The sequence below is a fragment of the Salmo salar genome, chromosome ssa20, assembly GCF_905237065.1.
Source record: "Salmo salar chromosome ssa20, Ssal_v3.1, whole genome shotgun sequence".
Taxonomy (NCBI): domain Eukaryota; kingdom Metazoa; phylum Chordata; class Actinopteri; order Salmoniformes; family Salmonidae; genus Salmo; species Salmo salar.
Window position 1 is genome coordinate 73,733,899 of NC_059461.1, and position 144,179 is coordinate 73,878,077.

Sequence of the window (144,179 nt, forward strand, 5' to 3'; positions counted from 1 at the left end):
GTCATTTAGCAGACGCTCTTATCCAGAGCGACTTACAAATTGGTGCATTCACCTTATGATATCCAGTGGAACAACCACTTTACAATAGTGCATCTAAATCTTTTATAACAAAGTAATGCGACTGTTCTCAGAAATCAGCAAGCATGTAGCCTATCTGACTTTGACAGTTGGCACTGTGCCTCACTACTTTGGGGGAACAGTCAGTGGTGTAGAACTAGGTGCACTAATGACGACAGAACAGATATCATAACTCTGTGCTTTAGCTCAAATTTAACTACACTAGCTAGCAGGCTAAATTAGTATTCATCATTGAGTGTGTTACCTGGCGTTGTTAGAATTCCTGTCTTTCGTTTCATATATATTGATTTGAGACTGGTTCAAAGCATTAGCCATGTAATTTTCGAATTTGATAAATATTCATTCTTCCAACACAAAACACATTAACTAGATGTAGAATTAGGTAGTGAAGACTTCCCCATGAAAGAAACATCAATATTAGCTACTGGTTTATAGTTTTTGGTAAGATTAACTCTGATTCTTTTGAGGCTGAAAGGGGGTTCAGTGGACAATGTCACCTTGGTAACGTTTTCGAATGTTTGGACAGCCAAACGTCTTTTTAAATATCCCATGAGTGTTTGCGAGTTAGACAGATCCGTGCAGACGGCCTTCACGCTACCTAACGTAAGAGAATGGGGCGTCAGCTCTGAAGACCAGGGGCTGACGGGGAGGGGGAAAATAAATTACCTTTAGGCCTATAATAAAGCATTGCATGCATATTATCGTATTTGCGGGTCGGAGAAAAAAAAAGGCTTTTATAAAATAATTTCCTGCAATTCTACTTCATTTTACACGACTGGAGACATTAGAAGGATATGTTTTAATAGCACACAACTGACCGAAATGACAGCCTACTCTTACAGTGACATAGTTGGAAGGCGTTTCCCTGTGCTGGTTGCCGTCTCTTTAGTTGGAAGGCGTTTCCCTGTGCTGGTTGCCGTCTCTTTAGTTGGAAGGCGTTTCCCTGTGCTGGTTGCCGTCTCTTTAGTTGGAAGGCGTTTCCCTGTGCTGGTTGCCGTCTCTTTAGTTGGAAGGCGTTTCCCTGTGCTGGTTGCCGTCTCTTTAGTTGGAAGGCGTTTCCCTGTGCTGGTTGCCGTCTCTTTAGTTGGAAGGCGTTTCCCTGTGCTGGCCCTGGTGCTATTTAAGAGTGGCTGGCTCAGTGCTCCAGTTGTCTTGAGAGATGTTGGTACTCCCTATTTGATTTCTAGAAAAACACTCCTTTGTCTGATCTTCCCCGTTTTTGTAATGCGCCACCATTTTGTTTTGCTTCCTATCTTTAAGTTTGGTGTGGATTTTAATTTTGTTTGTCTCTTCTTGGGCAGATTTAGGTTCCAGTTGATGATGCTAGTCAACTTTCAGTGGACACTCCCATGAGTGTCTTTCAGAACCCCTCCTAAAACCCCACCTGTTTCATTTTGGTTGTTGTCAGTGACTCTTTGTTAATTCCCCCTTCTGTTTGAGTGACATTATTTGGTTGTCTTGCTGGGGAACGTAACAGAACACACGGCGTAAATGTCCATTGGGATGTGGGCAGGATAATTGTCTGTTGTTGACCCTGAGGACATGTGTATTTGCACATTGAAGGAAGCCCAAATTGAGCAAGTTCCTTTTTATAAGTACTTGGGGATTTGCATTGACAATAAGCCCTCTTTTAGAACACATTGAAAACCTGACAAAATAGCTGAGCATTAAGATCGATTTCTTTTATAGAAATAAATCCTGCCTCACTTTGTGAAGGAAGATTATTCAAGCAACACTTCTCCCAGTACTTGATTATGGTGATATAATCTACCTGCATGCAGAAGCCTCTGTTTTAAAATATTGAGATTCACTCAGCTCTGTGTTTTATCACTGGGGACAATTTTCGTACACATCACTGCATTTTGTATAGTTCTGTTGGCTGGGAGTCTCTGACTACCAAAAGGTCCCATCATTGTCTACTTTTTCTTTATAAAGCAGATCTTCAGACTCCCACCACCTCAGCTCACAGAATAATTGGAGATCCAGCACTTTCAAACCCACTCTCTGGACTGGCTGGTTCTGGAGGTTCTGGGGTCTCAACTGACCTGGGAGAAAATCCTTTTACTTTTTATGCCCCCAACTCATGGAATATCCTTCAGGCCACTTTGAAATTAGACTCAATGGCCTCCATTGGACAGTTTAGATCAAGTTTAAGAGAGGTGATGTTGTGCTTGTTTTTATTAATCTTTTTGTGTTTATTGTATTGATATTATCTTACACAATTTACTACACAATGTGTGTTCATGTTCACAGGGCTCCCTTGTAAATGAGACCCTGGTCTTAATGGTGACCCACCCTGTATATAAATAGTGAAGAGAACAGGACCCCAAATCAACCCCTGCGGCTCACCTTTCATAATATTGAGGAAACTAGATTTGTCAATAAGCACACATTGTGTCCTGTCCGGTAGATAGTTCTTGAACCAATTATAAGATACCTGATCTAGGCCTATTTCGACAACCTTTGGAAAAGTAATAAATGGTCAACCATATCAAACGCCTTCGACAGTTCAATAAATAAGGCAGCACAATGACTTGTATGATCTAAACAACATAGCATATCATCTAAGACAAGTGTAGCTGCTGTTACAGTGCTATGTCCAGGTCTAAAACCAGACAGGTGCTCATTAAATATAGAATGAGAAGTTAAAAAAGTTTTAAACTGAGAGTTAGCCAGGGATTATAAAACTTTGGCAAGGCAAGATAGCTTGGAAATTGGACGGAAGTTATCCTGTTAAGAAGGATCTCGCCTTTGTGTAGGGGGAGGACTTGTTCCGTTTTCCAGAAACAATTATCAAGTAAATCATGTAGGTTAATGATTCTGCAATAAGTCAGCCCAAGTGGATTTTTTTTTACATTGATCTTCAATAAGGAATTTAGTACATTAGACATCAAATGGTTTAAATGAAAATGAGGAACGTGTATCTGGGAATATATCGTTCTCTGCAACCTGGCTCAAGGTGAGTGAAGAACTCCCTCTGCTGGAAACAGAGTTTTCATAAGCAATTTTATCAAATAGGTGGCCCACTGAGGCAAAGTGGTTATTAAAAGCACCACAAATGTCCATCTTATCTGTTATGGGACAAGAGGCTGTCATAACCTGCTGGGGTAATGAGGGGGTGGAGTTTTGTTTCAGAGATTTGACTACCTTCCAGAAGGCAGCTGGATTACCACCATTCTCAGATACTCAGTTCAATAAGTATGTCGATTTTGCTTTTCAAACCAGGGATAGACATCTATTTTTTTAAGCGTCTGAAGGACTGCCAGTCAGATGTAGAATCAGTGAGCCCTAGCCCAAGCTACATTTCTCTCCTGAAGTTTCTCGTATATGTTCATGTGTGAATCAAATCAAATCAAGTTTTATTTGTCACATACACATGGTTAGCATGAGTGTAGCGAAATGTTTGTGCTTCTAGTTCAGACAGTGCAGTAATATCTAACAAGTAATCTAACAATTCCCCAACAACTACCCAATACACACAAATCTAAAGGGGTGAATGAGAATATCTACATGTAAGTATATGGATGAGCGATGGCCGAGCGGCATAGACAAGGTGCAATAGATGGTATAAAATACAGTATATACATGTGATATGAATAATGTAAGATATGTAAACATAATTAAAGTGGAATTATTTAGAGTGCATTGTATAAAGTGACTAGTGATCCATTTATTAAAGTGGCCAGTGATTGGGTCTCAATGTAGGCAGCAGCCTCTCTGAGTTATTGATTGCTGTTTAGCAGTCTGATAGCCCTGAGATAAAAGCTGTTTTTCTGTCTCTCGGTCCCAGCTTTGATGCACCTGTACTGACCTCGCCTTCTGGATGGTAGCGGTGTGAATAGGCAGTGGCTCGGGTGGTTGTTGTCCTTGATGATCTTTTTGGCCTTCCTGTGACATTGGGTGTTGTAGGTGTCATGGAGGACAGGTAGTTTGCCCCCGGTGATGCGTTGTGCAGACCACACCATCCTCTGGAGAGCCTTGTGGTTGAGGGTGGTGCAGTTGCCGTACCAGGCTGTGATACAGCCCAACAGTATGCTCTCGATTGTGCATTTGTAAAAGTTTGTCCGGGTTTTCTATTGCTCTCGACTGTGCATCTGTAAATGTTTGTCTGTGTGGGTGGACCATTTCAGTTTGTCTGTGATGTGTACGCTGAGGAACTTACAACTTTCGATGTGGATAGGGGGGTGCTCCCTCTGCTGTTTCCTGAAGTCCACGATCATCTCCTTTATTTTGTTGACGTTGAGTGAGAGGTTGTTTTCCTGACACCACACTCTGAGTGCCCTCACCTCCTCCCTGTAGACTGTCTCATCGTTGTTGGTAATCAAGCCCACTACTGTTGTGTCATCTGCAAACTTGATGATTGAGTTGAAGGCGTGCATGGCCACGCAGTCATGGGCGAACAGGGAGTACAGGAGGGGGCTGAGCACGTACCCTTGTGGGGCCCCAGTGTTGAGGGTCAGCAAAGTGGAGATGTTGTTTCCTACCACCACATGGGCGCGGCCCGTCAGAAAATCCAGGACCCAATTTCACAGGGTGGGGTTGAGACCCAGGGTCTCCAGCTTGATGATGAGCTTGGAGGGTTCTATGGTGTTGAATGTAGAGCTGTAGTCAATGTACAGCATTCTTACATAGGTATTCCTTTAGTCCAGATGGGATAGGACAGTGTGCAGTGTGATGGCGATTGTGTCGTCTGCGGACCTGTTGGGACAGTATGTAAACTGAAGTGGGTCTAAGGTGGCCGGTAAGGTGGAGGTGATATGATCCTTGACTTGTCTCTCAAAGCACTTCATGATGACAGAAGTGAGTGCTACGGGACAGTAGTTTAGTTCAGTTATCTTTGCCTTCTTGGGTACAGGAACAATGGTAGCCATCTTGAAGCATGTGGGGACAACAGACTGGGATAGTGAGTGATTGAATATGTCCGTAAACACACCGGCCAGCTGGTCTGTGCATGCGCTGAGGACGCGGCTAGGGATGCTGTCTGGTCCAGCAGCCTTGCGAGGGTTAACACGTTTAAATGTTTTACTCACGTCAGCCACAGAGAAGGAGGGGGGTTGGGGGCGCAGTCCTTGTTAGCGGGCCATGACAGTGGCACTGTATTATCCTCAAAGCGGGCAAAGAAGGTGTTTAGTTTGTCTGGAAGCGTGACGTCGGTGTCCGTTACATGGCTGGATTTCTTTTTGTGGTCCGTGATTTCCTGTAGACCCTGCCACATACATCTCGTGTCTGAGCCGTTGAATTGCGACTCCACCTTGTCCCTGTACTGGCATTTCGTTTGTTTGATAGCCTTGCCGAGGGAATAACTACACTGTTTATATTCAGACAGATTCCCAGACCTCTTTCCATGGTTAAATGCAGTGGATCGCACTTTCAGTTTTGCGAATGCCGCCATCCATCCACGGTTTCTGGTTAGGGTAGGTTTTAATAGTCACAGTGGGTACAACATCTCCAATGCACTTCTTTATAAACGCACTCACCGAGTCAGCGTATTGTTCGATGTTGTTCTCAGAGGCTGACCAGAACATATTCCAGCTCGCGTGATCAAAACAATCTTGAAGCGTGGCTTCTGATTGGTCAGACCAGCGTTGAATGGTTCTCGTCACTAGTACATCCTGTTTGAGTTTCTGCCTATAAGACGGAAGGAGCAAGATGGCGTCGTGGTCGGATTTGCCGAAGGAAGGGCTGGGGAGGGCTTTGTATGCATCGCGGAAGTTAGAGTAGCAGTGGCTGAGGGTATTGCGCATGCGCGTAGTGCAATCAATATGCTGGTATAATTTAGGTAGCCTTGTTCTCAAATTTGCTTTTTAAAAATCCCCAACTACAATAAATGCAGACTCAGGATGTGTGGTTCCTAGTTTGCATATAGTCCTGTGAAGTTCCTTGATGGCCGTCTTGGTGTCTGATTGAGGGGGAATGTACACAGCTGTGGCTATAACTGACGAGAATTCTCTTGGTCGGTAAAATGGCCGGCTTTTGATTGTAAGGAATTCTAGATTGGGTGAGCAGAAGACTTGAGTTCCTGTATGTTGTTATGATTACACCATGAGTCATTAATCATAAAGCATACACCCCCGCTCTTCCTCTTCCCAGAGAGGTGTTTATCTCTGTCGGCGCAATGCATGGAGAAGCCTGGTGGCTGGACCGATTCCGACAACATATCCCAAGAGAGTCATGTTTCCATGAAACAGAGAATGTTACAATCTCTGATGTCTCTCTGGAAGGCCACCCTTGCTCGAATTTCGTCTACCTTGTTGTCAAGAGACTTGACATTGGCGAGTAGTATACTCGGAAACGGTGGACACACCTATGGAGCATGGCCAGGTGGCTGCTTTGTCTGCCCCTTCTGCAGCGTTGTTGTTTTGGGTCGCTTACTGGAATTAGATCCATTGTCCTGGGTGGTGGTCCGAACAGAGGATCCGCTTCGGGAAAGTCCTATTCCTGGTCGTAATGTTGATAAGTTGACGTTACTCTTATATCCAATAGTTCTTCCCGGCTGTATATAGTAAGACTTAAAATTTCATGGGGTAACAGTGTAAGAAATAATACATATAAAACAAAATACTGCATAGTTTCGAAGCAAGGCTACCATCTCTGTCGACGCCATACTGCATATATGGCAGAACTAGGGATTAGCTCTATCCTTTACCCATAGTTTCCTGAACGGTGCATGCTTATCTGCAGTAGAGTTGAGCAAAGAAGTAAAACAATTTAAGGCCTGATTCGAGTCAGATATCTGACAATCTCCCATTCACACAATCCCAGATCAGACAATATTTGTTGCTCATTGAAATTCTTGTTATTTCTCTTTGTGATAATGCAAGGGCGAGATTTAGGTAGCTTTGCATCTCTTATGCAGGCAACGGGACAGTGGTCCCTGAACTCATTAGCAAAAATTACATTGGCTGTATACTTATGATGGGCGTAAAAGAGTATATTTTTCAGGGTGTTTAAGGTTTGGGCGGGTCGGTTCAGTTATCAGCTGAGTTAGATTTGTTAAATGTCCATTGGGGTGGGGGCAGGGTAGAACAGATAGCTCACTAGTGGTGGCTATTCAGCAGACTTATTGTCTGGGGGTAGAAGCTATTTGCTGTACTGCCCGTGTCTGAGTGAAGGAAGAGCGAGAACAGGCCGAGGCTTGGGTGGCTGATGATCTTCTTGACCTTCCTGCGACACCTGGTTTTTGTAAGTGTCCTGGAAAGCAGGCAGTGTTCACCCAATGGTGCGTTCAGCTGAGTGTACCACCCTCTGTAGTGCCTTGCGGTCAGCGGCGGTGGAGCTGCCGTACCAGGCTGTGATGTAGAACACTGCGAGGGCCCTCGGGGACAGGACACATTTCTTCAGCCTCCTTATGTTAAAGAGTCGCTGTCGTGCCTTCTTCACCACGTGTCTGTGTGGTTTGACCATTTCAGCTCCTCTGAGATGTGTACGCAGAGGAACTTTACATTTTCAACCATCTCCATGGTGACCCCGTTGATTTGAATGGGGGCATGCTCAACCTGGTTCCTCCTGAAGTCCACAATCAGCTGCTTTGTTTTGCCAACATTGAGGTAGAGGTTGTTTACCTGGTACCACACTGTCAGAGTGCCTACCTCCTCTGTGTAGGCCATCTTGTCGTTGTTAGTAATCAGGCCTACTACTGTTGTGTAGTCAGCGACCTTGATGATGGAGTTGGAACTGTGTGAGGCCACGCAGTCGTGGGTATACAGGGAGTACAGGAGGGACTGAGGACACTCCCTTGTGAGGCCCCTGTGTTGAGGATCAGTGTGGAGCATGTAATGTTGCCTACCTTCACCACCTGGTGGTGGCCCGTCAGGAAGTCCAGAACCCAGTTGCATAGGGAATAGTTCAGTCCCAGGGCTGTGAGCTTTATGGTGGCATTTCTCTTGTCCAGGTGGGTTAAGGATAGTGTGTAGTGCAATGGCAATTGTGTCCTCTGTGGATCATTTGAGCTGTAGGTGAATTGGAGAGGGTCGATTGTGTTGGGGAGGGAGGAGGTGATGTGGTCTTTGACTAGCCTCTCGAAGCACTTCATGATGACGGAGGTGAGTGTTACGGGTCGGTAGTCATTCAGTTCAGTTACTTTCCCTTTCTTGGGCAGGGGGATGATAGTGGACATCTTGAAGCAGGTGGGGATAATGGCCTGAGCTGGAGAAAGCTTGAAAATGTCAGAAAACACAACAGCTAGCTGGTCTGCACTCTGAGGGCGTGGCTAGGGATGCCGTCTGGGATGGCAGCCTTGCGACAGTTAACACGTTTGAATTACTTACATTTGTCCTCCATGGACACCGTAAGCACGTAGCCCTCGTTGTCATCATGGGCTCTCCTCGGCAGCTCAGATTTGTTTTGCTTCAAGCGTGAGAAAAAGGTATGCAGCTCATCCGGTAAGGCAGTGTTGGTGTCCGTGACATGACTGGCTTTCTTTTTGCAATTGTTAATTGTTAAAAGCCCCTGCCGAGCCGCTGAATTGCTCCTCCACGTGGTCCCTATACTTGAGTCTTGCCATCTTGATCCATCTGCATAGGTCATATTTGTACTGTTTGACCATAAAATTGTCCTTGGTCACCTTGCCATGTTTATAAGCAGCATCTCTCTCCTTCAGTTTCCTGACAAGGCTCCCATCAATCCACAGTTTTTGATTCTGCTAAGTTTTGAAAGACACCATCGGCATCACATCATCCATGCATTTTTTTATGAATCCGATGACTTTGTCGGCGACCCGGAACATATTCCAGTTCACGTAATCAAAACAATCTTTGAACATGAATTCTGATTGGTCAGACTAGCTTTGTACAGACCTGACCACCGGAACTTCCTTCTTGAGTCTGAGTTTGTAGACAGGGAGGAGCAAAATTGAGTCATTGTGGAGTTTTGGTGTCGGCTTGACTCCCAGGCAACCAGGCACCTTACTGAAGAAACTAGCCCATGTTGTTCTGCCATCTCCGGGAATTCGGGAAGGTCGGGTGGACGGTGAGTACCCAGCGATTCATATTCCAATAGTTCTACTCGGGTGTATGAAGTAATGCACAAAACAAATTGGGTAAGAAAATGTAGAAAAGTAGAAACCTGCAATGTTTTGTAGGAGTTCGAGGCCATCTTAGCCTTCTAACGTCTCCTACGCGGCTGGTGAGAATTGTAGAGGGAAACAGAAAACACGTAGGCCTAAGTGTTCATGAGAGTCTTACCTTTCAGAAATGGGGTCATGGCTACTACGTGAGTGAAGAGCAATATAATCTACTAGGCTATACTGTAGCCTACATATGATGCTCTGAAGTTTGAAGACAGAGATTTCCGAGTTGCGAGTTTCCAGTTGTTTTGAACCCGGCAATAACATGCTAGCAAAATGCTCTGACAGTCCTGCTAAGAGATGAGCAAACTCGACTAATGACCCACTGGGCAAAAACTGGTTGAATCAACATTTTTTCCATGTTATTTCAACCAAAAACGTAAATGTGGCTTTGAATCAACGTGAAAAACTGATTGAATTTGCAAAAAGTCATCAACATAAGGGAATTTAGTATTTTTTCACCCAACTTATAACCTAAATCCAATGACAGGGTGCCATTTTTTGTTGATTTCACATTAGTTGACAATTCAGCCAAATGTAAATCAAAACTAAACATTGAACTGAAGTCTGTGCCCATTGGGGAGCACTCACCTTAACTTAGCTAGCATTTCCCAGTCTAATTGTAACCAAATATCCAAACAGAGATTCAGTGGGAAAAAATCTGACATTGATTGATTTACCAAGACATGTCCCCTGCTTGTCTCAAAGCAACGCGATGTCACTGTCCCAATCAAAAGGGTGCTAAAATTATCACCTAGTTGACAACAATCAACAATTGCTTAACATTTTTTTATAACGGTTGGTTGACTTTGGGAGTTTCACATAGGCCGAACCACGTCTCTATGAACTAACTAGCGGTGCGTTCAGCTGAGTATTATAAAACAAATTTACACCATTGCAGCAGCACAAAAGATTTGGGGCTGACCTAAAATCATTCTGTACTAAAGCCCCGAAAGCATGGTCCTGGTGATGTCCCATCGTCAATGATGTGTTGAATCAAATAATGCATTGAAGAGATGTTAAAGGCCCAGTGCAGCCATTTGTATATTAATATCAAATCATTTATGGATATTAACTTGTTATGGATAGGGGGCAGTATTTTCACGGCCGGATAAAAAACGTACCCGATTTAATCTGATTATTACTCCTGCCCAGAAACTAGAATATGCATATAATTATTCGCTTTGGATAGAAAACACTCCAAAGTTTCTAAAACTGTTTGAATGGTGTCTGTGAGTATAACAGAACTCATTTGGCAGGCCAAAACCTGAGAAGATTCCAAACAGGAAGCGCCCTCTCTGACTATTTCTTGGCCTTCTTGATCATCTCTATCCAAAACAGGGGATCTCTGCTGTAACGTGACATTTTCTAACGCTCCCATAGGCTCTCAGAAGGCGCCAGAACGTTGAATGATGACTTTGCAGGCCATGGCTGAAAAACAGTAGCGCATTTGGATAGTGGTCGATCTGAGAACAATGAGACTGGCGCACGCGTGCACGAGACGACTCCATGTTTTTATTTTCTCTGTCTTTGAACGAAAACAGGGTTTCCCGGTCGGAATATTATCGCTTTTTTACGCGAAAAATCGCATAAAAATTGATTTTAAACAGCGTTTGACATGCTTCGAAGTACGGTAATGGAATATTTTGAATTTTTTTTATCACGAAACGCGCCGGGCGCGTCACCCTTCTTTACCCTTCGGATAGTGTCTTGAACGCACAACAAAACGCCGCTATTTGGATATAACTATGGATTATTTGGAACCAAACCAACATTTGTTATTGAAGTAGAAGTCCTGGGAGTGCATTCTGACGAAGAACAGTAAAGGTAATCCAATTTTTCTTATAGTAAATCTGAGTTTGTTGAGTACCAAACTTGGTGGGTGTCAAAATAGCTAGCCATGATGGCCGGGCTATCTACTCAGAATATTGCAAAATGTGCTTTCACCGAAAAGCTATTTTAAAATCGGACACCGCGATTGCATAAAGGAGTTCTGTATCTATAATTCTTAAAATAATTGTTATGTTTTTTGTGAACGTATATCGTGAGTAATTTAGTAAATTCACCGGAAGTGTTCGGTGGGAATGCTAGTTCTGAACGTCACATGCTAATGTAAAAAGCTGGTTTTTGATATAAATATGAACTTGATTGAACAAAACATGCATGTATTGTATAACATAATGTCCTAGGAGTGTCATCTGATGAAGATCATCAAAGGTTAGTGCTGCATTTAGCTGTGGTTTTGGTTTTTGTGACATTATATGCTAGCTTGAAAAATGGGTGTCTGATTATTTCTGACTGGGTACTCTGCTGACATAATGTAATGTTTTTCTTTCGCTGTAAAGCCTTTTTGAAATCGGACAATGTGGTTAGATAAAGGAGAGTCTTGTCTTTAAAATGGTGTAAAATAGTCATATGTTTGAAAAATTGAAGTTTTCGGATTTTCGAGGAGTTTGTATTTCGCGCCACGCCTATCATTGGATATTGGAGCAGGTGTTCCGCTAGCGGAATGTCTAGATGTAAGATTAAGTACCTCACTGTAATAAATTAAAATGGGAAAGAATTGCTTTATAGCAAAACTATACTGCTCAAAAAAATAAAGGGAACACTTAAACAACACAATGTAACTCCAAGTCAATCACACTTCTGTGAAATCAAACTGTCCACTTAGGAAGCAACACTGATTGACAATAAATTGCACATGCTGTTGTGCAAATGGAATAGACAACAAGTGGAAATTATAGGCAATTAGCAAGACACCCCCAATAAAGGAGTGGTTCTGCAGGTGGTAACCACAGACCACTTCTCAGTTCCTATGCAGCCCTGGGTGATGTTTTGGTCACTTTTGAATGCTGGCGGTGCTTTCACTCTAGTGGTAGCATGAGACGGAGTCTACAACCCACACAAGTGGCTCAGGTAGTGCAGCTCATCCAGGATGGCACATCAATGCGAGCTGTGGCAAGAAAGTTTGCTGTGTCTGTCAGCGTAGTGTCCAGAGCATGGAGGCGCTACCAGGAGACAGGCCAATACATCAGGAGACATGGAGGAGGCCGTAGGAGGGCAACAACCCAGCAGCAGGACCGCTACCTCCGCCTTTGTGCATGGAGGAGCAGGAGGAGCACTGCCAGAGCCCTGCAAAATGACCTCCAGCAGGCCACAAATGTGCATGTGTCTGCTTAAACGGTTAGAAACAGACTCCATGAGGGTGGTATGAGGGCCCGACATCCACAGGTGGGGGTTGTGCTTACAGCCCAACACCGTGCAGGACGTTTGGCATTTGCCAGAGAACACCAAGATTGGCAAATTCGCCACTGGCGCCCTGTGCTCTTCACAGATGAAAGCAGGTTCACACTGAGCACATGTGACAGACGTGACAGAGTCTGGTGACGCCATGGAGAACGTTCTGCTGCCTGCAACATCCTCCAGCATGACCGCTTTGGCGGTGGGTCAGTCATGGTGTGGGGTGGCATTTCTTTGGGGGGCCGCACAGCCCTCCATATGCTCGCCAGAGGTAGCCTGACTGCCATTAGGCACCGAGATGAGATCCTCAGACCCCTTGTGAGACCATATGCTGGTACGGTTGGCCCTGGGTTCCTCCTAATGCAAGACAATGCTAGACCTCATGTGGCTGGAGTGTGTCAGCAGTTCCTGCAAGAGGAAGGCATTGATGCTATGGACTGGCCCGCCCGTTCCCCAGACCTGAATCCAATTGAGCACATCTGGGACATCATGTCTCGCTCCATCCACCAACGCCACGTTGCACCACAGACTGTCCAGGAGTTGGCGGATGCTTTAGTCCAGGTCTGGGAGGAGATCCCTCAGGAGACCATCCGCCACCTCATCAGGAGCATGCCCAGGCGTTGTAGGGAGGTCATACAGGCACGTGGAGGCCACACACACTACTGAGCCTCATTTTGACTTGTTTTAAGGACATTACATCAAAGTTGGATCAGCCTGTAGTGTGGTTTTCCACTTTAATTTTGAGTGTGACTCCAAATCCAGACCTCCATGGGTTGATAAAATGGATTTCCATTGATTATTTTTGTGTGATTTTGTTGTCAGCACATTCAACTATATAAAGAAAAAAGTATTTCATAAGATTATTTCATTCATTCAGATCTAGGATGTGTTATTTTAGTGTTCCCTTTATTTTTTTGAGCAGTGTATTTCTTAAGCAAGGATTTTGCTAGGACTGTCTGGGAGTGGTCCAAGTGGAGGGGAAACTGAAAACTTATTGGCAGAGAGGTTTGGAACTCTTGTTATTGGTCTATTAACCAATTTACTACACGGTGATGTCACCATGGAAAGTCGAAACTCCAGCCCATGCAAACCTGCTGATTAGAAGGTCCGGTGTAGAGTGTATTTTCAACCAGCAACTATCAGGAAATAACACAGATTTTTTTTTAAATCACACTTATACAGTGTTAGTTTAATCAGCTGTTGTACAATTGTAATGGTTGTCGTTGGGTAGAGAGGACCAAGGCGCAGCGGGTTGCATGTTCATCATTATATTTTATTAAATAAATGTGAACACAGAAAAACAAAGAACGACAGTTTCACAGGCTAATACTCACAGCAGTGCGAAATACATCTACCCACAAACTACAAACAAAACACAAACCTATATATAGGACTCTCAATTAGAGGCAACAGACAACACCTGCCTCCAATTGAGAGTCCAACACCCAATTACCTAGACATAGAAATACAAAAACTAGAATGAACCTAGAAATACAAAACATAGAACATAAACCAAAACCCGGAAATAATAAATCAAACACCCCTACAATATTCACACTCAACCTAAACCATACAAAACAAATACCCTTCTGCCAGGTCCTGACCAAATACTAATACAATTACTCCCTCTGCTGGTCAGGACGTGACAACAATATGATACAAAACACAGGAAAAACATAATTGTGACTGCACTGGGCCTTTAAAGGTGAAATTAAAGAAAATATGTTATGAATAAATATATTACAAGAGGACAACTCGTAATCAGACAAAAATAGCTATGTATTTACACAAAATAAATAACATTTAGACTTTAAAACACAGTTATGCACATATCAGGCCTATAGCCTACATTAGTTTATTCTCACATATATAAATATATTAGCTTACTCAATCAATTCCCATGTCTTGGGAATTTAGTAATATCTTTGTGAGAGTAACCTATGACGTCTACACTTTCCACAGGAATCTGCATGGCCATGTCATGAGCCACTGGGTCAAAGAGTGAAACCCCCTCCATGTTTCTAAATGTTCAATCCCTTACAGTGCAATGCAATGCTGATCTGATCCCATTTCCAATCCCTATTTCATGCCATTAACAAAATCTCACAACACATTGCCTGCGATCTTACAACCTGTATGTAGTATTGTCTATTTATTACACAGGTTTATGACAATGGCATAGCAGGGCTTCATTTTAGCAGCATCCTCTCTGTGCAGTAGCTCAGCCGGTGTGGTCTAAATTTAACCCTAATGTCATGTGACATGAATGTCTATTTTAGCATTGCTGCCTGCTCCTCACAGGCAGAGAGAAAGAGAGATTGGGAGTAGAGAGAAACCTGACACTCCCCACAACAGAGAGACTAGCACACAAACATCACCCGTGCAGCCCTACAAGTGTTCCCTTGGTGCACCAAACACAACCTGATATGCCCCATTTGTGCCACGAGGTCCCATAAGGTTAGCAGGAGGAAAGAGCTGGTCATGAATAGAGCCTGATATCAAATGATTTTCACCCAACTGTACAATATTTCTCTGCACTATATGCCTATGCCAGAGTATGTGAGCGGAGCGTGCCCAATTTGTCTGGAGCTCGGAGCAAGGTTCTGAAAGGCTGGCGCGTTGGCCTTCTCGCCTGCTCCAATAGCGCTCCAAAGTAGCGCTCACTTCATGAGCTCAGGACATGCCTGGCCCAGCATGTATTTGTAGTCTACTTGTGTGCTGCTATAGCTCCTTGCTTTAGCTACTGTCATGGAGATTACTAAATGTTTTCATAAAGAAACTGATAAAACACACAGGTGCAAAATCATGGTGACTTACAAACAGGGACGGAGCCAGAGGGGTGTCTGGGGTGGCACTGGACACCCCTGACATCTGATTGGCCACCCCGGGTGCCACCCCAAAATTTAATTCGCTACTGGCAGTTTGATGCTGATTAACATCTCATTTCACCTCTTATTGAAATAAGTATTTATTTTGACGTTCAGCGGCGCATTTTTCAAATCGAGGACGAGGAAGAGAGAATATTAATGTTGGTTGCGAGCAGGGGCAGAGCTAGAGGGGTGTCCGGGTCCTTGTGAAGTCTGACCACACTGACTCTGACTAGCCTCAGGTAGGGAACTGCTCTGACCTGGTGGTGGTAGACTGGGTCCTTGTGAAGTCTGACCACACTGACTCTGACTAGCCTCAGGTAGGGAACTGCTCTGGGGTCCGGTGATGATGCAAATGAGATGTCAATCAGCATCAAACTGCCAGTAGCGAATGAAATTTTGGGGTGGCACCCGGGGTGGCCAATGAGATGTCAGGGGTATCCAGTGCCACCCCGGGTGCCACCCCAAAATTTCATTCGCTACTGGCAGTTTGATGCTGATTGACATCTCATTTGCATCATCACCGGACCCCAGAGCAGTTCCCTACCTGAGGCTAGTCAGAGTCAGTGTGGTCAGACTTCACAAGGACCCAGTCTACCACCACCAGGTCAGAGCAGCTCCCTACCTGAGGCTAGTCAGAGTCAGTGTGGTCAGACTTCACAAGGATCCAGTCTACCACCACCAGGTCAGAGCAGCTCCCTACCTGAGGCTAGTCAGAGTCAGTGTGGTCAGACTTCACAAGGACCCAGTCTACCACCACCAGGTCAGAGCAGCTCCCTACCTGAGGCTAGTCAGAGTCAGTGTGGTCAGACTTCACAAGGATCCAGTCTACCACCACCAGGTCAGAGCAGCTCCCTACCTGAGGCTAGTCAGAGTCAGTGTGGTCAGACTTCACAAGGACCCAGTCTACCACCACCAGGTCAGAGCAGCTCCCTACCTGAGGCTAGTCAGAGTCAGTGTGGTCAGACTTCACAAGGACCCAGTCTACCACCACCAGGTCAGAGCAGCTCCCTACCTGAGGCTAGTCACAGTCAGTGTGGTCAGACTTCACAAGGACCCAGTCTACCACCACCAGGTCAGAGCAGCTCCCTACCTGAGGCTAGTCAGAGTCAGTGTGGTCAGACTTCACAAGGACCCAGTCTACCACCAACAGGTCAGAGCAGCTCCCTACCTGAGGCTAGTCAGAGTCAGTGTGGTCAGACTTCACAAGGACCCAGTCTACCACCACCAGGTCAGAGCAGCTCCCTACCTGAGGCTAGTCAGAGTCAGTGTGGTCAGACTTCACAAGGACCCAGTCTACCACCACCAGGTCAGAGCAGCTCCCTACCTGAGGCTAGTCAGAGTCAGTGTGGTCAGACTTCACAAGGACCCAGTCTACCACCACCAGGTCAGAGCAGCTCCCTACCTGAGGCTAGTCAGAGTCAGTGTGGTCAGACTTCACAAGGATCCAGTCTACCACCACCAGGTCAGAGCAGCTCCCTACCTGAGGCTAGTCAGAGTCAGTGTGGTCAGACTTCACAAGGACCCAGTCTACCACCACCAGGTCAGAGCAGCTCCCTACCTGAGGCTAGTCAGAGTCAGTGTGGTCAGACTTCACAAGGATCCAGTCTACCACCAACAGGTCAGAGCAGCTCCCTACCTGAGGCTAGTCAGAGTCAGTGTGGTCAGACTTCACAAGGACCCAGTCTACCACCAACAGGTCAGAGCAGCTCCCTACCTGAGGCTAGTCAGAGTCAGTGTGGTCAGACTTCACAAGGATCCAGTCTACCACCACCAGGTCAGAGCAGCTCCCTACCTGAGGCTAGTCAGAGTCAGTGTGGTCAGACTTCACAAGGATCCAGTCTACCACCACCAGGTCAGAGCAGCTCCCTACCTGAGGCTAGTCAGAGTCAGTGTGGTCAGACTTCACAAGGACCCAGTCTACCACCACCAGGTCAGAGCAGCTCCCTACCTGAGGCTAGTCAGAGTCAGTGTGGTCAGACTTCACAAGGATCCAGTCTACCACCACCAGGTCAGAGCAGCTCCCTACCTGAGGCTAGTCAGAGTCAGTGTGGTCAGACTTCACAAGGATCCAGTCTACCACCAACAGGTCAGAGCAGCTCCCTACCTGAGGCTAGTCAGAGTCAGTGTGGTCAGACTTCACAAGGACCCAGTCTACCACCAACAGGTCAGAGCAGCTCCCTACCTGAGGCTAGTCAGAGTCAGTGTGGTCAGACTTCACAAGGACCCAGTCTACCACCACCAGGTCAGAGCAGCTCCCTACCTGAGGCTAGTCAGAGTCAGTGTGGTCAGACTTCACAAGGACCCAGTCTACCACCACCAGGTCAGAGCAGCTCCCTACCTGAGGCTAGTCAGAGTCAGTGTGGTCAGACTTCACAAGGATCCAGTCTACCACCACCAGGTCAGAGCAGCTCCCTACCTGAGGCTAGTCAGAGTCAGTGTGGTCAGACTTCACAAGGATCCAGTCTACCACCAACAGGTCAGAGCAGCTCCCTACCTGAGGCTAGTCAGAGTCAGTGTGGTCAGACTTCACAAGGACCCAGTCTACCACCACCAGGTCAGAGCAGCTCCCTACCTGAGGCTAGTCAGAGTCAGTGTGGTCAGACTTCACAAGGACCCAGTCTACCACCACCAGGTCAGAGCAGCTCCCTACCTGAGGCTAGTCAGAGTCAGTGTGGTCAGACTTCACAAGGACCCAGTCTACCACCACCAGGTCAGAGCAGCTCCCTACCTGAGGCTAGTCAGAGTCAGTGTGGTCAGACTTCACAAGGACCCAGTCTACCACCACCAGGTCAGAGCAGCTCCCTACCTGAGGCTAGTCAGAGTCAGTGTGGTCAGACTTCACAAGGACCCAGTCTACCACCACCAGGTCAGAGCAGCTCCCTACCTGAGGCTAGTCAGAGTCAGTGTGGTCAGACTTCACAAGGATCCAGTCTACCACCAACAGGTCAGAGCAGCTCCCTACCTGAGGCTAGTCAGAGTCAGTGTGGTCAGACTTCACAAGGACCCAGTCTACCACCACCAGGTCAGAGCAGCTCCCTACCTGAGGCTAGTCAGAGTCAGTGTGGTCAGACTTCACAAGGATCCAGTCTACCACCACCAGGTCAGAGCAGCTCCCTACCTGAGGCTAGTCAGAGTCAGTGTGGTCAGACTTCACAAGGATCCAGTCTACCACCACCAGGTCAGAGCAGCTCCCTACCTGAGGCTAGTCAGAGTCAGTGTGGTCAGACTTCACAAGGACCCAGTCTACCACCAACAGGTCAGAGCAGCTCCCTACCTGAGGCTAGTCAGAGTCAGTGTGGTCAGACTTCACAAGGACCCAGTCTACCACCACCAGGTCAGAGCAGCTCCCTACCTGAGGCTAGTCAGAGTCAGTGTGGTCAGACTTCACAAGGACCCAGTCTACCACCACCAGGTCAGAGCAGCTCCCTACCTGAGGCTAGTCAGAGTCAGTGTGGTCAGACTTCACAAGGACCCAGTCTACCACCACCAGGTCAGAGCAGCTCCCTACCTGAGGCTAGTCAGAGTCAGTGTGGTCAGACTTCACAAGGATCCAGTCTACCACCACCAGGTCAGAGCAGCTCCCTACCTGAGGCTAGTCAGAGTCAGTGTGGTCAGACTTCACAAGGACCCAGTCTACCACCACCAGGTCAGAGCAGCTCCCTACCTGAGGCTAGTCAGAGTCAGTGTGGTCAGACTTCACAAGGACCCAGTCTACCACCACCAGGTCAGAGCAGCTCCCTACCTGAGGCTAGTCAGAGTCAGTGTGGTCAGACTTCACAAGGATCCAGTCTACCACCAACAGGTCAGAGCAGCTCCCTACCTGAGGCTAGTCAGAGTCAGTGTGGTCAGACTTCACAAGGACCCAGTCTACCACCACCAGGTCAGAGCAGCTCCCTACCTGAGGCTAGTCAGAGTCAGTGTGGTCAGACTTCACAAGGATCCAGTCTACCACCACCAGGTCAGAGCAGCTCCCTACCTGAGGCTAGTCAGAGTCAGTGTGGTCAGACTTCACAAGGACCCAGTCTACCACCACCAGGTCAGAGCAGCTCCCTACCTGAGGCTAGTCAGAGTCAGTGTGGTCAGACTTCACAAGGATCCAGTCTACCACCACCAGGTCAGAGCATCTAGATGATTTTGTCAGATTAATCCTCACTTTAAAATGTTGGTTGTTGATTCATGTGTGTTCTTGTTTTGATGGCTGTGGCATTTTTATTGTGATTATACACTAATGGTTGTTGTGTTATTTTAATGTAGTAGATGTATCAAGGGATGCCAGAGACCTCTGGCTCTGAGCAAGACAGTGAGCCAGAGCTGCCAGGAGATGACATCGAGCCCCTCCCAACTGCATCAAGCACCAGATATGCTGTTCCAATAGGACCCAATGGTAGGCCAGGCCTATACCTTAAACTACACATTTTAGTTAGCAGCTGTTAGTATCTAATCTTGTGGATCCCTTAATTATACATTTCCATAGAGATATGACACATTATTTAGTATTATTTATTTAGTCAGTATTTAAAAATGTTATAAAATGTATGCACTCTACTGTAAGTCGCTCTGGATAAGAGCATCTGCTAAATGACTAAAATGTAAAAATGTAAATGTAAATTTAATGTGTTTTTCAGACATTTCAAGATCCAGACAAGGGGTCCTGTACAGCCATGTTTGAAATAATTTCCCAGAACTCAGCATGGTACTAGGAAAAGGGTTTTCAACAGCTCCTGGTATAAGGACAATTCATGGCTTGAATATTAAGTAAATCTAGATTCGACTTATTGTTTCACCTGGAGGCATTTTTCTCTGCCCAATACACCTGAATCTGCCTTCCCATCACAGTCAGGTTTTTGTAACTGGAAAAAGGCGCTGTTTAAAGATTATGGTTTTAAGCTCCATTCGAAGGCAGAGCATCATATCAATGCTATGTATGCTTGGAATCAGCCTTAAAGGGCTATTGACAGCAACTCATCAATGTTAGATGTCATAAATGAGGAGAGGTCATCGAGAGTCTGATGACTCTCACAACAAGGGTCATTTTTTGACAATCTTAGAAGAAATAGCAAAGCATGACCCTCTCATAAAGAAAAGGATGAATGCATGTGGCAATGCTAAGTACACAAGCCACCAAACCCAGAAGGAAGTTCTTGAGGGCTGAGCTGAGATGGTACAAAGTGAAATAATAAGAGAAGTAAAAGAAAGTGAAGTTTTTAGTGTAATTGCAGATGAAACCAAAGATTTAAAGAAAAAAGAACAAATGTCTTCAGTTGTGAGGTTACAAGGGGCCATCCACGAAAGCTTTTTACACTTTCAGTCAGCTGAAAGCTTAGATGCAGCAGGTCTCACAAAAATGATAATTGATTGCCTTGAAAAACATGGTTTGGACTACAGAAATAATCTTGTGGGACAAGGCTATGACGGTGCGTCTGTCATGAGCGGAAAGCATTCTGGTGTGTCTGCACGGATTAAAAACAGTGCAAGATCTGTATTTTATGTGCACTGTCATGCACATTGTTTTCATTTGGTTCTTGTCGATGCTGTAAAATCAGTGCCTGAGGCAGTTCACTTTTTTGCTCTCCTGCAGAAGCTTTAGAACTTTGTATCTGGCTCGTACGTTCATCTCAAGTGGCTTGCAGTTCAGAAAGAGATGTACCCACAGCAGCAACCCAGGGAACTTATGGGTGTAAAGTGGGCATGCAGGTACATAGCATGCCGTAATCTGAGAGACAGGATTCCAGCAGTTCTGAGAGTGCTACAGGATATCACACTTGAAAATAGTGGTGATAGATCAGTGGAGGCAAGGGGCCTTCTTTCTCAGATAGATTTACAATTCATAGGGCTTTTGGTTACCTTTTGTAAAGTGCTTGGTGATGCCAAATGTCTTTCTGACATGCTCCAATCAAGCTCTCTTGACCTAGCAAGGGCTGTGGATCTAGTAGGTGCCCTTACAGACACGTTACAGGACTACAGAAGTGAGGCTTACTTTGGAGAACTATGGAAAGAGGTTGAAGAGATTGCAGAGCACTGCAAAATAAGTGTACAAACAGTATGTAAAAGGCAGCCTAAAACAAGTTTAAGATTTCACGACTCATTGTTATGAGCACTGTAGGACAGAAAAATAGTGACCAAAGGGATGTTGAGAGCTTCCAAAGAGCTATCTTTTATCAGGTGCTTGACAGTCTCACAGCTGAGCCGCAGATGCGTTTTTCAAAGAAGAATTGCGAGATAATGCAAGGGGTCCAGTCTCTCAACCCAAAGAGTACAACATTCTTGAATGAGGAGCCTTTGTTTGCCTTTGCTCAGACAGTCAGATTTAGAGGACCTCAAACATGAGGTTCATCAAACCAAGCGGCTTCTTGATTGGAGAGAGAAATGTGGAAGGGACAGACCGTCTACTCTCCTTGACTTTGTTGTGTTTCTAGAACCTTATAAAGAGGTCTTCCATGAGCTATTTCAACTTTGTAAGATTTCTGTTGTTACACCAGTCAGCAGTGCTTCTTGCGAGAGAAGCTTCTCAGCTTTAAAACTGATTAAAACCCACATTAGGACAACAATGGTTGATGACAGGTTAAGTTACTTCGGAATTCTCAGTGTTGAGTCAAGGAGGGCACGCTCCCTCAACATGGATGAGTTTGTGAAACATTTTGCCAGTTCTCACCAGAACCGCATAATTATGCTGTTTTAAATCTACCTAGGATAATTTGGCACTTAGGTGGTCCCTCTGGTCATGATTAAAACCTACACTGTGTACTAGCTAGTACACTGACATTGTAAAATGATAAATCCAAAGGTTATCATGTCACAGATTTAATTTGGTCTTGATTAGGCCAATTCCAAAACTTTCCTTTGCTATTAGTTAACATAATATATATGAGCATTAATATGATACTGTAAGTTTGTAATATTGATGGGCACTAAAATTATTTTTAAAGTCCGTTTCTGCTTGATACCTGGTATGTCAAATTGCGGTGTGTGTTTTTGTAAATGTACTTTTTTGTAAATAAACTATGCAATTTATGTAACACACAAATGCTATCTTATTTCCTTATTGCATGAGCTTTATTTTTGGGAAAATATTTTGGATGTTGAACACTTATAGACCCAGATTATATATTCATGAAAACAGAGTGACCCAAGTCTCTCCAGTATGTGAGTACAGTGTGTGTGTGTGTGTGTGTGTGTGTGTGTGTGTGTGTGTGTGTGTGTGTGTGTGTGTGTGTGTGTGTGTGTGTGTGTGTGTGTGTGTGTGTGTGTGTGTGTGTGTGTGTGTGTGTGTGTGTGTGTGTGTGTGAGAGAAAGAAATTGAGCTGCAGCTCCGAGGTAGAGACACTGACTAGTCATAATATTTTAAATAATTCTAGTGAACAAACCCTTTTGGACCACACTATCTGTCACATTGAAGAACTCTGGGTTAAGTGAATTATCACTTCTACCTCTAATCAGCAATCATAGGATTCATTCATGCTCCTTAGATGCCAGGTTAGGGTTACACACTAATTTACTGTCATGGTCCCCTGAAGTAGCCTTGGACACCCCCTGGCCACCCCATGTAGAAAACTCTAGTTCTGCCACTGCTTACAAAGATGAGGACCAAGAGCAAGAGAGGGAGTGAGGTGAATCATAGTGGAATCTGAAAAGACACGTATCCCGAAAGCATGATGATGTACTTATTACTATGTGCACATGCTAAACTAAAAGAAATGAATGAGCTGGGTAGCTAATTAAGTGTGTCATTGTAGCAAAGTATTTATAAACTAAAAATCAGATATCTTAAAAGTTTCCTTCATTTTTGTTCTATTATCTATACAATAGGCAATAATTGATTTTGGCCCAATGTGCCTGGCATATTCCAACTTTCAAGGAGCTTCCCGTTTTTTAATTGGGTTACTTTGCCTAAAAACATTTAGGCCTGCCTATATATATTTTAAAAAATCTGCCTCCCTGCCCAGCCTGGCATAAGTGGCCTAAAGGGTGTTTAGCATTCCCAGTGGCTCTGCAAGCATGGAGAGAATATTCCCCACTGCTGGCCTGCACCATCACATGAGCCTGAAGCCATAGACTGACCAAACTCCTTTCGAAAAATTAATTTAAAGCCACTGAGACTAATAAAGTAAATCAGCCTATATCCCCAATTAATAGACTACAATGATTTGATACAACGAAATGTTGTTTAAATGCTGAGCGCTTGGTAATGTCCCTGACTCCCTACCAGCCTTGTGTGTTGCACTCGCAAATGCTTCACAATGTATTTCTTTGTAGGCTATAGCCTTGAAATAATTGAAATAAAATAGCCTAAATAATACATTTTTGTTCCTTCTTAGACTCTTTGTCTGGCTCCTGACCTATTTAGAGTGTTTATATGTTGTTTAATATGACATGTAGCCTATTTGAAATGATGAACACTTCTTATATTCACCTTTTCATGTTCATTAAAATACTTTTCATTCAAGTCATGTGGTTTGGTTTCAATACTTCAAAACCAAATGGTAGGTCTAGGTAGTCACAAAAATAGATGGGTGTTGGTTAAATTGTGATTTTAATGAACGTGAAGGGGTTTTTAGAGAGCTGGTGGAAAGGAGATGGAGCGCCAGAGTGGTGCGCAATGAGCGGGATTTCCAACGCTCAACTCAGCTCACTTACTCTGGGCCTCTGCTGACTGTATAAGAGAGCAAAGGATGAGAGCGATGGCCGTTTGATTGTGTATATGGGTGTTCACTGTACATGTGTGCAAGCATGCACGTGTTCATTTCCCATGTGTGCTTTTGTGTATGTTTGCACTATGTTTGTTTGAAAGTCTGTATCAGTGTGTATTGGTCAGGAGCTGGTTGAATGGTGCAATCCTACAGTGTAGTGCTATCTGACTTCATTTAGTCTGGTCAGGTGAAGATGAGGTGCTGGTGCTCTAGGATCCTGTACTCAGCCTTGTGCTGCTCAAACAGCTTAGTCAGCGCCTCCAGGTAACAGCCATGCAGCCTGTCTACCTCAGCTGATGAGGGACTCATGTTCCTCTCCACCACTATGGGCTCTCCCACTGAGAAAGAGATGGAGGGAGGAAGGGAAGGGAAGGAGGGAAAGATGGGCCAAGGGTAGATGGAGAGAGAGAGATAGGCAGTGGAGAAAGAAAGAGTAAAAATACAGATGGGGTTCAGTGAGAGCAGAAAATGAAAGGCAGAGGAATTACAGAATGTTCAAATGTAGTCACTCAGAGGAGGAACAGGAGAGAAAGGGAGGGGAGAGATAAAGGAAGTGGAACAGAGGGCAAAACTGAGGACACATGAGTTTACAGCTTCTAAGGTGATTCGATTGGCTGTAGCCCAGTGACCCTTCACTGTGGATGGCTCTGTTCCAGCTGGTCACGATGTCTTGGCTGACCCCAGCTGCTGCCACGGTTACAGTTACCCTTAACACAGTTAGCTATGAACCAGTTTACCAGTTTCTCATATATATCGGCTGTTCTCCCTCTCCCTCAGTGAGCTTTTATTTTGCCATCTGGGTGATGACTAGCTAACTAGAAGAATTCCTTCAATCAGAGCACTGTGACTGCACATTGTTTCTAAATGTTGTTTGTAAATAGTTTAAGGAATATGTTTCCCCATAGACACAAATGGGTCATATTTTAGTCTCTTATTCCTCGTCAACTCTCTCTTTCCATGACTTTCCACCCACATTGTCCCCCATTCCCCACTCACCAATGGTGTAGATGGGTTGTCTGAAGGGCATGAAGCCCAAGCTGTACTGGAAGACCCCCCGGGCATGGAACAGAGGCAGGCTGAAGCCCAGGGTCTTCCTCATGCCCTCCTGGATGGTACGGATCAGGGAGCCCTTCGGGTTCTTCAGCTGATTAAACAGATCATTCTCCCCAAAGGAGAACACTGGCACCAGATGAGCCCTGGACACAGGACAGGGTGAGAGAACAAGTCCGCATTTTTACCAGCGGCATAATTCCACGTTTGACCGCAACCTCATAATTTGATGTTTGTGGTTGTTTGCAAAATCAATGTATTTCAATGTGATCTGATCCTTTTCGGGGGTTTTTTGCTAAAAAATCTATGTTCCTGTCATTATTGCTCTCACTATCTCCCTCATCACTCCCAGCTCATCCTCGGCTCACACCAATCTATCTAAAGTGGAATGTAGAGCGGCTACCCATAATCCTTCTGACCTGAGTCTATCCTAATTCTATTTTTAACAACTAAATGCCCAGTCAAATTAGTGATTATTTCAAATCTCTGAGCGGAGGACATAAATCAGTTATTCATGCAGGTGTGTGTGTACTGTAATATTACAGTGCATTTCCTTTCATCTCAACACATGGGTCATTAAAAGCCCTGGGGTTAAGATTCATAGTTCACTTTATGGCCTACAGTACATTCAGTAATGGCCCTTATGGAGGACATTTCAGTCAACATGAACATTTCTAGTACTTTATTTAAAACGAGATGGTTATAGATGATGAGTAGATTGACAGGAAATTAGGCAGGAAGGATGCATTTTTAAGTGTACAAGTGGACCCAGACAGAGACTCACCCACACCTGAGAGCAATCTTGACAAAGCCCTTCCTGTTGAGAGCCTCCAGGATGAGGCTCCCAGGCCTGGCCTCCAGGGACTCTGCCGTCCCGCCAATCACTATGATTGACACGTTGCCCCCTCCCTTCTGGCTCAACACATGGGTAAGACTCTTCTTGGAACAAGAAACAACCCCTTAGGGGAGGTACAGCACAGTATACTTAGAACAAATGTGGCCAGGAAAAAACAACGTTCACAGGGCAGAGTTTATTTGAAAAGACTTACAAATTCCACAATATGAAGAAAGAATTGTTGACAAACTAATACTGCACTACAGTGTGCAACACAATGTTTGGACCTTGAAATGTAATGTTCGGGTCCTTCAAAATGCACTCCAGTATTTACCTAACCTTGAAAGCTCACTGATAGTGTTTAAATGAGAAAAAACAGAAGCATTGTGGTGGAATGCATCTGATGGTTATGGTTCATAAATACATCCCTAACAAGGTTCACCTGAGGACATAAGGTACTCCCGGAAGAATGGGAAGCCGAACCAGATGCCGAGGGTATGCAGGTAAGGAGTCATTCCTGGATAGAGCTCTTGGAAACCTGTGTATTCTGTACAGAAATTCCCAAACGCTCCGGCTACCAGGATTCCGTGAGGATGGAACGCCATCAGGTAGTTCCTTTCTGGGTCTAGGTCACATGTCTTAATCAGCTGGCCACAGACACAGACAAGACATAAACAGTGAGAGGACAATGGATAAGACATAGGTTGAGTTCCTGCCTGACTAGATGTGCAGATGTTGCATTGCGTCAACCAATGGTCGTGTGCTACGTCATCGACTGTACAGTCGGGCATCAGATGGTTATGTCATATGATGTGGTTAGCTGATATGTTAAATACATATCCAGGCCTTGTAAGATCTGGCATACATCTGCAATGTAGTCGGCAGGAACTCAACCACAGAATGGGTGGATGTGACAGGGGCTGGGCCTTTAGCCATGGGATCACCATGATGTATTGGCCAATGACCACTTTACAATGGCTTTGACCTATATGAGCTATTAATACACCAAAGGGCAGTGGATAAAGAGTGGGTAGGCAGTCATGCTTGCCTTGAGACAAACGTCCTCAATTACATTTATCATTCAGTTATTAGGTGTTCGCATACAAACTGTGATATTATTAATTCAACATGGAATTCAATCAGTAATTCTGAGTGTCATTACACAAAGGCTGAAGTCTAAATTATGCAAAGAATGGTGCAATAACCTATTACTGTTGATAATAATTAGGCTTGATATTAGTTGGCCTCCATATATCATTACATGTATAGGCTACACAACCAGAAAACATCATACGCCTACTTACATGGATGGGGAAATAGTCTCCAAAGTGTTTCCACACGGTCCAGTGGCGTACCCAGTCAGACCTGCGGCCCCCAGCCTGAGGTGTGTCCCAGTCCAGGTAGAGCCACAGGGCATACAGTGCAGCCACATGCCAGTATCCATTCAACACGATCACAACATACACACAAAAACAACACTGCGCTAGACAGACAGGACAGGATGGAAGTGAAGAAAAATATGGGCATCACATGAGCAAGCACTGATTTTAATTGACCCCAACCCTGGGCCACTATGGTTATGATTTGCTGAAGATGAGGAAGTGCGCAGTAGCCTACCAGTTACCTCCAAAGAGAAAGCAGAAGACCCATTGAAGAACTGCAGCTGTCTGTAAACGTCGGTTGAACGGGATATTCAACGGTGCAAGCTCTATCTTGACCATGTCTGCGGTTCCCACTCCTGGCTTCTAAAAGGTTCCGCGGTCTTGGGCACAGAGCAGGGGAAGGGTCACTATCTTATGCCCCTGTCCTTGTCAAAATGTTTTTATACTCAGCAGCTATAACAAGGCGGTCATCCAAGTTCGTGGCATTTTGGCGAGACTTCATGCGCAGGACTATTCAAGTAAAATACAAATGATAGGCTATACTAATTTTTGTGTGCCTGGTCTCTTACCATACACTTGACTTTATCAACTTCCAAAACACTGCTCTAAATGGGCTGCTATATGATTGCAATATCAGGCTTTTGCCTACTCTGGTTTCTTTGTTCTAGCACCATCTTGTGGAAAACGTAAAGTACAACCAAGGAGTTAAATTGAGTACACCCAGAGAGGAAGAGGAGAGAGGTTTTACTTCACCCAAACTCTGTCCACAAAAATAAATGCACAAAGTGAGGAATTTTTGTATGGCGTTCAATGAGAGAGTTGAATTTGGTCTATAAAAATGTAATTACCAATTTGAAACATGAGGCATATTTGATCAAATAGAAGTTTTGTAATGGTTATGTTGTTACGAACGCACTGATATGCGTGGCATTTCGGCAACTTACCCAAAATGACTTTACATTGGGGTTGTGCTGGTTGTCATATAGATAGTTGGAGGACTCATCATGGATATTTTAGCATGGACATTGCCATTGAGGGCTTCCACCATTTTAAAGTAGTCAATTGGGTGGGGATTCCTATGAGTTGAGTGCCATCAGCCAATGAAGGAGAAGAAAATGGACTACTTTAAAATGGATATAGCATCAATAGCGCTGTCCATGATGTCACAGATGCTATAATGGCATAGATACAAAGATGAGTCAATCTATCAATTCAATTCAATGGGCTTTATTGGCATGTGTCACGTCCTGACCATAGAAAGCTGTTATTTTCTATGGTAGAGTAGGTCAGGGCGTGACAGGGGGGGTTTCTAGTTTCGTTTTTCTATGTCGTTATGTTCTAGTTTTGTATTTCTATGTTGGGGTTTGTTTGGGATGATCTCCAATTAGAGGCAGCTGGTCATCGTTGTCTCTAATTGGAGATCATATTTAAGTCGGTGTTTTTCCCACCTGTGTTTGTGGGAGATTGATTTGGAGTACGTATATGTTTACTCTTCGTCACGGTTTGTTGTTTTTGTTCAGTCAGTTTATTTTGTATGTATTGCATAGTTTCACAGTGAAAATAAAATGTGGAACGACACACACGCTGCACTTTGGTCCGCTCCTTCCTACGACAATCGTAACAGAATCTCCCGCCCCCAAAGGACCAAGCAGCGTGGAGTGGACCAGTGGACTTGGGAAGAGATATTGGACGGGAAAGGACCCTGGAGGCAGGCTGGGGAGTATCGCCGTCCTAAAGAGGAAATTGAGGCAGCGAAAGCGGAGCGCCGATATTACGAGGCACTATACCAACCACGAGGCAAGTGCGAGAGGCGGGCACACAGGGAGATTGGCAGTCAGGTTGGAAACCTGAGCCAACTCCCCGTGCTTACCGTGGGGAGCAAGTGACGAAGCAAGCACCGTGTTATGCGGTGATGCGCACTGTGTCGCCAGTACGCATTCACAGCCCAGTGCGATCTGTGCCCGCGCCCAGCATTTGTCGAGCTAGGTTGAGCATCCAGCCAGGACGGGTTGTGCCAGCTCTACGCTCGAGACCTCCAGTGCGCCTCCACAGCCCAGTATATCCTGTGCCTGCCCCACGTACCCGGCCTCCAGTGAGTCTATCCAGCCTGGTACGCCCTGTGCCTGCTCCTCGCACTTGCCCTGAGGTGCGTGTTACCAGTCTGGCGCCACCTGTGCCAGCCCCACGCATCAGGCCTCCAGTGCGCCTGCCCAGTCCGGGGTGTCCTGTTCCTGCTTCCCGCACTCGCCCTGAGGTGCGTGTTACCAGTCTGGCGCCACCTGTGCCAGCCCCACGCATCAGGCCTCCAGTGCGCATTCCCAGTCCAGGGGTGTCCTGTTCCTGCTCCCCGCACTTGCCCTGTGGTGCGTGTTACCAGTTTTGCGCCACCTGTGCCAGCGCCACGCATCAGGCCTCCAGTGCGCCTGCCCAGTTCGGGGTGTCCTGTTCCTGCTTCCCGCACTCGCCCTGAGGTGGGTGTTACCAGTCTGGCGCCACCTGTGCCAGCCCCACGCATCAGGCCTCCAGTGCGCATTCCCAGTCCAGAGCTTCCGGCGACAGTTCCCAGTTCAGAGCTTCCGGCGACAGTTCCCAGTCCAGAGCTTCTGGCGACAGTTCCCAGTCCAGAGCTTCTGGCGACAGTTCCCAGTCCAGAGCTTCTGGCGACAGTTCCCAGTCCAGAGCTTCCGGCGACAGTTCCCAGTCCAGAGCTTCCGGCGACAGTTCCCAGTCCAGAGCTTCTGGCGACGTTTTACAGTCCGGAACCTCCTGAGACGGCCCACAGTCCGGAACCTCCTGAGACGGCCCACAGTCCGGAACCTCCTGAGACGGCCCACAGTCCGGAACCTCCTGAGACAGCCCACAGTCCGGAACCTCCTGAGACGGCCCACAGTCCGGAGCCTCCAGCGACGTTCCCTAGTCTGGAGCCTCCAGCGACGTTCCCTAGTCTGGAGCCTCCAGCGACGTTCCCTAGTCCGGAGCCTCCAGCGACGTTCCCTTGTCCGGAGCCTCCAGCGACGGTCTGCAGTCCGGAGTCTTCAGCGACGGTCTGCAGTCCGGAGTCTCCAGTGGCGGTCTGCAGTCCGGAGTCTCCAGCGGCGGTCTGCAGTCCGGAGCCTCCAGCGACGTTCCCTAGTCCGGAGCCTCCAGCGACGTTCCCTTGTCCGGAGCCTCCAGCGACTGTCTGCAGTCCGGAGCCTCCAGCGGCGGTCTGCAGTCCGGAGTCTCCAGCGGCGGTCTGCAGTCCGGAGTCTCCAGCGGCGGTCTGCAGTTCGGAGTCTCCAGCGGCGGTCTGCAGTCCGGAGTCTCCAGCGGCGATCTGCAGTCCGGAGTCTCCAGCGGCGGTCTGCAGTCCAGAGCCTCCGGCGATGATCTGCGGTCCGGTTCCTCCGACGACGACGATCCAGGGTCGGGTGACACAAAAGCAGAGGGATCAGTGGGCGGAGTGGGGGTTACGCCCCGAACCAGAGCCGCCTCCTCTGCTGGAGGATCCGCGGGATGAGAAGGTTCTGCGTACTGCACCATAGACATTTGTCACCCTCCTTAACCCTCCCTTTTTTTGTTATTTTTTTGTTGTTTTTTAGGTGTGTTCGGAGTCCGCACCTTTGTGGGGGGGGGGGGTACTGTCACGTCCTGACCATAGAAAGCTGTTATTTTGTATGGTAGAGTAGGTCAGGGCGTGACAGGGGGGTTTTCTAGTTTCGTTTTTCTATGTTGTTATGTTCTCATTTTCTATTTCTATGTTGGGTTTTGTTTGGGATGATCTCCAATTAGAGGCAGCTGGTCATCGTTGTCTCTAATTGAAGATCATATTTAAGTAGGTGTTTTTCCCACCTGGGTTTGTGGGAGATTGATTTGGAGTACGTATATGTTTACTCTTCGTCACGGTTTGTTGTTTTTGTTCAGTCAGTTTATTTTGTATGTATTGCATAGTTTCACAGTGAAAATAAAATGTGGAACGACACACACGCTGCACTTTGGTCCGCTCCTTCCTACGACAATCGTGACAGCATGGGACACATATGTTTACATTGCCAAAGCAGGTGAAATAGATAATAAACAAAAGTGAAATTAACAATCAGAAACTAAAAGTAAACATTACACTCACAAAAGTTTCAAAAAAATAAGTACATTTCTAATGTCATATTATGGCTATATACAGTGTAACAATGTGCAGATAGTTGAAGTACAAAAAGGGAAAATAAGTAAACATAAATATGGGTTGTATTTACAATTGTGTTTGTGCTTCAGTTGTTGCCCTTTTCTTGTGGCAACAGGCCACAAATCTTGCTGCTGTGATGGCACACTGTGGTATTTCACCCAATAGATATGTCAGTTCACCAAAATTGGATTTGTTTTCTAATTCTTTGTGGGTCTGTGTAATATGAGGGAAATATTTGTCTCTAATATGGTCATACATTTGGCAGGAGGTTAGGAAGTGTCTGAGCCCGGTGCCTCCCACCATTAGCTCTGACAAATTGAAAACCCTAGTCATTGACGACTCCATTACCCGCAATATTATACTTAAAAAGAATCCGCCAGTGATCATACATTGTATGATCCAGGGGGCAGGGCTACCGACATAAAGGTTAATCTGAAGATGGTGCTGGCTGAGGTTTAAACTGGCGAGTGTAGACTGTATAGGGATATTGTTATTCACATCGGCACCAACGATGTTTGGATTAAACCATCAGCTACATAACTTCAGCATGTAATTTAGCTAGAAAGATGTGTTGGCATCGAGTAATTGTCTCTGGCCCCCTCCCAGTTAAGGGGAGTGATGAGCTCTACAGCAGACTTGCACAACTCAATCACTGGTTGAAAACGGTTTTCTGCCCCTCCCAAAAGATAGTGTGACTCCCCCACAAACAGGCCTAAGCCTGGCCTGCTGAGGAGTGATGGTCTCCATCCAAGCTTGAGGGGTGCTCTCATCTTATTTATCAACATAGACATGGCTCTAACGCTCCTAGCTCCACAATGAGATGGGGTGCAGGCCAGGCAGCAAGCTGTTAGCCAGCCTGCCCGCTTAGTGGAATCTGCCACTAGCACAGTCAGTATAGTCAGCTCAGTTCTCCCCATTGAGACCATGTCTGTGCCTCGATCTAGGTCAGGAAAAACTAGACATAGCTATCACGTTTAGGTAAGACCCAGATGCAGACAGTGTCGAGGTAACACAAGTTTTTACAACAACAGGGGCAGGCAAACAGGTCAAGGCTGTCACGTCCTGACCATAGAAAGCTGTAATTTTCTATGGTAGAGTAGGTCAGGGCGTGACAGGTTTTTTTTTCTAGTTTAGATTTTCTATGTTGTTATGTTCTAGTTTTGTATTTCTATGTTGGGTTTTGTTTGGGATGATCTCCAATTAGAGGCATCTGGTCAGCGTTGTCACTAATTGGAGATCATACTTAAGTAGGTGTTTTTCCCACCTGAGTTTGGGGGAGATTGTCTTTGAGTTAGTGAATGTTTCACCTCTGCATCACGGTTTGTTGTTTTTTGTTATTCAGTTTATTTGTATGTATTGCATAGTTTCACAGTTTAATAAAGAAAATGTGGAACGATACACACGCTGTGCTTTGGTCCGCTCCTTCATCCTACGACAACCGTGACAAAGGCAGGCAAGGGTCAATAATCCAGAGCTTCCGGCGACAGTTCCCAGTCCAGAGCTTCCGGCGACAGTTCCCAGTCCAGAGCTTCCGGCGACAGTTCCCAGTCCAGAGCTTCCGGCCACAGTTCCCAGTCCAGAGCTTCTGGCGACAGTGCCCAGTCCAGAGCTTCCGGCAATGTTTTACAGTCCGGAACCTCCTGAGATGACCCGCAGTCCGGAACCTCCAGAGACGTCCCGCAGTCCGGAACCTCCTGAGACGACCCGCAGTCCAGAACCTCCTGAGACAGCCCGCAGTCCGGAACCTCCTGAGACGGCCCGCAGTCCGGAACCTCCTGAGACGGCCCGCAGTCCGGAATCTCCTGAGACGGCCCGCAGTCCAGAGTCTCCAGCGGTGGTCCGCAGTCCAGAACCTCCGGTGTTGATCCACAGTCCGGGTCCTTCGGCGACGATCCAGGGTCCGGTGACACAAAAGCGGAAGGGTCAGCGGGCAGAGTGGGGGTTACGCCCCGAACCGGAGCCGCCTCCTCTGCTGGAGGATCCGCGGGATAAGAAGGTTCTTCGTACTGCACCAGAGCCGCCATAGACATTAGTCACCCGCCCTAACCCTCCCTTTTTTTTCTATTTTTTTTGTCTTAGGTGCGTTCGGAGTCCGCACCTTGGGGTGGGGGGTACTGTCACGTCCTGACCATAGAAAGCTGTTATTGTCTATGGTAGAGTAGGTCAGGGCGTGACAGTTTTTTTTTCTAGTTTAGATTTTCTATGTTATTATGTTCTAGTTTTGTATTTCTATGTTGGGTTTTGTTTGGGATGATCTCCAATTAGAGGCAGCTAATCATCGTTGTCACTAATTAGAGATCATACTTAAGTAGGTGTTTTTCTCACCTGGGTTTGTGGGAGATTGTCTTTGAGTTAGTGAATGTTTCACCTCTGCGTCACGGTTTGTTTTTTGTTATTCAGTTTATTTGTATGTATTGCATAGTTTCACAGTTTAATAAAGAAAATGTGGAACGATACACACGCTGTGCTTTGGTCCGCTCCTTCATCCTACGACAACCGTGACAAAGGCAGGCAAGGGTCAATAATCCAGAGCTTCCGGCGACAGTTCCCAGTCCAGAGCTTCCGGCGACAGTTCCCAGTCCAGAGCTTCCGGCCACAGTTCCCAGTCCAGAGCTTCTGGCGACAGTGCCCAGTCCAGAGCTTCCGGCAATGTTTTACAGTCCGGAACCTCCTGAGACGGCCCGCAGTCCGGAACCTCCTGAGACGGCCCGCAGTCCAGAGTCTCCAGCGGTGGTCCGCAGTCCAGAACCTCCGGTGATGATCCACAGTCCGGGTCCTTCGGCGACGATCCAGGGTCCGGTGACGACCGTGACAAAGGCAGGCAAGGGTCAATAATCCAGAGAGGGTGTAAACGGTCCAGAACAGCAGGCAATCTCAGGGTCAGGGCAGGCAGGGGTCAATAATCCAGAACAGTGTGGTAAGGTACAAAACGGCAGGCAGTGTCAGGGTCAGGGCAGGCAGAAAAGGTCAAAACCGGGAAGGACTAGAAAACAGGAGCAAGAAACAGGCAGGAGCAGGGAAACAACGCTGGTAGGTTTTACAAACAAAATGACCTGGCAAAAGACAAACAGAGAACACAGGTATAAATACACAGGAGATAATGGGGAAGATGGGAGACACCTGGAGGGTGGGGTGGTAGACAATTACAAAGACTGTTGAAACAGATCAGGGTGTGACAATTGCGTGTTCGACTTAGCAATCACACTGGAATAAAGACCTCATCCATTCCTGTCACTATCGAAAGAGATTGTGATAATATCTCACATCTCAAAATAGGACTACATAATGTTAGATCCCTCACTTCCAAGGCAGTCATAGTCAATGAACTAATCACTGATCATACTGTAACCTTGATGTGATTGGCTTGACTGAAACATGGCTCAAGCCTGATGAATTTACTATATTAAATGAGGCCTCTCCTCCTGGATATACTAGTGACCACATCCCCGCACATCCCTCAAAGGCAGAGGTGTTGCTCACGTTTACGACAGCAAATTTCAATTTACAAAGAAAATAAAAAAATACATTTGAGCTTGTAGTTATGAAGTCTCTGCAGAAGTCTATGAAGTCTATATTGTTTACAGGCCTCCTGGGCCGTATACAGCGTTCCTCACTGAGTTCCCTGAATTCCTGTCGGACCTTGTAGTCACGTTTTTGGAGAAGTCCATAGACCCACTCCAAAAGGCTTTCAGCGCCATCATCGACTCAGTGGTGTTTGTCCAACATGAATCCGGACCTATGCATTGCCACAGTCATACCAAGGATCTAGTTTTGTCCTATGAAATAAATATTGTGGATCTAAAAACAAATCCTCATAATCCTAGACTATCGGACCACCATCTTAATATGTTCGCAATCGCAACAAATAATCTACTCAGACCCCAACCAAGGATTATCATAAAGCTCCGCCTTATCTCAGCTCACTGGTCACCATAGCAACACCCACCCGTAGCGCTCCAGCAGGTATATCTCACTGTACATCCCCAAAGCCAACACCTCATTTGGCCGCCTTTCCTTACAGTTCTCTGCTGCCAATGACCGGAACAAATTGCAAAAATCATTGAAGTTGGAGACTTATATCTCCCTCACTAACTTCAAGCATCGGCTGTCAGAGCAGCTTACCGATCGCTGCAGCTGTACACAGCCCATCTGTAAATATCCCATCCAACCAACTACCTACCTCACCCCCATATTTGTTTTTTGTTTTTTTCTTCTCTTTTGCACATCAGTATTTCTTCTTGCACTTCCTCATCTGCACATCTATCACTCCAGTGTCAATTGCTAAATTGTAATTACTTTGCACCTATGGCCTATTTATTGCCTTACCTCCTTACTTCCTTTGCACACATTGTATACAGATTTTCTATTGTGTTATTGACTGTTTATCCCATGTGTAACTCTGTGTTGTTGTTTTTGTCACACTGCTTTGCTTTATCTTGGCCAGGTCGCAGTTGTAAATGAGAACTTGTTCTCAACTGGCCTTCCTGGTTAAATAAAGGTGAAATAAAATAAAAACAAAAATATTGACTTCGTCCGTCCTAGCTCGGATTGCCTCATCTGCTCGTCGTTCCCTTATGCCATAGTTTGTACATCTCAATTGTCAGTAGAAACCACATTTGTTTAAGCAAGTCATCCTATCAGCCATGTTTTTAAATCAGGCAGTAAATGAGGCTGTCACGTCCTGACCAGTAAAGGAGTCATTTGTCATTGTAGTATGGTCAGGGCGTGGCAGGGGGTGTTGTTTTTGTGTGTTTTGGGGTTGGTTTATTTAGAGGGAATTTGTTCTAGTTGTCATTTTCTATGTTCGTTTTCTATGTGTGGCCGAGTATGGTTTTGTCACGTCCTGGCCAGTATAAGGTTAATTGTTTTTGTAGTTTGGTCAGGACGTGGCAGAGGGTATTTGTTTTATGTGGTTCGGGGTGGTGTGTTTGTGTAAAGGGTGTTTGATTTAGTATTTCCGGGTTTTTGGTTGATGGTCTATGTGTTTGTATTCTATGGTTAGTCTGGTGTGTGTGTTTCTATGTTTGGTTAATTGGGGTTGGGACTCTCAGTTGAAGGCAGGTGTTGTCTATCTGCCTTTGATTGAGAGTCCCATATATTAGGGTGTGTTTGTGTGTGTGATTTGTGGGTGATTGTTCTGTGTTGAGCTTTGCTTTGCCAGACTGTTTGTTAGTTGTTCGTTTTTCGGTTTTGTTATTTTGTATGTTCATTTTTGAAGATAATTAAAAATCAAGATGAGCATTCACGTACCTGCTGCGTTTTGGTCCTCATTCACCGACAACAACCGTGACAGAATCACCCACCACTCAAGGACCAAGTAGCAGAAGAAGGAGCAGAGGGAATTCGAGTTGGACTGGCGGGAGAAATGGACCTGGGAGGAAGTTCTGGACGGGGCCGGACCTTGGCACCAGGCTGGGGATTATCGACGCCCGCAGTGGGAAATTGAGGCAGCCAAGGCAGAGAGGCGGTGGTACGAGGCCAAGTACGCGCTGAAGGAGAAGCACGAGAGGCACCCCCAAGAAACATTTTTGGGGGGGCACACGGGTAGTTTGGCTAGGCGTAAGAAGAGCCGGAAGCCAGCTACCCGTGGTTATATGGAGGAGCGTATGGGGTGGAGAGCGCTATGTTTCGCTGAGGAGCGCTATGTTTCGCTGAGGAGCGCACTATCTCACCCATACGCACGCACAGTCCGGTGCGCGTTATTCCAGCCCCTCGCAGGTGCCGTGCTAGAGCGGGCATCCAGCCTGGTAGGAGGATGCCCGCGCAGCGCATCTGGTCGCCGGTACGCCTCCGAGGACCAGGCTACCCAACTCCCGCTCTACGCACGGCTACCATCAGGCCCCTGCACAGCCCAGTCTGCCCTGTACGAGCACCCCGCTCGTACAGGGCTACTAGTTCCATCCAGCCAAGACGGGTTGTGCAGGAGGTAAGATCGAGACCGACTGTGCGCCTCCATAGCCCTGGGTTTCCAGCTCCTGTCTCTCGTGCGGACCCGGAAGTGCGTCAACCCAGTCCGACTCGTCCTGTTCCCGCTCCCGCACTAGCCTGGAGGTGCGTGTACATAATCTGGTAAGCCCAGTACCAGCACCACGCACCAGGCTACAAGTGCGTCAACCCAGCCACGCCAGTCAACAGTCACCAGAGCTGCCCGCCAGTCAACAGTCGTCACCAGAGCTGCCCGCCAGTCAACAGTCGTCACCAGAGCTGCCCGCCAGTCAACAGTCATCACCAGAGCTGCCCGCCAGTCAACAGTCGTCACCAGAGCTGCCCGCCAGTCAACAGTCGTCACCAGAGCTGCCCGCCAGTCAACAGTCGTCACCAGAGCTGCCCGCCAGTCAACAGTCGTCACCAGAGCTGCCCGCCAGTCAACAGTCGTCACCAGAGCTGCCCGCCAGTCAACAGTCGTCACCAGAGCTGCCCGCCAGTCAACAGTCGTCACCAGAGCTGCCCGCCAGTCAACAGTCGTCACCAGAGCTGCCCGCCAGTCAACAGTCGTCACCAGAGCTGCCCGCCAGTCAACAGTCGTCACCAGAGCTGCCCGCCAGTCAACAGTCGTCACCAGAGCTGCCCGCCAATCAACAGTCGTCACCAGAGCTGCCCGCCAGTCAACAGTCGTCACCAGAGCTGCCCGCCAGTCAACAGTCGTCACCAGAGCTGCCCGCCAGTCAACAGTCGTCACCAGAGCTGCCCGCCAGTCAACAGTCGTCACCAGAGCTGCCCGCCAGTCAACAGTCGTCACCAGAGCTGCCCGCCAGTCAACAGTCGTCACCAGAGCTGCCCGCCAGTCAACAGTCGCCGGAGCTGCCCGCCAGTCAACAGTCGCCGGAGCTGCCCGCCAGTCAACAGTCGCCGGAGCTGCCCAGACTGCGCCGAACTGCCGGAGTGGCCAGACTGCGCCGAACTGCCGGAGTGGCCAGACTGCGCCGAACTGCCGGAGTGGCCAGACTGCGCCGAACTGCCGGAGTGGCCAGACTGCGCCGAACTGCCGGAGTGGCCAGACTGCGCCGAACTGCCGGAGTGGCCAGACTGCGCCGAACTGCCGGAGTGGCCAGACTGCGCCGAACTGCCGGAGTGGCCAGACTGCGCCGAACTGCCGGAGTGGCCAGACTGCCCCGAACTGCCGGAGTGGCCAGACTGCCCCGAACTGCCGGAGAGGCCAGACTGTCCCGAGTTGCCGGACTGCCCAGACTGTCCCGAGTGGCCAGACTGGCCCGACTGCCCCCCGGCGATGCCAGACTGGCCCGACTGCCCCGCGGCGATGCCAGAGTGGCCCGACAGCCTGGAACGGCCGGAACCAGAGCCACCTCCAGAAATAGGTGGGTTGGGGAGGGGGGTGTAGCACAGTGCCGTTGTTGACGGCAGCCACCCTCCCTTCCCTCCCTTTAGAAAAAGGGGAATTTTTTTTGGTGTTGCTTGGTGTTATTTTTTAAGGTGCTTCTGGGGTAGCACCTTTGAGAGGGGTACTGTCACGTCCTGGCCAGTATAAGGTTAATTGTTTTTGTAGTTTGGTCAGGACGTGGCAGAGGGTATTTGTTTTATGTGGTTCGGGGTGGTGTGTTTGTGTAAAGGGTGTTTGATTTAGTATTTCCGGGTTTTTGGTTGATGGTCTATGTGTTTGTATTCTATGGTTAGTCTGGTGTGTGTGTTTCTATGTTTGCTTAATTGGGGTTGGGACTCTCAGTTGAAGGCAGGTGTTGTCTATCTGCCTTTGATTGAGAGTCCCATATATTAGGGTGTGTTTGTGTGTGTGATTTGTGGGTGATTGTTCTGTGTTGAGCTTTGCTTTGCCAGACTGTTTGTTAGTTGTTCGTTTTTCGGTTTTGTTATTTTGTATGTTAATTTTTGTAGTTAATAAAAATCAAGATGAGCATACACGTACCTGCTGCGTATTGGTCCTCCTTCACCGACAACAACCGTGACAGGTTTCCAATCAGAGGCAGGTGTCTTTTGTTGTCTCTGATTGGAAGCCATACTTAGGCAGCCCTTTTTTCCTTTGGGTTTGTGGGTAGTTGTTTTCTGTATAGCCTGTGTGCCTTACAGAACTCTTGTTGTTTATTTTGTTTGAGTCTTCTCTCTAAATAAAGTAAGGAGATGAGCACTATACCCGCTGCGCTTTGGTCTGTCCCTTACGACGCTTATGACAGAGGCTGAATGAACGGTTTCGCTGCCAGACAAGGCTCCGATGATAGCCAGGTGTAGCGGTGGTAAGGATCACTCCATGGTGCTAAAAAGAAAGCTCTGCTGTTGGGACAGCTTTTTGTAGGCCCTAACAGTTTGTGGGCATCGTTTGTTACTGTTATGGTGCAATTAATGTATTGTTAAGTGTTGTATTGTGTAGTGGCTTTGCTGGCATGCATCCTCCAATTGGCTAACTTGTGTGGCGGATGAATCAGAATTAGTTGGGTAACATTGATAATTAAGATGTTTTATTTGGTTAACCTCTCTGGGCTAGGCGGGACGAATTCGTCCCACCTACGTAACAGCCAGTTGAATCCTGTGGCGCGATTTTCAAAACCTTTGAAATGCTATTACTTCAATTTCTCAAACATATGACTATTTTACAGCTATTTAAAGACAAGACTCTCGTTAATCTAACCACACTGTCCGATTTCAAAAAGGCTTTACAACGAAAGCAAAACATTAGATTATGTCAGCAGAGTACCAAGCCAGAAATAATCAGACACCCATTTTTCAAGCTAGCATATAATGTCACAAAAACCGAGAAGACAGCTAAATGCAGCACTAACCTTTGATCTTCATCAGATGACAACCCTAGGACATTATGTTATACAATACATGCATGTTTTGTTCAATCAAGTTCATATTTATATCAAAAACCAGCTTTTTACATTAGCATGTGACGTTCAGAACTAGCATACCCCCCGCAAACTTCCGGCGAATTCACTAACAATTTACTAAATTACTCACGATAAACGTTCACAAAAAGCATAACAATTATTTTAAGAATTATAGATACAGAACTCCTCTATGCACTCGATATGTCCTATTTTAAAATAGCTTTTTGGTGAAAGCACATTTTGCAATATTCTAAGTACATATCACGGGCTAGCTATTTAGACACCCGGCAAGTTTAGCACTCACCAATATCAGGTTTACTATTATAAAAGTTTGATTACCTTTTGTTGTCTTCGTCAGAATGCACTCCCAGGACTGCTACTTCAATAACAAATGTTGGTTTGGTCCAAAATAATCCATCGTTATATCCGAATAGCGGCGTTTTGTTCGTGCGTCCCAGACACTATCTGAAATGGTAAATCAGGGTCGTGCGCATGGCGCAATTCGTGACAAAAAAAATCTAAATATTCCATTACCGTACTTCGAAGCATGTCAACCGCTGTTTAAAATCAATTTCTATGCCATTTTTCTCGTAAAAAAGCGATAATATTCCGACCGGGAATGTCCATTTAGCTAAACAGAGGAAAGTAAACAAAGCTTTCGGTCGACGCGGGCACGAGCCTGAGTCTCACAGTACTGTAACCAGCCACTACCCAAACGCGCTACTTTTTTTCAGCCAGAGCCTGCAAAGCCACGATTCAGCTTTTTACCGCCTTCTGAGACCCTATGGCAGCCGTAGGAAGTGTCACGGGACAGCTAAGATCCTCACTCTTCAATAAACAGAGACAAGAAGAACGACACCTTGTCAGACAGGCCACTTCCTGCATGAAACCTTCTCAGTTTTTTGCCTGCCAAATGAGTTCTGTTATACTCAGACACCAGTTTTAGAAACTTTAGGGTGTTTTCTATCCATATGTAATAAGTATATGCATATTCTAGTTACTGGGTAGGAGTGGTAACCAGATTAAATCGGGTACGTTTTTTATCCGGCGGTGAAAATACTGCCCCCTAGCCCTAACAGGATAATATGTTTATGTGAGATAATTGTCATTAGAATGTATCCCTTTGGACTCTGGTGTCTTTCAGTTGCACTTTTCCCTCAGCTGGGGATCAGTCACATGGGGCCCAGAGAGGGGAGAGGTCAGGCTTGTCTTTTACATGTCCCTGGTGCTATGCAGAATATCAGAAAGGGAAGAGGACAGAATGGAACATTGTCTACATATGTGTATGTGTGTGTGTGTGTGTGTTTTACTGAGGATCGGCATCTATGAGATTGCACGGACAGAGGAGATTTACGATGTCTTTTGATAATAACGCCTAAAGAGCATTCCAGAGAACATGAGCTAATGGTACTGTTCTATACCGTACCAGGGAGAGACGGTTCCAGTTTGGAGTAGGAGGACCAGACACTGGTCTATACAATGAACACTGTTGATACAGCAGTTACTGTCTGCTATGTTTTATAGATATCTTTCATACAAAACTTAACCTTGTGACCCATTCTATGTATCTGTGGTTCGTCATGTACGTTGAGAGGGGTGTATCTTGGCTATTAAAGCTCCTTGTACTTTTGTGTAATCACTTTTCAATGGTTCATTAGAGCTAGCACACCATTGAAAGTCAAAGAGCTTTTGCAAAAAGCTCTTAATTATTAAAGATGTAGTTATAAGTATAACTCTGACTGGTGTGTGAAGTTTGTAACTCTCCTCATTTGGTAATGCAGAAATTAGCCACCACAGAAATCATCCCGGTATGATGCAATTTGCAACACATGATGCAAAATGCTCATACAGGGAGCCTGGTTCATCTCTAGGTTTTTTCCTAGGTTCCTGCATTTCTAGGGAGTTTTTCCTAGCCACAGTGCTTCTACATCTGCATTGCTTGCTGTTTGGGATTTTAGGCTGGGTTTCTCTATCGCACATTGCGACATCTGCTGATGTAAAAAGGGCTTTATAAATACATTTGAAAGTTACATATCTTGAAAACTTGTTTGCTGACAAGCGAAACATTCTGGGACTATGTCAACAATGGACTAATGAAACAAATACCAAAAAATTGTTTTGGGGTGAAGTTTTCCTTTAAGGCAGCCCCCACACCTATCTGATTCAGAGGGGTTGGGTTGAATGACGGATTACCAGGACGTGTACTCTGAGCATGCGCTGACCAACTGGCAAGTGTCTTCACTGATATTTTCAACCTCTCCCTGACTGAGTCTGTAATACCAACATGTTTCAAGCAAACCACCATAGTCCCTGTTCCCAATGACACTAAGGTAACCTGCCTAAATGACTACCGACCCAGAGCACTCACGTATGTAGCCAAGTGCTTTGAAAGGCTGGTCATGGCTCAAATCAACACCATTATCCCAGAAACCCTAGACCCACTCCAATTTGCAAACCGCCCCAACAGATCCAGAGATGATGCAATCTCTATTGCACTCAACACTGCCCTTTCCCACCTGGACATAAGGAACACCTACGTGAGAATGCTATTCATTGACTACAGCTCAGCGTTCAACACCATAGTGTCCTCAAAGCTCATCACTAAGCTAAGGACCGTGGGACTAAACACCTCCCTCTGCAACTGGATCCTGGACTTCCTGACGGGCCAACCCTGGTGGTAAGGGTAGGTAACAACACATCCACCATGCTGATCATCAACATGGGGGCCCCTCAGGGGTGCATGCTCAGCCTCCTCCTGTACTCCCTGTTCACTCATGACTGCACGGCATGACTCCAACACCATCATTAAGTTTGCAGATGACACAACAGTGGTAGGCCTGATCACCGAAAATGACGAGAAAAACCAGCCCCGTCGCGGACCACGATGTCTTGCTCCCAGACAGACTAAACAACTTATTTTCTCGCTTGAGGGCCACTGACATGGCCCGCTACCAAAACCTGTGGGCTCTCCTTCACTGCAGCCAATGTGAGTAAAACATTTGAATGTGTTAACCCTCGCAAGGCTGCAGGCCCAGACGACATCCCCGGCCGCGTCCTCAGAGCATGCGCAGACCAGCTGGCTGGTGTGTTTACGGACATATTCAATCAATCCTTATCCCAGTCTGCTGTTCCCACATGCTTCAAGAGGGACACCATTGTTCCTGTTCCCAAGAAAGCTAAGGTAACTGAGCTAAATGACTACCGCCCTGTAGCACTCACTTCCGTCATCAGGAAGTGCTTTGTGAGACTAGTCAAGGACCATATCACCTACACCCTACCTGACACCCTAGACCCACTCCAATTTGCTTATTGCCCCAATAGGTCCACAGACGACACAATCGGAATCACACTGCACACAGGTTAACCCATCTGGACAAGAGGAATACCTATGTAAGAATGCTGTTCAACGATTACAGCTCAGCATTTCACACCATAGTACCCTCCAAACTCGTCATTAAGCTCGAGACCTTGGGTCTCGACCCCGCCCTGTGCAACTGGGTCCTGGACTTCCTGACGGGCCGCCCCCAGGTGGTGAGGATAGGTAACAACATCTCCACCCCGCTGATCCTCAACACTGATCCCCACAAGGGTGCATTCTCAGCCTTCTCCTGTACTCCCTGTTCACCCACGACTGCGTGGCCATGCACTCTTCCAACTCAATCATCAAGTTTGCAGATGACACTACAGTGGTAGGCTTGATTACCAACAACGACGAGACGGCCTACAGGGAAGAGGTGAGGGCCCTCGGAGTGTGGTGTCAGGAAAATAACCTCACACTCAATGTCAACAAAACAAAGGAGATGATCGTGGACTTCAGGAAACAGCAGAGGGAGCAGCCCCCTATCCACATTGACGGGACAGTAGTGGAGAGGGTGGAAAGTTTTAAGTTCCTCGGCGTACACGTCACGGACAAACTGAAATGGTCCACCCACACAGACAGCGTGGTGAAGAAGGCGCAGCAGCGCCTCTTCAACCTCAGGAGGCTGAAGAAATTCGGCTTGTCACCAAAAACACTCACAAACTTTTACAGATGCACAATCGAGAGCATCCTGTCGGGCTGTATCACCGTCTGGTAAGGCAGCTGCTCCACACATAACCGTAAGGCTCTCCAGAGGGTAGTGAGGTCTGCACAACGCATCACCGGGGGCAAACTACCTGCCCTCCAGGACACCTACACCACCCGATGTCACAGGAAGGCCAAAAAGATCCTCAAGGACAACAACCACCCGAGCCACTGCCTGTTCACCCCGCTATCATCCAGAAGGCGAGGTCAGTACAGGTGCATCAAAGCGGGGACCGAGAGACTGAAAAACAGCTTCTATCTCAAGGCCATCAGACTGTTAAACAGCCATTACTAACATTGAGTGGCTGCTGACAACATAGTGACTCAACTCTAGCCACTTTAATAATGGAAAAATTGATGTAATAAATGTATCACTAGCCACTTTAAACAATGCCACTTTATATAATGTTCACATACCCTATATTACTCATCTCATATGTATATACTGTACGCTATACCATCTACTGCATCTTGCCATCTTGATGTAATTAAATGTGTCACTAGCCACTTTAAACAATGCCACTTTATATAATGTTTTCATACCCTACATTACTCATTTCGTATGTATATACTGTACTCTATACCATCTACTGCATCTTGCCTATGCCATTTGGCCATCACTCATTCATATATTTTTTTGTACATATTCTTATTCATTCCTTTACACGTGTGTGTATAAAGAAGTTGTTGTGAAATTGTTAGGTTAGATTACTTGTTAGATATTACTGCATGGTCGGAACTAGAAGCACAAGCATTTCGCTACACTTGCATTAACATCTGCTAACCATGTGTATGTGACAAATAATATTTGATTTGATTTGATTTGACAGCCTATAGGGAGGAGGTCAGAGACCTGGCCGTGTGGTGTCAGGACAACAACCTCTCCCTCAACGTGATCAAGACAAAGGAGATGATTGTGGACTACAGGAAAAGGAGGACCGAGCATGCCCCGATTCTCGTTGACCGGGCTGTTGTGAAGCAGGTTGAGAGCTTCAAGTTCCTTGGTGTCCACATCATCAACAAACTAACATGGTCCAAGCACACCAAGACAGTTGTGAAGAGGGCACGACAAAACCTATTCCCCCTCAGTAGACTGAAAAGATTTGGCATGGGTCCTCAGATCCTCAAAAGGTTCTACAGCTGCACCATCGAGAGCATCCTGACTGGTTGCATCACTGCCTGGTGTGGCAACTGCTCGGATCTCTATACCAGATGGTGTCAGAGGAAGGCCCTACAAATTGTCAAAGACTCCAGCCACCCTAGTCATAGACTGTTCTCTCTGTTACCGCAAGGCAAGCAGTACCGGAGCGCCAAGTCTAGGTCCAAGAGGCTTCTAAACAGCTTCTATCCCCAAGCCATAAGACTCCTGAACATCCAATCAAATGGTTACCCAGACTATTTGTATTGCCCCCCACTCCCCTCTTTTACGCTGCTGCTACTCTGTTATTATCTATGCATAGTCACTTTAATAACTCTACTTACATGTACATATTACCCCAATTACCTCAACACTGGTGCCCCCACATATTGACTCTGTACCGGTATCCCCTGTATATAGCCTCACTATTGTTATTTTAATGCTGCTCTTTAATCATTTGTAACTTTTATTTCTTAGTCTTATATATATATATATTTTAATTGGGGGGGGGGGGGGCGGGGTTTAGAAACTGCATTAATAAAAATTTGATTTGATTTGACTAGTTGGGAACTCAGAAATAAACAAGCGCAGACTGGCAAAAATCGTTTTGAACAGTCATCCAACTCTGAATTTCAATTTGGGAATTAGGGCCTCTTTCTTGAGCTCCAACTTTCCGACCTGAATGTCACTGACGTCAAGATTTGACCTCGTATTCTTCTGAGTTTAAAAAATATATATATATAAAAAATAAGAGTTCACCGTTGTCTTGAAACGACCATCGTTATCGCCTTTCCCTTCTCACCTGGGACTGGTAGACCAACAAGGGTGCGTTCACAATACAACGGTTCTACCCCGTTGCACTTGGTCTTCGATAGTCCAGTGTGACTGTGAATTAACTATTTGAAATGGCCGTTTATGTTATTCGATACAAAATGCGACTTTTGGTAAGAGTAGTGCTTTACCAATAATTCAGTCTGGCATTATCCCGGACAGCTACAGCCGGTTTCGAGGGGTCCTTCAGTCTTGGAGGAAGGATTTGCAGCTAGCGGTTAGCCGTGGTCAACATGCCGACTGTCAGTGTCAAAAGGGATCTTCTGTTCCATGCCTTGGGCAGAACATACAGTAAGAAATGTTACTTACCATATCAAGTAATAGATATTCAGTAAATTTGACAATTAATCTAGTATGTTTCTGCGTTGTGTTTTCAGGCAGAGGGAACGTGGCTATAGCTAGCTAGTTAGCGGCTGCATGTTTTAATGGATGGGAAAAGCGTTAGCTAGCTTCAGCTAACAGCAACTCATGCGGTGGCAATAACAGCGTTTCGCTCATTTTGTGTATTTATCAACATATCACATATTTCACATACACAACAACGGCATTTACTCAGTTTCTACTGAATAGTGATTGACAACGGATTTGATAGTGTTGACAGAACTTTTAATTTTTTTTTATCAAAATACAGATCAACAATTTACATTCTTACATCAAAACATTACGCAGGTATTAATGAGAAAATACTGGGAAAAAAATAACCAATTCTAGTGCAATTGTAATCACTCTGAAAAAAATCCTATTGTAATGCTTTAGGAAAATATTATTCTTGTTATTGTTCACTAGGGTTAATGTTTTAATAAAATAGTTAAATTCAATCAAAGAAAATGTAATTTTGGTATATCATTTTTGTTTGAATTAAGTATTTGGCAACAAGAATATTAAAAAAAATCATTTCAGTGGTCTTGTTATCATTGCAATAGTAACATATCTTTCATGTCAAAAACATGGGTAGTGTTCATAATGGTAAATAAGTATTTTGCAAGGTTTTCTCGCCTTCTTTTTCACAGAAAACACATCATCAATAGCCCAAAATGTGGACAACAGAATTACATGGATATATCTTATGTAAAATTTTGAAGTGCACTTCCTTAACTTTGTTTGGTATACAGTATTTGTAAGGCCTTAACCATGCATTTTCCCAGACAATGTTAGGAATAAGCATGTTCCAGAAAAACTTTCCTCTCTGTGTAAGTTGGTTTTGTGACTGAAGAATTTGTCTTATATATTTATTACAAGATCTCTCAAGTAAGCACACACCTTCCAATCTGAGTTCTGGATAAACTTTGTGATCATTACCAAAACTAAGATGAGTTTTCATTAGTGCAGTTAGACCACTGGGAAGTGGGAACGGCTTTGATCACAGAAATAAACTCTCTGAAAGGTATTGGAAACTCTTTCAATGTTATAAATTGTTCATACGTGAGAATATTACCCTTGTTGTTGAAAACATCAAGAACAAAGTCAATATTCCTCTCATGCCAGCTAGGGTAGAACAATGATTTATTCCTTACAGTTATGTCTGAATTATTCCACAAAAGAGCTTTATGAGGGGAGAAATTGTGCAGGAAACATATTTTCCAGGCCATTAAAGCTTGTTGGTGAAACCTAGACAATTTAGCAGGTAATCTTTCATGATATAATTACATTTCAGTAACAATTGAAGACCTCCCAACTTAAACACATTATTTGGAATGAAATACCATATTGATTCAGTATTGATCAAGCATCTTTTCAACCAGTTTATCTTGAAAGTGTTATTTAAATCAACAAAATCCAACACTTCTAGACCGCCTTCAGCTTTTTTGTTAGAAAGGACTGACTTTTTTAGTTTGACTTATTTTTCCAGATAAAGTCAAGAAAGGTCTTATTGATCTCGTTACAAGTTGCAGGATTTACACATAACGATAATGAGGGGTACAAAAAACGAGACAGTCCCTCTGCCTTGAACAGAAGTACTCTCCCAATTATAGAAAGATATCTTTGTAGCCAATTATTAAATATATTTTTGGTTCCCTTAATTTTAGGAGAGGAATTCAAATGTTGTCTGACTAAGTGGTTTTTTTGACAGATGTATTCCTAAATATTTAACACAGTCCTTTACAGGAATATTTTCTATTTCTTTATCATCAGAGTCAAATAAACATAAGATTTCACATTTAGAAACATTCAGTTTTAATCCTGATGCGATAGAAAATGCAGTTATAGTATTAAGGGCATGGGCGACCTGATGTTTGTCTCTTAAAAGAGTAGTATCATCAGCCAGTTGGGACATTTTAATTTCTTTGTTAAAAATGGTTAAGCCATACAAATTTGCATTATTCAGAATATCTAGAGAGTTCCACAACCAAAATGAATAAAAATGGCAAAATTGGGCATCCCTGACATACACTTATGTTGATACTGAATCTTTTGGAAGTATAAATAGTTCTGTGTTACTAAACCTTAATATCTTTGTAAAACATGCAAATTACTTTGATAACATTTTCACCAAATCCAAAAATGTTAAGACACCTAAAGAGAAATTAATGTTCAATTGTGTCAAAGGCTTTACAGAAGTCCAGAAATAAGACAACCGCATCTGAGTCAATGCATCTGAATAATCTATAAGGTCCAAGACTAAACGAATGTTAGAGCTGATGTGACGGCCCTTCATAAATCCTGTTTGAGTCTCATTAATAATGGTATCTATTCCTTTCTTTAATCTTTAGGCATAAACCAGAGCAATCAATTTGTAATCAATATTTAATAAAGTAATTGGTCTCCAATTGTCAATGAGAGAAGGGTCTTTATCGGGCTTCGGAATCAATGAAATAAGGCCCTGTTTCATAGTGGAGACCATTTCCCCACTTTTAAAGCAATCTTGAAACATATTAAAAACGGGTCTTCTAGTAACTCCCCAAACTGTCTATAGAAGTCAACTGACAGGCCATCAGGACCAGGGGATTTCCCTTTTTTCATTGAATTCAGAGCCTCTCCAATTTCTTCAATTGACCCAGGTGAATCGCAAACTGAGTGGAAATCATCCTCAATTACAGGGACACAATTCTGAATGTGGCAAATGTAGCTTTCACAACCATCTTCCTGAAATTGAGAGCTGTAAAGGTTTTCATAAAAGGAATTGACAAATGATGATATTGTAATGGGATCTTTGCATAAAACATCGTTCATTTTGAGTGCAGTTATAGATTTTCTTTTGTAGTTTCTCTTTTCAAGTGCAAAAAAGTAACTAGTGTTTCTTTCCCCCTCTTCAATCCATTTTGCTCTTGACCTTACAAAGGCACCCTTTGCCAGATCCGTGTAAAGCTGTTCTAATTCTAGTTGTAAAGAAAGTGTTGACAGAACTGATGCTTGTTATTTCACAACGATTGCATCATTTCCCAGTCCAGACCTATCCTACCCTGCTACTGACTGACCACATAGCTACGTCCATTTAACTAGTAAAATATAACTCAATTAAGAATGGAGGTGTGACCAAAATACATGCATTGTTCCAACAGATATTAAAATGTTGTTCTCTTTTTTTTCCTTTCAGCTGATGAAGAATTTGATGAGTTGTGTTTTGAGTTTGGGCTGGAGCTCGATGAGATTGTGAGTAGAAGACTGAGGATGAACCTCAACCATATCCACTTGTTTGTGTGATAACCAATTTAGTATTTTCGGGCTAACCATCCCCCTTCTAACCCTGTCCTTCAGACGTCAGAGAAGGACATCATCAGTCGTGAGCAGGGGAACACCAAGGCAGAGGGGGCATCTGATGTGATTCTGTATAAGATTGATGTCCCAGCTAACCGCTATGACCTGCTGTGTCTGGAAGGACTGGTCAGGGGCCTGCAGGTCTTCAAGCAAAAGTATGTAAACACATCTAGATGGAAAACGGTGTGCTTAAACATGACTCTTACGTTGCCAAAGTACTTCAGCTTGTGCTGCTTTATCGTGTGTGTTGTCTTCAGCCGTGTATTGACTTCTCCATGTGTGTTTGCGCTCCAGGATGGAAGCCCCTCGCTACAGGCGTGTGAGTCCAGCCAGCGGAGAGCCTCAGAGGCTGGTCATCACAGAGGTGGTGGGTGGATAACACGGACAGGTTTTCTGTTTAATGATCTGGGTCTTAGGTAGAGTGTAGGGTTGTTGAGTTTGGTGTTCAGAGGAGGTGTGTGGAAATCACAGACCACAGTTTAATTACCTGGGTTCTGGGCAGAGTGTAGGGCTGGTTCATTTGGTCATCACAGAGGTGGGGGTGGAAAACATGGACTTTTAGTTTAATGACCTGGGTTCTGGGCAGAGTGTAGGGCTGGTTCATTTGGTCATCACAGAGGTGGGGGTGGATAACATGGACTTTTAGTTTAATGACCTGGGTTCTGGGCAGAGTGTAGGGCTGGTTCATTTGGTCATCACAGAGGTGGGGGTGGAAAACATGGACTTTTAGTTTAATGACCTGGGTTCTGGGCAGAGTGTAGGCATACATCTTATCATGAATGAACCACCACCGTAGTCCTTTGTGACAAGATGATTAATTAAGATATTGAACTGTTGATGAACGCCTCTACATTTGTAGAGGCTGTGCAAAGGAGGCTTTGGGTCAAGTGTTGGAAGTAAAAGAGTGGAATTTTAGAGATGAGTGATAGAATCCTGTCTCGGACTGTGGGTGTGCCTGTCGCAGACGGCTGCTGTGCGACCCCACGCTGTGGCTGCAGTCCTCAGGAACATCACCTTCACACAGGAACGCTACGACAGCTTCATCGAACTACAGGAGAAACTCCATCAGAATGTCTGTAGGTTAGTCAGACACCTAACACATCTCTACCTTCACAGAAAAATATATCTAAATCCCACACATCAGTTTGACCAACTCAGTGGCCTTCAGGTTAGTGTCCGCCCTGAGATTGGAAGGTTGGTGGTTCGTTCCCCAGTCTATGCTTGGCATTCAGCATTAAGGAGATGTCCAGCAGGTGTACATGTATATAAAACTGCCTTAAGCTACAGAAATAGGAGATAGGGCCAGGAACCTATGAGCCGTTCTGGCTGGACAAGGCTTACTTACGCACACCATTTTACCTCTGCATATTTGTCAACGTTTTGGTCAGAACTTTTTTTCAATACCATGTCTCATACTTCAGTGATGGCTTTCAGTGTGTTCTTCTCTGGGAGTCTCTGAGATGTGTTGTCTCAGGGGAAGTTGTGACTAATCTGTGCTCTGTAGGAAAAGGACTCTGGTTGCCATCGGCACCCATGATCTGGACACCATTTCAGGCCCCTTCACCTACACAGCCAAACCACCTAGTGACATCCGCTTCAAACCTCTCAACCAGGCAAAGGAGTACACCGCACAGGAACTCATGAGCCTCTACAAGGTGAGCAGGGATTGGCAACAAAATTATGAGCCTCTGTAAAATGAGTTGTGATTGGCTATGGCTAGAGATCTTTTATTTCTCTCATCCAATGTTTCGATTTCTTTGTATTTCTCCCTCTCAGACAGACAGCCACTTGCGGCACTATCTGCACATTATTGAAGACAAGCCTGTATATCCTGTCATCTATGACAGCAACGGCATTGTATTGTCTATGCCTCCAATTATCAATGGTGAGGACACACACACACATAACCACAGGTTACATGCCAAACTATAAACCTAGTGGACTTCCAATATTGATTAACTCATCGTATGCTGTAGATGCTGTTCTAACAGTCTTCCCTCTGTTGTTTTTTTTAGGGGACCGTTCCAAAATCTCCTTGAATACAAAGAATGTTTTTATCGAGTGCACAGCCATTGATCTTACCAAGGCAAAAATGGTGTTGGACATGATGGTGACGATGTTCTGCGAGTATTGTGAGGAGCCTTTCACGTGAGTCCAAGCAACAGCTGTTTAGATTTTTATCACTGAAATTAAATAACTAATAGCTGAACCTAATGTTTTTGTATGTAAAATAAGACCGTGAATTAGTGGAAATGATAGAGATAAGTTCCTTTGCCCGGCCCCACTTTAAAATACTCCTCTTGATCTATGTCCTGTTCTCTCTCAGGGTAGAGGAGGCTGAGGTGGTGTACCCAGACGGCAGGACCTGCCTGTACCCGGTACTGTGTCCACTTACCATCACTCTGCAGTCTGTTTCCTTTTGTGGGGAAAATATACTCAACAAAAATATAAACGCAACATGTTAAGTGTTGGTCCCATGTTTCATGAGCTGAAATAATATACATTTTCCATACGCACAAATGATTATTTATCCCAAATTTTGGCCACAAATTTGTTCACATCCCTGTTAGAAAGCGTTTCTCCTTTACCGAGATATGTCACACCTGTCAGTAGGACAAATTAAGAAGCTGATTAAACAGCCTGATCATTACACAGGTGCACCTTGTGCTGGGGACAATAAAAGGCCACTCTAAAATGTGCAGTGTTGTCACACAACAAATTGCCACAGATGTCTCCTTTTGAGGGAGTGTGCAATTGGCATGGCATGCTGACTGCAAGAACGTCTACCAGAGCTGTGGCCAGAGAATTTAAATTCGAATTTCTCTACCATAAGCCGCCTCCAACATCGTTTTAGAGAATTTGGCAGTACGTCCAACCGGCCTCACAACCCCAGACTACGTGTAACCATGCCAGCCCAGAACCTCCACATCCTTCTTCCTCACCTGCGGGATCGTCTGAGGCCAGTCACCCGGACAGCTGATGAAACTGAGGAGTATTTCTGTCTGTAATAAAGCCCTTTTGTGGGAAAAAACTAATTCTGATTGGCTGGGCCTGGATCCCCAGTTGGTGGGCGTAGGCCTTCCCAGGCCCACCCATGTGAAATCAATAGATTAGGTCCTAATTAATTTATTTAAGTTGACTGATTTCCTTATATGAACTGTAACTAAGTAAAATCGTTGAAATTGTTGCATGTTGCGTTTATATTTTTGTTCAGTATATATTAGAACTTGCTCGTCAATATTTAAATTCAGACTATCCCCATTCTATCATTTTCCTAACCCTCTACCTTCCTGATATACTATGTGACCTCTCAGGAGCTGGCTTACAGGAAGGAGACTCTGTCAGCAGACTTCATCAACCGCAAAGTTGGCATCAGGTAACTAAGTGACTTGAAATAATACCCAACCCTGTTTCTGGAGATCTGGGGCGGCAGGTAGCCTAGTGGTTAGAGCGTTTGACTAGTTACTGAAAGGTTGCAAGATCAAATCCCCGAGCTGACATGGTAAAAATCTGTCGTTCTGCCCCTGAACAAGGCAGTTAACCCACTGTTCCTAGGCCGTCATAGAAAATAAGAATTTGTTCTTAACTGACTTGCCTAGTTAAATAAACAAATGGGAATGAAGGCTACTTACAGTGTTGGAAAGGGATCACAGCAGTGATTGAATGAGGGTATGAGGCATGAGTTGAGATGTTCAGAGGCTTGACCAGTGCAGGACAGGATTTGACTGGGAAGACAAACAACACACTACACAGACAAAAGAGCTAAGAATGAGTTAGTCCAAGCAAGGAGTAAAATGTATTTGTAATAATGTGATTGTGTATGTGATTGACTATACATACTGTAATGAGAGAAAATTGATACTCACAGTGGAGGGGAAACATTCATGTGCCAGTGGATGAGCGGGCACGTGGCATCAGTTTATGTCAAGCGAGCGTTGACAATGGTAGTAGAGTGGAGTAGTCATCACTCCTTAATCAGGGAACATGAGGGGACTTGGCTGTAAATACAAATAGCAGATACATTCCATTACAGCTGTGCCAACCCTTATCATCCACATACCTGATGATAACTGACAACAGCAAGCAGACTGGTGGCACAATAGGTCCCAGAGCAGTGGGGCAATTTTTAAGTTGATTAGACTGAAACAATGTCTTGTTTTCATCCGATATAGCATGTCAGATTTCTAATGTTTAGGTGTAGCCTAGGCTGCTGCAACATTTATGCCATGAGATTTTGCTTGTCTGTCCGGAGTGGTTGTGTTATCATCTTTGTTAAATAAGTACTGGAGGAAAGTGGAAAGCCTCCCTGAGTGCATGTGAAAAAATGCGTTGCATCAACCTCTCTCATTAATCTAACATTTGGAAGCTATCAAATAAATGGAATTGTTTCGACATCCCAGAAAAGACAATTGAAAGTTCGATATGTTCCGCAAGTAAAGCATCGTAATGTGCAATTACCTCTGCAAGCTCCTTGTAGTTGCCCCTGTTAACCAAACTTTCCCTCTGGTCGTGTCCTCTAACAGCAAACTGTTGCATGTCCTGCTTTTGTTTTTTTAGTTTAGCTGAACGATTGTTGTTCTTCATGTCACTGTACCCACGTTTCGACCAAAGCTCAGACTTTCCAAAAAGCAGGGAAGGCCAGCAATACAGGCGCCCTGATGAAAGGCTCCCTGTTAACCAGCTAACGTTATACTTTTGATACCAATTGGTATTGAATGCCCTCACCTTTTCATCCTTTATCATGAAACTGATCTCAGGCAGAGGTCGACCCTCTTTTAATTCGCACCTTTTCCATGTACCCCAGAGAGTGAAAGGGGTTCTTCAACAAAAAGGCCACAACATTTTCGGCAGCGTTGGCCATTCTACCATTCTGGCAGAGAAAACGGCACACTCATGCTGGTAGCTAGCTAGCTACTGAAGTTAGCAAGGCAAATTTAAATAAATTGCATTTACTGGACACAAAAAAAATCTAAAACCAAGAAAACAATTTATAATGTACCTCCTCCGTCTCCTGTAACTTGAAAAAATGAATTTGAAATGAATAATATCCCCAAAATGCTCAACTATAACTCTTCACTCTTAATCTCTATCCAACAATGTCACCAAGTCTCTCAACACACAGAACCCCCATAATGCTCTGTGGCACAATCCCAATACAACACACTAGGTTCATTCTCTGAATGAATAATTCTATGATTGGATGGACAACATGTCAGTTCATACTGCAAAAGCTTTCATTGGTTGGAAGACGTCCTCCGGAAGTGGTCATAATTACCGTGTATGTCTATGGAAGGGGGTGAGGCCTACCCGCCTCCTAGGTTTTGTATTGAAGTCAATGTAGCCAGAGGAGGACTGAAGTTAGCTGTCCTTTGGCTACACCATGGTGCTAGCCCAGACAGTGCTGTTGAACTTACTGTAGACCTTCATTGCAAAACAGTGTATTTTAATCAATTATTTGGTGACATATGAATATATACTGCTCAAAAAAATAAAGGGAACGCTTAAACAACACAATGTAACTCCAAGTCAATCACACTTCTGTGAAATCAAACTGTCCACTTAGGAAGCAACACTGATTGACAATAAATTTCACATGCTGTTGTGCAAATGGAATAGACAACAGGTGGAAATTATAGGCAATAAGCAAGACACCCCCAATAAAGGAGTGGTTCTGCAGGTGGTAACCACATACCACTTCTCAGTTCCTATGCTTCCTGGCTGATGTTTTGGTCACTTTTGAATGCTGGCGGTGCTTTCACTCAAGTGGTAGCATGAGACGGAGTCTACAACCCACAAAAGTGGCTCAGGTAGTGCAGCTCATCCAGGATGGCACATCAATGCGAGCTGTGGCAAGAAGGTTTGCTGTGTCTGTCAGCGTAGTGTCCAAAGCATGGAGGCGCTACCAGGAGACAGGCCAGTACATCAGGAGACGTGGAGGAGGCCGTAGGAGGGCAACAACCCAGCGGCAGGACCGCTACCTCCGCCTTTGTGCAAGGAAGAGCAGGAGGAGCACTGCCAGAGCCCTGCAAAATGACCTCCAGCAGGCCACAAATGTGCATGTGTCTGCTCAAACGGTCAGAAACAGACTCCATGAGGGTGGTATGAGGGCCCGACGTCCACAGGTGCGGGTTGTGCTTACAGCCCAATACTGTGCAGGACGTTTGGCATTTGCCAGAGAACACCAAGATTGGCAAATTCGCCACTGGCGCCCTGTGCTCTTCACAGATGAAAGCAGGTTCACACTGAGCACATGTGACAGTCTGGAGACGCCGTGGAGAACGTTCTGCTGCCTGCAACATCCTCAAGCATGACTGGTTTGGCGGTGGGTCAGTCATGGTGTAGGGTGGCATTTCTTTGGGGGGCCGCACAGCCCTCCATGTGCTCACCAGAGGTAGCCTGACTGCCATTAGGTACCGAGATGAGATCCTCAGACCCCTTGTGAGACCATATGCTGGTGCGGTTGGCCCTGGGTTCCTCCTAATGCAAGACAATGCTAGACCTCATGTGGCTGGAGTGTGTCAGCAGTTCCTGCAAGAGGAAGGCATTGATGCTATGGACTGGCCCGCCCGTTCCCCAGACCTGAATCCAATTGAGCACATCTGGGACATCATGTCTCGCTCCATCCACCAACGCCACGTTGCACCACAGACTGTCCAGGAGTTGGCGGATGCTTTAGTCCAGGTCTGGGAGGAGATCCCTCAGGAGACCATCCGCCACCTCATCAGGAGCATGCCCAGGCGTTGTAGGGAGGTCATACAGGCACGTGGAGGCCACACACACTACTGAGCCTCATTTTGACTTGTTTTAAGGACATTACATCAAAGTTGGATCAGCCTGTAGTGTGGTTTTCCACTTTAATTTTGAGTGTGACTCCAAATCCAGACCTCCATGGTTTGATAAATTGGATTTCCATTGATTATTTTTGTGTGATTTTGTTGTCAGCACATTCAACTATGTAAAGTAAAAAGTATTTAATAAGATTATTTATTTCATTCAGATCTAGGATGTGTTGTTTGTGTTCCCTTTCTTTTTTTGAGCAGTGTATTTAGTATAGTTTTATCTGAAAACGATATGTTTTTTAATGTTTCACAATTTTTATTTTTAATTAAATTTCACTGAGGAGGACGGTCCTTCCCTTCCTCCTCTGAGGAGCCTCCACTGCAACATTCCTGCAGATGCTTGTAAATGGTTTACATTGTACCTATTTAGCAGACACTCTTATCCAGAGCGACTTACATGAGCAATTATGGTTAAGTGCCTTGCGCAATGACGACATTTTTTTACCTAGTCTGTTCGGGGATTCGAACCAGCAACCTTTCAGTTACTGACTCAATGCTCTTAACTGCTAGGATACCAGCCGCTGTTTGTTTGTAATGGTTTGTTTGTCTCCAGTGAGTCGACTGAGCACATCGCCCAGCTGTTGACCAAGATGTGCTTGCGCTCAGAGGTCACAAGCGACGGCGAACAGATCGAGGTAGAGATCCCGCCCACGCGCTCTGACGTCATCCACGCCTGTGACATCATGGAGGACGCTGCCATGGCGTACGGTTTCAACAATATTCCCCGCACCACGCCGCGCACCTACACCGTAGCCAATCAGGTGAGGGTATTCTTCAGCAGGTTATTCAGGAGTGAAGTTGATTGGTTGTTGACTGGATCTGCTGGTTGGGTGGTATTGTTTTCTATCTCATGACTGTGTTTTTAGCTCCCACTGAATAAGCTGTCAGAGCTGCTGAGACAGGACCTGGCTGCTGCTGGATTCACAGAGGCCCTCACCTTCGCCCTGGTAATGACACCTCACTCTCTCTACCTTTGTGGACTCCAGGAAGAGTAGCTTCTGAAAAAGCTAATGGGGATCCAAATAATAAACATGCACACACATTTTCATGTGTTGTATCCGTCTTCCTGTGCAGTGTTCTCAGGAGGACATAGCTGACAAGCTGTTGAAGAACATCTCAGAGACCAGAGCATGTCACATCTCCAACCCCAAGACAGCTGAGTTCCAGGTGGACCACCATTACCGTGGATTAATCATGTCTCTATGATAACATTATAAACTGCCCCCCTTTAGTCTCTGAATGATCTCTTACGATTGGTATAAATTACAGCAATTATCAAGTAAACCAGTTGAATGGATTCTATTACCCCCTGTTGATGTGAGTGTTTCCTACATAAGAGAGTGCTGTGTGACTCGGTGGGTTGGTCAGCGGCTGGTGGTGGTGGTAACAGCAGTGCTCGTCTTCTCCACCAGGTGGCGCGCACCACCCTGTTGTCAGGCCTGCTGAAGACTGTGGCTGCCAACAGGAAGATGCCTCTGCCTCTGAGGCTGTTTGAGATTTCAGACGTGGTGCTCAAGGATGAAACCAAAGGTGTGAGGGTGTGACCCAAGTGTTCATCATGTAGTGTATTCACGGATATGTGTAGAAATAATGTCATTGTATGCCTGCCTTTCTAATTTCTTTATTAGGACAAACATGAATGTACATACTGATTCCCTCATACTCAAGAAGACACACTGTCATTATCAGTTTCAGACATCCTAATGGCCATGTTGTCCTCTGCTCTCCCTCAGACGTGGGGGCCAGGAACAACCGTCGTCTGTGTGCTGTCTACTACAACAAGAGTCCTGGGTTTGAGGTGATCCACGGCCTGATGGACAGGGTCATGCAGCTGCTGGAGGTCAAACCAGGCCAGGGCAATGGCTACCACATCCAGGCTGCCGACGGTAAGACAACCAGGGAGCCATCTCACTAGTTTAAACTGGACTCTCTCTCTGTCTCACTCATTCACCCCTCCCACCGATGTGCGTGTCTCCTGCCACAATCAGACATAGGAGAAATCGATGGGCTCAAGTACCACAGAGAGGGAGGGATGAGGTTGCAAAGAGGGAGAGCAGGGGTGCGGAGGACAGAGAGAGACTTGGAAATCAGGGGATAGAGAGGGAGCGTAAGAGCATGTAGTTTCAGCAGGGGGAGTCAGACTGCATGTGAGTCACGTCTACTGTTGCAGTGCCCCTGCCTGGGTTTACAGGGAGATAGAATGGCACATCATGGGCATTTAGACTGCCTGAAACAAACACACTTACACAGCTACAAAAAAACACTTCAACTGTTACATTTACACGACTAGCAAACTATTATGCAGACCAGACACACAACACACATGCAAAAAAAGATGTGCTCCTCATGTCTGTGTGACCTTAACCCCATTACAGGGTCATGATCTTCTGCAGGACCTCCCGCAATGTTACCCTATGGGGGGAGGGAGGGACTCTTAAGGAGCAGATGCCCATGTTTCACTTAACTGTCAAATTCAGCCTTCCCGTTCACTGTTAAAGGCATGCTTGACTGTCTGGTTAGTGTTGACCTTGGCTCAGAGAGAATGAATCTGAGAGGGTTTTCAGGGTGGGTGGAATAGGTTGTCACTTGTCAGGCTGGCTGGCTTGAACTTAGCTATTAGTGTACCATTTTTAAAGACTGGTTGTCATGGCGCTGCCCTGCTTTCGAAGAGACACACAATGTGGAGCGCTTTCTGTTGCTAGTTAGGAGTTAGCATCTGAACGGTGAGCTAAGGAGTACATTAGCTTTTAGGAGCAAAGCAACGTGGGAAGAAGTGAAGCACCATGGGAGAAGAGAACAGAACAGCATAGGAACGGAACATGTCTGTGGAAGTGGAGTCATAGCAACCCTGAGCCTAGATGGTCTCCTTGAACAGGCTCTAGCAGTCATTGTTTTAAAAAACCTTGTCAGTGAGTTCTCTCACATCAAATGTTATTTGTCACATGTGCCAAATACACCAGGTGTAGACCTTATAGTGAAATGCTTACTTACAAACCCTTAACCAACAATGCAGTTTTAAGAAAATACATTAAAAAAAGTAAGAGATAAGAATAACAAATGATTAAAGAGCAGCAGTAAATAACAATAGTGGGGCTATATACAGGGGGTACCAGTACAGAGTCAATGTGCAGGGGCACCGGTGTTGAGGTAATATGTACATGTAGGTAGAGTTATTAAAGTGACTAACTATTCCACACATCTGAGAATAGTTATGTCTCATTATCTCTTGAGTCTCTCGTCTGTGTGGAAACATTTATTCAGACTACACTTTTGACGTTTATTTTCACTGGACCACTGAGAAGCCTCATCACCTCTCCTTCCTTCCCACCCCCCTCTTCTTTTTTTCCCCACTTTCAGATTCCACCTTCTTCCCTGGTCGCTGTGCTGAGATCTTTGCGCGTGGGAAGAGCATAGGACGCCTCGGGGTCCTTCACCCTAATGTCATCAACCGCTTTGAGCTCACCATGCCATGCTCCGCCCTGGACATCGACATCGAGCCCTTCCTGTGATGTCACAACCACACCCTGGGTGTGATGTCACACCCAGACACACACTGAACTTGTAAGACCAGCAAACTCATCAACCAACACAGATTCATTTACTCATGCTCAGTCCATCCCAACACAGGTGTTCCCAGCTTTTATTTTTTTTTATTTTTAGGAAATATCACATTTACATAAGTATTCAGACCCTTTACTCAGTACTTTGTTGAAGCACTTTTGTCAGCGATTTCAGCCTCAAGTCTTCTTGGGTATGATGCTACAAGCTTGGCACACCTGTATTTGGGGAGTTTCTAATTTTTCTCTGCAGATCCTCAAGCTCTGTTAGGTTGGCTGGGGAGTGTCGCTGCACAGCTATTTTCAGGTCTCTCCAGAGATGTTCGATTGGGTTTCAGGCCGGGCTCTGGCTGGGACACTCAAGGACATTGAGACTTGTCCCGAAGCCACTCCGCGTTGTCTTGGCTGTGTGCTTAGGAATGTTCGTCCCTGTCTGAGGTCCTGAGCGCTCTGGAGCAGGTTTTCATCAAGGATCGCTCTGTTCATCTTTCCCTCAATCCTGACTAGTCTCCCAGTCCCTGCTGCTGAAATACATCCCCACAGCATGATGCTGCCACCACCATGCTTCACCGTAGGGATAGTGCCAGGTTTCCTTCAGACGTGATGCTTGGCTTTCAGGCCAAAGAGTTCAATCAGCCCAGAGAATCTTGTTTCTGAGGGGCTTTAGGTGCCTTTTGGCAATCTCCAAGCGGGCTGTCATGTGCCTTTTACTGAGGAGTGGCTTCCGTCTGGCCACTCTACCATAAAGGCCTGATTGGTGGAGTACTGCAGAGATGGTTGTCCTTCTGGAAGGTTCTCCCATCTCTACAGAGGAGCTTTGTCAGATTGACCATCGGGTTCTTGGTCACCTTCGTGACCAAGGCCCTTCATTCCCGATTTGCTCAATTTGACAAAGTGGCCAGCTCTAGGAAGAGTCTTGGTGGTTCCAAACGTCTTTTATTTTAGAATGATGTAGGACACTGTGTTCTTGGGGACCTTGAGTGCTGCAGACATTTTTTTCCCAGATCTGTGCCTCAACACAATCCTGACTCGGAGCTCTACGGACAATTCCTTCGACCTCATGGCTTGGTTTTTACTCTGACATGCACTGTCAAATGTGGGGTCTTATATAGACAGGTTTGTGCCTTTCCAAATCATGTCCAATCAATTGGATTTACCACAGGTGGACACCAATCAAGTTGTAGAAACATCTCAAGGATGATCAATGGAAACAGGATGCACCTGAGCTCAATTTCGAGTCTCGAGGGAAAAAAGGGTCTGAAGGTATTTCAGTTTTTTTTATTTCATACATTTTCTAAAAACCTGTTTGCTTTGTCATTATGTGGTATTGTGTGTAGATTGAGGGGATTTAAAAAAAAAAAAAAAACATTTTAGAATAAGGCTGTAATGTAACAAAATGTGGAAAAAGGAAAGAGGTCTGAATATTTTCAGAAGGCACTGTATATAAGAAGTGTGGCTGTATTTTTATCTCCATGGTAATAAAAATGAGACATCAGCCTGTGAATTCACTGCAGCCCTGTATTTCTGAATTCACTGCAGTCCTGTTTCACATGAGCTTTTAACCCATATACTGTACCATTGAAAGACATTGCTCTGAGCAATCATTTTAATTCAGTCATTTACATTAAAGGTTTGTCTTACAGTGCATTAGGCCTATATGCTGTATGAGTGTAAATAACAGGAAGCCACAGCTGTGGTTCAACAGGTTTCATTGTTTATTTTTGACTTGCATGGTCTTGTTAGGTGGGTCGAATGCTCTTGGACGGAGCTTCATCTACTTAATGAAAGATACAACAGGACATAAACTCTGACAGTACAATGCAGTACTGTAATTATGCAGGTGTTGCTTAGGTATGGTTGTGGTAGTGAGAGGAAGCAGGTATCAAGAACTTACAAAAGTGAAGGGATAAAACGGTCAAATAACAAATAATGCAAATAACATGTTAAATAAAATTGGTGTAATTCAGAATTTTTTTACTTTGTCTTCAGTCTTTCAGAGTTACACAATGTGTGAAATACAGAATCAATGTATAAAATGTACAAATGTCACAAATATACAAGGCACATTTTTATACAACACTTGCTAGGATCCTGTCATCATTCATGTTATATAGTAACAGCATTGGGTCATAGCGGTCCCAGTATTATGAACAGTCTATTGACCAGAATAGAGTGGACCAAGCTTATGAATGTATAGGTGGTGAATTTATACGGCACCTCAATCTCCTTCCTCCTGGCATCTGTCTTTGACCGACAGTCCATAGCAGGAGCACAGCACCCACAGACTGGCTGTCTTCACCATCTGTCGAGTCGCCACCAACGCCATGACACCCACCACAAAGCGGCGCTGCCCAGGGCTAAGCCACCCAATGTCAGTGCTGGCAGGGGTACGGGTAGCACCCCCTGGGGCTCAAACGTCACCCCCAGCCTCATTCATCCAGTAGCCCACAGAACAGCCTGCACTCACCCCCAGGATGGTGGTGTAATGGTCCAGCTCGGGGTAGGTGTAGCTCAGGAAGAAGGCCAGCACCAATGCCCCGAGTGGGGAGGTGAGCTGGAGCCGGTCAAATGTTTCCCAGTATGGGTAGGTGACCACTATCAATGTGGCTGAGATTAAAGCACCACAGATCACATCCTGAAACCAGCAGGGAGGGGGAGTGTATCTTTTGTACATGTATTTGATACATTTTTGTAACTGCTTAGACAGACGACATATTCATAGTAGTTTGAAGGGTGATGTGGTCTTTATGGTGATGAAGTGCTAGTCTGAGTCAGAAGAGGCTGGTGTGAGGAGCTATAGGAGACAGGCTCATTGTAATGGCTGGAATGGAATGAATGGAACAGAGTCATACATTTGGTTTCCATATGTTTCATAGTGATACCGTTCCATTTATTCCATTCCAGACATTACAATGAGCCTGTCCTCCTATAGCTCCTCCCACCAGCCTCTTCTGGTCTGAATGTTGCTCTGGAACCTCTTATCTCAACTTTACAGGTCATAATGAACTACTTATTCTTATGTAATGGCATGATGAATGTCGAAGTGAAAGGCAGGTCCCCCTAGCTAACAGTGCCAGCCAGACATACAGTATGAATAATAAATACTGCATTGGGTCTGAATGTTTTATACAGTACTTTATATAGTACTGTCGGGGCAGAGCAGAGGAAGAGACTCACCAGATCAGAATGCATGCCTGTGTACAGACGCCTCAGACACACCTACACAGACAACACCACCGCCACAAGCAGACCCACTTTAAACTGGAACTGTGGACAGAATATATAGGTACACACAAATCACACTTAGACGTGGCTACACACACTACTACAAAATACACAACTATCTGATGAGACGTTCTCTGATACTTTGATAAATAAGGGATACAATCTGAAAACCTGTTTGGGACTGTCAGACTGATGGTGTAACCAAGAAATTCCCAACATTCTTCCGTACAGAGAGTCGGAACGTGCTTAATCCAGCTAGCCAATAGGAGGGAAATGTACGTATTGTTTATACACCTATCCAATTCCTCCAGATCTACACGGCTCTAGGAGTAGGGGTTGTTTCTGGGCAGGGCCATGCTCTTATCTTCCACTTCTTGCTCACCTTTTCTCTTTTCCTCTCTGTCTATCCTTTTCCTCTTGTTGATATTTGTCCTCCATTAGTCAGTCCTCCATTAGTCAGTCCTCCTAAGACAACTACAGCTATCTGTCATCCATCTATTCTGCCACTTTGACATATGGACTGTCTTAAAGTCATCTTTTTACTCATGTCTGTCCATCTCCCCTTCCCTCTCACTCCTTTCATATAATTTACCTATGTGTTTTTCTTTCTCTCCATTTCAATGACAGTGAAGAAAGCCCATGTCATGTATATTCATTGACCTCCTTTTCCCTCCCTCCCTCCCCTCCTCCTCCTCCTCTTTTTCCTGTGTCTTTTCCTTCCCTTTGTAGCTAGGGGGGGCTTTCAGAAGAAGTTAATGAAGAGAGGACTCTGAATGGACACAAAGGATGCTGGGATGGAGGGGCCACTGTGATTGACTGTCCTGACCTTTCACCCCTCAACCTAAGAGATCGCCTCAGGCCATTCAGACCACTGCACCAGACCACTACACATCTATAGCTATGTGCCCTCTCAGAAACATAAACTAAGTTACCACTGCACCAGACTACTATAGCTATGTGCTTTCTTTGATTCTCAGAAACAATGTCACCACATGCATAGATATGCATGCTCTCGCAGAAACAATGTCACCACTGAAGCACACTACCACTGTATCTGAGGCTGGTGCACACTACCACTGTATCTGAGGCTGGTGCACACTACCACTGTATCTGAGGCTGATGTTGTTTGAGTAGCTGATTGATTGTTGTGTGTGTGTGTGTGTGTGTGTGAGGGAGAGAGATTGACAGTCATTTACTCTGTAGTCAATCAGAGGAACAAACAGCAGCTGTGTGGGTGTGTCTGAAGGTGACTGATGGTGACTGGCCATCGCAGAAATGTTCCATATGCACAAAAAGCTTATTTCTCTCAAATGTTGTCCACAAATGTGTTTACATCCCTTTTAGTGAGCATTTCTCCTTTGCCAAGATAATCCATCCACCTGACAGGTGTGGCATATCAAGAAGCTGATTAAACAGCATGATCCTTACACAGGTGCACCTTGTGCTGGGGACAATAAAAGGTCACTTTAAAATGTGCAGTTTTGTCACACAACACAATGCCACAGATGTCTCAAGTGCAATTGGCATGCTGACTGCAAGAATGTCAATCAGAGCTGTTACCAGAGGATTGAATGTTCATTTCTCTAACATAAGCCACCTCCAAAGTCCTTTTACCGAATTTGGCATTACGTCCAACCGGCCTCACAACTGCAGACCACATGTAACCACGCCAGCCCAGGACCGCCACATCCAGCTTCTTCACCTGCAGGATCATCTGAGGAGGGGTGGGGGTACTGAGGGCTATTTCTGTCTGTAATAAAGCCCTTTTGTGGGTAAAAACTCCTTCTGATTGGCTGGGCCTGGCTCCCCAGCACCCCTGCCCAGTCATGTGAAATCCATAGATTAGGGCCTAATAAACTGATTTCCTTATATGAACTGTAACTAAGTAAAATCTTTGAAATTGTTGCATATTTCTGTTCAGTATATATAACTATGTGGCACTAAACTCTCCATGTTTACATCTATGGTTCTGTACAGGCCTTGTCCCAGGGAAGGGTGCAAGCGATGAGTCTCCCCCAAGACTGAGTAGCAGAAGCTTGGCAGGGGACCCAAGGGGCACAAGGCGCTGCATGAGCCTCACCTGAACCCTGGAAGGGACACTGAGGAGGAGGGTAAAGATGGTAGTGGCAGCCATGGCATGGGTGGTGGGAAGGCCATACACAGCGTCCACACGCTTCTCCAGCTGAACCACCAGGGGCAATAGAGGGCGAGGCAGCTTCAGCACAGCCTGCGCCTGGCTGATGTACATCACCATCTGGAGGAGAGGAGAGGCGGAGAAGAGAAGGGTAAGTCTTCATAAAGGGCTTTACTAATACATTTGATTGGTTGGAACGCTGTACACTTTTACTGTGAAAAAAATAAATAAAAAACATTCTAATGTATGAAGCTAACCAGATGGTTCAAAGCTCCATTAAGAATGGCCACACAGTATCCTATAAATAAGTAATCATTCAGTCTGTAGTAACCAGTTTGCAAGAAGATGCAAGGCACACTTCTATAAAAGGAGCACAGTCTGCAGTTGCTCAGTAACACAATCTACTGTAAGAATCCAATACATCCATGAGCTGCTGACACAGTACCTTCAGTTGATGCTGACTGTGTACCTTTACAGTAACACAGACACGCTCCACAGAACTCAGGTTCTGACACAATGGTTGTGAAACAAATGATATTTTACTGATACAGCAGAGAGTTTGTGCAGAAAAACTATGTATCACAAATGCATTGTACATCAGTAGCAAAACCTTAGTGTGTACGTGGCCAGAGAGGGTGTGCAGTGTGCAGGCAATGCCAGGCCAGGGATGTGCGGCCAATCAGTACACACTGACTGTCTACTACACATCCTTAGGAGACGGCGCTAGTGGGACACGGGGGCTGACCCTCCACCCAGGCTGGAGTTGTATTTAGCTCTGCCTGTTATATTTAGAGAGAGAGAGAGATGGGGTAGGATAGAGTGTGCAAGCTACAGAAAGAAAGATATAGAGGAGGTAACCATGACTATTCCTACTGACAAGATGGGGACACTATAATCATTGAGTGTTTGAGTAACCACGGTCCATGAGAGAGAGAACTGCCTATAGGCTTCTTATCCTCAAGGTTAGCATAGCAACCAGAGTTTATAGACTGAAAGTGAAAAGAGGAGGGAGGTAGGGAGGGAGGGAGAAAGTCAGTCACTATCTATCTCTTTAGCAATCAGCCGCTTGTTCCCTGGAGGCTACTGCCTCCAAGACACCATTTACTCTGCCTCCACCCCAATGGAGGCAGAGTATAAAGCAATCTCACTAGTATAAAGACCTCCTCCATTCCTGCCATTATTGAAAGAGATTGTGATACCTCACATCTCAAAATTGGGTTACTTAATGTTAGATCCCTCACTTCCAAGGCAGTTATAGTCAATGAACTAATCACTGATCATAATCTTGATGTGATTGGCCTGACTGAAACATGGCTTAAGCCTGATGAATTTACTGTGTTAAATGAGGACTCACCCCCTGGTTACACTAGTGACCATACCCCCTGTGCATCCGGCAAAGGCGGAGGTGTTGCTAACATTTACGATAGCAAATTTCAATTTACAAAAACAAAAACAATGACGTTTTCGTCTTTTGAGCTTCTAGTCATGAAATCTATGCAGCCTACTCACTCACTTTTTATAGCTACTGTTTACAGGCCTCCTGGGCCATATGCAGTGTTCCTCACTGAGTTCCCTGAATTCCTATCGGATCTTGTAGTCATAGCAGATAATATTCTAATTTTTGGTGACTTTAACATTCACATGGAAAAGTCCACAGACCCACTCCAAAAGGCTTTCGGAGCCATCATCGACTTAGTGGGTTTTGTCCAACATGTCTCTGGACCTACTCACTGCCACAGTCATACTCTGGACCTAGTTTTGTCCCACGGAATAAATGTTATGGATCTTAATGTTTTTCCTCATAATCCTGGATTATTGGACCACCATTTTATTGCGTTTGCAATCGCAACAAATAATCTGCTCAGACCCCAACCAAGGAGCATTAAAAGTCGTGCTATAAATTCTCAGACAACCCAAAGATTCCTTGATGCCCTTCCAGACTCCCTCTGCCTACCCAAGGACGTCAGAGGACAAAAATCAGTTAACCACCTAACCGAGGAACTCAATTTAACCTTGCGCAATGCCCTAGATGCAGTTGCACCCCTAAAAATTAAAAACATCTGTCATAAGAAACTAGCTCCCTGGTATACAGAAAATACACGAGCTCTGAAGCAAGCTTCCAGAAAATTGGAACGGAAATGGCGCCAAACCAAACTGGAAGTCTTCCGACTAGCTTGGAAAGACAGTACCGTGCAGTATCGAAGAGCCCTCACTGCTGCTCGATCATCCTATTTTTCCAACTTAATTGAGGAAAATAAGAACAATCCGAAATTTCTTTTTGATACTGTCGCAAAGCTAACTAAAAAGCAGCCTTCGCAAATGGAGGATGGCTTTCACTTCAGCAGTAATACATTTATGAACTTCTTTGAGGAAAAGATCATGATCATTAGAAAGCAAATTACGGACTCCTCTTTAAATCTGGGTATTCCTCCAAAGCTCCATTGTCCTGAGTCTACACAACTCTGCCAGGACCTAGGATCAAGGGAGATACTAAAGTGTTTTAGTACTATATCTCTTGACACAATGATGAAAATAATCATGGCCTCCAAACCCTCAAGCTGCATACTGGACCCTATTCCAACTAAACTACAGAAAGAGCTGCTTCCTGTGCTTGGCCCTCCTATGTTGAACATAATAAACGGCTCTCTATCCACCGGATGTGTACCAAGCTCACTAAAAGTGGCAGTAATAAAGCCTCTCTTGAAAAAGCCGAATCTTGACCCAGAAATTATAAAAACTATCGGCCTATATCGAATCTTCCATTCCTCTCAAAAATTTTAGAAAAAGCTGTTGCACAGCAACTCACTGCCTTCCTGAAGACAAACAATGTATACGAAACGCTTCAGTCTGGTTTTAGACCCCATCATAGCACTGAGACTGCACTTGTGAAGGTGGTTAATGACCTTTTAATGACGTCAGACCGAGGCTCTGCATCTGTCCTCGTGCTCCTAGATCTTAGTGCCGCTTTTGATACCATCGATCACCACATTCTTTTGGAGAGATTGGAAACCCAAATTGGTCTACATGGACAAGTTCTGGCCTGGTTTAGATCTTATCTGTCGGAAAGATATCAGTTTGTCTCTGTGAATAGTTTGTCCTCTGACAAATCAATTGTAAATTTCGGTGTTCCTCAAGGTTCCGTTTTAGGACCACTATTGTTTTCACTATATATTTTACCTCTTGGGGATGTCATTCGAAAAAAACATAATGTTAAATTTCACTGCTATGCGGACGACACACAGCTGTACATTTCAATGAAACATGGTGAAGCCCCAAAATTGCCCTCGCTAGAAGCCTGTGTTTTAGACATAAAGAAGTGGATGGCTGCAAACTTTCTACTTTTAAATTCGGACAAAACAGAGATGCTTGTTCTAGGTCCCAAGAAACAAAGAGATCTTCTGTTGAATCTGACAATTAATCTGGATGGTTGTACAGTCGTCTCAAATAAAACTGTGAAGGACCTCGGCGTTACTCTGGACCCTGATCTCTCTTTTGAAGAACATATCAAGACTGTTTCAAGGACAGCTTTTTTCCATCTACGTAACATTGCAAAAATCAGAAACTTTCTGTCCAAAAATGACGCAGAAAAATTAATCCATGCTTTTGTTACTTCTAGGCTGGACTACTGCAATGCTCTACTTTCCGGCTACCCGGATAAAGCACTAAACAAACTTCAGTCAGTGCTAAATACGGCTGCTAGAATCCTGACTAGAACCAAAAAATGTGATCATATTACTCCAGTGCTAGCCTCCCTACACTGGCTTCCTGTTAAGGCAAGGGCTGATTTCAAGGTTTTACTGCTAACCTACAAAGCATTACATGGGCTTGCTCCTACCTATCTTTCCGATTTGGTCCTGCCGTACATACCTACACGTACGCTACGGTCACAAGACGCAGGCCTCCTAATTGTCCCTAGAATTTCTAAGCAAACGGCTGGAGGTAGGGCTTTCTCCTATAGAGCTCCATTTTTATGGAATGGTCTGCCTACCAATGTGAGAGACGCAGACTCAGTCTCAACCTTTAAGTCTTTACTGAAGACATATCTCTTCAGTAGGTCCTATGATTAAGTATAGTCTGGCCCAGGAGTGTGAAGGTGAACGGAAAGGCTGGAGCAACAAACCGCCCTTGCTGTCTCTGCCTTGCCGGTTCCCCTCTTTCCACTGGGATTCTCTGCCTCTAACCCTTTTACAGGGGCTGTCACTGGCTTACTGGTGTTCTTCCATGCCGTCCATGGGAGGGGTGCGTCACTTGAGTGGGTTGAGTCACTGACGTGGTCTTCCTGTCTGGGTTGGCGCCCCCCCTTGGGTTGTGCCATGGCGGAGATCGTTGTGGGCTATACTCGGCCTTGTCTTAGGACGGTAAGTTGGTGGTTGGAGACATCCCTCTAGTGGTGTAGGGGCTGTGCTTTGGCAAAGTGGATGGGGTTATATCCTGCCTGTTTGGCCCTGTCCGGGGGTATGATCGGATGGGGCCACAGTGTCTTCTGATCCCTCCTGTCTCAGCCTCCAGTATTTACGCTGCAGTAGTTTATGTGTCGGGGGGCTAGGGTCAGTCTGTTACATCTGGAGTATTTCTCTTGTCTTATCCGGTGTCCTGTGTGAATTTAAATATGCTCTCTCTAATTCTCTCTTTCTCTCTTTCTGTCTTTCTCTCGGAGGACCTGAGCCCTAGGACCATGCCCAGGACTACCTGGTATGATGACTCCTTGCTGTCCCCAGTCCACCTGGCTGTGCTGCTGCTCCAGTTTCAACTGTTCTGCCTGCGGCTATGGAACCCTGACCTGTTCACCGGACGTGCTTGTTGCACCCTCGACAACTACTATGATTATTATTATTTGACCATGCTGGTCATTTATGAACATTTTAACATCTTGACCATGTTCTGTTATAATATCCACCCTGCACAGCCAGAAGAGGACTGGTCACCCCTCATAGCCTGGTTCCTCTCTAGGTTTCTTCCTAGGTTTTTGGCCTTTCTAGGGAGTTTTTCCTAGGGAGTTTTTCCTAGCCACCGTGCTTCTTTCACATGCATTGCTTGCTGTTTGGGGTTTTAGGCTGGGTTTCTGTACAGCACTTTGAGATATCAGCTGATGTACGAAGGGTTATATAAATAAATTTGATTTGATTTGATTTTGATATTTATTCATCACTGCCATAGTTATGATGTATATAGTGCTATTTATATTGTTGTTTTTTATGACCATTTGTATTATTTTATTTCACTTAGTCCTGCATGTTGGAGCTCAGAGCCTGAGATTTTCACTGTACCCTGCAATCACACCTGCAACCCTGTACATGTGACTATTAAACACTCTGAATCTGACAAATAGCGTACCCTGCTTGTTACCAGCCAACCAATCATATCAATCCCACTGGTACTGTCCTCAGATCAACCTATACAGTGGGCCGACACATTAGGCTCTTTGTGTGGGCCACATCAAAGGACTGACCAGGCTCCATCACATGAAGGCATGAGTTAAAGATGGTGCAGGTCATAAACAGATAGTAGCAGCACAGAGTTAGCTGAATGAATGAGAGTATTGATCAGGCTGAGTGTCACTCTGGACTTTGATCTGTCAACATGGGAGGGTGGTGGGTTGGGGAGGAATGGACTGTTCCTGCAACAAGATCTCATATTTTCCCATCGAAATGTGATATATTATGGACGCATTTATTCTGCGTGGTTACAGTAGCAATTCCGTGTGGTTACAGGGTTAAAACAGAAACAACTCAAAGGTTAAGACTAGGCATTCATTAAGAGTGGTTAAGGTTAGGGCTACGGTTTGGTGAAGGCTTAAAACAAAAGAATAAAAAACAACATCGTTGGTTTGTTTTCTGATTAAGTAATAAATGCTGGTTTAAGTCCTGTCAATACAGCATGCTTTAGGAAGAGGACCAGAGTGGAGAGGATCAGCCTCTAATTCAGTGACATTAGTTATGATCATTAAGAAAAGCCATGTGTTACCATGGCAACCGATGTTACCCTGTAATTAAGGTGCATGTTGTGCTAAACGAGAGAAGTGTGTGTGTGTGTGCATGTGTGAGGGGACAGCGTGAACCCTAGAAAACACCAGCTTCACAATAAGAGAGGGCTTTACATCCGCAGGGCTGTTTGCCCTAAGGGCAGTCAGACCAAATGGTTCCCATAAAGAGAGAACCTCAAAGCAATGACCAGGTCAATAAAACAGGCTGACCAGACTAGAGATCAACTTAGGTTGCAATGTCTAACTCCACTCTAGAGAGTAACTCTGTGTGTGCCTGTGTGTGTGTGTGTGTGTGTGTGTGTGTGTGTGTGTGTGTGTGTGTGTGTGTGTGTGTGTGTGTGTGTGTGTGTGTGTGTGTGTGTGTGTGTGTGTGTGTGTGTGTGTGTGTGTGTGTGTGTGTGTGTTCGTGTGTGCCTGCGTGCGAGGTGTCTAGGTGTTCAGAGTTCACTGCCCAAACCGTCCCTCCCCTGGGGCAGAACATGGGCAGGTCGCTCAAAGAGCACACACCTTGTGCTGGAGGAGAGGAAACAAACTTACTGTCACTCACTCTCTGTGTGTGTGTGTGTGTGTGTGTGTGTGTGTGTGTGTGTGTGTGTGTGTGTGTGTGTGTGTGTGTGTGTGTGTGTGTGTGTGTGTGTGTGTGTGTGTGTGTGTGTGTGTGTGTGTGTGTGTGTGTGTGTGTGTGTTTGAGCTTCATGGAGAAAGCATAACTAGATTCAGGAACATGGATGATCTATGAGTATAAACTATTGATTATTAGATTGTTTATAACTCAGTAATAAATAGTTATGATACAATGGTTGAAATTGTGTGGTTGTTAATAGGTGCTTGCCAAATAGTGAGTAATTTAGAGACCCTCTTGTTCTGTCCTATTGCCTGTCCTTTTACCCTGTAGCACCAGTCAACCTGGCCCCATGTGGTCCTTGTGGCCTGGGGACATTGGGATGTCAGCACCAGGTCAGAAAGGGATAAGGGGGGGTCAGAGAGGGGTAAGGGGTCAGAGGAGGTGAAGGAGAAGAAGAGCATTATTGTTGCACACTCTCTCTCTCTCTCTCTCTCTCTCTCTCTCTCTCACACATATGATAAAACATACTATTGTATGGGATGTTCAATCTGGTCTTCATACCATCATGGCCACCCAATCATCCCCAGCTTACAATTAATTGACTCATTCATCCCTCCTCCACTCCCCTGTAACTATTCCCCAGGTCCTTGCTGTAAATGAGAATGTGTTCTCAGTCAACTTACCTGGTAAAATATGGGTAAAATAAAATAACAATTCCAGCAAAGCATCAGTCTGTGACCACCAAGGCACACGCTGATCTGGCATACCCACACCATAAGTCAGATATGGTATTTCCAACAGTTTGACATGTATTTTCTGTAATGAAACCACAGGTATGAATTGAATAGGTAGCAGGGGAAGAGAGAGAAAAGATGGATGGGTTGAAGAGCAGAGAAGACTCTTTTTGCAACCACATGTGACTTACGGTCCAGATGTTGACGAGACGTCTGCAGTGGAAGGGGTCCAGGTTCCAGTGTAAGCAAGGCGGGAAGGTGACGTAGAAGACCTCGTGACCCAGCCCAGCTGACACCAGGAACAGGAAGTATAGCAGCTGACTCCTCTTCTCATACTGCAGCCTAGCAGACAGCAGTGGGGGGTACAGAGTTAGGACCTCGCATATTCGAAGCGGAGTAGTCTCTAGGCCAGGGATCATCAACTAGATTGAGCCGCAAGCCAATTTTTTCTTGAGCGGATGGTCAGGGGTCCGGAACATAATAAGACTGCAAATCGACCGCAAGAAGCCTAAACAGATATAATATTTGACTAAAACAATCATTTCAAACCTTGTGTCTTGACTGTGGTCATTCAAAATCCCATGGCACTTATTGTAAGAGTAGGGGTATTCACCCCGGCGTCATGGCTAAATTCCCAACCTGGCCACATTCCATCCCTGTCACCTAATCATCCCCTTCTTTCCTAATTGGCATATATACTCCTCACCTCTCCACCTGATAGCTGATGTGTGGTGAGCGTTCTGGCACAAAAATGGTCGCCGTGCATTACCCAGGTGGATGCTACACACTGATGGTGGATGAGGTGAGTTTCTCCCTTACTATGTAAAGCGCTTGAGTTCCTCGGTAGAAAAACGCTATATAAATCCAATTAATTATTATTATTATTTCTATACGATCACATATCTCTATATTATGTGTGGGGATACTTGGGAACAAATTTCCAAAATTAAAATCACTTGGAGCTGATTTCCTGGTGTTTTTACAGTATTTTATGTCCAAGAATTAAATATTGGAATTGTTGATTTTTTTTGCTCAGGAAACCCCCCGAGGGCCAAATTCGGCCTGCTGGCTGCCAGTTGGAAAACCCTGCTCTACACAGACAGGTTGCCTCCCACAATATAAGATCTGGGATATCTGATACTAGAAGAGGAGGGAAACCTTACTGATTACAGTAAACTTTTTGCCACTCATTCACAGTGTAAAAGCACAGTAGCCTACAGCATAATAACAAAAAGGAGGCTCATTGCAGGTCATTGTCATTCCTATAATTTTTACTCTTCTGTAACCATATCCTGACCAAGAGAACTACTTGTAGCCTCAAATGAACATTTAGTGAGATCAACTACAGTATTTGTATATGGCCTTTTCTACTCGTGTAGAAAATAATAGACCATGGAGTATTGTTATCAATTCCAGCCTTTGGACAGCTTTGTCAGTTGCAAAGTCTTTATCTCATGAGTTACATGGATAGCCTATGAAACGCAATGAATGGCTGTTTACTTCTGATTTTAATTTAGAAAAAATATTTTGTCTTTTGGAAAATAATTTGACCAAACTGCCATTTCCGGTAGTCACCATCAGGACCTCCAATGTGTGATGGTGGGAAAACAGAAACAGAACCACGTGCGGCAGATCCAGTTGTGACAAGTGTTGTAAAGTACTTAAGTAAAAACACTTTAAAGTACTACTTCAGTATTTTTGGGGGGCGACTATACTTTACTATTTATATTTTTGATAACATTTACTCCAGTACATTCCTAAAGAAAGTTTCCCATACAGTTTCCCTGACACCCAAAAGTACTCGTTACATTTTGAATGCTTAGCAGGACAGGAAAATGGTCTAATTCACGCACTTAAAAGAGAAAATCCCTGGTCATCCCTACTGCATCTGATCTGGCAGACTCACTAAACACAAATGCTTTGTTTGTAAATGATGTCTGAGTGTTGGAGTGTGCCCCTGGCTATCTGTAAAAAAAAAAAATTAAAAAAAAGAATTGTGCGGTCTGGTTGGCTTAATATAAGGAATTTTAAATGATTCATACTTTTAGCTTTACTTTTGATACTTAAATATATTTAAAACCAAATACTTTTTTACTTTTACTCAAGTAGAATTTTACTGGGTGACTTTCACTTGAGTCATTTTCTATTAACTATCTTTACTTTTACTCAAGTATGAAAATTGGGTACTTTTCCCACAACTGGTTGTGACATGATCCTCATCTGCGCCAGCCAAAAGACCATCAACAGTCCTCATCAGGCTGGAACGGCTGTTGATACTGAATGTCTGTTGTATCTAAGTTTAAAGTAGCCTAAACTAAACAATAGGCTAACTGCTCAAGTCAGGTCATAGGCTATGTAATGTTCCATTTGAATACCCTAACAAACACGGATGTTAGATTGTTTGTTTAGGCTAGTCATTATGTTTTCATCTGATTGTCAAACAAATCACTTTACAGGCCGCGCATGAGTTTCAAGTTTGGGGAAGCTTACAATTTATCCTTCCATTTCTACAAATCTGCATGCCACTTAGGATTTTCATGGAACAGTTTCATTTAAATAATAACATTTTCTTTTCTCAAAATTATTGTGACTTGTTAATCATACAAATCTGAATTAATCTAAAAGTTAAAATTCAACAACTGCGAAAGCACACTGTGATTCATTGGCAGCTAAAGAAATGAGTGCATGCATGAAACTCAGCGATGGCCTGCCTATAGGCCAATGCAGCAGTAAGCCTATCATTTCCATTGTCGACTAAGTAAAAATAGATAAGGCCGACAAATAAAAACTGTAGAAAATATCCTGATGAAAATGACGGATCTTTCAATCACATTCATCTCTCTACTCCAACTTTCTGCCTCCCTTTCTTTCTGTCTTGACATTAACTATTGCTAGTGAAGTGCAACATTGTATCAAATCAATCAATGATTTGGTACAGCCTGAAGCTGTCACTCTAGCACACTTGCAACATTGTATCAAATTGCCTATTCGGGCCCTCAGTTTCCCCATCCCAGTGAGCTCGGGACAGACAGTAACCAAATGATGGGGATTAATGGTACATTTACTACTGGTGAAATACAGTACCAGTCAAAGGTTTTGACACACCTACTCATTCAAGGAGTTTTCTTTATTTGTACTATTTTCTACATTGTATAATAAAAATGAAGACATCAAAACTATGAAATAACACATATGGAACCAAAAAGTGTTAAACAAATCCAAATTGATTTTATATATTTGAGATTCTTCAAAGTAGCCACCCTTTGCCTTGATGACAGCTTTGCATACTCTTGGCATTCTCTCAACCAGCTTCATGATGTAGTCAACTGGAATGCATCTCAATTAACAGGTGTGCCTTGTTAAAAGTAAATTTTTGGAATTTCTTTCCTTCTTAATGCGTGTGAGCCAATCAGTTGTGTTGTGACAAGGTAAGGGGTGAAATACAGAAGATAGCACTATTTTGTAAAATACCAAGTCCATATTATGCCAAGAACAGCTCAAATAAACAAAGAGAAATGACAGTCCATCATTACTTTAAGACATGAAGGTCAGTCAATCCAGAAAATTTCAGGAACTTTGAAACTTTCTTCAAGCGCTATGCTGAAACTGGCTCTCATGAGGACATCCACAGAAAAGGAAGACCCAGAGTTACCTCTGCTGCAGAGGATAAGTTCAGTAGTTACCAGCCTCAGAAATCGGCAATTAACTGTACCTCAGATTGCAGCCCAAATAAATGCTTCACAGATTTCAAGTAACAGATACATCTCAACATCAACTGTTCAGAGGAGACTGTGTGAATCAGGCCTTAATGGTTGAATTTCTGCAGAGAAACCACTACTAAAGGACACCAATAATAAGAAGAAACTTGCTTGGACCACGAAACATGAGCAATGGAGATTGGACAGGTGGAAATTTGTCCTTTGGTATGATGAGTCCAAATTTGAGATTTTTGTATCCAACCGCTGTGTCTTTGTGAGACACAGAGTAGGTGAACGGATGATCTCTGCATGTGTGGTTCCCACCGTGAAACATGGAGGAAGAGGTGTGATGGTGCTTTGCTAGTGACACTATCAGGGATTTATTTACATTTTAGTCATTTAGCAGACACTCTTATCCAGAGCAACTTACAGTAGTGAATGCATACATGTCATACATTTTTTTCTCCGTACTGGTCCCCTGTGGGAATCGAACCCACAACCCTGGCGTTGCAAACACCATGCTCTACCAACTGAGCCACATGGGATTTAGAATTCAAGGCACACTGGATTCCACACAATTCTGCAGCAATACGCCATCCCATCTTGTTTGCGCTTAGTGTGACTACCATTTGTTTTTCAACAGGACAATGACATAAAACACTCCTCCAGGGTGTGTAAGGGCTATTTGACCAAGGAGAGTGATAGAGTGCTGCATCAGATGACTTGGCCTCCACAATCATCTGACCTCAACCCAGTTAAGATGGTTTGGAATGAGTTGGACCGCAGAGTGAAGGAACAGCAGCCAACAAGTGCACAGCATATGTGGGAACTCCTTCAAGACTGTTGGAAAAGCATTCCTGATTAAGCTGGTTGAGAGAATGCCAAGAGTGTGCAAAGCTGTCATCAAGGCAAATGGTGGCTACTTTGAAGAATCTCAAATATAAAATATATTTTGATTTGTTTAACACTTTGGTTACAACATGATTCCATATGTGTTATTTCATAGTTTTGATGTCTTCACTATTTTTCTACAATGTAGAAAATAGTACAAATAAAGAAAAACCCTTGAATGAGTAGGTGTGTCCAATCTTTTGACTGATACTGTAAGTAAATGAGGAATTTATAACTAAATAAACAATCCAAGTGCAAACAATTCATGCACAAGAATTGGTGGTAGACAGGTGAGGCATTCTGGAGAGTTGAGAACATTCTGGAGAGACACACCTGTATCTTCGCCACAAATGTCGAGACAAGTAGAAGGGGATTCTACTTGTCTCGACATTTTAAATTATACTCGAGGCACATTATCTTCACATATATTTTTTTATGCTTTTCACTGACAGCCGCAACTTGATAATCAGACAGGCCTACTGCCACGCGCACTGCCCAAATTGCGGGCTTCCCAAATAGGAATAGCCTATGCATTTTTGATTTATAACAATCCACAGCTATTTTTTTTTAAAGAAGCTGATGATCCTCTGTAGCTAAGTCATGCTCTCTGGTGAAGTATTTGGAATGATTTAATGTATTTCTCTATAGACAGGTGTAAATATATAATGTTGTATTTCAATTTACTTTAAACCTATTGGACACGCTTATTAAAAAAGTAGGCTACCTTTGCACGTTCGGCCAAAATATTTCCAGCATCTGAACAGTACACTGTGCACCTGCCAACTTTCCTTCAATTCCCATGGCTGAAATTATCTCACGGAGAAAGCATCCAAGAGAGTGTAACAGCACCCCTCTGTCTTACATGATGTAGCCCCAGCCAGGTCACCCGTGATACAAGTCAGTATTTGACATCCATCCATGTCTGAGGAGGTCAGGAGATGATGTGGAAACCGGCCACTAGGGGCAACAGTGAGCCATGTTACCTTCAAGTAGGTTTCAGGCAGATGGGCGTAAGCATCTGCCAAAGGTTGCATGTCCAATGTTTTTGAAATTTTGGTGTAAAGCCTATCCCAAACCTTAACCCTTCGGAGTTAATGCTTAACCTTAAGATTTCGGAGATAATGCCTTAACTTACCCTTAAACACTTTGGAACAAGTTCGAAATTTGAGAAACACGTCTAATTCTGTCGTAGTCCATGTATCTGATGTGGTTTGGCCGAAAAGAGTATGACATGCCATACTGTTTTTGATCAGACAGCATCAGATACATGGGCTACACATACTGAGACAGAAGGGCGATGTTTCACTCGCTCGGATGCTTTATCTGAGATTGATGCGTCTTTCTGTCGGTGAACATCTCAGCCAAATAAATGATCAATATTTAAATATTTGATTTGGTTTGGGAAAGGAGGGCTGCCCAGGCACCCTAATGCCTGGGAAGGTAGCCTATTAAAATGCAAGTCGTTTTATAACATTTTTGACATGCGTTTTTCTGGATTTTTTTGTTGTTATTCTGTCTCTCACTGTTTAAATAAACCTACCATTAAAACTATAGACTGATCATTTCTTTGTCAGTGGGCAAATGTACAAAATCAGCTGGGGATCAAATACTTTTTTCCCTCACTGTATGTAATGTCCCATTTGAATACATAATTTGCCGTACATTGATGACTTTATGCCAATCCACTTTTTTCCCAGTTGATTCAACGTCATCACATTGACTGTTTTGGTTGAAATTACTTGGAAACAACGTTGATTCAACCAGTTTTAACCCAGTGGGAGCTTACTTTCTTCTGTTTCTCCAACTCAATAACTCATTCAAATCTCATAGAAAAGTTTACACTTACAACAACATTGTATTGAGTTTCCTTGTGTTTGTAATTTGAGTTGCCGTCCTGTTCATTGATAATAGCGTGTCCATTACTGCAACGCAGTTGAGCAAGTGTCAAGTGTGTCCGCGTCCCAGAGCAGGGTCTCCCGCAGAGGGTGCGCCCAGTTTCCGTTCTGATTGGCGGCGTCGATGGGGAACAGACCCCATGCCCTCTGGAACTTGGCCACAAGCTCCGGACCAGATATTTAAGCAGTTTGTTTGTACCTGCCAGTCTATTCTCATACAGTAGCCTATGAGGTGTATGAGAATAGACTGGCAGGTACAGACTCTGACAGAGTATGTTACCAGCCCTGAGCATCCTACAGAGGTGTGCTCTCTGGGCATGCAGGTGCGGTTTGACAGGTGTGTGTGGGATAAGTCAGGAGCACGGAGCTGTCAAAGCCAGATGTATTCATGTATTTATTTACCCCTTTTCTCCCCAATTTCGTGGTATCCAATTGGGAGTTAGTCTTGTCTCATTGCCGCAACTCCCGTACAGACTCGGAAAAGGCGAAGGTCAAGAGCCGTGCGTCCTCCGAAACACAACCTAACCAAGACGTACTGCTTCTTGACACAATGCCCACTTAACCCGGAAGCCAGCCGCACCAATGTGTCAGAGGAAACACCGTACACCTGGCAACTGTGTCAGCATGCACTACACCCGGCCCGCCACACGAGTCGCTAGTGCTCGATGGGACGAGGACATCCATGCTGGCCAAACCCTCCCTTAACCCGGACGACGCTGGGCCAGTGGTGCGCCGCCCCATGGGTCTCCTGGTCGCGGCCGGCTGCGGACTTGAACCCAGAATCTCTAGTGGCACAACTAGCAGTGCGACGCAATGCCTTAGACCACTGCGCCACTCACCCAGACGTATTCACCGACCTTTAGACTAGGTGATACGATCAGCCACTCTTTTTAAAACCCTTGTTACAACCTGGCTCAAGATTGTAACAAACAATGGGAAACCACACACTGAGTAAAGGAATAACAACATGAATTAATTCCATAAATAAAGTAAACACTCAACAATAATCAGATGAGGCATGAAGGTCAGTAAATTAGGTCTCAACTGCCAAAGACACAACAAAACAACTAAAGGTATGCATGGAGAGAGGAATCTCTTGCTGAACGGGGAAACAGTGCTTTATGCAACAGCAGAGCTTTCACAGGTGTGCCCAATCAGCACTGACGACCCTCCCAGCTGTGCCCACCTCTCCTACTCCGCCCACCAATCTCCTGCAGGAAGTAAGCACAGCAAAACCCAGTAGACAGAGTAGGGAGGGGCCATCACACCCTTATATTTACTTTTTAAAAGATTGGTAATGTATTCTAATAGTTTATGCTAATCGGCCTATAACTTTGAGATGACAATGTAGTGTATGTTTATATGCAGCGGAGTATATGCATCTTAATTTGTTTTAGTTTTTAATTATTTTTTTTAACATATAGCCTAATGAGGCCAAATGGATTTAAGGCTATGCTACATGCCTTTATTCAATAACTGATATTAAACATGAAGACTTAATGGGTCTAATAAAATATGTACAGTTGAAGTCGGAAGTTTACATACACTTAGGTTGGAGTCATTAAAACTCATTTTTCAACCACTCCCCAAATTTCTTGTTAACAAACTATAGTTTTGGTAGGTCGGTTAGGACATCTACTTTGTGCATGACACAAGCAATTTTTACAACAATTGTTTACAGACAAATTATTTCACTTATAATTCACTGTATCACAATTCCAGTGGGTCAGAAGTTTACATACACTAAGTTGACTGTGCCTTTAAACAGCTTGGAAAATTCCAGAAAATGATGTCATGGCTTTAGAAGCTTCTGATAGGCTAATTGACATCATTTGAGTCAGTTGGAGGTGTACCTGTGGATGTATTTCATGGCCTACTGTCAAACTCAGTGCCTCTTTGCTTGACATCATGGGAAAATCCAAAGAAATCAGCCAAGACCTCAGAAAAAGAATTGTAGACCTCCACAAGTCTGGTTTATCCATGGAAGCAATTACCAAATGCCTGAAGGTACCACGTTCATCTGTACAAATAATAGTACGTAAATATAAACCCCCTGGGTGTCACAACTTCCGCCGAAGTCGGTTCCTCTCCTTGTTCGGGTGGCGTTCGGCGGTCAACGTCACCGGCTTTCTAGCCACCGCCGATCCACTTTTCATTTTCCATTTGTTCTGTCTTTGTCTTATCACACCTGGCTTCACTCAACCAATTACTTGTTTATTATTATCTCTGTTCCCCATGTTGTATTTGTGAGTGATTGTTTATTGTTACGTGGATATTTGTCAGGCGCTGCACTTTTGTTTTAGACCGTGATTTTGGCACTAGTATGTGTTAGTTGCTGTCATATGTTAACCGGTATTAAAGTGTGCCTGTTTATTATACTCCGCTCTCCTGCACTTGACTTCGCCTCCCATATACACGTCTTACAATGGGACCACGTAGCTGTCATACCGCTCAGGAAGGAGACGTGTTCGGTCTCCTAAAGATGAACGTACTTTGGTGCGAGAAGTGCAAATCAATCCCAGAACAACAGCAAAGGACCTTGTGAAGATGCTGGAGGAAACAGGCACAAAAATATCTATATCCACAGTAAAACGAGTCCTATATCAACATAACCTGAAAGGCCGCTCAGCAAGGAAGAAGCCACTGCTCCAAAACCACCGTAAAAAAGCCAGACTACAGTTTGCAACTGCACATGGGGACAAAGATCGTACTTTTTGGAGAAATGTCGTCTGGTCTGATGAAACAAAAATATAACTGTTTGGCCATAATGACCATCGTTATGTTTGGAGGAAAAAGGGGGAGGCTTACAACCCGAAGAACACTATCCCAACCGTGAAGCACAGGGGTGGCAGCATCATGTTGTGTGGGTGCTTTGCTGCAGGAGGGACTGGGGCACTTATCAAAATAGATGGCATCATGAGGAGGAAAATTATGTGGATATATTGAAGAAACAACTCAAGACATCAGTCAGGAAGTAAAAGCTTGGTCGCAAATAGGTCTTCCAAACAGACAATGACCCCAAGCATGCTTCCAAAGTTGTGGCAAAATGGCTTAAGGACAACAAAGTCAAGGTATTGGAGTGGCAATCACAAAGCCCTGACCTCAATCCTATAGAACATTTGTGGGCAGAACTGAAAAAGCGTGTGTGAGCAAGTAGGCCTACAAACCTGACTCAGTTACACCAGCTCTGTCAGGAGAAATGGGCCACAATTCACCCAGCTTATTGTGGGACGCTTGTGGAAGGCTACCTGAAACGTTTGACCCAAGTTAAACAATTTAAAAGCAATGCTACCAAATACTAATTGAGTGTATGTAAACTTCTGACCCACTGGGAATGTGATTAAATAAATAAAAGCTGAAATAAATCATTCTCTCTACTATTATTCTGACATTTCACATTCTTAAAATAAAGTGGTGATCCTAACTGACCTAAAACAGGGAATTTTACTAGGATTAAATGTCAGGAATTGTGAAAAACTGAGTTTAAATGTATTTGGCTGGTGTATGTAAACTTCCGACTTCAACTGTATCGACTTTAGATGTACAGAATAATAAGACAAATTGGCTTAGTCTGCAATATTCCCAAAACTGGATATGCTGCAAGGTGCAAATTGCCTATGTCCATTTAGGTTATAGGCCAACTGAATATTATAATATCCTTTTGAGACCCGAAAAAAAAGTATTGGATTAGTTATTTTTATTTTACATAACATAAGTGTTTGGGGTGAGAAGAAAAAACATGTTACCAAGAAACAAAAATACATATTGTTTTTTCTATTTTATTTTAAGTGCAAAATTGTCCTCTTTAGTGTTCATTAGGACATAAATATGAAGAAAATCAGTTTCTATAACCCAGAGTCGCAACATCGCGAGACTTCAGGGAACGCTTGTGAAACCGACCAAACACACTTGGCCAGGGTTTGAGAATCAATGAGAGAAGCAAACAATTCTTCCTTAGTTGTTCATTTTCTCAAACTTTAATGGCACAACCTAGATTCGAGCCAATGTTTTAAGTAGTTTAACTTCAACGTCGTTAAAGTGACAAACTGACACGTTTTCATTTTCAACCTTTGATTTGACGGCTTGAACATGCGCAGTTGGCGCGAGACGACCGAACTGATGATGGCTGCCTTTCAAACTCATGAAAGACCTTTGTCCACTTACCCTCGCTTTATGCCCTTGGGGGAATCTCCGCGGCAATATTTGTTTTTGGTCCAAATGATTAGCCAAGCAATGGCAGTTTGCAACGTAAGCCCCTCAGCCCTCGTTTTTAATGGAGTTTGCAAGTGTACAATTATGTTCACTTCAGGGCCCCGTGATTCAATTGGCGATGATTGTACATCTGCTAAGAAAAGTCCGCCAAAACTTCAACGTCAATATTGAGTCAACATACAAGTGTAAATAAAAACGAATCTAAATAAATGAGAAATTGTGCTACTAATGCACAAACATTTCTCGTAAAAGTAATGATGTTTTTGTTTGGTTAGCTTTTGGAAATTGTAGAAATAAAGAATTTTCCTTCAGAAGTAGCTAGGCAGGCTAGCGTTAGTTAGGTAATTAATTTGCTAGCTATCATACAGTAAGCGTATATTAATAATTATATTGTTAAGTAAGTAGACATGCAATCATAATTGACGGTGGTGCATATAAAGCACCCACAAGCTACCGGTGTATGCCGGTGGATGGAAACACAATTGTCGCGGGACGAACGAGTGATAATTTTCCGGGCAAGGACGGTCCATTTAAAATGAATTACTTCCTCCCTCGACCCTTGTCCTGCAGGTGTAAACAGACGTCATGACACGTCATCAGAAGTGTCCACTTAATTTGAGGGCTGAGGGGAGATGGTTTGGAATGCACTCGAATTGTTTCTACGCAAGAGCTTTGCTAGCCAACGTTGTCACGACATTGCCTATAAGTGTGATCAGCTTATCTTCACACTGTACTGCCTTTGATTACAGTCAATGGGTAGCCTACAGTAGGTGAGAAACGTAGTTGCGGCATCCGGGTGTCCACTACAGAGGATATTTCTTGATAAGCTCATATTTAATGTGAAAATGTTTTACACAGTCCTGACAACACACTTAACTATTCCTGAGATATTTACTTAGGCCTACTAGAAACAGTTTGAATATAAAACTCATAAAAATTAGCATTAATAATTAGGCTACACACTTATTTTCAAATGTCCATAAAATGTGCTAACTTTGATGAAAGACATTTTTGTTTAGAACCAGGAAGATAAAGTTGTCACGGTCACACACCCACACCTGATATCACTGAAAAGCAGAATTGAATACAGTGTCTTGTATGGCCTTAGAGATACGGACCAAGAACTGATGTACACTAGAGAAGACAACAATTAATTGCTGGGTCTCAGGAGGATATAAAACAAAACAGTATGAACACAGTTCATGTTACAGGGGGACCAATATGAAACGTTGACTTTTTGACAGAGTCTATCGTGTAATCTCATTAGATGTTTTGATTTAATTATGGCACATTTCTGTCTGGCATGATGGCAACGGACCTTGTTATCTCTACATCTCCTCTAAGTATGACTCCCAGAGAGGACTGAAAACGGTGACTATTGGCCTCTCCTTTCAACCCAGGCGGTTTCCACCAACCGATAGGAAAGATAACCGTGAACTGTGTGTCAATAGCCACCTCACTGTCTCCTCTCAATGCGGGCTGAGCACAGATCACTCCGGCGGATTAACCAACCCTCGCATCGAAAAGTCGTCACGAGCATTACATCACCGATTCCACACCCGAAGCGTAAAATGAGACTCTCTGAACACTTGATGATGAGGGGATACAACTGGATTTTCATGTTCTGACGTCGTGGGGATTATACAAATATATCAACAATTTAAACGTCGACTATACAATTCATCAGAGAGATGATGGCGTTTTTATGAACGGGGGATAGACGAACACCGTCATCAGCATCTCTGCCTGTAGGCTCCTTTGTGTTCGTAGAGAATGTGATCGGCGAAAGATGACATGGCAGAGGTAGATTCAGCATCCAGTGGAGCAGAACACCCGAGCGGGCTGGACACAGCATTCCCGTACGAGGAGTATGAATGCAAAATATGTTACAATTATTTCGACCTTGACCGTCGCGCGCCCAAGATTTTAGAATGCTTGCACACATTTTGCGAGGAGTGCCTGAACACTCTCCATCTCCGCGAGGAGCGTCCATGGCGCATCAGCTGCCCTATATGTCGCCACAGGACACCCGTACCGGACTATCGGATACAAAACCTACCCAATAATACCAAGGTAACGGAGGATTTCCCCTTGTACATTGACTCTGACCCTCTGCCTCAGGATGCTTTGCCCCTCTACCCTCCCCGGTTGCACCCCGCACTCGTCGCCCTCAGGCGCGAGGAGGCATCGGGGGCGTCCACGAGCCAAGCTACCCCCTCCACTACCTTGTCCACGGCCACTACCCTCTCCCAGGACTCGGTGCGCTATGGAAGCTGTCAGAGCTGCAAGCGGGTTGCCCTGACAACGGGCTGTGTGTGCGTGATCTTCTCCTTTCTGTCCATGCTGGTTCTGCTCTTCATGGGCCTGATCTTCGTGCACAGTCACAGCAGCCCGCCCTCGCCCGCGGGACCCATCTGCCTGTCGGTGGCCAGCATCCTAGCCATGTTCTCGGTGGTCGTCACGTGGCTGATCTGCTGGTTAAAATATAGACCCGATCACGAAACAGGCCGCTCATCTGGAACGAATAGGCGGAACGCCTGATGATGAAGATGATCATGATGATAATGTGATGTGTGTGATTTATGTATATTCTGCTGTATACTAGCATAATGTCCCTCCCTTCCTTTACTTTTTTAGAAATATACATTGTCCAGAATGGCCTTTTAACAGTAGGATATAGCAAACACCATATAAAGGCCTTCACCTGCTCATTGAGCAGTAAGCCTACAGTAGCCTACCATTTGATAAATTCATACATGCACTTGTATGCCTACCTATGGTAGGCTCATATGATGATGGGTAACCTTGCCTGAGACCTAGATTAACTGCCTGTTGTTCCCAGACTAGACTGGTTGAATGCACAGAGTTGAGGACCAGGGTTTGATACCAGTTTCCTGAGAAAGTATACACTACCCACTATGCCTCTCACTGTATCAAAACCTGTCCTCCCTCCCTTGCATCTCAAAGATGCACCTCTCTATGTTATTGTATGGTGGGCTATACACTTCCACATTCATAGATTTGAGATTTTGTATCACGGCTATAACAGGGCCACTGTTATTTGAGAAGTCACTAATATACACTACATGATCAAAAAAATTGACACCTGCCCGTCGAACATCTCATTCCAAAATCATGGGCATTAATATGGAGTTGGTCCCCCCTTTACTGCTTTAACAGCCGCCATTCTTCTGGGAAGGCTTTCCACTAGATGTTGGATCATTGCTGCAGGGACTTGCTTCCATTCAGCCACAAGAGCATTACTGAGGTTGGAACTGATGTTGGGCGATTAGGCCTAGCTCTCAGTCGGCGTTCCAATTCATCCCAAAGGTGTTCGATGGGGTTGAGGTCGGGGCTCTGTGCAGGCCAGTCAAGTTTTTCCACACCAATCTCAACAAACCATTTCTCTATGGACCTCACTTTGTGCACAGGGGCATTGTCATGCTGAAACTGGCCTTCCACAAACTGTTGCCACAACATTGGAAACACAGAATCGTGAAGAATGTCATTGTATGCTGTAGCGTTAAGATTTCCCTTCACTGGAACTAAGGGGCCTAGCCCAAACCATTATTCCTCCTCCACCAAACTTTACAGTTGGCACTATGCATTGGGGCAGGTAGCATTCTCCTGGCATCCGCCAAACCCAGATTCGTCTGTCAGATTGCCAGATTTTGAAGCGTGATTCATCACTCCAGGGAACGCGTTTCCACTGCTCCAGAGTTCAATGGTGGCAGGTTTTACACCACTCCAGCCAACGCTTGGCATTGCTCATGGTGATCTTAGGCTTGTGTGCGGCTGCTCGGCCATGGAAACCCATTTCATGAAGCTCCCGACGAACAGTTATTGTGCTGACTTTGCTTCCAGAGGCAGTTTGGAACTCGGTTGTGAGTGTTGCAACCAAGGACAGACGATTTTTACATGCTAGGCGCTTCAGCACTCTCCGGTCCCATTCTGTGAGCTTGTGTGTCCTACCACTTCACGGATGAGCTGTTGTTGTTTCTAGATGTTTCTACGTCACAATAACAGCACTTACAGTTGACCGGGGCAGCTCTAGCAGGGTAGAAATTTGACTAACTGACTTGTTGGAAGGGTGGCATCCTATGACGGTGCCACGTTAAAAGTCACTGAGCTCTTCAGTAAGGCCATTCTGCTGCCAATGTTTGTCTATGGAGATTGCATGGCTGTGTGCTTGATTTTATACACCTGTCAGCAACGGGTGTGGTTGAAATAGCCGAATCCACTAATTTGTCCACATACTTTTGTATACATAGTGTATGTAATTGAGAAGTCACTAACGTAAGATATGTCAATAGTACAGTATCTGCTATACAGAGATTTGACGGTGATGTGAAGATAGGGAGAGGTGTCATTACTGGTATTTAAATTGACATGGTGTTTAGGTTACCAAGAGTAGGTCTAGAGAACAGGTACCTGCTCAATTCCTATTTCAAAAGTGCACTGGTTGTAGGCCTACTGTACACTTGTGTACATTTCTCTGGCCTTTCTGCTGCCTGTGTCATCGGATCATTATCATCTGCCTGTCAACTGATCATCACCACCGGTTTGACAGACAGGGAAGGTGAAAGGTTCCTTCCCACCATATTGCTTTCAGTCTTGTTATCAATCACTTCAGATCATTGATGAGCTTCTTGAAGAAGGGAGGAGGCATTTCCTCAGTTTTCTAATGAGGCGTTGAAATTCGTAACATATTGCACAAATTGGATTTGAAACATATCACATGAATTGCAAAATGTGTATGATATCATTCAAATTGCAAAATTCATAACATATCACACAAAATGGATAAGGTGGTACACAGTTGGATGATGTAGTAGGCTACACAAAAAACGGGGAACCATTTTGGCTAGTGAGCACCACCTTAAAAACTACTGGCTGAAAATATAGAAAAGCTCTGGACTGCATCTTTAATTGCCATGTGCTTGACAGGCTTCCAAAGCAAACGGATTCCTCTAGTCTGTTGCCTGTATGGTCGGTGATCATCAGGGGGCATATTGAGAGAGTTGCCATGAGGATGGCACAGTTTTTGCAATGCCTATGGAACTGAGAGACTAAAATGAGATGGATTGGATTTGTCAATATTAGTCAGTAAGCCAGGGGTATTGAAATCAGGGCCTTGGAAGTCTACCGTGCTGCACTGGTTCCGCTATAACCAGGGACTGACTGATTCAGACCAGCACATCATGATGAGTGGACTCTGTCCAATCAATGATATAAATCAATCACTTAACTACCATAGAAGGATAAATAATCCCAACAGTACTATTTAAAACCACAAGGCTTAGATTTATACAGCCCTGAAGCTATTTCATTTTGTATTTACTTTATACTGTATGTGCTCTGTGTGGAACAGACTCTGTTGTCTCCTGCCTCTTGGGTCCTCTTCTTACAGAAACGTCTTTTAGGATTCACATAAAAATATGCACATTTGAGTAGGCTGGGATATACAGAGTTATATATAAGCACTTACTGCCCTAAAACATTTACTTTAACATTGCCTCACAATCAAATATGATTATGGACCTGGCCTCTAAAGATGGCCATGCCTGCTTCAATCAACCTGTCACTACGCTGTCGCTCCCCTGTCAGTATAACCATTAGAAGAAGCACTTTCACCCTCTTATTTGACACAAGTAATAATATAGATATATATATATATATATACTGTATTTTGTCTATTGTATTCATTAATGATGAATAAAAAGGTGATGTTTTTGAGTTTGTTCATTGTTGTTAAGGTACTAAAATGTATTTGCACAGATAAATGTTACGTATGTGCTGTTTAACACAGTTCAGTAATAAAGAAAACATTACAATGTTTATGTGCAATGATTATTTCTCTTAAAACTTCGAAATGAGATATATTGATGATGGGCATGTCAGTAGACAATACTTAAAGGGATACTTTAGGATTTTTAAAAATGGTATCCACATGTTCATCTCTCTGGGGAAGTAGATAAAAGGCCTCATTGCCAAAATCCCCAACTATCCCTTAAGAACTGCCAGTTAATTGTTGACGTTTGAATTATCATGGATGCAACAAGCCATAGAATAGTCCTTGGCAGAAGACAGCAGTAACTCACTGTCCCACAGACGCCTAGTCTTGGAAATCCCAGACCTAGGGCAACAGCACGCTGGAACATTGGTTACATTGTCGGAGGCAACCCGTCTGTCTGGACTACGACACCCTCTAGTGATAGATACAACAGACTACTAGACTAGAAAAAAGGGTTCCAAAAGGCTTTTTCAGATGGACTCATAGGAGAACCCTTTTTGCTTCCATTTAGAACCATATTGGGTTCCAGTCATTGGTTTCATGTAGAACCCTCTTTGGAAATTATTCTACATGGAACCCAAAAGGGTTCTTCAAAGGATTCTCCTATGGGGACAGCCAAATAAATCTTGAAGGTTATAGATGGCACCTTTTTTTTAAGAGTGTAGAGCATTTGCTGTAACAAAATGCATACGGTCATTTTGACACTACTGTTTTTGACACTACTGTTTTCTTGAGTTTAATTGTCTGCAGAGTAAATGAACACAAAAAGAATCCTCTCTTCACCCCTCTCTGGGCCCAGGTGTATACTCTAAGGCCATCTGTATGTGAACAATGCATAAGGACTTCAATCAATCAAATGTATTTATAGAGCCCTTTTTACATCAGCCGACTTGCCATATCTGTGTTCCTGTTGAAACAGAAACTTCCTTTGCAGTTGGAAAAAGGTCATGATTAGGGTTATCAGGGTCAACCCCCTCTCTGCCCAGGGTGAGAAGAATATAGCTGCAGGTTCACGGTCATTACACATTATGTCATATCTTCCACCAACAGGCAACCCATATGGCTTGAAACAACCTTGGTTTGAGTAACCTTCTACTCTGCTTCCAGTATACTTCCCTAATGCAGAGTAAACTGTGGCTTGGGTTGGATGGCAGGTAGACAGATGAGAGAGGCCTTTCCACATTAGCAAGTCAGGTATTGGGTTGCTTTGGTTCTGAGGCTGAGCCCAGCCCCGGCCATGCAACATCCATGCACCATTCTATGACCCCATGTCCCCCCAAGAAGAGAGAGAGAGAGGGCGGGTTTGGGTGCACTGCTGGGAGACTCACCTTAGGGCAGGCCTCGTGGGCCGAGGAGCCATGGTGAGCTCTGGCTGGGGGAAGGGAGGAAGGGATAGGTTCACCTGGAGGGCACCTCTACCACCACCTCCTGGTTAACGAGAGAGAGACCTGGAGGATCAGGGGAAGAGAGGGAGTTAGCTGAGCTTTATCCATTCATTCTCCCCTTCCCTTGTTTTCCTTCCATCATTCTTATTTTTCCCATCATTTTCTCAGGGCAATTGAATTGTCTAGGCCTTTATGCAAGGGTGAAAATCTGATAGTATATGAGGCCCTGATCCAGAAGTTTGACAGTCCTGTGTTACAGGATGTGATGATAACATCTCAAAAGTTGTGTCATTGCTAAAGCCCCCCCTCTCTTACCAACCAACTATTCATTCATGGCTCACATTTTTCTGTTTGATTAAACATCATTTGCTTTCCCATATCTCCACTTGGCAGGGCAAACCTGTTTTCACTCATTTAATCCTTCTAACATGATCCTTGTGCGTTCAATGGTTGAACACAGAACCATAAATAGCTATCAATATAGCATTTGGTTGAACATAATTACAACGACATCCCCAAATTCCAACACTTAGCATCATTGCAAACCAATTATGTGATAACTCATAATATGGTGTTACTTTATATTTAATTTAAACATTTATATCATGATAAACACTAAAACATTTAGAGACATCGTTAGGCATATTTTTATAGAACTTTGTTTTATAACCATCTCGGAGGTTAGTCTTCTAGTTAGTCTACATGCATTATCTTAATTCGATTATTGATCTATAGCATTCATTAAAAAAAATATTGGACAAATAAGTGTTTATAGATTTGAATCTAACTCTGTAACTAATTTACAAATAATTTACTTCTCATCAAGCGAAATTTCTGACTTTGAATTTCGTCCCGGTAATGGATTAGACACGGAGATTGTGTGTTGCTTTCAAGAAGGCGGAGGTATGCATCATCGCTCTCTGTTTTCCTTCGTTCCATTCGTTTTTTTAGGGTACAATATCCAGTTTCAATAAGTACAATGACCCCTGAAATCGCCACGTTAGTAAATTTAAGATGAATGTTTTTCCTGAATATCCAAGAGGGATGACACTATTAGGTGTAAAGTAAAAAATATTGTCATTTCACTAAAAGGTGAGTGTCTGGGGTTTTGGTAATATGACGTTTGATGTTCTTAAACTAAAATATTTAGATTTAGGAAAAATGTCATAATAAAATAACTTGCCACAAATCACCTTTATGCAGCCCGTCAAAGCCGTCCATAAACGACATCATCATCAATGTGATAATTATATTCTTTACAAGTATGTTCTTACCAGAAACGTCACATAGGCATGTGGCAATATACATTTTCATCCCATCGAATTGTTCTGTAAAAATGGTAGATTAAATAGATAGGCTTTTTAGGGAAATATAAAAGTAGAACAACAATGACTATAAATATTTTTTCCAACAGTATTTCACAATTTCCTGTGTTCAAATATGCTATTTAAATATCAAGGGAATTGACCAAACTAATATTAATTTTTTGAATTGGTTTCCTCCTAATGGTTCAATAAATGAGAATAATCTGCTCCTAAGCATGTGAAAGGACCCTCGTTTTCCCTACGCATTTTCTCTACCGCGCAACTATTGTCCACGCGCGTTCTAACAGAAAGACAACATTTAAGTTGTCTTTTCAAAGGTAGAAAATAGGCTAATGTTAATTGAGTAAATCTAAAGCCAGTGGGATACATATTTTCTGCGTAAATAAGAGAAGTCTGATAGTGCTTACGTTCGATCTCTCCGCAGTGCTCTCTATTCTCCTAGGTGACCTCACGGGGTTGGAGAGGTGGAGGTAAAGACAAAAGACTTGGAACATCAGGTGCGTCTGATCCTTCCAACTAGTTGTTGTTGTCTTCGGGTGCGTCATGTGGAGTGTGAATTCGTTCAAATACCATTACAATGGCATATATTTCAGAATAACATTTTGTCATTAGAAAAAACGAAACAATCCTCAAAAGAGGGAGTAGCATGGAGAGGGAGTAGCATGTCTTCAACATCAATTTGGTCAAACCTATTATGTAGTTGCTATTAGCAAGGCTACTGGCGCAAGCAGCAATCATAGGCCTGTCTGTGTTATTGGTATTATGTAATGTAGGTTCCACGGAGGCACTAATAAAAGTCAATTTAGCCTGTACATGTGCAATATGCCCTCAGGTCCCGCGTCAAAGGTTCAGCTGTTGCCACGATGGCGAGCTAATACGGTTATAGTGCACCTCCGCACCTGGATGGGTAACGACCTCTGTGCTTCTGCATGACATATGCGCCCCACGCGCAAGCACCATTTTATGGAGAGAATAATATGTAAAATGGGGTGAAAATGCGTGGTATTTGGGACGACACACAAAGAAAATGAAACGCTTACAAAACAATAGATTATAGGCCTACATTATTAACCAAATCGATGAAGAGAGTATTTACAGTATATACATTGAACAAAAATATAAACACAACATGTAAAGTGTTTCATGAGCTGAAATATAAAAATCCCAGAAATGTTCCATATGCACAAAAAGCTTATTTCTCTCAAACTTTATGCACAAATTAGTTTACATCCCTGTTAGTGAGCATTCCTCCGTTGCCAAGATAATCCATCCACCTGACAGGTGTGGCATATCAAGAAGCTGATTAAACAGCATGGTCATTACACAGGTGCACCTTGTGCTGGGACAATAAAGGCCACTTTAAAATGTGCAGTTTTGTCACAACACAATGCCACAGAAGTTTTGAGGGAGTGTGCAGTTGGCATGCTGATTGCAGGAATGTCCACCAGAGCTGTTGCCAGAGAATTCCCTGTTCATTTCTCTACCATAAGCTGCCTCCAACGTTGTTTTAGAGAATTTGGCAGTACATCCAACCGGCCTCACAACCGCAGACCACGTGTAACCACACCAGCCCAAGACCTCCGGGTCCAGCTTCTTCACCTGTAGGATTGTATGGGGGGGGGGGCTGCTGATGAGTATTTCTGTCTGTAATAGAGCCCTTTTGTGGGGAAAAACTCCTTCTGATTGGCTGGGACTGGCTCCCCAGGCCCACTCATGGCTGCGCCCCTGCCAAGTCATGTAAAATCCATAGATTAGGACCAAATGACTTTATTTCAATTGACTGATTTCCTGATATGAACTGTAACTCAGTAAAATCTTTTAAATTGTTCCATGTTGCATTTCTATTTTTGTTCGGTATATATACAAAAGTATGTGGACACCCCTTCAAATGAGTGGATTCAGCTATTTCAGCCACACCCATAGCTGACAGGTGTATAAAATGTAGCAATCTCCATAGTCAAACATTGGCAGTAGAATGGTCTTGCTGAAGAGCTCAGTGACTTTCAACGTGGCATTGTCATAGGATGCCACCTTTCCGACAAGTCAGTTTGTCAAATTTCTACCCTGCTAGAACCTCCCCGGGCAACTGTAAGTGCTATTATTGTGAAGTGGAAACGTCTAGGAGCAACAACGGCTAAGCCCAAAAGTGGTAAACCACACAAGCTCACAGAATGGGACCGGCGGGTGCTGAAGCGCTTAATGCATAAAAATTGCCTGTTCTTGGCTGCAACACTCATTACCGAGTTCAAAACTGCCTCTGGAAGCAAAGTCAGCACAAAAACTTTTTGTTGGAAGCATCATGAAATAGGTTACCATGGACGAGGTTTCCACACATCCCTAAATTCACCATGCGCAATGCCAAGCGTCGGCTGGAGTGGTGTAAAGCTCGCCACCATTGGACTCTGGAGCTGTTGAAATGCGTTCTACTGCTCCAGAGTGATGATTCACTCTTCACCATCTGGCATCCGACGGATGAATCTGGGTTTGGTGGATGCCAGGACAACGCTACCTGCCTGAATGCATAGTGTCAACTGTAAAGTTTGTTGGTGGAGGAATAATGGTCTGGGGCTGTTTTTCATGGTTTTGGGCTAGGCTGCTTAGTTCCAGTGAAGGGAAATCTTAACGCTACAGCATACAATGACAATCTAGACAATTCTGTGTTTCCAACTTTGTGGCATCAGTTTGGGGAAGGCCCTTTCCTGTTTCAGCATGAGATCGGTGTGGAAGAACTTGACTGGCCTGCACAGAGCCCTGACCTCAACCCCATCAAACACCTTTGGGATGAATTGGAACGCCGACTGTGAGCTAGGCCTAATCGCCTAACATCAAGCGACAATAAATGCTCTTGTGGCTAAATGGAGCAATGTTCCAACATCTAGTGGAAAGACTTCCCAAAAGAGTGTAAGCTGTTATAGCAGCAAAGGGGGACCAACTCCATATTAATGCCCATGATTTTGGAATGAGATGTTCGACGAGCAGGTGTCCTCATACTTATGGTCATGTAGTGTATGTTGGGTTTAAAATGGTATGTGTATGTTACTTATTGAATTTGAAAATATCAGCCAAAAATAAAACAAGGCCATGGGATTAATGTATGACTAAAAAATGACAGTTTACTACAAAATCATCCAAATACCTTTACCATTCAAAATTGATTGGATCATTACTCTATATACTATTGGGACTAAATAAATTAAATCTAAAAGCAAACATGCAGCTAACCAAGTAAACATTTGCTCCTTTAGATGGACAGTGGAGGGAAGTGGGGTTTTGTCTGAATTCAAAGGTGGGGAATGAACCTCTGCTCCTTTGATTGATAAGGAAGCTCTAAAGAGCATGGCTGCTTTCACTTCTTCTACTGATGCCCTGCACTGCAGCTAAACATTCAAAAGAAGACAGGCTATGTGCACACTGCCCACAAAATGAGGTGAAAACTGAGCTGCACTTCCTAACCTCCTGCCAAATGTATGACCATATTAGAGACACCTATTTCCCTCAGATTGCACAGACCCACAAAGAATTTGAAAACAAATCCAATTTTAATAAACTCCCATATCTATTGGGTGAAATACCACAGTGGGCCATCACAGCAGCAAGAGTTGTGACCTGTTACCACAAGAAAAGGGCAAACCAGTGAAGAACTCTCTGTATACACCATTGTAAATACACCCCATATTTATGTTTATTTATTTTCCCTTTTGTACTTTAACTATTTGTACATCATTATAACGCTGTACATAGACATAATATGACATTTTAAATGTCTCTATTCCCTTGAAGCTCTTGTGATTGTAATGTTTACTGTACATTTTTTACTGTTTATTTAACTTTTGTTTGTTATATTTCACTTGCTTTGGCAATGTAAACATATGTTTTCTATGCCAATAAAGCCCTCTGAATTGAATTGAGGAAGAAAGAGAGAGAGAGAAAGAGAGGGACTGCAATGCCCCTTCCTTGTGAGATTGCCTATAGGGATACTACGTGTCTTTTCAACTTGCAAGGCAACTATAAATACATTTCCAACAACACAATAGTTACGTCTGTCAGCAGAGCAGACGTTCTTTACCGCTCTCCTGGCGTCGTACCCTGCTGGGGCGCGAGTCCCAGTCAGACGGCTCTCCTATTGGTAGTGCGCAATCTAAAAGCGACAATAAATTCCTCTGCACCGCAGTAACTTTTGCAGCATTTGTGTTATCTTCAGGCCATAGAGTGAGAACAAATGGATGCATGGGCTCTACGAAAAAATATCTTCAAATTAAACACTGTTGTATGTTGAGTGACTAATCAAAACGGCAACATTAAAAACAACACGCATCTGCATATGTAATCGAACTTATGACCTAAGATGATGTCACATCTGTCAAGGAGATGATTAAAGACGCTTCCTCAGTCCTGTCCCAAGCAACGCCTCTGACAACAACTCCGAGGAAGAAAGTTTCCTGCACCGTCAGCCAATCATTACGCACGCCCAAGAGCCGGTCTCCCTCCTCCAAACCAATCACAGAGCCTGGATCACTGATGGGAAAGAAGTGCAGCACAACTAATAACTGTTCCTCTGGGTTTTGACCATCTTCCCTCACTCTGAACGTGTGTCAACAACAACAGCGACAATAACATCACTTGCATGATTATTGATGACATCGCAGATTCCACACGTATCCAAGTGCCTCTCGACTGGTGAAAGAACGCATAGGCGCACTCTTCAGAAGTCTACCTCAAGTTTTTCCTGGTTTGGTAACTTGGGCTCTTTTCTTCGGGAGGCGGGAGTGTTTTTTTCTCTCCCTGGACTCTGGTTCCTGTCTAGTCCAGTGGCTACCCTATCAAGGCTAACTTTCCACGAATTGGAATACAGGGCATTTTTACTCAGAATTTCTCCCAGTGGTCAAGCTCCGTCGTCGGTAGCTTCCTGTTCTCCTCTCTGGCGGGAGGTTAGTTGAAGGCGTAGGGTTGTGGAGGTATGACTGCGTTGGCAGGGGCAATACCAAGGATGATGCGCCCCATGCTGGCTCAGAACTACCCACACAGTGGCTTCCCACTGGAAGGTAAAATCAAAAGTCGAAACAACTTTTTGAGCACTGCTTGTGGAAATATTTGGGCTTCGATGCGTAATAATTAAGGAGTGATTATTAATATAGGATATTATGTAGCCTACCCCATAACCCCCTCCCCCCTAAACATAAACTTGGTCATATCCAATTGTAAAAACATTTTTTATAAAACTTTGGGATTGACTCGCAAAATTGAGAAGTAACACAATTAAAATGTAATGTTCTTTTCATGTTTCATTTTTCAAAGTTATTTTCATTTCGGTTATCAGATGCAAAGTGGATTGAACGATTAACGTCATCTTTATCATCTGTTTTTTTGTTGTCATTATTGACACCTTTTTATATTTGTATATTTGTTTGCAGTGGACTATTAATTAAAGTATTAATTTAATAATCTCTTATGCAGTGGACTATTAATTAAAGTATTAATTTAATCATCTCTGAAATCAAATCATTTGTTTATTTACAGAAGATTTACAGGGTCATATAAGTAGGCTATACACCTCGCTATATTAAATAATAAGATACAGTATCATTACTTCAAGCAACTTTTAAGGACTTTCATTGTTACCAAACCTTTCATTTGAAACGACTTTTATTTTTTATTATAGGCTATTATGTAAAAAAAAAATGTATTTAACATTATTTGTAGTAGCCTTGTGATGTTATTAGTAGCCTATGATGGAAACAATGTTAGTTGTTGTGTTGTAGGCTTATAGTTTATAATCATGAAGCCTTCTGGTGACCATTTTGTGTTTTCTTTTACTCAGTCTCAACCCCGTTAGGCCAAGGCAGAATGAACCAGCTCGGGGGAGTTTTCATAAATGGCAGACCTTTGCCCAACCATATCCGCCATAAGATCGTCGAAATGGCCCACCATGGCATCAGGCCATGCGTAATCTCCCGTCAGCTTCGCGTCTCTCACGGTTGCGTTTCCAAAATCCTCTGCCGGTACCAGGAGACCGGCTCCATCCGACCCGGGGCCATCGGGGGAAGCAAACCCAAGGTGAGGGAGCACGAGCAGTTCTATCGCTGGTGAAAGTGTTGGGTTTTGTATTGTCATGCATTTTATTATTCTCTTAAAACTGTTTTCTCGAGGTATGACATGTTGGGTTAAAATTGAACAAGCTACAGGTTGGGAAAGCATGTAAGAGGCCTGTATTGTGTTGCTGAGTGTAAGTAGACAGTGTAAGTAGATATGAGCTGTTTATTATGCCTTAATGAATTAACGATGATATGATTTGTCGTTTCCTTAGCAGGGGACGACACCTGATGTTGAGAAGAGAATAGAGGAGTACAAGCGAGACAACCCGGGTATGTTTAGCTGGGAGATTCGGGATAAATTACTGATGGATGGGATATGTGACCGGAACACCGTTCCATCAGGTAAAAGGAAACATCTGCAATCTTCACCTGCAGCCATAGATTGTTCATCATCATCATGGTCATCATCATCACCGTCTTATTTATGATAATGGAACTAATGTATTTTCTTTCTCAATAACCCCATTTTACCACAATAATAAACCGTTTACTCTCTGAAAACAAAAACGTTACCAACTGCTGACAATTATGGCTGGGGGAAATAATAACTGTTATAATGTAATTGGCAAATCAATTTCAAGTTAAGATAAAATCATAAAAAATATTGCAAAGTCAATCGATTTTTTTAATGGTGCATCTGTTGATATCAAGTTAGATTTATTTTATGCTTTATCACGGTAGATTAAACGAACAAATAAAAGCAAGTGAGTGCAGATTGTTTAACTTTTCCAGTTTATTATTTATTAATCAGTGCTCTGTAATTTCTTCTAACACAGTGAGCTCTATCAGTCGCATCATGAGGAGTAAATTCGGAGGGAAGGGAGATGACGATGATGATGAAGATGAAATCGAGAAAAAGGAATTAGAAGAACACGAACGGCGGGCCAAACACAGCATCGAGGGCATCTTAGGAGACCGATGTGAGTGCAATCATAAATAAATAATTAATTTTCTCTCTTCTATATTCAACTTGCGTGAGGCAGTTACTTGTTGCGTAAGGCGGAAGGCCCTTCATACACAGAACTAAATACTTCTGTGCACTTTCATGTTCTTTAAAACGGTGAGGAAACCTCTCGTTTATTCAAAACGAAACAAAGATGGACAGAAAAAGGTTTTCATCTTGTTTTGTGTAAGCTTCTTGGTTTTCTGACTCGGTGTTATAGGCTAGGCCTACATTTTCACAATGGGAGTCACCACTCCTGGGTTGCCATTCATTTTGAGACTTTGTGAGATAGATAGGCCTAGTCTGTCCTTAACTCTAAAACAGTTGTTGTTTCCGATTAAGTGAAAGCACAAGGAGAGTGTTTTCCTTTGTCAACAGTCATAAAGTACACTGTTTTGTTTTGAATTCTTATCGACCATATCTCTCCTGCTAATGCTTGTCCCATGAGGCGTTACGATAATTCAAACAGCAGGTGATAACTTTTGTGGTAAAGGGAGGATTGCCCCTTTGTGTGTGTGTGTGTGTGTGTGTGTGTGTGTGTGTGTGTGTGTGTGTGTGTGTGTGTGTGTGTGTGTGTGTGTGTGTGTGTGTGTGTGTGTGTGTGAGAGAGAGAGAGAGAGATAATTAAACAAAATAAAGTGAACGAATGTGTAACTACGGGTGCTTGCACGAAGTGGGCAACCCACACGATATTTGTTGCAAACAAACATTATAACGTTCAGGACTCGAATCAGTCTGTGCGTATTCTACTTCTGCTACGTATTTGTATTTCATTGTTTATGGTAGGACACTTTGCTTATATATAGGCTAGCCTTTACCTTGTAGGCTTATTGTAGGCATAGGCCTACTTTTTATAATGTCTTTATCATACTAATAACATTGTTATTAGGCCTATACGTGCATTTTAATCGAGATGCACATAGCCCCGTTGTAATGTTTGAGGAAATACCCCTTATCAAAAGTATATAAAAAAGAACCCAAAACTTTTTCAACCCCTAATTGCCAAGATGTATTTTAAACAAAGAAATCTCATAACATCCCATTTTATGGTTTCCTACAATTTATTATGAACGAATTCGCAGGCCTATTCCATCTCAACGCAGCTGCTCTTTCCGCTCTACTGTAAAATGCAGGCACAGTAAAACAAATTATAGAAAAAGACAAGGAGTTGGAGGAGACAAAACGTCCCAAATGAGTTGATCAAACATTTGTATAACAGTTCCATCCCTCACAAAGCCAGGCCTCGAGCACACAATTGGACATTTGAGGATGAACTTGGGAGACAAAGGCGCGAGAGTCCATTGAGATTTACGCTTCGGTTACGCGTGGACAAAGCCTGGCTTCGCAGCAGCTTGGTCGCCATAAAAGAAGGCAACCTGTTTATAATTCAGTCAGAAAAGGAGAAGGAGCTTTGCAACAAAAGGCAGAGAAAATACATTATGAGACCGCAATGAAGGATGAATTATTCAGGTCCGCCAATAGCCGCTGCTCGGGCTAGGTCTAGAGACTGTTCACCATGGAGAAATGGCCGTTTTCACCTACAAAATGTTTCTTTTGGAGTCTTTTTAGGTCGTCTAAAGAAGCCGACTGCCATTCAGAACCTCTCAAGCCCTCTTTCTCTCTCTCTCTCTCTCACCCACACACACACACACACACACACACACACACACACACACACACACACACACACACACACACACACACACACACACACACACACACACAGCTATAGTGTATAGACCTAACTGATATAAAAAACACTTTCAAATCATCTTAATATGCTTATTTAATGGCGAGGTGAATTAAACTTTTTGATAATGTGTTACTTTTAATTTTGGACATACAGAGCATTGCGGACATAATGGTTTACGAAAATACAAACGTTTTGTGTATTATGTGCACTCAGATTATACATTTTGTGCACACTCACATATTTTACACAATGTTTAAAAGTTATAGTTTTTTTGTTGATGCTTCGGGTTCCTGCTTTCAACACTTTTATATTAGCATTTTTAGTTAATGTCACTTAATAATTATTTAGGCATGTTACAAATTCCAATGCCACAAGATAAGAAATTATAGTTTCTGTGTAGCAGCCTCAGGCTTTGACAAAATATTATATCTTATAAAATGACAAATATTTTCCTAAATACATGCATAGGCTACTTTATGGTTATTAATATTTTAATTCATAGGCCTAATATATAAATATAATTTTTAATTTTATAAGTACAAATTGTTGCACAATATATTTTCTTACCAATATAGGCCTGATGATATTCATGTACAATTGGCTAGTAACATGTCCCTCTGCATGGTCTATTATTAAGTCTTTGATGCCCTATTCTTTCCCTTTTAAACATTAATAATGTCTTCTAAATGATTTGATATTGTGCTATGTCACATTTAATGATCGAGGGAGTGTATTAAGGACTCCTTTGGTGAATGGGGACCAATGTTCTCCCCCGAGAGGCGCGCTTGGCCTCGAGCGGTGGTCACAATGGAACTCGCCACTCGTCATGCGCAATGCTGCAATACTCACCCATCATGCTCTCACCCCCTTGCGCTCTCAAAATCTCTTCAAGCGGATTAAATTGAGCCTTTTATTTCATTTTACTTTCATCCAGAGAGCGAACCCGCCTCTCTCCCTCGGTTTCCTTCTCTTTCTCTCCATGCCCGCGGCGCACATTCGTTTAAATCTATGATTCATCTTCAGGAGTGCAACCGCTAACAAAAGGAAGTCAGTTTGTTGTAGAAAGGTCCCTAAAATTAAATTCTCCGTTAAATTATTGACCCATCTGATATTTGTCTTTATTTGGTTGCCAATACATGTCACATTGTGTTATTAATTCCAAAATGAAGGGTATAAATTAATATTAATAAGCCTAAAATAGTATCCGTTTCCTTATAAAGGTTGTCCTGTGTCCACGTGCTCATTCGGGCTCACTTTACCCCAATCAGTTTGCTATCCTATTTCCATTCGTATCGGTCAAGTGTACATTTTACCCTAAGGGCTAACTAAAAATGTAAATGACCTTTGCCACGACAATGCTTTGACTTGAAACGGGCACAGTTAATTTTTGCACTAATATCAGATGACTCAAACTAATGCATGGTTTATGCTATTATGCGTAGGTAAGGAGAGTTGAAATGAGCGCACACTTCAAATTGGTTGGTGTTTGGTCCTGAGGACTAAGCTATTGTGGTGCTCTAGAGATTGCCTTGTATGGGTAGAGTGACGCCAGTAACGTCAAATCTCGACTTTTGTTTTTACGATTTGTAGTTTTTTCGAGACCTGTGGCGTCCACTATTTTCTGGCGTTTTTTTCTGTCTGGTCTCATTTGTAATGCTGTTTTTACAGCCGCAATTACAATCTGAAAATTACATTGTTCAGCTAAACGGGTCAAACATTGATGAAGTCGATGTTTGTTGAGACCATTGTTGTGCGAGGGTCGTTCAGAATTCATTGTCGTTTCTCTTAAGCGTCCACATCAAAGGCGGCTTGTTTGGATTTATTTGTCGGGGGAAAAAGACAACTGAAATGTATTTCGGAAATTTCAAGCTCGCTCAATTGCAGCCTCTTGCACCACAGTGCCTAAAATGATGCGCAAGTATATCCTCACGTGCCAAATGTGTTTGGAATGAAGGCTGGTGCAGTTGGTTAAGTAGACCGTAGGGCAGGCTATCTTTCTCAATTCATGTGTCAGAGAAAATACTTTCCACTTAGAATTACAATAGTTGAACACATTCTGCCACTCTTTAGAAAATACCTTTCCAAATGTCCAGTCAGTGCTCCAGTCTCACTAAATGCCTCCTGTGCATATTTGCTATTTTGGCACAGTTCCTGCATAACCATTAGCAGGGGGTTCAGTATAGTAGTTTCTGTGCCTTCCAGAATCTAAAAGGCTAACATTGAGTTAATTAACCCTAGAAATGGAGCTAATGATTGATAATGTACAAGCGGCCCTCCCCTCTCTCCTCCTCTCTCATATTTCCAGTGTATCTTCTTAACCTTACTTGGCTAATTAAAATTAGCCTGAATAACACTGATGATACATACAGAGGAGCCTTGTTGGCCCAGCACATTTCCATTTATACTCGGACACACACAAAATTCCCCATCTGAAAGACAAACAGTCAAAGAGGGATAACTTTATTTTGTGAAAGGGACTCCTGGAAAGGGCTAATTGAATAAGTCTGGGATCTTTGAAAACCTGCCATGGTGAGCGCAGTCATCGTGTCATAATTAGGTTTATTGAGGCGCATTCCGCCAATCTGCTGCCATTCTCCCAGCCTCATTGTGCCCAGAGCCAGGCCAATAGCTGCAGGACAAAAGGGAATCAAGAGCTGACAATACATGAAAGGGCCAAAGATTTAGCTGCTTTTGTAACAGAAACTGAGCAGGACTTTTGTTTGTGTAAATAAAGTTGACGAACTACCCACTACTCAGGCTGGAGCATCTATACAATTTAATATGTGGGCACACACTGGATTAGTGCCAGGAGGAGAGAGGGAGGGAGGGAGAGAGGAGGAGAGGGAGAGAGGAGGAGAGGGAGAGGGGGGAGGGGGGGGGGGTGCTGGAAAGAGAGTGAATGGGGAAGAGAGAAGGGAGAGGGGGGTAAAGAAAATAGTTTGAGAGAGTATTAGGGGCTAGGTTTGTGTATTTAGTGTGTGAGTGTTTGAGAGAGTATTAGGGGCTAGGTTTGTGTATTTAGTGTGTGAGTGTTTGAGAGAGTATTAGGGGCTAGGTTTGTGTATTTAGTGTGTGACTGTTTGAGAGAGTATTAGGGGCTAGGTTTGTGTATTTAGTGTGTGAGTGTTTGAGAGAGTATTAGGGGCTAGGTTTGTGTATTTAGTGTGTGAGTGTTTGAGAGAGTATTAGGGGCTAGGTTTGTGTATTTAGTGTGTGACTGTTTGAGAGAGTATTAGGGGCTAGGTTTGTGTATTTAGTGTGTGAGTGTTTGAGAGAGTATTAGGGGCTAGGTTTGTGTATTTAGTGTGTGAGTGTTTGTAGATTTATGTCCTGCATGGCTTCTGATGTTGTATTTGTGATGTTCATCATTGTCTTACAGTGGCACTGGAAGAGGGAGGGTGGTGAGATGAGGCTTTGCTAAGAGGCATTGAAGTTGGAAACACAATACACACTATACTGTAGCATAGATCCATGGGCAAGGTCCCATATAACATTCTCATATACATCATAATGTTCCAGTTCTTATGTTTTAAGGTGTTAAAGGTGCTGCCTACTGAAAATCAGTTATCTTCATGGATTCAGTTACACTCCGAAGGCACATTCCAAATAATGGCTGATGCACGCATTTGCTCCCGAGTGGTGCAGCGGTCTAAGGCACTGCATCTCAGTGCAAGAGGCATCACTACAGTCCCTGGTTCGAATCCAGGCTGTATCACATCCAGCCGTGATTGGGAGTCCCATAGGGCGGCGCACAATTGGCCCAGCTTCGTCTGGATTTGGCCGGGGTAGGTCGTCATTATAAATAAGAATTTGTTCTTAACTGACTTTCCTAGTTAAATAAAGGTTCAATGTCACTGAATCTTTCACACAAGTCATGCATTGATATTTTTGAGTGAAAGTTTGAGTTGTATGTGCAGTTAGGGAACAGAACAATTAGACTATAGGGAAACTCAGTAAGATGAGTTGATGGATTCCACTCATGGCACATTCCATGTATACTCTTAAATAGACTTCACACTTTAGTTCTTCTCTGTGATTTTCACCTTGTAAACACAATCTCACAATTAAAATATCCAGCAGCAGATGATTCATACCAAGGGTAAACTTTTGTTTTAGAAGTCGGGGGGACATAATATACAGTACCAGTCAAAAGTTTGGACACACCTACTCACTCCAGGGGTTTTAATTTTTTTATTTTTTTACTATTTTCTACATTGTAGAATAATAGTGAAGACATCAACACTATGAAATAACATATATGGAATCATGTAGTAACCAAAGAAGTGTTAAACAAATATATTTCAATTAACAGGTGTGCCTTGTTAAAAGTTAATTTGTGGAATTTCTTTCCTTCTTAATGTGTTTGAGCCAATCAGTTGTGTTGTGACAAGGTAGAGGTGGTATACAGAAAATAGCCCTATTTGGTAAAACACCAAGTCCATATTATGGCAAGAACAGCTCATATAAGCTGTTCTTAAAGTCCATCATTACTTTAAGACATGAAGGTCATTCAATCCGGAAAATTTCAAGAACTTCAAGTGCAGTCGCAAAAACAATCAAGCGCTATGATGAAACTGGCTCTCATGAGGACCGCCACAGGAAAGGAAGACCCAGAGTTACCTCTGCTGCAGAGGATAAGTTCAGTATAGAGTTAACTGCACCTCAGATTGCAGCCCAAGTAAATGCTTCACATAGTTCAAGTAACAGACACATCTCAACATCAACTGTTCAGAGGAGACTGTGTGAATCAGACCTTCATGGTTGAATTGCTGCAGCGAAACCACTTCTAAAGGACACCAATAAGAAGAATAGACTTGCGTGGGCCAAGAAACATGCGCAATGGACATTAGACCGGTGGAAATCCATCCTTTGGTCTGATGAGTCCAAATTTGAGATTTTTGGTTCCAACTGCCATGTCTTTGTGAGACTCAAAATAAGTGAATGGATGATCTCCGCATGTATGGTTCCCACTGTGAAGCATGGAGGAGGAGGTGTGATGGTGTGGGGGTGGTTTGCTGGTGACACTGTCTGTGATTTATTTAGAATTCAAGGTACACTTAACCAGCATGGTTACCGCAGCGATATGCCATCCCATCTGGTTTGTGTTTAGTGGGACTATCATTTGTTTTTCAAGAGGACAATGACCTAAAACACACCTCCAGGCTGTGTAAGGGCTATTTGACCTAGAAGGAGAGTGACAATCACCGACCTCAACCCAATTGAGATGGTTTGGGATGAGTTGGACAACAAGTGCTCAGCAAGTGCTCAGCATATGTGGGAACTCCTTCAAGACTGTTGGAAAAGCATTCCATATGAAGCTGGTTGTGAGAATGCCTAGAGTGTGCAAAGCTGTTGTCAAGGCAAAGGGTGGCTACTTTGAAGAATCTAAAATATATTTTGATTTGTTTAACACTTTTTTGGTTACTACATGATTCCATATGTGTTATTTCATAGTTGTGATGTCTTCACTATTATTCTACAATGTAGAAAATAGTAAAAATAAAGAAAAACCCTTGAATGAGTAGGTGTGTCCAAACTTTTGACTGGTTCTGTATATATATATATATATATATATATATATATTTTTTTATCCAGTCAGATAAACACTCCAAACAGTCTACCCGACCGCTCAGAGGCGTCCACATGGTCCTAAAGCACACCGTTGCCTTATTTTGTATCACATTCCAATGATAAAACTGGGGTCACAAAATGCAATTTCAGAATGTGTGGGGGGGCGGCGGCATGTACCCCCGTCCCCAGTAAAAGTTGCGCCCCTGATTCATACATTCATGAAGGTGGCTCATTAAAGACAGTTATAGAAAACATGACAACCTTGACATCTTCGGTTCTTACATCTTGTGTTCTATACGAGACGCTGTAAATAATAGTAATTTCTGGCACGTTAACGGTTGTTGCTACGCTCTCTAGCAACGATCAAAGTAGTGTGAAGAAACTATATGGAAATGTACAATATGTGAGTGTGTCTGGAACATGAAAATGATTTGAGTGTTGAGTGCTTGTTGATTGTTTGTTGTTATAAAGCTTAGAGCTTCAGAGAAACAGAGTTAGACTGGGTCTATATAGAGCTAGAATGAGGTTATATAGAGCTAAACTGAGGTTATATAGAGCTAGAATGAGGTTATATAGAGCTAAACTGAGGTTATATAGAGCTAGACTGAGGTTATATAGAGCTAAACTGAGGTTATATAGAGCTAGACTGAGGTTATATAGAGCTAAACTGAGGTTATAGAGAGCTTGACTGAGGTTATATAGAGCTAGACTGAGGTGATATAGAGTTAGACTGAGGTGATATAGAGTTAGACTGAGGTGATATAGAGTTAGACTGAGGTGATATAGAGTTAGACTGAGGTGATATAGAGTTAGACTGAGGTGATATAGAGTTAGACTGAGGTGATATAGTTAGACTGAGGTGATATAGAGTTAGACTGAGGTGATATAGAGTTAGACTGAGGTGATATAGAGTTAGACTGAGGTGATATAGAGTTAGACTGAGGTTATATAGAGCTAGACTGAGGTGATATAGAGTTAGACTCAGACTATACAAAGTTAGACTGAGGCTATATAGAGCAAAATGGCGACTGCCCTAAATAACATGACCATCCAAAGACTGATATTCCCTGTCAGTCTGAGGAATGTGTCACTCAGTGTGTCCCTGGGCACGAGGGCACAGGGGGCAAGGGGGAGCACCAAATCACTCTCACTAACCCTCGCCTCGGGCTCTCTCTGTCCTTCTGCTCCTCCGCCTCGCATCATTTTTTATAATGCAGTGCATGATGACAATCCAAGCATAAAAACATAGTTATCTGCAAATGAATGGGGGCTCTATGCTTCATTAAAGCCTCTTTCTCCTTTCACACCCCTATTGTGACCCTCTGATATCAATTCAAAGGGCAATTAATGAATGCAGGCCAACTTTGAAGTGGGGGCGATTGGAGAAGGGGTTTGGGGCTCGGGGCTCGGGGCTTCCTCCTTTAGCCCCTTCAACCTCTCGCACACCCCTTTCACCCGTGATGGACTTGCCACATTCAGCCGAGTGCGCCAAAAGACGGTTTGAAGTGAGTGAAAGAGTGAAAAGGCCTGCGAAGGTCAAGGAGAATGGCTGCCATAGAATATGGCCTCTCTTTATCTAATGGAAGTATCCACCGAACACAACGGCTAGAGAAAAAGAGAGAGAGAAGGAAGGGGGTGAGAGGTTGTTTTTACAAGTGTGTGTGAGTGTGTGTGCATGTGCAGAGGAGAGATTGGGGATGTCAACGCTGTGGAACGCAGGGCAAAGGCAACTGAATGAGGTGGTTGAACAAGGAAAGGCAGACAGGGAGTTGTTAATCACTTGACTGAGGTAAGGGCATAAGGCTCTGGACAGGGCAGGGATAGGGATATAAGGCTCTGGACAGGGCAGGGGTAGGGATATAAGGCTCTAGACAGGGCAGGGGTAGGGATATAAGGCTCTGGACAGGGCAGGGGTAGGGATATAAGGCTCTGGACAGGGCAGGGGTAGGGATATAAGGCTCTGGACAGGGCAGGGATAGGGATATAAGGCTCTGGACAGGGCAGGGGTAGGGATATGAGGCTCTGGACAGGTCAGGGGTAGGGATATAAGGCTCTGGACAGGGCAGGGGTAGGGATATAAGGCTCTGGACAGGGCAGGGATAGGGATATAAGGCTCTGGACAGGGCAGGGGTAGGGATATAAGGCTCTGGACAGGGCAGGGGTAGGGATATAAGGCTCTGGACAGGGCAGGGGTAGGGATATGAGGCTCTGGACAGGACAGGGGTAGGGATATAAGGCTCTGGACAGGGCAGGGATAGGGATATAAGGCTCTGGACAGGGCAGGGATAGGGATATAAGGCTCTGGACAGGGCAGGGGTAGGGATATAAGGCTCTGGACAGGACAGGGGTAGGGATATAAGGCTCTGGACAGGGCAGGGGTAGGGATATAAGGCTCTGGACAGGACAGGGGTAGGGATATAAGGCTCTGGACAGGGCAGGGATAGGGATATAAGGCTCTGGACAGGGCAGGGATAGGGATATAAGGCTCTGGACAGGGCAGGGGTAGGGATATAAGGCTCTGGACAGGGCAGGGCAAGCTGGGAGGGAGGGAGTTAACCTTGTTCTCAATATTAGAACCTAGAAATGGCAATATAAGTTGTTTTCTTTATTGTAAGGAACTATAAATTCTTCTTACTATACTATTACCATGTTATTAACATTTAATTACATGCCGTAGTGTAAAATGCTACCAACAGTCAAAGATGACAAGAGCTTAGCTGTTTTTGACCTTTTAAAATTTAAGGGACTTTGTTAAAGAGAATCACATTGAGTTAACTCCCCAGTGGTAAGTCAGTGCCTAGCTCTCTTTTCCTGTCAGACCAGGCTAAGTGGGGTCAGATGTCAACGTAAGGTCATTCTCCATCATCCCTACAGGAAACAGGGTTACAATCATGCTTGGGTCAACATGACAGGTAACAGCTTCTTGTTGTCCCGCCACAGCACAAACTCTCATAACTCTCATTGCTGTCTAGAGGTTTTCTGTCTAGAGTTTTCTGTCTAGAGGATTTCTGTCTAGAGGTTTTCTGTCTAGAGGTTTTCTGTCTAGAGTTTTCTGTCTAGAGGTTTTCTGTCTAGAGGTTTTCTCTCTAGAGGTTTTCTGTCTAGAGGTTTTCTCTCTAGAGGTTTTCTGTCTAGAGGTTTTCTGTCTAGAGGTTTCCTTTAGAGGTTTTCTGTCTAGAGGTTTTCTGTCTAGAGGATTTCTGTCTAGAGGTTTTCTGTCTAGAGGTTTTCTGTCTAGAGGTTTCCTTTAGAGGTTTTCTGTCTAGAGGTTTTTCTGTCTAGAGGATTTCTGTCTAGAGGTTTTCTGTCTAGAGGTTTTCTGTCTAGAGGTTTCCTTTAGAGGTTTCCTTTAGAGGTTTTCTGTCTAGAGGTTTTCTGTCTAGAGGATTTCTGTCTAGAGGTTTCCTTTAGAGGTTTTCTGTCTAGAGGTTTTTCTGTCTAGAGGTTTTCTGTCTAGAGGTTTCCTTTAGAGGTTTCCTTTAGAGGTTTCCTTTAGAGGTTTCCTTTAGAGGTTTTTTGTCTAGAGGTTTTCTGTCTAGAGGTTTTCTGTCTAGAGGTTTTCTGTCTAGAGGTTTTCTGTCTAGAGGATTTCTGTCTAGAGGTTTCCTTTAGAGGTTTCCTTTAGAGGTTTTCTGTCTAGAGGTTTCCTTTAGAGGTTTTCTGTCTAGAGGTTTTCTGTCTAGAGGTTTTCTGTCTAGAGGTTTTCTGTCTAGAGGTTTTCTGTCTAGAGGTTTTCTGTCTAGAGGATTTCTGTCTAGAGGTTTCCTTTAGAGGTTTTCTCTCTAGAGGTTTTCTGTCTAGAGGTTTTCTGTCTAGAGGTTTTCTGTCTAGAGGTTTCCTTTAGAGGTTTTCTGTCTAGAGGTTTTCTGTCTAGAGGATTTCTGTCTAGAGGTTTTCTGTCTAGAGGTTTCCTTTAGAGGTTTTCTGTCTAGAGGTTTCCTTTAGAGGTTTCCTGTAGAGGTTTTCTGTCTAGAGGTTTCCTTTAGAGGTTTTCTGTCTAGAGGTTTTCTGTCTAGAGGTTTTCTGTCTAGAGGTTTTCTGTCTAGAGGTTTTCTGTCTAGAGGTTTTCTGTCTAGAGGATTTCTGTCTAGAGGTTTCCTTTAGAGGTTTTCTCTCTAGAGGTTTTCTGTCTAGAGGTTTTCTGTCTAGAGGTTTTCTGTCTAGAGGTTTCCTTTAGAGGTTTTCTGTCTAGAGGTTTTCTGTCTAGAGGTTTTCTGTCTAGAGGTTTTCTGTCTAGAGGTTTCCTTTAGAGGTTTTCTGTCTAGAGGTTTCCTTTAGAGGTTTTCTGTCTAGAGGTTTTCTGTCTAGAGGTTTCCTTTAGAGGTTTTCTCTCTAGAGGTTTTCTGTCTAGAGGTTTTCTGTCTAGAGGTTTTCTGTCTAGAGGTTTCCTTTAGAGGTTTTCTCTCTAGAGGTTTTCTGTCTAGAGGTTTTCTGTCTAGAGGTTTTCTGTCTAGAGGTTTTCTGTCTAGAGGTTTTCTGTCTAGAGGTTTCCTTTAGAGGTTTTTATCGTTTGAGGAGAGCTTGGTTGCTTTGTCTTATTCAGTCTTTCTTTTCTTGAAGCTTGATGAGGTTATGATTTATTAGTTATTCTTTCTCTCACCACATCATCTCTTTCTCAAGCACGCACACACACACACACACACACACACACACACACACACACACACACACACACACACACACACACACACACACACACACACACACACACACACACACACCCTCGTTGACAGTGCAGACAAACACACAGCGCTCTTCACACACTCTCAATTACAGGGCAGCTGTAGAGGTTGGGGCTCCTCCTTAGCAAGTCAAGTGAGCACCCCCCACCTCCTTTAACAACATGCTAGAGGCGCAGATGGGCCCATAAGCTGTCAGTTAACCATTATCCTTCAGTCCTTCAGGCATCTGCCCAGTCTTCTATGTACTGTTTAATGCAGTTGGGCAGTCACTTAGTCCCCCGGCCCCTGAAAAGGACCAGCGTCACTCCCCGCCCAAATAAATGCTTCATTTGTCTCCTCTGCCTTTTGTTTTGTTTCAGAGGGGGGCACATGTCACTGGCTCAGTTACCCTCTTCATTTACCAACCACCCCAAGAGAACCTCCATGGCAGTACCCGCTGTCCGTCCAGTAACCCCCATGAGAAGGCTGTAAACAGAAACCCATATGGTCAGCCACCCCACACACCCACCCACCCACCATGCCCAAAATGTAGCTCCATACACTCCATCTCTCTGCGGACATTTGAAAGCCTTTTTGTCCTCACTCGCAGTCCCCACAAAACCACGCCGTACGATTTCCAGGAGCACAGTCTGTTTCAGTTAAATCCTCTATTCTTTACCCTCCTCTGGAATGAGGGGAGTATTTTTTTTCTCTTTTGGCTCTCTCAGGTTGTTTTGTCTCAGGCTGCTATGTGCTGTGTGCCTCTCAGGTTGTTTTGGCTCAGGCTGCTATGTGCTGTGTGCCTCTCAGGTTGTTTTGGCTCAGGCTGCTATGTGCTGTGTGCCTCTCAGGTTGTTTTGGCTCAGGCTGCTATGTGCTGTGTGCCTCTCAGGTTGTTTTGGCTCAGGCTGCTATGTGCTGTGTGCCTCTCAGGTTGTTTTGGCTCAGGCTGCTATGTGCTGTGTGCCTCTCAGGTTGTTTTGGCTCAGGCTGCTATGTGCTGTGTGCCTCTCAGGTTGTTTTGGCTCAGGCTGCTATGTGCTGTGTGCCTCTCAGGTTGTTTTGGCTCAGGCTGCTATGTGCTGTGTGCCTCTCAGGTTGTTTTGGCTCAGGCTGCTATGTGCTGTGTGCCTCTCAGGTTGTTTTGGCTCAGGCTGCTATGTGCTGTGTGCCTCTCAGGTTGTTTTGGCTCAGGCTGCTATGTGCTGTGTGCCTCTCAGGTTGTTTTGGCTCAGGCTGCTATGTGCTGTGTGCCTCTCAGGTTGTTTTGGCTCAGGCTGCTATGTGCTGTGTGCCTCTCAGGTTGTTTTGGCTCAGGCTGCTATGTGCTGTGTGCCTCTCAGGTTGTTTTGGCTCAGGCTGCTATGTGCTGTGTGCCTCTCAGGTTGTTTTGGCTCAGGCTGCTATGTGCTGTGTGCCTCTCAGGTTGTTTTGGCTCAGGCTGCTATGTGCTGTGTGCCTCTCAGGTTGTTTTGGCTCAGGCTGCTATGTGCTGTGTGCCTCTCAGGTTGTTTTGGCTCAGGCTGCTATGTGCTGTGTGCCTCTCAGGTTGTTTTGGCTCAGGCTGCTATGTGCTGTGTGCCTCTCAGGTTGTTTTGGCTCAGGCTGCTATGTGCTGTGTGCCTCTCAGGTTGTTTTGGCTCAGGCTGCTATGTGCTGTGTGCCTCTCAGGTTGTTTTGGCTCAGGCTGCTATGTGCTGTGTGCCTCTCAGGTTGTTTTGGCTCAGGCTGCTATGTGCTGTGTGCCTCTCAGGTTGTTTTGGCTCAGGCTGCTATGTGCTGTGTGCCTCTCAGGTTGTTTTGGCTCAGGCTGCTATGTGCTGTGTGCCTCTCAGGTTGTTTTGGCTCAGGCTGCTATGTGCTGTGTGCCTCTCAGGTTGTTTTGGCTCAGGCTGCTATGTGCTGTGTGCCTCTCAGGTTGTTTTGGCTCAGGCTGCTATGTGCTGTGTGCCTCTCAGGTTGTTTTGGCTCAGGCTGCTATGTGCTGTGTGCCTCTCAGGTTGTTTTGGCTCAGGCTGCTATGTGCTGTGTGCCTCTCAGGTTGTTTTGGCTCAGGCTGCTATGTGCTGTGTGCCTCTCAGGTTGTTTTGGCTCAGGCTGCTATGTGCTGTGTGCCTCTCAGGTTGTTTTGGCTCAGGCTGCTATGTGCTGTGTGCCTCTCAGGTTGTTTTGGCTCAGGCTGCTATGTGCTGTGTGCCTCTCAGGTTGTTTTGTCTCAGGCTGCTATGTGCTGTGTGCCTCTCAGGTTGTTTTGGCTCAGGCTGCTATGTGCTGTGTGCCTCTCAGGTTGTTTTGGCTCAGGCTGCTATGTGCTGTGTGCCTCTCAGGTTGTTTTGGCTCAGGCTGCTATGTGCTGTGTGCCTCTCAGGTTGTTTTGGCTCAGGCTGCTATGTGCTGTGTGCCTCTCAGGTTGTTTTGGCTCAGGCTGCTATGTGCTGTGTGCCTCTCAGGAATACAGTTTGGTTAAATTAAACAGTTTTCTTTTCTCTGCTACTCCCCTTCTCTCTCTGCGGCTTAAAGCAGCAATGCTCCGGCTCCCTGGCAGGCCCAGCCCAAGCCAGGCTTCTTCACTGGGTCTCTGACATTCAAATACTGTAGCTTTACCCTTTTAAGGATTGCACTGTGTCTTTTGGGGTTTTACAAACTGGCAAGCCTACGGGTCCAATCCCACACATACTGTAAACCCACTCCACCCACAGCTGAGGTGAAGTGAAAATACATGGAAAAGTAAGTTTGAATGTTTAGCTAGAGCATGAATAAAACATTTTAAAATACAGTTTATGTATACATAAAGAGAGATATGTGGGATTGGGTGGATAATTGGATTGCAAAGGCTATTCAGCAGTGCCAAATAAAAGCAATGAGATCCATGGATAGGAGGCAGCGGGCGGCGCCTGGGACTAACAGGGCACTCAGAGACCACAGGTCTACAGAACAGCTGTAAAGGACATGATGTTCTCCCCTCACTTCACTGCTGTGTGCTGAGTTTACTAGCTCGGAAAAATAAGCACATTCATACTGTTATACAATTTTTGTTTTGTTTTACGTGGAACTATTCTTAACTCAGGAGTAATAATGACCAAAGTAGTATCAGGGGGAAATGGTCAACTCATTGCTGTGTGCTTAGGCTGTAAATATCTTGAATGGATTTTTTCATTGTACGCATTTGTTTGTGCGTCCAATGTGTGAAATAGAGAATATCTATGTCAAAATTAGAATGTGCTGAAAACGCAGCAAGTACATGAGTTTATGTGTGTGAGTGAGTGAGTGAGTGAGTGTGTGTGTGTGTGTGTGTGTGTGTGTGAGTGAGTGTAAGAGTGAGTGAGATGTGAGTGTATGACTGAGTGTGTGAGAGTATGAGTGAGTGTGTGAGTATATAAGTGAAGGAGTGTGTGTGTATCTTCACTCCACCAGAGTTGCCGCAGGGCTGACAAGGCTCATTAACCTAGAAGCAGAAGGATGGTCTATGTAATGCACTGTCAGTCCCAATTTTCACAGTCTACAGAAGCCTAGGCGCCTGTGTGTGTGTGTTTGTGTGTGTGGGTTGCTCTGCGCCAGGGTACTGAGAGTAGTGGGAGTTAGCGGGTGGCAGGGAAGGTGTGCTTTCTGCCCTATCACCAGGTAGACTTTTGTCACTTCAACCCCCTACTGTGTGTGCCACGCCACTTGGTGACACGACTCTTTCTCTCTCTCTTTCTCTCTCTCTCTCTCTCTCTCTCTCTCTCTCTCTCGTGTAAGACCCACACTATCTCTCTCTCTCTCTCTCACAAACACACTGACACACACAACAACAACAACATCAACAACATCAACAACACAAATGCACAGTCATAGAAAGCTGGTGGTGGTAGCCTACATTTGAATAGGAGAACAACAAAGGCCTCCTCCTTCCTCTACCCCTCAGGTGCTCCCATGGTCCCCCCCAGACTGGAGTGGAAGGTTTGGGGAGCCCCCCCCCCCCAGCTGTGCCCCCCCTCGCCCCTCTCTGGCCCTCTTTGTGCCCCCCGCTCCCCCGTGGGGCAGGTGACAGGCCCCTCTGTGCGGGCCGAGGCAGCCATGACGGATTCCACAGATGGAGCGTGCAAATCGCCAGCAAAGACCTCAGCCTTAGAGCAACAAAGAGAGAGAAAGAGAGAAATATGGGGAAGAGAAAGAGAGAGACAGAGTAGGCAGAGAGAGAGAGAGAGATGGGGACGAGGAGAGGGAGACAAAGAATATGTGAGAGAAAGAGATGGGTGAGAAAGGGAGAGAGGGAGCGAGGTCTAGGTGATGTTTAGTTAAAGAGAGTCTCTCTGAAAGGAGTGTTCTAAGTTGGTCAGTGACTTCATTCATCTTTTTATAGTTCAACTAGATTAATGTCCCTGAATAGTTTTGTCACATGAAAGTATATCAAGACGTGACAGCAGACCTCCAAGAGGCCATAATGACACTGGTTGAAAGACAAGGTTCCCTAGGATCCCCAAAGCAGACTGATCATAACCGATAGGTAATTCCAAAGTAATTAAGGATTTTTCCAACGACTCGGCATTCCCAGAATCTAAATCCCTGTGAAATTCTTTGGAACGCTGTTGCATTCTGGTAACTGTTGGGAAACTAAGCATTCCCTATGGGCCTCCAGGAGCTGAAGCTACAAAGGCTCCTCTCTGTTTTTCCCCAGCAATCCTGTTTCGAATAATGCCCCCCACTCCAACTCCTCCACACCTCAAATTCCTACCCCACCAGCCACTACCACCACCACCTAAAAAATCTCCACCCACCCCTTGGTCTCTCTATATAATAAGTCTTTGCATTTGTTGTTTGGTTAGTGATGTGGCTTGAAGATGTTTAGAAGTCAGGAATTAAAATATTTGTTCTACTGGAAGCTCACAGAGTGAATGACTCATTAGGCACTTGGAGGTAGTAAAGTTGCAGTTTTCCTTCTTGATTCATTGTAATGGTCTTAACCACGACCGGCAGCCATTTTACATCTTGGTTCTGTTTAGTGTGGATGGGAGCAGCTGAGAGGCCTGTGTGAGTCGCTGTAAACAGAAATAGAACATTCTGATAAAGTGCAAAATAGAATAATCTTCCCAAATACCCAAAGGAAACATCTCTCCCTCCCCTACCCTTTCTCTTTCTTTCTCTCTCTCCCTTCCTCACTTTGTTTAATGTTTCTTTACCAATTTGCTCTTAATGTATCCTAAGTTGGCTCCCACTGTCAATGGTGTTGAGAAGGGAAAGTGTTGAGGGGGGAGTGGATCAGTTTCACATGAGGAACCTCAAGCTATTTGGATTTTCTTGTATTTTCTTGTTGCTTCTGATGGGGACTAATACAGTGTTGCACAAAAACTCCCCCTCCGCTCCAGAGAATTCATTAAGCGTAACACAAAGTCGGCTCGCCAGCCTCAATGAACTTCTGTTCTGAAGTAGCTAAAGGCCTACTGCCTGGTAGGAAACCAGCCCATACGCTTCAGAACAGAGTACACAGTAGTATTACAACTGATCTTACTTTAACTTGAATAGTAGACATACAAAAGCTGTCAAGTCTCATATTATCACACTGACTCAATCCAGCTGAAACTTCCACTCAGTGACCACTTCAATGTCTGACTGTGTGTGTGTGTGTGTGTGTGTGTGTGTGTGTGTGTGTGTGTGTGTGTGTGTGTGTGTGTGTGTGTGTGTGTGTGTGTGTGTGTGTGTGTGTGTGTGTGTGTGTGTGTGTGCGCGTGTGCGTGTCTGTACAAAGTAGAGCTGGGATGATACACCGAAAATGATCGACACCGACTATATCTGTTACGGGCGTCGTACAGAGGAGACCAAGGCGCAGCGTGTAGAGTGCTCATCGTTATATATTTTTAATGGAAACGAACACTAGACAAAATAACAAAATGACAGCCAACAGTTCCGTCAGGTTTACAAACGAAACAGAAAGCAACTACCCACACAAACAAAGGGAAAAACAGGCTGCCTAAGTATGGCTTCCAATCAGAGACAACAATAGACAGCTGCCTCTGATTGGAAACCATACCCGGCCAAAACATAGAAAACGAAACATAGAATGCCCACCCACCTATCACACCCTGACCTAACTAAACAGAGAAAACACAGGTCTCCTAGGTCAGAGCGTGACAATATCAATCACTTATCGCAGGCATTTTGCTGATATCGTTCATCATGATAAGTAGCCTATACTGGAGAAATTTGAAATTTGAAATGAAATAAGTTTGATAATATGTGTGATTATTAATGGGACAATTGATGGTACAACCATCAAACTAGTAGTTTAAAGGCAGAGTGCAGTCAAAAACTAGATTTTTCTGTGCTTTATATACACTACATGACCAAAAGATCAGAACTCTGTGCAGGCCAATCAAGTTATTCCACACCAATCTTGACAAATCATTTCTGTATGGACCTCGCTTTGTGCACGGGGGCGTTGTCATGCTGAAAAAAAGTGTAAAAAATAGCCCCAAACCATTATTCCTCCTCTACCAAACTTTACAGTTGACACAATGCATCGGGGCAGGTATCCACCAAACCCAGATTTGTCCGTCGGACTACCAGATGGTGAAGCGTGATTCATCACTCCAGAGAACGCGTTTCCACTGCTCCAGAGTCCAATGGTGGTGAGCTTTACAGCACTCCAACCGACGCTTGGCATTGCGCATTGTGATCTTAGACTTGTGTGCGGCTGCTCGGCCATGGAAACCCATTTCATAAAGCGCCCGACGAACAGTTATTGTGCTGACGTTGCTTCGAGAGGCAGTTTGGAACTCGGTAGTGAGTTTTGCAACCGAGGACAGGCAATTTTTACGCACTTCAGCACTCAGCGGTCCCGTTCTGTGAGCTTGTGCGGTCTACCACTTCGCAGATGAGCCGTTGTTGCGTTTCCACTTCACAATAACAGCACTTCCAGTTGACCGGAGCAGCCCTAGCAGGGCAGAAATTTGATGAACTGACTAGTTGGAAAGGTAGCATCCTATGACGGTGCCATGTTGAAAGTCACTGAGCTCTTCAGTAAGGCCATTCTATTGCCAATGTTTGTCTATGGAGATTGCATGGCTGTGTGCTCGATTTTATACACCTGTGTAAAATATCAATATAAAATCAGCCTGTTTTGAAATGACCGCCTGATATTTCAGCCTGTTTTGACAGGATGAAGTTTTGGCCTGCCCGGTGACATCACCAGGAGGTAAAGTAGTTAATAGACCAATAAAAAAGAGAGTTCCAAACCTCTCTGCCAATAACAGATAGTTTCTTTTTGATCATTTTAATTGAAAACAATCACAGTAAGCTACTTAATTGTTACCCAGAAGTTATTTAATTTTGAGGAAAAAAAACGGCTGCACTTGAAATGTAAAGGATAATTTAAAAAAACTGTGGTGCACATTCATGTTATGAACGTTTCATTCTATTTATCAATATTGCATAAATTCAGACAATTCATCGCAATAAGTGTTTTTGTCCATATCACCCAGCTCTAGTACAAATGTGTGCTTATGTGCGTGCTTATATGCACATAGACAGGGACACTGAGGTGCAGAGTAAAGTTGGGCGGTGGACACACAATGGCCTGTGGTCACCCTGGCCTGAGGAGAGTCTCTGATCTCTGGGTCTCCTTGGCCTTGTGTCTGTCTGTCTGGCTGGCTTGGCCCTGCCCTAGGTTACCACTGTGTTACTACTGGGCTGCAGCTTTAGAGAGCCTCTCCAATTCACTGCCTCTTCTGCTGAATTGGCTCTTAAAGGGCTGGCGTTTCTCTCTGAGCAAACAAGACCAGCATGCACCTGCAGAGTGGTGTAGAGGGGGGTATATGGGGGGGGGGGGGCTGCTGCCCTGTCCCTCGCTCAATCCCCTACTGCTACTGGGGCTCCAGAAAGACTGCAACTGTAGACAATGCTGGTTCCCCCTACACTCTCTCTTTCCATCACTGACCCCCCCTTTCCCCCCTTAAAAAACGAATGATCCCTGGATCCAAATTAGGCCTTTGTGTGGCGCTTAGTCCTCTCAATCCCACTGTCGCTGCGCCTCGGGAACCTTGTCCTGTGGGATTATTTATAAAATCACACAGAATTCCCCTCTGAATGGAAGTCTGTTGGTGCACAAGACAAGAGGGAACATTGGGAGGAATGGGGGGTATTGGGAGGGTGTTGGTGGCCCCTCCTCTGAAGAGGTTTATGTAAACAGATAGCAGGGGGAAGTAAACAAGTTCACACTTCAAGTGGATGGATGGATTTACACTTGTGTTCTTCACTCTCACTTCATTACTACTTCTCTTTTTCTTGAGGACTTTCCCTTTTGGTCTCCCTGAATTCTATTTGATTGCTGTAGTCAGGAGAATGACAAACTGAAGATATGTTTTGTAAGACTTTGAAGTATTATTTTTTTTACTTTTCTTTAACCAGTCGAGTCAATTAAGAAGAAAAAACGTCAGTAACTGTTACCTGTGATAATGATACTGTACTAACACCATGAAAGCCCTAACTGTGCACCTCTTGTCTGTTGGAGCAGCGAGCCACTCAGATGAGGGGTCGGACGTGGAGTCAGAACCGGACCTGCCTCTGAAGAGGAAGCAGCGCCGCAGTAGAACCACCTTCACGGCCGAACAGTTGGATGAGCTGGAGAGAGCCTTCGAACGAACACACTACCCTGACATCTACACCAGGGAAGAGCTGGCTCAGAGGGCCAAACTCACGGAGGCCAGAGTACAGGTACACTACACACACATCACACACACACATTCTTTGTCTCACGTCACACACAGGGATGCACAAGTATACACACACACACATTCCTGGCCTTCCCCTTCATCCTGTGTTCCCAGGGGTCCAATCTGCAGGGCCTGCTCTGATCTACGGCCCAGAAAATTCCCCACAACAGCTCCCATATGGAGGCTGTATCGGGCCCAGCATGGGGCTATTACATATGGAATCAGCATGAGTCCCGCCAGTCACACACACTGACTCTCAGCAGCAGCAGCCAACCACATCCCCCCCATACTGGTCAGAGGAGAAGGAGGCCTGTTCAGTTGAATGTTCATTTAGACATTTGGATGGGTTCATTTATCCGCTATGTCCCTGTGAATGGATCAGCCAGGTCACTCGTGATACAAGTCAGTATTCGACATACATCCATGTCTGAGGAGGTCAGGAGATGACGTGGAAACCGGCCACTAGGGGCAGCAGTGAGCCATGTTATCTTCAAGAAGGTTTGGGTTATGCTAGGGTGTTGAGGACAGGGAGGTGGATCAGTGTAAGCATCTGCCTCTGATTCCAAAGGCTGCAAGTTCGAATCCAGCGACAGAAAGTTGTTTTTGAGATGTGTGTTTTAAGCCTATCTCAAACCTTAACCCTTACCTTAACCATTCGGAGTTAATGCCTAAACTTAACCCTAACCTTAAAAATTAGGCTTTAATGCTTAAACTTAACCTTAAACACTTAGAAATTTGACGTTTGCAACAACTTCGAAATTTGACATTTGAGAAACATGGATGAACGTCTAATTCTGACGTGAGAGTGTGAGAGCTAGTTGGAATGGATATGAGTTTTGAGGAAGTCCTCAAACATGATTCCCTTGTTCTCATTAGCTACAGTATTTGGGATTTTGGGTGACTCTATGGCTTTGGAACAGAAATTAAATAATACCATCAGAGATAGTTTATAGTTAGCGGAATATATAGGGGAGGAAACCATGTAAAATAGTGTTGTGTTGCTATGGCCAAGTCCATGTTTAATGATGTTCTGGTGGTTGGCCATGAGATGTGGAGATAGCGAAGGCCTTGTTGGCTGCAGCCAGGAGTCACATGGGCTGGTCTGGTGAGGAACACATGACCCCCTCCCACACACACACACACACACACACACACACACACACACACACACACACACACACACACACACACACACACACACACACACACAAAGAGATGATGTCACAGTGTGGTCCACACAAATGGGAGATCAATATGTGACTTCTAACTATAGCTAAGGGCAGTACACACACACACTAATGCGAATGCACAAGCACACACACACACACACACACACACACACACACACACACACACACACACACACACACACACACACACACACACACACACACACACACACACACACGATACATAGAAAGCAGATTATTTAAAAAACGCAGTCAGACAAAAACAGAGATTGACTCATAGAGAGAGATATATACATATGCACAAATAACAGTCATTAACCATTCATATACAGTACCAGTCAAAAGTGTGGACACACCTACTCATTCATCCCTAGATGGGGTGGCGTATCGCTGCAGAATGCTGTGGTAGCCATGCTAGTTAAGTGTGCCTTGAATTCTAAATAAATCACAGACAGTGTCACCAGCAAAGCACCCGGACACCATCACACCTCCTCCTCCATGCTTCACGGTGGGAACCACACATTTGGAGATCATCCGTTCCCCTACTCTGTGTCTCACAAAGACACAGAGGTTGGAATCAAAAATCTCAAATTTGGACTCATCAGACCAAAGGATGGATTTCCACCGGTCTAATGTCCATTGCGCATGTTTCTTGGCCCAAGCAAGTCTCTTCTTCTTATTGGTGTCCTTTAGCAGTGGTTTCGCTGCAGCAATTTGACCATGAAGGTCTGATTCACACAGTCTCCTCTGAACAGTTGATGTTGAGATGTGTCTGTTACTTGAACTCTGTGAAGCATTTATTTGGGCTGCAATCTGAGGTGCAGTTAATTGCCCATTTCTGAGGCTGGTAACTCCAACAAACGTATCCTCTGTAGCAGAGGTAACTCTGGGTCTTCCATTTCTGTGGCGGTGCTCATGAGAGCCAGTTTCATCATAGCGCTTGATGGTTTTTGCAACTGCACTTGAAGAGACTTTCAAAGTTCTTGAAATGTTCCCGGATTGACTGACCTCCATGTCCTAAAGTCCTTTCTCTTGGCTTATTTGAGCTGTTGAACCGTGCTTCTATACCTGCATTGCTTGCTGTTTGGGGTTTTAGGCTGGGTTTCTGTACAGCACTTTGAGATATCAGCTGATGTAAGAAGGGCTATATAAATACATTTGATTTGATTTGATAATATGGACTTGGTATTTTACCTAATAGGGCTATCTCCTGCCTACCAAACCTACCTTGTCACAACACAACTGATTGTCTCAAGCGCATTAAGCACGAAAAAAAATCCACAAATTAACTTTTAACAAGGCACACCAGTTAATTGAAATGCATTCCAGGTGGCTACCTCAAGAAGCTGGTTGAGAGAATGCCAACAGTGTGCAAAGCTGTCATCAAGGCAAATGGTGGCTACTTTGAAGAATCTCAAATATAAAATACATTTTGATTTGTTTAACACTTTTTTACTACATGATTCCATATGTGTTATTTCATAGATCTGATGTCTTCAATATTACTCTACAATGTAGAAAATAGTAAAAATAAAGAAAGACCCTTGAATGAGTAGGTGTGTCCAAACTTTTGACTGGTACTATATGAGGGAATGAATGTTTAAGACAATGTAAGATCTCATGTCTTATATCCTCTTTCCCCAGGTGTGGTTCAGTAACAGAAGAGCCCGATGGAGGAAGCAGGCTGGAGCTAGTCAACTCATGGCCTTCAATCACCTGATCCCTGGGGGTTTCCCGCCCTCTGCCATGTCCAGTCTCTCACCTTATCAGCTGTCTGACAGCCCGTATCCCCCTACATCCATATCACAAGGTGGGACACTATAAACAAGGCCACAGGCTAAACATCCTGTGTGTTTCAGATATACAGCTATTGCTCTCAGGGTTCAGACCCTAGAGCTTGATTAGCAAAGTCATGTATTATTAAATATTGACTGCTTCAAGTGGGCTACAATGTAATAATCTGTCAATTGAGAGACAATATATCGAAATGGAACTTTCTTCCTTTCTATTTGTCCTTCCCTTAGCGGTGTCGGAGCAGGCCAGCACCCTGCATCGGCCCCAGCCCCTGCCCCCATCCTCAGGCCACCACCAGAGCTCAGGTGGGGGAGTGCAGGACGGGGGGTCGGCCTACTGCCTGGCCTCTGGACGCCACGGCTTCTCAGGCTACTCTGACAACTTTGTCACGTCAGGAGGCCCTCCCAACTCCCAGAACCCTGCCAACGGCAATGGCCACTCTTCCCAGGTGAATCCAGCGGAGCTACCAATCTACACACAGACACACACACAGACACACACACACACACACACAGGAACAGAGTTCACACTCTTATCTATGTCGAGAGGTGGGTGTGAGGTCAAATCAAATCAAATTTAACTTGTCATATGTGCCAAATACAACAGGTGTAGACCTTACCGTGAAATGCTTACTTTCAAGCTCTTAACCAACAATGCATTTTTAAGAAAAATAAGAGTTAAGAAAAATATTTACTAAATAAACTGAAGTAAAAACTAAAAGAGCAACAATAAAATAACGAGGCTATGTACAGGGGGTACCGGTTCCTGAGTCAATATGCAGGGGTACAGGTTAGTCCAGGTAATTGAGGTAATATGTACATGTAGGTAGGGGTAAAGTGACTATGCATAGATAATAAACAACGAGTAGCAGCATAGTAAAAAAAAAGGGGGTGGGGTCAATGCAAGTAGTCTGGGTAGCCATTTGATTAGCTGTTCAGCAGTTTTATGGCTTGGGGGTAGAAGCTGTTAAGAAGCCTTTTGGACCTAGATCGCTTGCAGTGCCGTAGTAGAGAGAACAGTCTATGACTAGAGCTTTTAGGGCCTTCCTCTGACACTGCCTGATATAGAGCTCCTGGATGTCAGGAAGCTTGCAGTCAGAGGCCGAGCAGTTGCCATAGCAGGAGGTGATGCAACCAGTCAGGATGCTCTCAATGGTGCAGCTGTATAACTTTTTAAAGATCTGAGGACCCATGCCAAATCTTTTCAGTCTCCTGAGGAGGAATATGCATTGTTATACCCTCTTCATGACCGTCTTGGTGTGTTTGGACCATGATAGTTTGTTGGTGACACCAAGGAACTTGAAGCTCTCAACCTGCTCCACTACAGCCCCGTCGATGAGAATGGGGGCGTGCTTGGCCCTCCTTTTCCTGTAGTCCACAATAATCTAATTTTTCTTGATCACGTTGAGGGAGAGGTTGTTGTCCTGGCACCACACTGCCAGGTCTCTGACCTCCTCCCTATAGGCTGTCTCATTGTTGTCGGTGATCAGGCCTACCACCGTTGTGTCGTCGGCAAACTTAATGATGGTGTTGGAGTCGTGCTTGGCCATGCAGTCATGAGTGAACAGGGAGTACAGGAGGGGACTAATCACGCACCCCTGAGGGCCCCCCGTGTTGAGGATCAGCGTGGCAGATGTGTTGTTGCCTACCCTTACCACCTGGGGGATGGCCCGTAAGGAAGTCCAGGATCCAGTTGCAGAGGGTCCATTGGAATGGGTCTTGGGTTTCTGGGATGATGGTGTTGATATGAGCCATGACCAGCCTTTCAGGTTGCCTTGGTGTTCTTGGCCACAGGGACTATGGTGGTCTACTTGAAACATGTAGGTATTACAGACTCGGCCAGGGACGGGCTGAAAATGTCAGTGAAGACACTTGCCAGTTGGTCAGCGCATGCTCAGAGTACACATCCTGGTAATCCATCTGGCCCTGCGGCCTTTTGAATGTCGACCTGTTTAAAAGGTCTCACTCACATCGGCTATGGCGAGCGTGATCACACAGTCATCCGGAACAGCTGGTGCTGTCATGCATGCTTCAGTGTTGCTTGCCTCGAATCGCACATAGAAGTTGTTTAGCTCGTCTGGTAGGCTTGTGTCACTGGGCAGCTTGCGGCTGGGCTTCCCTTTGTGGTCAGTAATAGTTTGCAAGCCCTGCCACATCCGACGAGTGTCGGAGCTGGTGTTGTAGGATTCAATCTTAGTCCTGTATTGACGCTTTGCCTGTTTGATGGTTCGTCTGAGGGCATAGCAGGATTTCTTATAAGCGTCCGGATTAGTGTCCCGCTCCTTGAAAGTGGCATCTGGAGCGGCAGGTAGGCTAGTGGTTAGAGCGTTGGGCCAGTCACCGAAAGGTTGCAAGATCGAATCCCCGAGCTGACAAGGTAAAAATCTGTCGTTCTGCTCCTGAACAAGGCAGTTAACCCACTGTTCCCCGGTAGGCCGTCATTGTAAATAAGAATTTGTTCTTAAAATAATTTGTTCTAAACTGACTTGCCTAGTTAAATAAAGGTTAATAAAAATAAAAAATTCTCTACCATTTAGCCCACCTCAGGTGTGAGGTGGTGATGGGTGTGAGGTGGAGGTGGAGGTGGGTGTGAGGTGGAGGTGGAGGTGGGTGTGAGGTGGCGGTGGGTATGAGGTGGAGGTGGGTGTGAGGTGGAGGTGGGTGTGAGGTGGACGTGGTGGTGGGTATGAGGTGGAGTTGGGTGTGAGGTGGTGGCGAGGTGGTGGCGGTGGGTGTGAGGTGGAGATGGGTGTGTGGTGGGTGTGAGGTGGTGGTGGGTGTGAGGTGGGTGTGAGGTGGTGGCGGTGGGTGTGAGGTGGAGATGGGTGTGTGGTGGGTGTTGGGTATGAGGTGGAGGTGGAGGTGGGTGTTAGGTGGAGGTTGGTGGGTGTTGGGTATGAGGTGGTGGAGGTGGGTGTGAGGTGGAGCTGGAGTTGGGTGTGAGGTGGAGGTGGGTGTGAGGTGGAGGTGGGTGTGAGGTGGTGGTGGGTGTGAGGTGGAGGTGGGTGTGAGGTGGTGGTGGGTGTTAGGTGGAGTGCAAGGACTTGAAAAGGACAGAGGAAGGACACGGAGGAGGACAAATGAATGAGGAGAAGATCAGACAAATGAAAACTGAAAAGACAATTATGGCCAATTATACAGGCATGAGGCTTATCGTCCCTTTACCTAAACATTAAAGGCTGTCCTAACAGGCAGAAAATGAGATTTCAGCTGCTCAAAGTCAGACAGCTCAGACAATACAGCACAGGGTTTACACACACGCCCACACACACGCACGCACACACACGCACACAGTGCTTCAGGGTCACTTTAGAGAGTGTGACTGACAATATGGACATGAAGGATGACTGACTGGAGAGGCTGACATGGAAAAATGTAATTTACACAGGTCACATGTTGGGAAAGAAAACATTTTGAAATGTTTCATATTATTGATGAATGTTTAAAATACTTATTGGTAGTTTGTAAGACATTTATTTTGTTCAGTTAAAATACTGAACTGTGTTCAATTTATCTAAAGGACAATGAATAGGCTAAGTCATAAGGAGGGGAGATATCGTCTATCAAAGAACATGTATGGTAGTCTAATATTTTCAGACAATATTCTGTGTTTTTCTGTTGCAGTAGGGCAAATATACTTTTGCTTCCAGCCTCACCGTCATCACCTCTAACTCGTCCCACGCTTTAGCCCATCAACACATCCATAATATCCTTGCACTTTGGAAGAGTAATCAATCAAGGTTCCAGTGTCCAAATTGATTGCTACCGAATATTTAATGAATTGAATTATGTGTGTAATTTATGTAGATTACTTCCTGTTTTGTTACATATATCATTGGTGCAGGCTATCTCCATTTTTTTGGGTACGGGTGTGGAATGTTGTTTAAATTATGAATTGACTTAAATTGGATGGGTCTTCATTTATATAAATGGTTATGAAGACTGTATATCGAAGATCAACAAGGCCTACTCTATTTAGAAACTAGAAATAAGATGGATTGATCATTATTATTTGCATCCAAGAGAACTTTTGCTGCATGTTGGCACAACATACAATTCTACAAATCAAACACCCCTTATCCCCCCCCTCTCTCTCTCTCTCAATCTCTCTCTCTTTCTGATAAATGGGGTGCCTGACCCCCATATGTTTTCCATTTGTAAGGAACACACCACGACTTCTGCAAGGGTGTTTGTCAAGATTACACTGACAGGGCTTCTGTATGACAACCATAATGTATGTTTGAGAGTGTGTATTTTAAGGTGCATGGGAAACTACCCCTCCCTGAATCTCTGTTGAGACTTTGTTTATCTACACTTTCCTCTCTTACGCAGTCCATACGCAGCTACCTTGGGCAATCAGGGAAACACACACACACACACACACACACACACACACACACACACACACACACACACACACACACACACACACACACACACACACACACACACACACACACACACACACACACACACACACACACACACTGCACATAAACCGTTAAGCCTCCAGGGAGGCTTCTCATGATTGCATTCTTACAATGTTTGTCTCCACATTCCTCAGTATGAAAGTCAAGTCCTCATTTATTTGAATATACAGTATATTGTATGAGAGAGCAGGAATGTCCTGTATGTCTCAGACTTCCCCCATTCCGACATTCTTCCCTGGCTCTCCTCTGCTGTCCGGCTTTTCCTGGACGCGCTGATTTGGGGCCGCTGGACACAGCAATGTTCCAACACAGAACACAGCGATGAAGCCCAGCCAGGAGCCACGTCACGCTAAAGAGACAAGGAGAGACGAGAGAGAAAGAGAAAGAGGGAGAGAGAGAGGTATAGCGTTTTTAGAAAGCTGTAGTTTTTTGTAGAGGTCTACCGCACCAACCGTCCATATACTTCTTCTGTTTAAACAGAGTATTCCAAAACGCAGGTCATTTTTGGGGAAAATGTTATTTGGGTCGAGAAACACAACTCCCCTCTCAAAATCAACATGGGCTCCTCTGTCCCCTGCCTGGGAAATGACTTAAGCGGGACCATCTGTGTGTGTGGATGTAGAATAATATGTCACTTATAGGGCCAGAAGAGCCCAAAGTGCAGCGTACCTGCTTTTCATTAGGACATCGACAGAGGCTAGAGTTCTTTGTTTAGAGGGATTTGATGCATTTAGAGGTAGGGAGGTTTAAAGTGGTCACGTTGGGTTGGGATATATCTTTTCAGTGAGATGATCTTGAGTCACAGCAATTATCTGTTTATTAGACACTTTTGTTGAACTTGTTCTCATCCATCCAGTTAAAGTTAGTGAGGGTTTGTTATCGGCTCGTTCTGTCTGAACCTCCTTTACAACAACACCCTATGGCTCTTTTCCGTCCTTCGCTCGCCAAGAAATATTCCCCCAAATTCAATTATCGGGTGGCTAATCAACAACAGGTCAAAGCCTAGCCTGTTTCTCTGTCTGCAGCTTGTCTGCTGTGGTCCAGAGGTTTTTCTCTCTGCTTCTAAAGGTCTACCATGTTATCTGTGTTGGGACATCTTTGGTGATAAGTCTTTATCTCATCCTATGCTTTTTGGAGCGGCGGCAGGAGGGAATTTCCAAATAAGTGGAGTAGAGTTTCTGAGACAAATTGGTTGATTATTCCTCTGTGGTGCTATCCCTGCCTGTCTGGGAAGGCCTGGTGGGAGTGTTTTGATGTCAGTGGAGAGGAACTTCCTGTCTGAGTTAGGCTGTGCTACTATGTGTTATGGATGGGGGTTGGGCGTGGTGTTTGGAATGATACATAACACAAAGCTGTGCCAAAGCCTCTGATAGGACTACACCACCTGTTCTCACAAATCACTTAACCACCTATCTGAATGGAATGTCAATAACGTCACTGTAACGGCAATCACACTCTCCCTCCCTCTCTCCAGGTGATGGGTCTGTTGAACCCAGGCGGGGTGCCCCACCAGCCCCAGAGTGACTACGCCCTCTCCCCCCTGACAGGAGGCCTGGAGCCCCCCGGGGGCATGGGGGCCAGCTGCTCCCAGCGTCTGGAGCACCTCAAGGGTCTGGAGGGCCTGTCCAGTGTCCCCAACATCCCCAGTCTCCCCTCGCTGCCCAACTCCCAGTCCTACTGCCCGTCCTCCTACAGCGCTCCTGCCTACAGCGTGGACCCTGTGGCCTCCTACCAGTATGGGCAGTACCACGGACAAAGTAAGGTCAGTATCTCTCAGTTTTATTACCACTTAAAAACTTAGGAAGATCTCTCTCCAATCATATCAACTGTAGCCGCCTTGAGTTTTCACTGCTCTTAAGTCTACCACGCCAAAACATTTACAAAGGACAAATGTGTTGATAGGACTCTATCAGTGTTCATATGACGTGTTTCCATCCAACAAAAACAGCAGGGTTTCAGACAGGAAGAGTTGTTTGATCCTATCTCTGAAGTAACGTCATGACACCTCGCCTCGCCTGTCAGTAATTGTTCATTCCTGTCAAACAGCACTAATAGTGTAAGATAGGCTCTCCTGGAACGTTTTCTTATGGGAGGCTTGTTTAACTGTGAGGAGGCCCTTCAGTTCACATTAACATTACACTAAGGTTAACTCTGACATCAAACAAACGTTCATGTAACTCTCAAAAACCGACGTCATCCACATGCGTTCAACCGTGATTAGAGCACCCTGCAGTTTTCAATTTCCCTCTGTGGGGGGCGACCTGCACGGGTCACCCAATCAGGCCAGTCCCTCGACCTCGCAGCAACCTCGCCCTTCAAAGCAAAGGCAACAATCCATGTAGCTGACTGCTACGGCTTTATAAAGGACTGCAGGTATCGAGTAAATACTGAACCTAATATCCGAGAGAAAGAAATGCCTAATGAAGTATCTTGAAGAGATATGTAAGTGGACAGAAAAGACACACACACACACACACACACACACACACACACACACACACACACACACACACACACACACACACACACACACACACACACACACACACACACACACACACACACACACACACACACACACACACACAAACCCATCAGAGGGACTACATCTTGATGTCATTAATCACAGAGAGTGGATACCCGTGTGCGGTTAGGTCTGTAGAATGGGAAAAGGGACTTTCTGGGGGGTGGAAGGATCCTAATATCCTCTGGCAGGGAGCAATTAGAAACAGGTGTGTGGTGTGGGCCTGCTGAGGTCAGCTGGGGAAGCAGTATTGATCCCTGTCCCAGATTCACTGGTACTGGGCCTCTAGTGTCAAGCCTAACCCAGCCCTTACCCAACCTTAATGGGACGGATTTCAAGTCTGCCCACTTCACCTTTCTAGACCACACACACACACACACACACACACACACACACACACACACACACACACACACACACACACACACACACACACACACACACACACACACACACACACACACACACACACACACACACACACACCCTGCTGCACTGTGAGACTGATCACCATGATAATGCTGCTCCCATGGTTCAAACCCTCTTTATCTCTGTCAGTGATCATCACCCTCTTTATGTATAATTGAGCATAACTCATAACTTAGTCTCATGCTCTTCTGTCTTTCCTTTTAGGTGCCCTTCATTATCTGAGACCTGTGATCACCTGAGGATCTGCCCATCTCCTCCGGCCAAGCTCAGTCTCCAACTCTGGCCCAACCCAGTCTCCACCTCCACCTCCAGCCTAGTCTCGGTTGAGGGATGTGTGTACTGTACTGTATATGTTGAGACTGAGGAGGCTCTTCAAGTAATCAGGACCAAAAGCTTCCTCCACCATCCCTGGCTACCTATTTCCTCACCCAGGCACTTCCACTCAACAATGATCTGTTCCTTCAGGCTTGATGAAAGTAATGGAAAAGAGACTAAAGTTAAAGGACATTGATAGAGAGGAATTTAAGGCCAAAACAATGAAACACATGAACTTAGATGAATGTCTGTTGATGACTGACAGAGATGCCACTGGGTACATTCCCTTGGCTGTGATGTGGTCTACCCCACATTGGGCGCCAACTATGACCAGGAAAACTGTGGAAGACTAATCCACATAGACCCACAGCACAGCCCAGGAGCGGAGGCCCGGTTGGGGTAAAACGTCCTTAAGTCAGGCCTGTGGAAGAGCACAGCCAGACTGTATAGTAACAGACTCACTAGCTCCTTTGGAGCTGTGAACCTGTTTACATGTTTGTCGTAGGGCCAAAGGAATACAGATTAATTCTATTTATCTCTGAATGAAAGCTACTTGAGGGAAAAAATAAGAGGCTTTTATTTGACGTTGCATTTATTTGATATGTTTTGTTCCAGAAGATTCCTTCCCACACAAAGAGTGAAATGAACACAACATTCCAGCCATAGACTGAGGAGCAAATAAACAAACAAACAAGGAAATGTGTAGAAAATAAACATGTCAATCAAAGAAAGCGGAAGCTTTGAGACATCATCATAAACATACCTGTAATGTATACTACAGCTGTTCCATTCCCTTCATTATGTTAAATGCTCAGTGTTCTAAAACATTCCATTGAACTCTCCCTGTGTTCTGTTGATAACGCTGATGTCTTGTAGCTTTAGAAGTATTCCTAGGGGTCAGGGGTGACTTCGGGGAAAGTCACAGGTGAAGGAGGAGGAGGAAGGAGAGGGGATTCAGGGGTTCTGATGGGCGACAGGGCTGATCCATCAAGGGGTGCAGTTCCCCCTCATAGAGGCCTATTAGGGCACGAGACTCACGACCAAGAGACACATGAGAAACCAGGACCACCTCACCACAGACCAACCCAGCTGACCAGAAGTGCAATATCATGTACCTCAGAGTCAACGACGCCATCAAACAGATGAAACAAAAAGATCTTGTGTCTTAAGAACTTTCTGTAAAAACATTTGAATGATGTTTGAGTCATTGGTTATTACATGTGCCTACGTAGGCTTCGAGGTCCAAAACAAAGACACAACAACATCGTCAGTACAGCTATGACAGCAAAGCCACAGGAAAAGGTGGGACGCACATTGTGAACCATTGAAGTCATACCAAGCCCATGTGGAGCAGATTGATTCAAGGGAAAAAAATAAGTCAACAACAAAAAAAATGATGAAGATTTACAAAGCCAAATTATTTCATACATTTTTTTGCTTGCGTCTTTTTGTTTCTCTTGTTTCAAAAACCGAAAGATCAATACTGTGGTGTTTTATGTCATTTCCTTATTTATTCTCTCTAAAGTATCTAAACAATTCTGCAACATTATTCTTAAACTTATTCATATACCTTATAGGAACACTGTGTCCGTCTGTTCACTAAATGGTATCTGGATGTCTCAACAGATCAAAGGTTGTCACAAGCACTCAGCACTCAATTGTACATTTGTCTGTAACAGAAAGAAAAGTGTTTTTTCTTTCCAATGGTTTCTTTCATTTTTATATATTTTTTGTAATATTTGACAGAATGAAATGGCGCAATGTCTTGTGTACAAGCTCAGTATTATTACTATTTATAATAAAACATGAAAATACAATGACTAAAAATAGTTTTCATTTTGTTGAAAGTTACACTCTAATTTCATGGTAATTTTGGTCTCAATGCAATCTTTGTGTATGAAAGGTTTGTCATCAGTGTGCAGTAAATAATTCACAGTGATTCATCGCAATATAAAATACAAAAGAATAGAGAGACAAGCATGTCGTTTTCAAATAAACGCATTTAAACCCCTAAGCCCTGTGTAAAAATAGAACCGTAAAGAGAGGTTCCTGACATGGAGTTGGACTTGAACACAACAGCCTTTCTTAGAAATAGTACTCAAGACATTCAAACATCTGCACGATCTATTAATGCCCACTGGTACTCGATACTGTAACAAACACACTTCTGTTTCCCAAATTCTACATGAGAACAACCCTCAGAGCGTTTGGACAAACAGAACACCCTCCTCCCCCTCACTCTTCACCCTCGCTGCCCCTTACCCCTCTCAGGCCTTGGTCATACACACAGGGCCTCTGTGTGTGTGTGTGTGTGTGTGTGTGTGTGTGTGTGTGTGTGTGTGTGTGTGTGTGTGTGTGTGTGTGTGTGTGTGTGTGTGTGTGTGTGTGCGCGCCACCCTGAGGATATTAGCCCTAATTAAAACACTGGTCTGATTAATCGAGTCTCGTCTCAGCCCTTGGAGGGACTACACACTTTATAAATAGAGATTATGTCAACAGAAATGCTGGCCCACTTTGGATCAATCATACAGCTGCCATTTTTATTGATGAATACGAAATAATTGGGCCAATATGAGGACACAAACATAAACTTCCATGCATGCACGCACGCGCGCGCACACACACACACACACACACACACACACACACACACACACACACACACACACACACACACACACACAGACACACAATCCAATATACAATCCTGTACAGTATCGACAGAAAGACTGTTTGCTTTCCTAATCAGGCAGTACCATTAAAGATGAAGACAAATCGCTGTTGCTGTAAAAGTCCCAAGCAAAGCTGCGACCACAGAAATACGTTTTACTAATGTACCCTCCTTGTGAACTGAGTACACCCCAGAGTCTACTTAAACCAAAACCTTTTGAATGGATTTTACAACATGTAATGAAAGAGATCAAGACAAACAGAGGTATATAACATTCTTATTTAGCCATTTCGTTGCACCATGGGTTGTGAGTAGTGCGTATGGCCATGTTAGTGGTTACCAGGGGCCCTCTGTATCCTTCCGTCTGTTCCATAGGGTTACACTTCGAACCTACACTAACCCCCATCAGCATGTGATCTGGTAACTCACTTCACAGACATTCACCCCCCCTGGGTCATGTGAGCTAACATGACCCAGAGATCACACTGGCAGCTGCCTCTGTCACTCCGAATCGATGTGTGTGTGTGTGTTTGTGTGTGTTTGTGCTTTTGCTTCTGAGTTTGTGTGTATATACAACTACAGTATTAGTGTGTTTCCGGGAGTGTATTCCTGCATTATACTACATTATACTATAACTATGTGTATAAATAAGTTTTGTATAACATCTCTGTTGTCATGTTCTTGTCTATGAGGTAAAGCAGCGGATGTGTTTTGGTGTTGTTTTTATGCCTCAGCAGCAACCCCCCTGTTCAGGCATTTAACCCCTGACCCTTCCACTGGTGCAGACCTGGGTTTTCCTCATTCCTCTCACACGCTAAGGACAACTTAAGCCCACAACCCCCAGGATATTAATGCATTGAAAAACAGGGTTGTGAGAGAGAGAGGGAAGGATACAGAGAAGAGCGGAACAGACAGCTGAAACTGAAGCCTTGTTTATACCTGGGGATAACATGCGCAACACGCTCTCACAGTCTCACGTTAGAATTAGACGTTCATCCATGTTTCTCAAACGTCAAAATTCGAAGTTGTTCCAAACATCAAATTTCGAAATCTTAAGGTTAGGCATGATTAACTCTGAATGGTTAAGGTAAGGGTTAAGGTTTGGGTTAGGCTTAAAAAATATATATAAAAAAATATTTTCTATCGCTGGATCCGAACATGCAACCTTTGGCCATGTCCTCAGACATTGATGGACGATGAATACCGACTTGTATCATGGTGACCTGGCTGAACATGCATCTTTTGTCCTGATCTTATCCACATTCTGATTGTGCCCATATTGTAGCTGTTGCATCTACACATGGTAGTAAAATGTGTCTCTTATCCATCCACTGTGTGCACATTGTGACCAGATATCCTTGACCCTCCCTGTATGCAAATAATTTGACAGATATTGTAAGATACATAGTGATGCCATAAGTCAATGGCGTCACCTGTCAATTCTTTTAATAATTTAAATGGTTACACTGTCCAGATCCTTCTACATTTGTAAGATATCCAGACACAATGAGTGTCTGACTACCTCTGGAGGTGGTCCAGGAAGATCTGATTACAGTCAGATCACAACATGTGTTTTAATCGTCTACACCTGTCTAAAAATCAGAATGTGGACAAGATCAGGACAAAGGATTCATGTTAGAACCAGGTATAAGTGACGCTTGAGAGACCAAGACAGAGGAGAGAGAGAGAGAGAGAGAGAGAGAGAGAGAGAGAGAGAGAGAGAGAGAGAGAGAGAGAGAGAGAGAGAGAGAGAGAGAGAGAGAGAGAGAGAGAGAGAGAGAGAGAGAGAGAGAGAGAGAGAGAAGGGGAGAAAGAAGGAAAGAGAGACAGAGTGAGAAGGGGGGAGGACCAGCCAGTAAAAAAAGAGGTGGAGAGACACCCTATCCTCTGTTTTATGATAGACTATTACTACCATGACAGAGCTCTGAAAGAGAAAGAGGTTCTGGATGAGGTATCCCAGCAGTACATCATAGACTACATGTGAGTTATTTGATCCAGGCTGTTACAGCTGGGCTGCCTGGCTGGCTGATGGGATGGACGGCAGGCTGCTTTGATGAGACAGTACATTGGCTTAGGGTAGGCAGGCAGAGATGTTGTGACAGTTGTGGAGCCAGGCAAAACATCAATCTGCTGGAGTGGGGTTTGCCTTGGTTCATTCCTTCCTCATACATTGTACCAGAACACCCCTCACACGACCATAACAGTGTGTGCTCATGCATGTGCGTGCGTGCGTTTGCGTGTTTTTGCTTGACGTATGTTTGGAAAAAAGACAGTGGATTGGAGCAAACCTGGACAGAAAATAGTTATACTTTGGAAAAAAATACTTTTGAAATACTTGAGGTAGTTGAATATAGTTGAAATAGAGTTTCAACTAAAAGGCAACTATTTTCTTTGATATTCAAATACAGGTCTCAGAAATCCAAATAATATTTGAAAGTATTTAAATACCTCTCAGAAAACCAAATCATATTTTAAGGTATTTGAATATATGCGAGTTATTTGAAAACCCCAAAATATGTATTTGATGGCTGCAAAATATTTGATGAAGAACCAAAAAGTACAATAGTTTGTTGAATTAATCTAGATACAGTATATGATCATTAGCACATGGTTTGGAGGGCTCTTAGATATTAATCTTAATTATAGCCTATAGCCTAGAATGAAATACACGAGGGACATGGAATCACCACAACATTAGACTAAACCACTTCTGCAGCTTCAAAATGACTAATAAATATATTTTAATAAATGAGCGACATAAGGTGATGCAGAAACACTTGAAAACAAGTTCTTCTACATGTGTAGTAACTTAGTGATTATTGCAATAACAATGTTGTTACATAGGACTTTGGAAATTGCTTATAATTACATAATAATGGAGTTATTACATAAGTGGAATAAGGAACAGTCACTATTCCTCTTGTGTACAGTAGTTAATTGCTATGCAATTAAAATGCAACTGCCAAAGTATAATGTAACAACATGCTAATAAAATGATGCTCCAAAAGTAATTACAGTTTTATTACACCGGCACCAGAACAGTTTAATGTTAAGCGTTACTGAGAATGCTAACAGTAACAACATATGGCTATTAAGTGTAGAAAGGAAACTACACTGGAAAAAAAAAAAATGCAACACGAGTTACTGAGTTACAGCTCATATAAGGAAATTAGTCAATTTAAATCAATAAATGAGGTTCTATTGGAATAGTATAGAAGATTGTGTGTGCTCTAATCATTCAATTTCTATCTTCAACATGCAGTTCTAGATACAGCCCTGTCATTAGTTGAAGGCAGCCAATCCAATAGTTTCTCAAAAGATGTCACTTCCTGAGGTCTGTATTCGACTAATGGCAGGGCTTCCATTTTTGGAGGATCTGTATTTAAATAGTCTTAGTCACCTTAAAATGTACTATTTGTTCCCCCGGAAAATGTGTTACTTTCCACAAAGCAGAGTTAAAACTATAGTTATCCCAGGCAGGAATGTAGTGACACACATGAAGGGGAGGGAGGGACTTGTGAAGATGAGGTGGGGGTATGGTGTGGGTACGAAGCAAATAGATACCAAAACAAGAGTAACATGACTACAAGAAAACAAAGAATCCCCCTCACGTCATGCAGGCCAGCACTGTTTCTCTGAGAATTCGCTCCAGGATGATCACATGTCCCCAATGCTCTCGTTGTGTGGGCATCGATATTTTTTTCCGTAGAGTGGGTGGCAACTGGGGTCTAGAAAGCTTCAGTCTTTGTTTTATGCAATGAAATGAGTGTAATGATGAGACCACATGACCAAAACAAAGCTGGAGAACATGTGTTATCTAGGGAGACCTGACTGAACACAACAAGTAATAATTTACACTTCCACCCACAAATACTGTGGGACAATCCACGGTCCGGTTACACAAAAGCGGAGGGATCAGCGGGCGGAGCGGGGGCTACGTCCCGAACCGGAGCCGCCACCAAGGGTAGATGCCCACCCGAACCCTCCCCTATAGGTTCAGGTTTGCGGCCGGGAGTGGGGGGGGGTACTGTCACACCCTGACCTTAGAGAGACGTTTTATTTCTCTATTTGGTTAGGTCAGGGTGTGATGTGGGGTGGGCATTCTATGTTGTTTATTTCTTTGTTTTTGGCCGAGTATGGTTCCTAATCAGAGGCAGCTGTCTATCGTTGTCTCTGATTGGGAATCATACTTAGGCAGCCCTTTTCCCACCTGTGATTGTGGGATCTTGTTTTTGTGTAGCTGCCTATGAGCAGCCCAGAATGTCACGTTTAGTTTTTCTTCTGTTTTGTTTTTTGGTGAGTTTCATCTTAATGAAAAGATGTGGAATTCCATGCACGCTGCGCCTTGGTTTATTTATGATCGGTAGTTTGAAGATAGTGAACGTGACACCATGGCCTTAAATCAAATCAAATCAAATTTGTCACATGTGCCGAATACAAAGGGTGTAGACCTTACAGTGAAATGATTACTTACAAGCCCTTAACCAACAATACTTTAAGAAGTTAAGAAAAATAAATAAAAATAAGTATTAAGTAAACATTTTTCATAAAAGTAACAAATAATTAAACAGCAGCAGTAAAATAACAAGCGAGGCTATATACAGGGGGTACCGGTACAGAGTCAATGTGCGGGGGCACCGGTTAGTCGAGGTAATATGTACATGTAGGTAGAGTTAAAGTGACTATGCATAGATTATAAACAGAGAGTAGCAGCAGCACAAAAGAGGGTCTGGGTAGCCCTTTCAGGTGTCTTATGGCTTGGGGGTAAAAGCTGTTAAGAAGCCTTTTGGACCTTGACTTTAGCAGAGAGAACAGTCTATGACTGGGGTGGCTGGAGTCTTTGACAATTTTTAGGTCCTTCCTCTGACACAGCCTGATATAGAGGTCTTGGATGGCAGGAAGGTTGGCTCCAGTGATGTACTGGGCCGTACACACTACACTCTGTAGTGCCTTGTGGTCGGAGACTGAGCAGTTGCTATACCAGGCATTGATGCAACCAGTCAGGATGCTCTCGATGGTGCAGTATTGAGGATCTGAAGACCCATGCCAAATCTTTTCAGTCTCCTAAAGGGGGAATAGGCTTTGTCGTGCCACTCTTCACGACCGTCTTAGTGTGTTTGGACCATGATAGTTTGTTGGTGATGTTGACACCAAGGAACTTGAAGCTCTCAACCTGTTCCACTACAGCCCCGTCGATGAGAATGGGGGCGTGCTCGGTCCTCCTTTTCCTGTAGTCCACGATCATCTTCTTTGTCTTGATCACGTTGAGGGAGAGGTTGTTGTCCTGGCACCACACGACCAGGTCTCTGACCTCCTCCCTATAGACGGTCTCATTGTTGTTGGTGATCAGGCCTACCACGGTTGTGTCACTGGCAAACTTGATGATGGTGTTGGAGTCGTGCCTGGCCATGCAGTCATGAGTGAACAGGGAGTACAGGAGGGGACTGAGCACGCACCCTGAGGGGCCTCTGTGTTAAGGATCAGCGTGGTAGATGTGTTGTTGCCTACTCTTACCACCTGGGGGCAGCCCATCAGGAAGTCTAGGATCCAGTTGCAGAGGGTGGTGTTTAGTCCCAGGGTCCTTAGCTTAGTGATGAGCTTTGAGGGCACTATGGTGTTGAACGCTGAGCTGTAGTCAATGAATAGCATTCTCACATAGGTGTTCCTTATGTCCAGGTGGGAAAGGGCAGTGTTGAGTGCAATAGAGATTGCATAATCTGTGGATCTGTTGGTGCGGTATGCAAATTGCAGTGGGTCTAGGGTTTCTGGGATAATGGTGTTGATGTGAGCCATGACCAGCCTTTCAAAGCACTTCATTGCTACAGACATGAGTGCTATGGGTCGGTAGTCATTTAGGCAAGTTACCTTAGTGTCTTGGGAACAGGGACTATGGTGGTCTGCTTGAAACATGTTGGTATTACAGACTCAGTCAGGGAGGGGTTGAAAATATCAGTGAAGATACTTGCCAGTTGGTCAGCGCATGCTCGGATTACACGTCCTGGTAATCCATCTGGCCCTGCGGCCTTGTGAATGTTGACCTATACTGTGTGAAATTTCATTGTATGTCTTTGTTGAAGGCCTGGCTTGTATAGAAATATAAAGACAGTAACCATATCCTAGTGACATTACAATTCGAGAATTGGCATCATTGCAATGTCAGCAGAACATTGAAGATATGAATCCTATCCATACTCAATTTGACATAGTCAATATTCATTCATAATTGATATGACTCATTGCTGTAAGTTCTAATGAGTTTCCTCCTCTCCTCAAGATCAGTGGTTACCAACCAGGGGTACTAGGACCCTGGGGGTACTTGGCCTATCCACAGGGAGTACTAGAACCCTGGGGGTACTTGGCCTATCCACAGGGGGTACTAGGACCCTGGGGGTACTTCAAATCAAATCAAATCAAATTTATTTTTATATAGCCCTTCGTACATCAGCTGATATCTCAAAGTGCTGTACAGAAACCCAGCCTAAAACCCCAAACAGCAAGCAAAGCATGTGAAAGAAGCACGGTGGCTAGGAAAAACTCCCTAGGAAAAACTCCCTAGAAAGGCCAAAAACATAGGAAGAAACCTAGAGAGGAACCAGGCTATGAGGGGTGGCCAGTCCTCTTCTGGCTGTGCATGGTGGATATTATAACAGAACATGGTCAAGATGTTAAAATGTTCAAAAATGACCAGCATGGTCAAATAATAATAATCATAGTAGTTGTCGAGGGTGCAACAAGCACGTCCGGTGAACAGGTCAGGGTTCCATAGCCGCAGGCAGAACAGTTGAAACTGGAGCAGCAGCAGGCCAGGTGGACTGGGGACAGCAAGGAGTCATCATGCCAGGTAGTCCTGAGGCATGGTCCTAGGGCTCAGGTCCTCCGAGAGAAAGACAGAAAGAGAGAAAGAGAGAATTAGAGAGAGCATATTTAAATTCACACAGGACACCGGATAAGACAAGAGAAATACTCCAGATGTAACAGACTGACCCTAGCCCCCGACACATAAACTACTGCAGCATAAATACTGGAGGCTGAGACAGGAGGGATCAGAAGACACTGTGGCCCCGTCCGATGATACCCCGGACAGGGCCAAACAGGCAGGATATAACCTCACCCACTTTGCCAAAGCACAGCCCCCACACCACTAGAGGGATGTCTCCAACCACCAACTTACCGTCCTAAGACAAGGCCGAGTATAGCCCACAACGATCTCCGCCATGGCACAACCCAAGGGGGGCGCCAACCCAGACAGGAAGACCACGTCAGTGACTCAACCCACTCAAGTGACGCACCCCTCCCATGGACGGCATGGAAGAACACCAGTAAGCCAGTGACTCAGCCCCTGTAAAAGGGTTAGAGGCAGAGAATCCCAGTGGAAAGAGAGGAACCGGCAAGGCAGAGACAGCAAGGGCGGTTCGTTGCTCCAGCCTTTCCGTTCACCTTCACACTCCTGGGCCAGACTATACTTAATCATAGGACCTACTGAAGAGATAAGTCTTCAGTAAAGACTTAAAGGTTGAGACTGAGTCTGCGTCTCTCACATTGGTAGGTAGACCATTCCATAAAAATGGAGCTCTATAGGAGAAAGCCCTACCTCCAGCCATTTGCTTAGAAATTCTAGGGACAATTAGGAGGCCTGCGTCTTGTGACCGTAGCGTACGTGTAGGTATGTACGGCAGGACCAAATCGGAAAGATAGGTAGGAGCAAGCCCATGTAATGCTTTGTAGGTTAGCAGTAAAACCTTGAAATCAGCCCTTGCCTTAACAGGAAGCCAGTGTAGGGAGGCTAGCACTGGAGTAATATGATCAAATTTTTTGGTTCTAGTCAGGATTCTAGCAGCCGTATTTAGCACTAACTGAAGTTTATTTAGTGCTTTATCCGGGTAGCCGGAAAGTAGAGCATTGCAGTAGTCCAGCCTAGAAGTAACAAAAGCATGGATTAATTTTTCTGCGTCATTTTTGGACAGAAAATTTCTGATTTTTGCAATGTTACGTAGATGGAAAAAAGCTGTCCTTGAAACAGTCTTGATATGTTCTTCAAAAGAGAGATCAGGGTCCAGAGTAACGCCGAGGTCTTTCACAGTTTTATTTGAGACGACTGTACAACCATCCAGATTAATTGTCAGATTCAACAGAAGATCTCTTTGTTTCTTGGGACCTAGAACAAGCATCTCTGTTTTGTCCGAGTTTAAAAGTAGAAAGTTTGCAGCCATCCACTTCTTTATGTCTGAAACACAGGCTTCTAGCGAGGGCAATTTTGGGGCTTCACCATGTTTCATTGAAATGTACAGCTGTGTGTCGTCCGCATAGCAGTGAAATTTAACATTATGTTTTTTTCGAATGACATCCCCAAGAGGTAAAATATATAGTGAAAACAATAGTGGTCCTAAAACGGAACCTTGAGGAACACCGAAATTTACAATTGATTTGTCAGAGGACAAACCATTCACAGAGACAAACTGATATCTTTCCGACAGATAAGATCTAAACCAGGCCAGAACTTGTCCATGTAGACCAATTTGGGTTTCCAATCTCTCCAAAAGAATGTGGTGATCGATGGTATCAAAAGCGGCACTAAGATCTAGGAGCACGAGAACAGATGCAGAGCCTCGGTCTGACGTCATTAAAAGGTCATTTACCACCTTCACAAGTGCAGTCTCAGTGCTATGATGGGGTCTAAAACCAGACTGAAGCGTTTCGTATACATTGTTTGTCTTCAGGAAGGCAGTGAGTTGCTGTGCAACAGCTTTTTCAAAATTTTTTGAGAGGAATGGAAGATTCGATATAGGCCGATAGTTTTTTATAATTTCTGGATCAAAATTCGGCTTTTTCAAGAGAGGCTTTATTACTGCCACTTTTAGTGAGCTTGGTACACATCCGGTGGATAGAGAGCCGTTTATTATGTTCAACATAGGAGGGCCAAGCACAGGAAGCAGCTCTTTCAGTAGTTTAGTTGGAATAGGGTCCAGTATGCAGCTTGAGGGTTTGGAGGCCATGATTATTTTCATCATTGTGTCAAGAGATATAGTACTAAAACACTTTAGTATCTCCCTTGATCCTAGGTCCTGGCAGAGTTGTGTAGACTCAGGACAATGGAGCTTTGGAGGAATTCCCAGATTTAAAGAGGAGTCTGTAATTTGCTTTCTAATGATCATGATCTTTTCCTCAAAGAAGTTCATAAATTTATTACTGCTGAAGTGAAAGCCATCCTCCATTTGCGAAGGCTGCTTTTTAGTTAGCTTTGCGACACTATCAAAAAGAAATTTCGGATTGTTCTTATTTTCCTCAATTAAGTTGGAAAAATAGGATGATCGAGCAGCAGTGAGGGCTCTTCGATACTGCACGGTACTGTCTTTCCAAGCTAGTCGGAAGACTTCCAGTTTGGTGTGGCGCCATTTCCGTTCCAATTTTCTGGAAGCTTGCTTCAGAGCTCGTGTATTTTCTGTATACCAGGGAGCTAGTTTCTTATGACAGATGTTTTTAGTTTTTAGGGGTGCAACTGCATCTAGGGTATTGCGCAAGATTAAATTGAGTTCCTCGGTTAGGTGGTTAACTGATTTTTGTCCTCTGACGTCCTTGGGTAGGCAGAGGCAGTCTGGAAGGGCATCAAGGAATCTTTGGGTTGTCCGAGAATTTATAGCACGACTTTTAATGCTCCTTGGTTGGGGTCTGAGCAGATTATTTGTTGCAATTGCAAACGTAATAAAATGGTGGTCCGATAGTCCAGGATTATGAGGAAAAACATTAAGATCCACAACATTTATTCCATGGGACAAAACTAGGTCCAGAGTATGACTGTGGCAGTGAGTAGGTCCAGAGACATGTTGGACAAAACCCACTAAGTCGATGATGGCTCCGAAAGCCTTTTGGAGTGGGTCTGTGGACTTTTCCATGTGAATGTTAAAGTCACCAAAAATTACAATATTATCTGCTATGACTACAAGATCCGATAGGAATTCAGGGAACTCAGTGAGGAACACTGCATATGGCCCAGGAGGCCTGTAAACAGTAGCTATAAAAAGTGAGTGAGTAGGCTGCATAGATTTCATGACTAGAAGCTCAAAAGACGAAAACGTCATTGTTTTTTTTTTGTAAATTGAAATTTGCTATCGTAAATGTTAGCAACACCTCCGCCTTTGCCGGATGCACGGGGGTATGGTCACTAGTGTAACCAGGGGTGAGGCCTCATTTAACACAGTAAATTCATCAGGCTTAAGCCATGTTTCAGTCAGGCCAATCACATCAAGATTATTATCAGTGATTAGTTCATTGACTATAACTGCCTTGGAAGTGAGGGATCTAACATTAAGTAACCCAATTTTGAGATGTGAGGTATCACAATCTCTTTCAATAATGGCAGGAATGGAGGAGGTCTTTATACTAGTGAGATTGCTAAAGCGAACACCGCCATTTTTAATTTTGCCCAACCTAGATCGAGGCACAGACACGGTCTCAATGGGGAAAGCTGAGCTGACTACGCTGACTGTGCTAGTGGCAGACTCCACTAAGCTGGCAGGCTGGCTAACAGCCTGCTGCCTGGCCTGCACCCTATTTCATTGTAGAGCTAGAGGAGTTAGAGCCCTGTCTATGTTCGTAGATAAGATGAGAGCACCCCTCCAGCTAGGATGGAGTCCGTCACTCCTCAACAGGCCAGGCTTGGTCCTGTTTGTGGGTGAGTCCCAGAAAGAGGGCCAATTATCTACAAATTCTATCTTTTGGGAGGGGCAGAAAACAGTTTTCAACCAGCGATTGAGTTGTGAGACTCTGCTGTAGAGCTCATCACTCCCCCTAATTGGGAGGGGGCCAGAGACAATTAATCGATGCCGACACATCTTTCTAGCTGATTTACACGCTGAAGCTATGTTGCGCTTGGTGACCTCTGACTGTTTCATCCTAACATCGTTGGTGCCGACGTGGATAACAATATCTCTATACTCTCTACACTCGCCAGTTTTAGCTTTAGCCAGCACCGTCTTTAGATTAGCCTTAACGTCGGTAGCCCTGCCCCCTGGTAAACAGTGTATGATCGCTGGATGATTAGTTTTAAGTCTAATA

At 44.3% G+C, this 144,179-nt stretch overlaps 5 protein-coding genes across 9 annotated transcripts; 3 read left to right on the plus strand and 2 right to left on the minus strand.

Moving 5' to 3' along the window:
* Positions 1 to 22,510: 22,510 nt before the first annotated feature.
* On the minus strand, positions 22,511 to 28,419 carry LOC106581313 (2-acylglycerol O-acyltransferase 1). The gene is made up of 6 exons (XM_014163281.2): positions 27,449 to 28,419; positions 27,129 to 27,307; positions 26,267 to 26,471; positions 25,774 to 25,948; positions 24,936 to 25,135; positions 22,511 to 24,277 (listed from the first exon to the last, which is right to left on the minus strand). Exons 1-6 carry the CDS (start codon positions 27,543 to 27,545, stop codon positions 24,123 to 24,125), a joined length of 1,011 nt encoding a protein of 336 aa, XP_014018756.1. The 5' UTR covers positions 27,546 to 28,419; the 3' UTR covers positions 22,511 to 24,122.
* Positions 28,420 to 46,203: 17,784 nt separating this feature from the next.
* Positions 46,204 to 60,621, plus strand: LOC106581314 (phenylalanine--tRNA ligase beta subunit). Of its 2 annotated transcripts, none has more exons than XM_014163284.2 (16): positions 46,204 to 46,486; positions 49,731 to 49,786; positions 49,892 to 50,046; positions 50,186 to 50,258; positions 50,856 to 50,971; positions 51,396 to 51,546; positions 51,668 to 51,776; positions 51,907 to 52,039; positions 52,218 to 52,269; positions 53,206 to 53,267; positions 57,284 to 57,491; positions 57,597 to 57,677; positions 57,805 to 57,897; positions 58,143 to 58,260; positions 58,464 to 58,616; positions 60,088 to 60,621. In XM_014163284.2, exons 1-16 carry the CDS (start codon positions 46,429 to 46,431, stop codon positions 60,237 to 60,239), a joined length of 1,770 nt encoding a protein of 589 aa, XP_014018759.1. In that variant the 5' UTR covers positions 46,204 to 46,428; the 3' UTR covers positions 60,240 to 60,621. The 2 variants fall into 2 exon arrangements, with proteins under 2 accessions (XP_014018759.1, XP_014018760.1); XM_014163285.2 differs by having other exon boundaries at positions 50,186 to 50,210.
* Positions 60,622 to 60,932: 311 nt separating this feature from the next.
* Positions 60,933 to 65,842, minus strand: LOC106581310 (sphingosine-1-phosphate phosphatase 2). Its single transcript, XM_045703401.1, is given in 6 exon segments — positions 60,933 to 62,529; positions 62,531 to 62,636; positions 62,639 to 62,718; positions 62,720 to 62,922; positions 63,465 to 63,554; positions 65,593 to 65,842. Coding segments are annotated over 6 exon segments (768 nt in total). The 5' UTR covers positions 65,767 to 65,842; the 3' UTR covers positions 60,933 to 62,414.
* Positions 65,843 to 85,107: 19,265 nt separating this feature from the next.
* LOC123729333 (E3 ubiquitin-protein ligase RNF186-like) lies at positions 85,108 to 86,816 on the plus strand. Its single transcript, XM_045704229.1, has one exon. It carries the CDS (start codon positions 85,419 to 85,421, stop codon positions 86,163 to 86,165), a length of 747 nt encoding a protein of 248 aa, XP_045560185.1. The 5' UTR covers positions 85,108 to 85,418; the 3' UTR covers positions 86,166 to 86,816.
* A 9,849-nt stretch (positions 86,817 to 96,665) lies between these two features.
* LOC106581315 (paired box protein Pax-3) lies at positions 96,666 to 132,273 on the plus strand. 4 transcript variants are annotated; one of them, XM_014163289.2, is made up of 9 exons: positions 96,666 to 97,170; positions 97,947 to 98,182; positions 98,436 to 98,490; positions 98,997 to 99,140; positions 119,577 to 119,776; positions 122,610 to 122,775; positions 122,990 to 123,207; positions 128,663 to 128,950; positions 130,346 to 132,273. In XM_014163289.2, exons 1-9 carry the CDS (start codon positions 97,086 to 97,088, stop codon positions 130,361 to 130,363), a joined length of 1,410 nt encoding a protein of 469 aa, XP_014018764.1. In that variant the 5' UTR covers positions 96,666 to 97,085; the 3' UTR covers positions 130,364 to 132,273. The 4 variants fall into 4 exon arrangements, with proteins under 4 accessions (XP_014018764.1, XP_014018763.1, XP_014018762.1 ...); XM_014163288.2 differs by having other exon boundaries at positions 96,667 to 97,170; positions 98,433 to 98,490; XM_014163287.2 differs by having other exon boundaries at positions 96,667 to 97,170; positions 98,436 to 98,562.
* Positions 132,274 to 144,179: the final 11,906 nt, after the last annotated feature.

Excerpts from the sequence above, each read along its gene's own strand:
- LOC123729333 (XM_045704229.1), top strand. The coding sequence starts at position 85,419 with ATGGCAGAGGTAGATTCAGCATCCAGTGGAGCAGAACACCCGAGCGGG.
- LOC106581313 (XM_014163281.2), bottom strand. The coding sequence starts at position 27,545 with ATGGTCAAGATAGAGCTTGCACCGTTGAATATCCCGTTCAACCGACGT. Across the intron at positions 27,308-27,448 it reads CTTCTGCTTTCTCTTTGGAG|CGCAGTGTTGTTTTTGTGTG; the intron begins GTAACTGGTAGG and ends CTGTCTGTCTAG. Across the intron at positions 26,472-27,128 it reads GAGACTATTTCCCCATCCAT|CTGATTAAGACATGTGACCT; the intron begins GTAAGTAGGCGT and ends GTCTGTGGCCAG.
- LOC106581315 (XM_014163286.2), top strand. The coding sequence starts at position 97,086 with ATGACTGCGTTGGCAGGGGCAATACCAAGGATGATGCGCCCCATGCTG. Across the intron at positions 98,183-98,432 it reads TCGGGGGAAGCAAACCCAAG|CAGGGGACGACACCTGATGT; the intron begins GTGAGGGAGCAC and ends TCGTTTCCTTAG. Across the intron at positions 98,563-98,996 it reads CCGGAACACCGTTCCATCAG|TGAGCTCTATCAGTCGCATC; the intron begins GTAAAAGGAAAC and ends CTTCTAACACAG.
- LOC106581314 (XM_014163284.2), top strand. The coding sequence starts at position 46,429 with ATGCCGACTGTCAGTGTCAAAAGGGATCTTCTGTTCCATGCCTTGGGC. Across the intron at positions 46,487-49,730 it reads TGCCTTGGGCAGAACATACA|CTGATGAAGAATTTGATGAG; the intron begins GTAAGAAATGTT and ends TTTTCCTTTCAG. Across the intron at positions 51,547-51,667 it reads AACTCATGAGCCTCTACAAG|ACAGACAGCCACTTGCGGCA; the intron begins GTGAGCAGGGAT and ends TCTCCCTCTCAG.